The 144,179-nt window shown below is 32.4% G+C and overlaps 7 protein-coding genes, 2 long non-coding RNA genes and 1 pseudogene across 16 annotated transcripts; 7 read left to right on the top strand and 3 right to left on the bottom strand.

Moving 5' to 3' along the window:
* Nucleotides 1-415: 415 nt before the first annotated feature.
* LOC143073156 (carbohydrate sulfotransferase 15-like) lies at nucleotides 416-16,891 on the top strand. Of its 3 annotated transcripts, none has more exons than XM_076248490.1 (8): nucleotides 416-439; nucleotides 7,133-7,475; nucleotides 8,875-9,190; nucleotides 10,827-10,943; nucleotides 11,496-11,652; nucleotides 13,482-13,641; nucleotides 14,041-14,188; nucleotides 15,941-16,891. In XM_076248490.1, the coding sequence occupies exons 2-8, from the start codon at nucleotides 7,176-7,178 to the stop codon at nucleotides 16,186-16,188; spliced, it is 1,446 nt and encodes a 481-aa protein (XP_076104605.1). In that variant the 5' UTR covers nucleotides 416-439; nucleotides 7,133-7,175; the 3' UTR covers nucleotides 16,189-16,891. The 3 variants fall into 3 exon arrangements, with proteins under 3 accessions (XP_076104605.1, XP_076104604.1, XP_076104603.1); XM_076248489.1 differs by lacking the exon at nucleotides 416-439 and adding an exon at nucleotides 628-728; XM_076248488.1 differs by lacking the exon at nucleotides 416-439 and adding an exon at nucleotides 2,443-2,664.
* A 14,688-nt stretch (nucleotides 16,892-31,579) lies between these two features.
* Nucleotides 31,580-43,042, bottom strand: LOC143073152 (uncharacterized). 5 transcript variants are annotated; one of them, XR_012977411.1, is made up of 3 exons: nucleotides 43,019-43,042; nucleotides 33,171-33,258; nucleotides 31,580-32,295 (listed from the first exon to the last, which is right to left on the bottom strand). It is a non-coding gene; the product is annotated as an uncharacterized LOC143073152 (long non-coding RNA). The 5 variants fall into 5 exon arrangements; XR_012977412.1 differs by lacking the exon at nucleotides 43,019-43,042 and adding an exon at nucleotides 38,359-38,717; XR_012977409.1 differs by lacking the exon at nucleotides 43,019-43,042 and adding an exon at nucleotides 37,435-37,508.
* A 335-nt stretch (nucleotides 43,043-43,377) lies between these two features.
* LOC143073151 (uncharacterized) lies at nucleotides 43,378-47,953 on the top strand. 2 transcript variants are annotated; one of them, XR_012977407.1, is made up of 3 exons: nucleotides 43,378-43,723; nucleotides 45,986-46,184; nucleotides 47,564-47,953. It is a non-coding gene; the product is annotated as an uncharacterized LOC143073151 (long non-coding RNA). The 2 variants fall into 2 exon arrangements; XR_012977406.1 differs by lacking the exon at nucleotides 43,378-43,723 and adding an exon at nucleotides 43,737-43,981.
* A 3,310-nt stretch (nucleotides 47,954-51,263) lies between these two features.
* On the top strand, nucleotides 51,264-63,046 carry LOC143073150 (lipase maturation factor 1-like). The gene is made up of 10 exons (XM_076248482.1): nucleotides 51,264-51,524; nucleotides 52,064-52,373; nucleotides 52,864-52,874; nucleotides 53,509-53,657; nucleotides 53,994-54,059; nucleotides 54,636-54,803; nucleotides 57,588-57,768; nucleotides 58,767-58,920; nucleotides 59,505-59,798; nucleotides 60,664-63,046. The coding sequence occupies exons 1-10, from the start codon at nucleotides 51,320-51,322 to the stop codon at nucleotides 60,851-60,853; spliced, it is 1,728 nt and encodes a 575-aa protein (XP_076104597.1). The 5' UTR covers nucleotides 51,264-51,319; the 3' UTR covers nucleotides 60,854-63,046.
* A 6,662-nt stretch (nucleotides 63,047-69,708) lies between these two features.
* On the top strand, nucleotides 69,709-74,801 carry LOC143073149 (fucose mutarotase-like). The gene is made up of 6 exons (XM_076248481.1): nucleotides 69,709-69,849; nucleotides 70,134-70,202; nucleotides 71,202-71,272; nucleotides 72,145-72,246; nucleotides 73,999-74,072; nucleotides 74,462-74,801. Exons 1-6 carry the CDS (start codon nucleotides 69,768-69,770, stop codon nucleotides 74,511-74,513), a joined length of 450 nt encoding a protein of 149 aa, XP_076104596.1. The 5' UTR covers nucleotides 69,709-69,767; the 3' UTR covers nucleotides 74,514-74,801.
* A 2,950-nt stretch (nucleotides 74,802-77,751) lies between these two features.
* LOC143073148 (uncharacterized) lies at nucleotides 77,752-79,741 on the top strand. Its single transcript, XM_076248480.1, has 2 exons — nucleotides 77,752-77,884; nucleotides 78,342-79,741. The coding sequence occupies exon 2, from the start codon at nucleotides 78,424-78,426 to the stop codon at nucleotides 79,282-79,284; it is 861 nt and encodes a 286-aa protein (XP_076104595.1). The 5' UTR covers nucleotides 77,752-77,884; nucleotides 78,342-78,423; the 3' UTR covers nucleotides 79,285-79,741.
* Nucleotides 79,742-85,025: 5,284 nt separating this feature from the next.
* On the top strand, nucleotides 85,026-92,422 carry LOC143073146 (glutamine amidotransferase-like class 1 domain-containing protein 3, mitochondrial). The gene is made up of 7 exons (XM_076248478.1): nucleotides 85,026-85,181; nucleotides 86,107-86,159; nucleotides 86,989-87,099; nucleotides 87,310-87,429; nucleotides 87,689-87,781; nucleotides 90,361-90,517; nucleotides 92,173-92,422. Exons 1-7 carry the CDS (start codon nucleotides 85,074-85,076, stop codon nucleotides 92,296-92,298), a joined length of 768 nt encoding a protein of 255 aa, XP_076104593.1. The 5' UTR covers nucleotides 85,026-85,073; the 3' UTR covers nucleotides 92,299-92,422.
* A 2,030-nt stretch (nucleotides 92,423-94,452) lies between these two features.
* Nucleotides 94,453-99,423, bottom strand: LOC143073145 (sulfotransferase 1A1-like). Its single transcript, XM_076248477.1, has 6 exons — nucleotides 99,297-99,423; nucleotides 98,633-98,836; nucleotides 97,360-97,680; nucleotides 96,218-96,324; nucleotides 95,077-95,254; nucleotides 94,453-94,576 (listed from the first exon to the last, which is right to left on the bottom strand). Exons 1-6 carry the CDS (start codon nucleotides 99,328-99,330, stop codon nucleotides 94,464-94,466), a joined length of 957 nt encoding a protein of 318 aa, XP_076104592.1. The 5' UTR covers nucleotides 99,331-99,423; the 3' UTR covers nucleotides 94,453-94,463.
* A 14,223-nt stretch (nucleotides 99,424-113,646) lies between these two features.
* LOC143073147 (glutamine amidotransferase-like class 1 domain-containing protein 3, mitochondrial) lies at nucleotides 113,647-123,412 on the top strand (annotated as a pseudogene).
* Nucleotides 123,413-125,130: 1,718 nt separating this feature from the next.
* On the bottom strand, nucleotides 125,131-130,811 carry LOC143073144 (sulfotransferase 1A1-like). Its single transcript, XM_076248476.1, has 6 exons — nucleotides 130,664-130,811; nucleotides 130,007-130,210; nucleotides 128,784-129,104; nucleotides 126,872-126,978; nucleotides 125,794-125,971; nucleotides 125,131-125,347 (listed from the first exon to the last, which is right to left on the bottom strand). The coding sequence occupies exons 1-6, from the start codon at nucleotides 130,695-130,697 to the stop codon at nucleotides 125,235-125,237; spliced, it is 957 nt and encodes a 318-aa protein (XP_076104591.1). The 5' UTR covers nucleotides 130,698-130,811; the 3' UTR covers nucleotides 125,131-125,234.
* Between the last annotated feature and the right edge of the window lie 13,368 nt (nucleotides 130,812-144,179).

Below are 144,179 nucleotides of genomic sequence, written 5' to 3'. Positions count from 1 at the left end.
GTGTAATCTATAACATTAAAATATCTTAAATTATATAAAAAAAACTTTCTATACAACTAAATTCTGTAAACATGGTGGCGACAATTTATATGAAATTTTAAAATATTCGGAAAACGGGAGCGCTGCATGAGAGGGCATGGACTTTAATAAGGGATAGTCGGATGTTTTTCCTTTACGTTTTTCTAATGTTTTCAACTGCAAATTTCACTTTTAAAGGAATATGTCTCTCTACTGCCCTGTGAATAAATGAGCATAGTTAACAGTGATTTGTTCGTTATTTTAACCCTAACAGGGACATACGATGAGCTTAGTTTGATCTAGCTTGGGTTCATTCATGAGGCGAGACTTGCTAGACCAATCAAAATCTGATAAACATAGTTAATCCGATGTGTGGTATTAATCATTATATCTTTTACCTTTAAAAAATTGTAGGAATCAGGTAAGTTTGTCTTTTGGGAATATTTTCAAGGAAATCAAAAGTTCGTACTTTACTATTGACCTATTTACTTGACCACACTTGATAATTTAATTACTGTCCATACATGTATTCATCCATACACGTTTTTATTTTCTCGGGATATTTATAAACATGGTTTAGTTGTTATTTATATTCTCAGGTAACCCCTATCCACCATTTTTACCTGGCTGAATGAAATATCGAATTCCGGATAATTAACCCGGGTATTCAAACCATTTGTTAACGAGGATGACAATTTATACGATAGTAGGTAAATATCAGGATTTTATGGAACTAACAACTGAAATGTTTGTTTTTTTGTCATGTATTATAAAATCCTTTAGCTAACAAAGTAAATAAACAACATTTTGTCAAGCCCTACATGTATACTACATGTAACTATTACTTATAAATAATCAACGCCTTGGTAAAATCAATATTTTTTCCTTAATTGTTTAGTCATACCATATTCGTATAATCAAATCTAAACAATTTTATTATTGCAAAATCAAATACAGGAATTATTGCAGCGGACATTTACAAAATACAAAATACAAACGCAAAAGTAAAAACAAACATACAGAGACATATTTTTTCATTGATGAGACACAACTATTATTGCCGGTATATCAAAATGATTTTAGTATTTCAATCTTTCTTAAATTTTTGCTTTAATTGAATGTTCGTATCATACATATCGTGTATTTCAGCTACATATACAGTACAAACATAGGCGGATCCAGGGAGGGAGGGGGGGGGCTGGAAGTCAGTCAGACCCCCCCTTTAGGAAAAGTTCTGGATCCGCCACTGACAAATTTCAGTATCCGATTACTTTTTAAAAAAAGTCAAGTTACAAGTATGTTGTATGCTGTATGTGTATCGTTTTTTTTTATTTGGATTATGAAACATTTGTCATTTGAAAAGGCGGGAACTTTTGTTGCTGACTATACGGTATGGGTTTTGATCATTGTTGAAGGCCATACGTTGACATACAGTTGTTAATTTCTATGTCATTTGGTCTCTTGTGGAGGTTGTCTCATTGGCATTCATACCTTATTTTCTTATTCTTATATTAGCAACATACTATAAGTTTTCAGTTTACTTATAACATGTATGCACGTTAAACAAACACTAAGTCTTCTTAAAACATTTAACACTGATTTGCATTTTAAATCTAATCAAGAACAGATGAAAAATATAAATAAAAACAATAACAGTAATTTCTAAACGGCTACACAAATATGTAATTATTTCATTAAATCATAGATGTAATACCCATCTATGATTAAATCAATTCTTGTATTCTGCTTACAGGTCATTCAAGGTTCAAATAAGATGGTTATGTACTGTCTCACCCCTTTTGATATCCATCAGTGCATGTTAATAGTTTTACCTCGTTTGAAGTGAATCATATTTCGTAAATAAGGAGAGATATTACCATTAAGTATGGGTACTTGTAGTAACTGGACACGACCTTGATAGTTACTTAATCTATTTGCCTTTCAAGGGTGGGTAATTAGAATTTTGTAAATATGCCTTGAATGCGACCTCTGAAAGCTAATGAGACTGAAAACAAAGAATAAAACTTAAAACTTCTTATAAACATGACTTAATATTTAAAATAAAATAAAATGGATCTCATAAAATTGAAAGGACAGATTGGAGAGGAGTGTTTCAATGGATAAGTCTGATAAAATCTAAATGTGCCTCAGAAATATGCACAAAGAAAAAAATTTTTTTATTTGTGTCAAAAGAGTTAACATCTACCCTAGTTCCAAGAAACTGTCTCTCTGATCGATATAAAAACTCATAATGATTTAATCATTATTTCAAACAAAACTTAAGTGTGTTAAACTTTAATAGGCAGTATCTGAATCCAATACGACCCATTATTATTTTCATCGGTATGTTATCATATAGTCCATCGTACAAGTAAATATTTTTTTTTCATTAATTACATTTTCTTCTATTGCCATAAGCATTATCTTGGATTACGTCACTTGTCTCCAAGACTCCAAAATTGATCTGATTTTAAGCCAAAATAACCCAGTACCTCAAATGCATTAAACAGTTGGCATGCTTTTGTCAAAATGATCTCAACATCGTACGATCATCGTTCAACTCTGGCTGTAATCACTTCCGGAGGACTCACTACATCATTATTTATCTTATTTGATGGATAGCCAGTAGCCGCACACATGTTTACTGTGAGTTAATTTCCCATTATTTATTCATTTATTATTAATGATTGATTATTTTACTTTTACTGATTTGCATGTCTCATAATATTATCAACTTCTTATGCTTAGTTTTTGGTACCCAGTTTAAAACAGTGATTTAAATAGTTTTATTGCAGTAACATTTGATCTTTTTAGACCTTTAGTTAACATGTTTAAATTAAAATTTTGGCAAATTGTCATGATACATTGTCGTGTTTTCACAGTAGTGTATAAATGAGGATAAATGATTATCTAATATCTGTTGATGGGCTACTGTGTAATTTATAAGGACAGTAAGTTGATATAATCTTAATCTATAATGACATCCTCTGTAATCTTACTAAGTTTTAAAGTCTAAAAGTGTTATCTGAACAAATGATTATCATGTAACTACCATACCTCATCTTATCGCATAGATTGTACACGAATACAAAAGCAATTATCTTTAAAGGTGTTTTAAGCAGTAGGTATCGTGATATAAATTAATCTTAAGTATACTTATACTGTATGCGTAGGCCAAGGTTATGGAAATTCCTTGTTCAAGGCCACTGCATATGCATCATCAACTTCAGATCTTACCGATAGATAAAAGATGTAAACAGAGTAGATTATACGTCAATAGAGGACTTAATAGCAAATATTCTACAAAGTACTTTGAAAAATGCACTTAATGTTAATATAAATGTTTAGTATGAACAGTTGGTAGTTGAACAAATGTCATTTTTTTTAAGACCACATTAATGCAGTACTAAATAACCATCAGATGTTGCGTAGTGTGGTTGGAGAAACATCTGTACTTTGAAAATGCACGAAATGTTATGATGCATGCTAAATATGACCAGCTGATAGTTTAACAAGTATCATGTTTTTTGAAACTACAAAGGATTACTAAATTACCATTCAATGTTGCTTAGTGAGTGTCGAGAAACCTATGTATTCTGAAAATGCACAAAATGTTAAGATACATGTTTATTATGATCAGCTGATAGTTCAACAAGTGTCATAATTTCAAACTAAAAAGCAGTTCTAAATAGTTATCTTCAGATGTCGTATAGTGAGTTTCGTTCACAGTAAAATACTAAAATTTGTACCTTAAACGTGTACATTTATAATATCATGATTATGACAGATGACAATGGTTAGTATAAACTGTTGGCATTTGAACAAGTGTCAAACATATTTATAACATTTTAGACTAACAGAGTATTATGTATCTATTATACATTCGTGGGATTACATAAATATTATATATATTGTTAACCTAGTAAATTGATTTCGCTAGTTATATAATGTTAACTTAAATTTGATTTTGCTGATCATTAAAGTCGTTTGTAGATAAAGTTAAGCTCTGATTCTGTCCATAACGTTATAGTATGGTATTGACGTTACGCATGTAGTGTTCGGTTTAGACTTTAGTAATGGTAACGTTATTCGACGTAGTTTCAACCGAGTTCTGTACAAAACGTCAAAGCTTTGCACTATTTTAATACAGCTGGCAGCATTTAAATGTTTTACTACTTATCTAAAAATTTAGACTGCTTACATGACTGATTATATATTTTTGACTAATAAACTTTCCATTCTCAATTTTATTTATTTCCTCATATTCTTAACTTATTGAAAGTTTATATTTCTAATATTTGTCACTGCCCAAGCATGTCAATTGTTGCAAATTGCATATCTCGATGATGCTCAGTATTCCGTCATCACAAGTATCTAAGGTAAGCCAGTTCCACAGCTGTTTAGTGCTTTAAGAGTATAAATGTTATCAACCCGCCTTCAATTGTAGTTTTCGAACTACAATTACCGAATAATGTTAGGATCTTTCTATCCGTACTACCAAAATCCCAAATATGTGTCTTTCGAGAAGATTATAATGAAAAATAATCCTCGTTCGGGTCAATGGCAGCCACAGCTACTATATTCCCTTTTTGCTTGATCTATAACGAAATGGCCACTAGATTGCGAACTGACATGCTATTTATCGAACCCGTTTCACATCATGAATATGATCCTATTGTATCCCACCTGCACAACATCGAAATCCATTCTGTAGTTTTTGTTTTTTCTTCGTTTATATTTGGATGGTTAGTTATTGTTGTTACGTCTTACACGGCAAAAATGGCATTATAAACACGGAATCATGGCTTTATTATGTAATAATATATAACATTGAATTTATTAAAATCTCGTTTTATTAAATTTCGATTAAAATGATGAATCAACCCAAGTAATTATTTAATAATACGCAGAATTGATTTGTTTTTGTCCTATTTTTGCATCAATAAAATGGTCAAATGAAATATAGACCGAATACCGTGCGTAACGTCATTAGGTTTCTGTTTAGTTCTTTTTCCAATCATATTATTAATGCACAATATTGCTGTATGCCCTTTATGGGTTCTTGATTAGATTAATAAAAATTCTTATCTTATAGTTGAACGTATATAAAATAGAGCAAATAATCAGTTGATGTACACACAAAAAACTGATTGCGAAAATGAATGTTATACATAAAAGCAGGGATAGGGGTTTGGTGGGGGTAGGGTTGACCCACAGTTTCATGCAGTGAATAGTTTATTTCATCATTTTTCAGTAAACTTAATAACGTTGCTGCTTTTAACCATCCAATCATATATTTTATAAAACCAGAACATCGATTATTTTATTTAAATTTACTTAATTTAAAGGTCCATGAACAACTGTAAATAATTACATTAGATGTATGTTTCATTATGATACTTTATTCTGATTGGTTAACTGCACCTCACGTGTTATTCCGTGGGCAATTGCATTGCTTAATAAAACTTTTCATTCGTGATAACACGTGGTCCCACAATAAAGTGCACAGGTGAATTAAACAAAACAATAATAAAATTCGTGTTTTCATTATCATTGCTAAAAAAAATGTAATTATAAGTATTGAATGCTTCTTTTTGTAACTTCATAGGGGTGTAAAAGCGTTGACCGTGCGCACATTTTTAGTATGAAGCGCTTCCGCGCTTCATACAAAATGTACTTCGGTCAACGCTTTTACACCCCAATGAAGTTACAAAAAGAAGCATTCAATTCTTAAATGAATATTCACACTCCTTTACTTCCCCCTTAGTCATGCTTTTTAAAAAAACTATTTCCTTACTAATCATATGCTAATCAAAAGGGATGAATTTAAACAAAACTTGTAAAGTCTTCCCATAAGCTATATGTACCAGTAAGTTAATATTTATAGAGTTCATTTAATACAATTATTCTTATATGAATTACATAATCAAGAGTTCTTTCCGGTTGTCGACAGTTTTTTTGCAGTTTATTTATTGCCATAGACCGTAAGACAATAGACTTACGTAACCAATATAAGCAAAATGTCTGTAAGACCACGTCATCCATGCACAAAAACTTTTAAAATGTGTTCATATTGTTTACGGTAGTCGAAGAAACACGTGTTGGATATATTATAGAATTATAAGAATTAAACGCACCTCTTAGGGTTTACATTTGTGTTTTCGTTCGTTTCATTTTCATAGCTTAATTGAATAGAAAAGAACGGATATTGGGTATCTATGACACAAAATCTGAAATGCACAGAAAAAAAAAACACAAAACACAAAACGGAAAGGGACAGCGATTGTATCGATGTTCTTCATATCATTTTTTGCATGATTTCTAAGTCAGCATAAAAGAACATTCAAAAAGGAGTGGACGAGATGAATTTGAATTTGAATGTTGGCTATGAATTTTGAAATTTTAAAAGGAAACTGAGCATCGAAGTTGTGTCAAAACTATAACGAGTCTACGATTTCTAAATGCATAAACTTTAGGTACGTGGATTTTCTGGATTTTTCAAATAAGTCCCAAATATGCCTTTACAAGTCAGAAAATTTCAAATGATACTATAAGGAACATGAGGAAGATCTTTTCTTTTATTTTTTACTTAGCATAAAGAATCAATTGTTCCTTAATACTAGTACACGTAATGTAAGGACTCATAAACTGTCATATATAAGTGAGAAGTTTAGCTATGAATTCATACTAGTAATCAACCAACCATTTCATACGTAAGAAAATGCATGTACTAAGTCAGGAATATGACAGTTGTTCTCCTTTCGTTTGATGTGTTCGAGCTTTTTATTTTGCCATTTGATAAAGGAATTTCCGTTTTGAATTTTCCTTGGAGTTCTATATGTTGCTTTTTTACTTTTTTCACACTATCGTGACTCTTATTGCATATAGCAACTGCGGATCCAGAATTTTTGAAAGTCCAGAAAATGGAAATTATATACACATGATACACCATCGAGTTGAGAGATAAAAATTGTAGGATGAATTATATGCTTAAAAATCACATTAAAATTTCCCTAGAGTTTTGGGGGAAAATATAAATGATTGCTGAAAGTATATATATGGGTTTCATGTAAAAAAAAATCCGATATTAAATATCGCAACAAAATATTTTCAGGTTATAAATTACATAATGCCTAAATGGTGAGGATCCAAAGGAAATGGTATATGGCCGATGTTGTACTCAACAGATTGTTAAAATACTACTAAAATGGCTAGTCCGACCTCGGACAACAGCCTCGACTCTATACGTGGTTGCTGTTGTATGTGTGCTGGGAACAATGTTAATGTCACTTTCTCAAATATTCTATGTTCATACGACAACTTCACCACCTACTCACCACTGGTCAATTCACTTTCTGTCAGACACGGGAATTCATGGCACGAACTATACCAACACCACAGAAAGAAACGAAACAAAGTTCATTTGGACACATCCAGAAATAGACCTATTACACAAGGTAAACACGTTGTTTATTGTAACTTAATTGTAATGCTAACATTTATGTAACTTATATCTATATGATAACTATGAGACAATAGAAAAAAAACCAAAGAGAGATTAAAAATCCTGAAATAAACAGTTGAAAATACTGCAGTAAAAAAGTTTGATAAATTCGATTTCCACGAAATGCGAATTGAGACATTATCAATTTGCTATAGCATGAAAAAGAAATCAATGCTTCATCAATTCTTGTCAGCAATGATGAGGTAGGTGTGCTGAAATGAAACATACAACTCATATAAGTCGAGATAGGTTAACTTTGCTTTGATAAAAAAATATGGTGGCTTTATATAGAGATAAGAAGATGTGGTAGGATTGCAAATGAGACAACTCTCCACCTGAGACAAAATGACGTATAGATTGTTCGGTTGATTATTTGTTGTTTAACGACACTTTTAGCACTACTGTGGTAATTTTTTCGTGGCGGTCAGATTTTTTTGGTGGAGAAAGTCGGAGGGGTGGAGATAACCACCGACTTTCGGAAGAAAGAAAAGTCAATCAAGTTAATTTGGTGTCTAGCGCACCGGCCACGTGCGGGATTCGAATCACAACCTCGGTGTTGATAGGCTTTAGTGATACAGTAGTTCGACCACTTGGACCACTTGGCCACGGAGGCCACTCAGATGAGGTAGACGGTACTAAATACTGGTCAATGTACGGCATACATTGACGTTAACAGTGAGCAAAACCCATACCGCATAAAGGGTATAAAAAGCCCCAAAATGATTTGTAAAACAATTCAAACGAGAAAAATATAACAACCTGATAAATGTACAAAAAAATACACGAAACACAAATTTAGCAACAAACGAAAACCAATGAACTACAGAACAGACTCTTGACTTTGGTGAAAAGCATATCAGTTCGGCATTGTCACCTGCTATTGACCTTCTGCTCTAAAGTCGTTTGTTAGGTTTCGATAATTAGAACTTACAGTCTGTGTTACTTGAGCAGTAGCGTAGGAGTGTACTAAAGAGAGTACAAACTTTGAAAGTGATAAGAAATGAAATACTTTTTCTATTATTCTTATAGTGTAGGAATTAGGCAGTTTCCCCTTACCTTTTCATTTTTAATTTGTTTTAAGTTTTTAAATATATCTGTTTCATTGAAACAATATACGATATTTCATTTTGTAAACAGCATAATTATGGTATTCAGATATGTCACGTATATAGATTTATTACAAGATTGACGGGTGTCATTTGGCCCTAGTTATCAAGTTCATTGGCGACACATTTTAGTGTCCCAAAACTACAAATTTGTCATTTCATGTATTTGCGTATCATTTTAGTCCGCAGACGAAGACTGTTTGTTAATATACTCATGGTATTGATACAACGAATTTAATGTTTTAGGAACCATTCCATTTTTTAAAAAAGTACAAGAATCCATGTTGGCATGAACCTTTATACACCACGAATGTTTATCAGAACAATAAATACAGTTTACTGTCACCAAATGTTCGTAGCACCATCATTCGTTTAATGACCGAATGGAGCACACGACTTACAAGGGACCAAATACCCCAAAGACTAAGATGTTTACCGTATTTCTTTATAATCGGACAGCCGAAATGTGGAAGTACTGACTTATTTAGGAGAATTATACAGCATCCTGATGTAGTCTCTCCTCCGATTAAAGAACTTCACTGGTGGTCCAGAAACCGAATGGGTAAGGAACTTGTGACCTCGAATGAACCAAGGATATAATATATCCAAGGATTTGTATATATAGCCCTATAGCCTACTCCGTGATATATCTAATTAGAATAAGTTTTTCTATGAAAATGAAAATATTGCTTTTCATCTGTAAAAATCATAACTTTATTTAAGTGCAAATAGGTATATTCATAAATGACATAAATATAGTTGACACCAGGAGATCTATATACACATTTTGTGTAAAATAACATTCAGATTTCTTATCTATTTAAGCCTTTTTTTATAAACCGTATGAATGTATAGATGACGTACGTATTATGCATTGTATGTATATATTATCATAAACCGACAAGGCTTGTTATATAAGTGTTTCGGACTTTGAATAAGTGTACACTGTAGATATTTAAAACTTTCGTATTTGATTTGAAGTGTTTGACCTTAATCCTCTTACTGTTAAAGTACATTCTGATTATATACAATGTATATATAGTCTTACTTTCCTGTTTCCTGCCGTATGTTATCATGAACGCGTCTAGTGCGGGGGTTATCTGCATACATGTTTGAATCAAGACCTTAGATAAAAAAAACTTAAGAATTAGAATTTGTTGTATTTTCACTTATTTCACGACATCAATATTAAGCAGTAAAATCAATATGGACGGATCAGCTTTGAGTTAGAATACAATGTCGTCTGCCAGGGTCATTTCTTCATACAGATTGTTTACTTTGTGGTCTAGTACATTAAATATAGACTCTCTGTATCGGTCTAATACAAAGCACCGTCAAGGAACATTTTGTTTACCTGAATACTCGTATGTAAACAAATACTTACCATTGGACGTTAGGCATCCACCAATCAATCAGTAAACTACATGTCCTAGTAGTTCTGCAGGGGGAAAATGCCACGTCATCGATGGTATTTTTCATCAACTTTTGTACCACAATGATATTACCGAAGTCTATGGTAGTATGTAGATGTATTTGTGAAATTACTGTCCACCATATAGGCAACAGTAGTATACCGGTGTTCATAAGTTATAAATCGATTAAGGGAAAACAAATTCCGGGTTACAAACTAAAACCGAGGGAAACACATCAACTTTAAGAGGGGGAACAAGGAACAACAGGAACACTGAAGTGCAACAAAAACAAACGCCAACATACATAGAAACGAACTTTTTGATAATAACTAAGAAAAAAAAAGGTGGGTTTACCTGGTTTAATGGCTATCCAAACATCCCGCTCTATGACAATGTTAAAAAATATATCGCTAAAATGACAGAATTACGTGACAGAAACCCAGCACAAACACACGCAAAAACATTCATCACAGAGAAACGCGCAAACAAATTATATAATAGTCGACACAGCATGTAAACCGTAGAACAACAACGAACTGGCACTGTTTGTAACAAAGTCTTCGGAATAAATATTCTTTGACATGTACTGTTTATAGTTAATAGAGGTACCAGGCTTATTATTTTAAAATACACCAGACGCGTGTTTCGTTAACCGAGATCATGACTATTTTTCAAATAAAAAAAAAAAAAAACAGGAGACCGATTTTCAATTGATCTTACAGGTGAATGCCAGGCTGCAGTCGTCTCGTGCAGCGTTTACTGTATTTTTATTATATTTCTTATCAGGTAAAAGACTTAACTACACCGATATCATACCCTTGTCAGACTATATAGACATGTTTGATCAGACAGCAGTTCAGATAGAGAGAAGAGGTGACGATGCCAAACATCAGATTGTTACAGGTACCATTTATATACTAGTAATACATTGTACATGTACTTTAATTCAAAAAAGACTACTGGTGCGGGTTTTTCTCGCTATGTTGAAGATTCATTGGTACACCGTTAAGCTGAGTTATGATCTTTGGTCGGGTAATTGTGTCTTTGACACATTCTCTATTTCCATTCTCAATTTAATTATAGTTGTTTCATGAGCTCTGCAATGTTTTGACCATTTTTTATTCAATTTTACAAATATTTTACTTTATCTTTTGTTTTGTGGCATAATTTATTTGTAAAAGTATACCATTATAGGTCAAAGTACGCTAACAAACATATACCGGTATTCATTTTCACATAATCAAAACAATATACGATTTTTTTCCCCATTAACTATGTATTATAGTTTTTGATAAACACTTGTCAATTGTAGAATAACAGATGTCAAATTCCAACATATTTATTTAGTTACTATAATTTTGAACGCACAACCATTATTACTTTCATGGCTCGATCTCATTATTATAATGTCATATATATTTTTCTATAAAACATCGTCACGATTCATTGATTTAGGTGAAGCCAGTGTTTCAGTGATGTGGGAGAATGATGATTGGTGGCATCTGCCTGAAAATATAGGACAAGATGAACCCCTGTACACAAATGCAGATTATATGAAACATTTTCTTCCTGATTTGAAAGTTATAATTATTTTGAGAAACCCATCAGAAAGGTATGCGTTGAATTCAACTTAATTTTATCCATATTCTTAAAATAAAGGCTATATTGTATTCACTTTGTCCGCAAGTTCGCACAACTACAATCTAATTAAAAACCGACCTCTCATCGCTCCCGTTTTCTGATATATCGCGTGGGAGATCTAACGAAACCCGCTTTGAGGTCACATGTGAGTGACCTCGTAGGTGTATCTTTTTCGACCAATGAAATTGAGTCTTCCACGATCTTGAAAGTTTATCGTAAGGTAAAGGGATGTAACTCATTTTATATACGACGAAATCGTCAGTCTAAATAATTCATAAACTTTTTTGATTGGCTTAATAATAGGTCGTCAACTAATTTGCATATCATTATAAATTCATAACTTCTAGTTCACTCACATGTGACCTCAAAGCGGGTTTCGTTAGATCTCCCACGCGACATGTCAGAAAACGGGAGCGATGAGAGATCGGTTTTTAATTAGATTGGCTCAACTAGTATGTGAATTACACTATGCAGGTTCTATATATTAAAATACAGCTTGACAGTGATATAACATGTAAAGTGTAATCAATTTCAGATCAGTCAGATTAATACTGCCTGTTTTCGGGTGCTTTTGTTCTTACTACGGCAATACGGTACAACCTGTTGTTGGTTCTTCAGACAAGAATTAAAGAGTACTGTTCTGCTTTGTTTTTACGTTGTAGAATTACAGCAAACCGAAAAACAAATTATCTGGAATATATAACATGTAACACCCACTGAAACAACTATCCGCCAGAGACCAATTAGCAAAACCTATACCACATAGTAAGCTATAAATAGGCCCCGAAATGATGGATGTTAAACAAGTGAAACGTGAACGATAATAAACCAAGAAAAAAACCATACAAACAGCGACAAACGGTAATCTCTGAACTACAGGCTATAGACAAACACACTAAATAATGTTGCGTAGTTAACTTGTTTGCTGGGACAAAACCTGATACAGTGACGTAATAGTACAACATAAGATCACATAATAAAAATCAGCTCAAAAAGGCTGAACTCAAATTATCGAAACACAGCACAAGGAAGCCGTTACACAAATACAAAACAAACAAAGTACAGATCTGAGAGTACTCGGTTGATCGGTTACCGTTACCATCTTGCACAAATAATGGATTTCTAGAAGGGATCACTTAAGTAAGAGAACTCGAAAAGTGTTTGCATTTTTCAGCGAACTTGAAAAGTGTTAATGGGTATATAAATATGGTGAACTATACAAATCACGTCCAGTGCTGCAAAGAAAGGGACTCCTGTTTGGTTAATAATTAATCCACTGGAATTAAGGCGTTAAATGCGATGTTGCGTTTGAGGGAATCATTCTGAAACGAAAACCTTGCAATTAAACTATTAAACGTCTGTGGTGATCTCCTGCAGGTTTCCATTTCTTCCCCTATGTCTTCCAGAAGTAGTTGAAATTGCGCGAATCTTCATCCTCACTTTGTGGAACCTGCTTAGATGTTTCATTGTTTCATTGATTTAATACATAGCATTTGTTACTACATGAATTCTCAGTTTTTTGTAGGGGCTCGTGTTGCTTAGTCTTTATTTTTTCTATGTTGTGTCTTGTGTACTTTTATTTGTCTGTTTGTCTTTTTCATTTTTAGCCATGGTGTTGTCAGTGTATTTTTGATCTATGAGTTTGACTGTCCCTCTGGTATCTTTCACCCTTCTTTTAAAAAAGACGTGCATTGATCAAACGACCATCATTTAATCAATCTTATTGAACATGATATATTATTTCTCTTACATTAATGACTGATAAAAAATAACCAATTACGAATATATGATTTTTTCCAGGTTGTTTTCAGATTACCTTTACTTTAATCCCACAGCTAATAAGTCATTACAAGATTTCCACAGCAGAGTCAACTTTTCTGTGCAGCTTTATGAAAATTGTTTTAATAACCATTCCATACGCCACTGTCTTTATAACTACACAATAGGCATGGCATCACAGGTAAGTTTGATAATTATTAAGCTTATTTTGTTAGGTACATCTTTAACACAATACGTTAACAGTAGTGCCAATTGATAATTGAACATATTATTTTAGATAAATTCCGTTTTATTTTGTACAATGTCTTAAACAGATTCCATGGAATACATTGAGTTATGCAAGAATTTCAAAATCAGGCTGAAAAATCAAACTAAAACATTTTCTTTGGGAAGATATGTAAATAAAGGCACCATTAGTTCACCGCTGTTCAAATGTGTCCTTATTGAATTTGTATATTTTTACCAAAGTAGTATCTGCTTCTCCCACAAAAAGTATGGGACATTCATATCTTAGGGAAACGAATCTACTACTTTAAGAAAAAAAAGTATATATGATGAATGATTTTTTTTTCTGGAACAGGTACGACTTAGGATAGGAGTTTATAGCGTTTATTTAAAGGACTGGTTAAAATTATATCCACGAGAACAATTTCTTGTTCTTACGTTGAATGAGTACTCTGGAAAAATGCTAAAAACCATGAAGAAAGTATTCAAGTTTCTGAAACTCCGTAAGTTGCGTATATAGTATTAATATGGTTAGATACTACCCTATAGATAAATCACAATTTAGAGATTTATGTAGAACTCTGAAGTGCGATGGTACTCTAAAGTGCGATGGTCACGCTAAAGTGCGATGGTCTACCCTTAAGTACCTTGGTGTCTCACGCTAAAGTGCGATGGTTGTTTGTTCGCTAAAGTACGATGGGGTATCGCGATGGTCCAAAGGGTAGGATTCGAGGGATTAAAACATCGAGGTTAAAAAAATATTTTAGAAAAGCTATTAGGCTAAGGTATAACATATGTAATAGGCTTTACCACTTACCGGTAGGCTGAAGTGATTGTTTCTAAATTCACAAGTCCGACCAAGTAATAATTGCTAAAAAAGGTAATTTATGTTTTGCAAGATATTAAATATTTCATGTAAAATGATTTTTTAACAATTCGGAGCGTATTGTATATTTGGATAATTGGTGTAGATTGTCGTTCACACTAATGTTACAACCTCCCTTACATTTGTCATTGGAAATTAAAAATACGAAATTCGTTCATTGTTGGAATATGCAACATTTATTTGTATAGGCTTTAATCTAAATGCGAGAGAAAGGCAATATTCGCCGAGCTTTCTCCTTTTTCGTAGCGAGTACAAATACATGTTTTATTTTTCTACAATGTACAGAACAAACGAATGTTTTAGCAGACAATTTATAATTCACACATGAAAACATGTATCTCTATTTTACCGACGTTACTTTTTATTAAAATCGACGGCATTTTTTAACAGGAATCTCAAGGTAAATTGCCCCATAAACAATGATTCAAATGTATCCGTTTGCTTCAAATAGAAGCAGGATAAGTATGCGTATACTGTTTTGTATTTATATAGTAAAATGGTCGACTGTAGGATACATGTCCTTCTTCCAACACTCGAAAAAAAAAAAAAAAAAATGTGCTTCAGCCAACAAAGAACGATAAAGTTTTAATCAATTAGTTCATGGACATTTGGTGTAAAAATTTTTAATAAAATTTTCCTAGTCTATCTTCCGGCATGTTCATTTTTGGTTTGTATGAACGACTGTTCACGTCATAATCAAACTACGTTTCTTACGTCTATACTTTCGCGGACCATCGGACTTTAGCGTACAGAAGCATCACACTTTAGCATAGACCATCGCACTTTAGCCTGACCATCGTACTTTAGCGTCCCCATTGCACTTTAAAGTCCTACATATATATTATAGTAAAGAACAGATCAATGATGTAAGGAAGAATACAACACTTAAGGAAATATCTATAACATTGAAAATTCTGTCTACATAGTTGCTTTCAATTTAAAATTTAAACTTTTTCATCCTGTATAAGTTTGCTAAATTGCCATGTTTTTTGTCTTAATAATAGTAGTAAAAGGAGCAACTAGCGTTTAGCAATTAGATACTAAAGTAGTTAGGATTTTAATAAGATATATTCGTCTAAAGTGATGATTTTGACTCTATTAAATACTAAAAATATATCAATCAAATAACAAAGATAATTTGTAAAAATTATGTATGACTTAAAATGTGTTGTGACAACAACTGTTATTAAGCCAGTACTTTTGGCATAATTAAAATAACAACTTTCCAAATGATATATTATTGTTTATTATTTAATGACTACAACATTACATTAAATTCATTTTGTTTATTTTTTTTACTTAAAAAAAAGAAGAAAACCACTTGTTATATTTTTATACTAAATCACATTTTGTTATATTTTCTTTAAAGGACCTCTTTCGAAAGAACAATCTGTAGCAATGAAAAAGCTGAAACGGCAGAATAAAAGAAAATTTAAAGATAAAAAACTGGGAGCTATGATGAACAAAACCAAAGACATGCTTGAGAGATTTTATGGACAGTTTGATAGTGAATTATCAGAAATCCTTGGCTATGAGTTTTCCTGGGAAAGTAAGGAAGAGCATAATAACAGTTACATCAAAAATGCTCCTGTCATTGATGATAATGATTATTTGTGAACAAATTATGCTTCAGATTATTAATGAAAAGCAAAATAAGTATGGAAAGGCATAATAACAGCTGCGTCAAAATGGTGCTTTAGTCGATTTTGATCAAATAATGCTTCAAAATCTAACATAAAAAAACCAAGCAACTTACTTGTGTTCAAAACAATATTGAACTTATCATAATGCCAGGGATTCCATACACTCTACAATTTATATTTCTGAAATATATGGGATTAACTGCATTCATATTTTGAGGTTTTAAACATCTGATTATGAACTAAAGCTGTTTATATGTGTGTATTGCTACTGGACTATTATGTATATAGACCAATTACGGAAACATCTGTAAACGTTGGAGCAGCCTCTGTTGATATTGTTTCTTTTTCAGTAAAACTTATTTACTGCTTACCACCCAATCAACTATCAGTAATATTCTTATTTCATTGTCATTGACATTCAACACGACTATTTTCAACTCTTTTTATTGGATGCAAATTATATATAAATATATGACGAAATACTCATTTTAATTATAATTTCAATTCAATGGTTTTTATTTAATATTTTATACTGTGTATAAATGCAAACTTTAAGATATTCATATGTGTATATTTTATATTGTACATAATAAGTTAATGTTGACATTAAATGTCTATTATAATGGTTTGTAAATGCAGTGCATTTGAGCATAATAAAATTAATGAAAAATGAAAAAGGCATATTTTGTTATTTTAAAATCTTTCAATAATTACCAGGTCTCAAAATTTTTCCAAAAATGAAAGAAATAATTGCTACTGACATAACCTTGGGTATTATAACAAAAAACAATCATAAGTTAAACAAGTGTACATAACGATTCAAACAAGCTAGCTTCAGAGACATTTTCATTAATTGGAGAAGTAAAGGCAACAGTAGTATACCGTTGTCAAAAGTCATAAATCGATTGATAGAAAACAAATCCAGGTTACAAACTACAACCGAAAGAAACGCATCAACTTTAAGAGGAAAACAAAGGAACAACATTAACACTGAAGTACAACAAAACAAACCCCAACATACACAGAAACGAACTATTATATAACAACTGTCATATTCCTTCCATATGAACAAAACGACACGGGATATACCCCATATCTAGAGGTCTTCAACAATAAACAAAATGTCTGCACAAAGATGTATTGCTCTTAATAAGAAGAATTACCCAGAAACTATCAAAAGACATGTCACCTGAACAAAATTCTTCAAATAACAGAACTACTGTAAACCAACTTAGTTTCGCGGGTTCTTTATTTCGCGAATTTCTAATTCACTTCATGTTGTTAGATAGTATGAAATTCAAAACAGTGTAGCTATGGCCATTGATTGACACATTAAAATCATTCATTGACTGGGACAATTTAGGTGAAGGTTTGTATGTAACGACCAATGCTCACTATGTACTTTTAAAGACACTTAAACTATGGGGTCACCAAAGGTTCTCAACACCTAATTAAGTAATTCGAAAAATTAATCAGAAATAACACGATATTTTGATTTATATCAATTATATAAATCAAAACACAAAGGTTATTCCTGATTAATTTTTCGAATTATTTTATAATTAAAGGCGTTAAGAAACCTTTGGTGACCCCACAGTTTAAATGTCTATCGTAGGTAGGTCATGAACAGTGGTTGTTACAGACAAACGTTCACGTAAATTGTCCCAGTCAATGGATGATTTTGATGGGTCAATCAATGGCCACAGCTACACTGTTTTGAATTTCATACTAAGGAAAGATCAACGTTTTTCGCGAAGATTTATATTCGCGTTATTTTTTCTACTCGCGAATGTCGCGAAAATAAATCGCTTGCGAAAATAAGTTGGTTTACAGTATAAAGATCAAACAAAGACATCTATACTGACAGGGTTCTAGTTTGCGGAAAATAACTTAAGGATTTGATGTGTTACTAGTATTTTTTTAATCTACACTGACGCTTTAATAGCTTGAACATTAAAAAAAACCCTAAAATTTCGTAAATCAACTGTACAATTAAAACGAGCTAACACAAATTACTTTAATTATTAAATTGAAAGCAGTTTACTTATGTTTTAATCTCGTAAATCGGTTTAGTAGACCAACCCAGGTAACTAACAAAACAGATGATATCATATTAACTCCATAAGGAACGAGGCCTTGTATATTGAACAGTAAAAAGTAAAATAACAAAAATGCCGAACTCTGGGGAAAATTCTAAACGGAAAGTCCGTATTTAACAAAATCAAAAGCTTAAACACATCAAACGAATAGATAACATGGAAATCCATAGGAACAGATGTTGTTTTTTTTTTTGGCGACTGAACAATTTTTATTTATGTGATACAGTGCTACATAGTATACAGCAGTTGTAAAACATTGAACATCAAATTTACTTGTAAAGGATGTACATCTTGGATCACAAACGTCAGATATTGTACAACTTTGATCAAATACGTCAGATTTAACTGTTTTAGTTGTAAATCCTGGATCACAAACGTCAGATTTAAATTTAAAGTTGTACATCTTGGATCACAAAGTCATATTTTCATGTAAAAATTGTATATTTTTTAACACAGATGTCAGGTTTACGTGTAAATGTTGTATATGTTTGATTGCAAACGTCATATTTACATGCGATTGTTGTACATCTTTGATCACAAAAAGTAAAATAGCAAAAATACCGAACTCAAGGGAAAATTCAAAACGGAAAGTCTTTTATCAAATTCCAAAATCATTTCAAGCTCAAACACATCAAACGAGTACAATACAACTGTCATATTCTTGTCATTGTACAAGCATTTCAGTATGTAGTACACGGAGGATTAAAGCTAGCCAAACCTCTCAAGTGTATGACAGTCGCATGAACTTCCATTAAAATGACAACAATGAGTGAGCAAGGCAAACAGACATAATAGGTATATGTGTACAAAAATTGGGGCATCAGTCAACATTGTGTTATAATCTTAATCGCCATAAAAACAAATGACTATTTCAACAACAAAAAAAAAAATCGTATCAGAATTTCACGTAAAAGTGCTTTTGCCCCTCTTTTGTACATGTTTGATGACAAACATCAGATTTACACGTAAAAGATGTATTTTATCAGAATTACATGTAAAGGATGAACATTTTGATCACAAACGCCAGAAATACATGTAAAAGTTGTATACTAGTACATTTGACAAAAACTTCAGAATTTCATGTTCAAGTTCTTCATCTATGTTCACAAGTGTTACTTTTTTTATGAACGGGAGCTATACCTATCTTATTAAGATAACTTTTGATCATATAGCTCTCGACGTAAACCCAAATTTTTACATCCTTGACTTTAAAAAGTTATTGTTGTGAGCGTTCCTTATGAAGGTAAATCAAGAAATTTTCTACGGCATACCAAATGTATAAGTTGTTTCATCATTTATCACCAAATTAGTTACTTTACTAATTAGTAAATCAAATATAGTTATACACAAAATAAATCAATCAGATTTACAATTAAAAAGAGTATATCTTAGATCACAAACGTTATATTTACATTTCAATAGAGTATATATATACATGTTTGATGACAAACGTCATAATGGCATTTAAATGGGTACACCAAAGATCAAAAACATCAGATTAATATGTAAACGGGGTGTAGTAGATCCTTAACGTCATACATACACGTAGAAGGGGTTCACTGTTACATGTATTCAGAGAAAGCTTCGTCAAATAATGCAAAGCCATACGAGCCTGTCAGATATTTTTTTTTCTAATTCATTATACCGAATGTTCAGTTTTAACTGTATTTAATTACATTTTATGCCCCACCTACGATAGTACAAGGGCATTATGTTTTCTGGTCTGTGGGTCCGTCCGTTCGTTAAAGTTTTTGGTCGAGGTAGTTTTTGATGAAGTTGAAGTCCAATCAACCTGAAACTTAGTACACATGTTTCTTATAACATGATCTTTCTAATTTTAATGCCAAATTAGGGATTTTACCCCATTTTCACGGTCCACTGAAAATATAAAATGATAGTGCGAGTGGGGCATCCTTGTACTTCGGTCACATTCTTGTTTTTTGTATTTTGTCAGATTTATTTTAGTATTAATGCGACAGCTTAGCATTTAAAAAATATTTACATGCCGTGTGCTAACGTGAAAACTACTCTCGTATTAACCAATAAAACTGACATTTTTATATGTAGACACATAAAGCATTACATGAATTAGAAAAGCAGTCTCTCGACCTTGATTTAGGATAAAGGCATGATATCCAATTACAATCAATAACATGATGTAATTCTACAGTTTAATAGTTAGAAAAAAATTAAATCAATTTTTTTCTACACAAGATACACTTTTCGACAGTAAATGTCTCTTCAGTAATGATCGAGGCCAAAGTATTTGAAAATCCAAAACTCATTAAAAAATGCGTGCTTATAAACAGAAAGTACAACCAATACAAGCTGGCCATTCGGGCTTTGCGTGAGGGAGATATAGTTTTTCAATTGAAAACAATTTTCACAAGTTTGTAACAGCAAATTCTTATAACACATCATAATTCGTATTTTCATGGTAATTAGTTATCAAAAGTACCAGGACATTTGACAAAAACTTCAGAATTTCATGTTCAAGTTATTCATCTATGTTCACAAGTGTTACTTTTTTTATGAACGGGAGCTATACCTATCTTATTAAGATAACTTTTGATCATATAGCTCTCGACGTAAACCCAAATTTTTACATCCTTGACTTTAAAAAGTTATTGTTGTGAGCGTTCCTTATGAAGGTAAATCAAGAAATTTTCTACGGCATACCAAATGTATAAGTTGTTTCATCATTTATCACCAAATTAGTTACTTTACTAATTAGTAAATCAAATATAGTTATACACAAAATAAATCAATCAGATTTACAATTAAAAAGAGTATATCTTAGATCACAAACGTTATATTTACATTTCAATAGAGTATATATATACATGTTTGATGACAAACGTCATAATGGCATTTAAATGGGTACACCAAAGATCAAAAACATCAGATTAATATGTAAACGGGGTGTAGTAGATCCTTAACGTCATACATACACGTAGAAGGGGTTCACTGTTACATGTATTCAGAGAAAGCTTCGTCAAATAATGCAAAGCCATACGAGCCTGTCAGATATTTTGAAAAGTATTTGAAAATCCAAAACTCATTAAAAAATGCGTGCTTATAAACAGAAAGTACAACCAATACAAGCTGGCCATTCGGGCTTTGCGTGAGGGAGATATAGTTTTTCAATTGAAAACAATTTTCACAAGTTTGTAACAGCAAATTCTTATAACACATCATAATTCGTATTTTCATGGTAATTAGTTATCAAAAGTACCAGGATTATAATTTTATACGCCAGACGCGCGTTTCGTCTACATAAGACTCATCAGTGACGCTCAGATCAAAATAGTTAATACCGAAGTACTATATAGCCACGAGGTTGGTGATTTCTGCTTGTGACTTACAGTCCACCAGCAGAGGTATGGACCCAGTGGCAGTGATAATATCAACGGCAACAACATTTTTGCACAAAATGCGCATCTTCAGTGATTATTGCGGCAAGACTATTTGAAAATCAAAAACTTACACAAAATCAAAGTGCTGGATAGCACCTCTGGAAAGTTTGCAACTGTATATGTGTATTATTTCAAATAGGTTATAGACGTGTATTGTTTCAAATATGTATTTAATCACAGTTTTGATTTTTCAAACTAATCCATTGTCTCGCCAGCAATTTAAAAAAAATCACTTTTTACGCCTCATTTATGAGCATTATGTTTTCTGGTCTGTACGACCGTTCATCCGTCCGTTCGTCTGTCTGTCCCATTCAGGTTCAAGTTTTTGGTCGAGGTAGTTTTTGATGAAGTTGAAGTCCAATCAATTTGAAACTTAGAACACACCCGTCATATTGCGGGTCCGTGACTGAATTAAAGTATATAACTATGCGTGAGCCTTATTTTAGTATTGGGATTGTCATCTGATAAAGTCATGACGATTATAAGATGCACAGTTTTCTCTGCTTTCAAATCTTTCTGTTTGAACCCGTCGACCTGAAACTTATCAATTATTGGTAATATTAATCATTCGGAAAACAAAAGGTTTGAAATGGAGTATTTTTTAATCAACAGCATTGTCCTATATTTATTAATTTAGTTATAAATAAAGTTGAATTCTTTGATTCACTGGTTTATGTCATGCCCTCTAACAAATTGAAAACTGTACCTATACGCCTTATTTTAAGTCCAGATTTTTAGTATTCGTATTGTCATCTTAGAAAGTCTTACTGCTTAAAATACTACAATAGGGAACAATTTGACAATGATTGAATTTATTTAATAGTGTCAACCCTGTGATTATAACCCGTGTACATAGCAAAATCCGAAATACACAGTTTGGTGGTGCAGCTGTCAGATGAGAAACGTACAGATAAGGTAATAGGTAACAGGTGAATATACTATTGGTATCGGTATCACGATCCACTAACATAGAAAATGATAGTCACGGCAGATGGGGCATGCGTGTACTACGGACACATTCATGTTTTATATATCTATACTTCTAAATCTAAAGACCGTATTATGTTCACCTGATAAATGTATAACCGAAGAAAGCTACAAGTCAAACTTATATATAAGGGTATATATACTTGATATGGTATACTGAAAATTTCACCCCTTTACATCTAGAATGGTAAAAGTGACGCCAACAAAATTCAAACTTGACTTGTGTTTTGTGGTTAATATAAGCATTGCGTATAAGTTTCATAAAATTTGGTACAGGCAAACTAAAGTAAGAGAACAGAAATCAATTTTGGGATGTATGGACGTACGTACAAGTAAGGGATGCACATACTTACAGAAAAAACAAGGATGATAACTCAATATGATGGGGCATAAAAATAGTAGTATGACCTCAGGAATAAAAAGTTTATATACGCTAGATTCATACAATGTTGATCTGATGTGCTTTATAACCATCTAACACATTTCAGTTGCTGCTGTGTAATTACCATTGAGGCAATGATATTTGAGACTTTTGTTTTAAGTCATTTATTTGATATACTAGTAATCATTGCCTCTGTGTAAGGACGACACATAGTTAATTATAGGTCAATCTTAAAGAATCATACTGCCCCAGGAATAAAGTGTGAGGATAAAAAATTCAGGATCCGCCATTGCATTGTTAAGCACTAAGAAAGCCATTTTGCTAGTACATGTCAGTAACATGTACAAATGTTATTAAATCATTTTAATAATTTCTACAGCACTTGTCTTTAGCTTGATCTCAGTCTTGATATGATGACTCGGTTGCTTTTAAAATATACGGATGCTATGATACTAATTGTCATTAAGACAATATTTTTCTCTTGTCAGTTTGATCCACTTGAGCATGCTGAACGAGTAAAGGTCCTTATATCCACAATAATATTGGATTTGAAACAGCTAGTATTTAAATAACGCAATTAAAAGTTTTCAAATGATTTTTGGCATCAAAACTTTCAGATCGATGTCAGTTTGACAAAAACGATGCACTTTTCTATTAAAGCCGGTATTTACCTTTACTCGTCCTTGGCGTGAGACATAAGCCATATAATTATCGATTATTTTATATTCTATCACCTGTGTATTGTTAAAATAAATCAAACCATTATCACTTGTCAATTATCCGACGACTTGGTCAAATATCAACTTGTACTCGCATACCGGACTCTTTCGGTACACCCGGGCTTTTACTTATTCAATAATAAACAGCTGTAAATATCGTACATAGTAAAAAATAGTGCGGGAAAATTTTCATTCATGAAATATTTGTGAATGAAACGCTGTCTCGCGTAGATTTCTTTTGATTTTCTCTTCAGCCAATGGCCGATCCGCAAAGTAGTGTTTGTGATATTTATTTTCAAAATGAAGTTAAATTCATCTGAATTGTGGGTGAACATTCATTCCTTTTTTATTCAAGCTGTAATCTTTTAAAAAGAGTAGCAACTCAAAATATCCAAGAATCAGAGTTCGAACACTAGTACTACATTATCTTGGAGCAGAACATTGCAATAGTCTGTCTCACCGGAAGTTAAGGCCGACGCCTAAGGAAAGTAGCTATAGCAAGCTATAGCAAACTTTCCAAAAAATGAAGAGCTTAAATATAAATCAAAAAGGACAAAAATAAATGTTGTGCATCCGAAGACATTTCTTGTAAAGTTCGTTTGTATGATTTTTTTTTAATTACTAACAAAGTTTTATATTAATGTTCTTGTTATTGTTATAAATATATCAAATAACATAATTACAAACTTGTTCTCAATTTATATTTAATTTAAAGAAATCTACAAGACGTCATTTTTTGTGGCGTGGATACGTTCGTGGGACACACATTTCTTAATTCTTTTATGCTGTTTTTGTGTACTGTCCTAAAATAAAGTAACAATAACATAAAAATACCGTATTGTAAAAATGCTCACAGTAACTGAAAAAAGCCGATAGCACTGATGAAGATTTTGAAATTTCAGAGTCTAAATCAAATTACAATTGCGTTTTTCTATATATAAATTGAAAATAAAGTTTGTTACACCTAGAAGATACAACTGTCTCTAAGGGGGTCTAAACTGGGGGATTTAAGTTTCAGATGGATTCCATAAACCTTTATAGATTGTTTAAAGTGTAAAGTAAATATATATGCATATTTTGAGTTACAATATCATGATATGGTCAGTTGTAATTGTATTTCAAACTGCAAGTACTGACCTTGTATCAAAATTAAATCAAATATAGTCCGTACCAACAAAACCCCGGTCAAACTAACTGAAGAACTCGAACGAAGGATAAGTGAATTGATACATAAAAGCTATATTCAAAATTTTACTATCTTCAAACAATTATTTGATCAACATAAATGTTCTTTTAAATCACAAAAACAATATCAATAGCGATATTAATTTCAACCTCAAAAGTCAGGTGATTTATAAAACATACAAAATAAAACGACAATGAATTCGAAATTGGAAACGGCAAAATTCAAATAAAACTTCACCCTGTTTTCTCACAAGTACCGAATAACTGGTTGCTTGATGTGTGCTACTATCGGAAACTAAGTCTACCACTGAGCAGAGGTTTCAACCCAGTAGTAGTATAAACAAAGGCAGTACTATCACTCGAAATTCATTTCCAATGCAGATCTTTTAGAAAATGACTTCTGATATTGGTATATATTTTTTTGTTGTAAGAACTAATAAAAATTGATCTATTATCCATTTTGTCTTTAACATACTTACTACTAGTATCTAAGCTATCCATATGGAGTTCTCATGACTAGGTAATTCTTTTTAAAAAAAGTTTATCAAATGTTGTGTTATTCAGAATACATACGAATTCCTATCCAATGCATGCATGGCCTGAGTCACGTTTTTAGTTTTCGATGCTATTCATAATTGTCGTATTTATTTTTTGTCTTTTTAACTCATTTGACTCGAGTTCCAATTAATGATGTGGCACGGCTTTTGTAGATAAAATGTGCGTCTGGCGCATCTAACTATAAGTCTTTTATCTTTGATAAAATGTTTTTAATACTTTCTTTAGGAAATTTTGTGGAATCAAATGGCTTTTACATTTTCATACTTTTATTTATAATAATTTCCCCCTTACATGCGTCATCTACATTGTTATACAAGCTGTGAATATAAATTCTAATAACAATGTATCTTTTATTTCAAAGCAGAATCGATTATAAATAACATTGTTTGCGTTTATTAAATACGAGTAAAAACCCATTTCACGTTGCAGACAAGCAAATCAATTGGTCTACTATTTTTTCAAAGGTTTCATTTTATAACGCACCAAGTTCATCATACGGTTGGCAAGGAACAAAATTAAGAAATCCCTAATAAGTATTTTCGGTTGATGATCACATGAACATCACTTATACATTCACAACAAGCAAGTTTATTACATATCTCCAGAGTTTCTATATAATTGAAAAGAATTAGAAAATTAAACTGTTGTTGTTTTGTTGGGTTTTTTTTTTTTTTTGGGGGGGGGGGGGGTTTAAACGATTAAACATCTCATTTTGTTTTTTGCATTCATGTTGCTAGAATCTTGATTTTGTCGCCTGATAAAGATAAGATTTTTACAGACGAAAAGTACGAATATTAGCGTCCTATTGAAGTTGTCTTATTGGTATCCTAGCTTGTGTATCTCTTGAAGCGTTTTATGGTCTAGTATTACAGTTCCTTTCATGTTTCCTCGAAGTCTTTTTCTGGACCATCAATACAACTTCAATTAGATCACGATGAGGAGCGATATTATGGTGCTGGAGAGTTCTTCTGGACAAATCTATTCTTCCACACTTTGTTTGTCCAATAATAAAGACGTATGGTAGACATCTTAATTTTTGAGGAATTTAGTCCCTTGTCAGTCGTATGCTCTATTCTATCACCAAACGAATCATGTGAAATTGTGCTATTGAAAAGTCTGAAATACCTATATGCAAGTCCGGTTCTAGAAATGTTTCAAAGGTACTTATTGGATAAAGGAGTTCAAACCTACTGTTTCTCTGTTTTTACTCTATATTTAAAAAAATCCGATAGACTCGAAAGGTTGTAATCTACAAAGAAGTGTACAAATAACAGGAATACAAATATTTGTTTTGCTTCATTTGTGTGGAATATTAATAGTTATCAAAGGTGCAAGGATTATAATTTAATACGTCAGACGTGATTTTCGTCTACATAAGACTCATCAGTAAACGCTCAGATCAAAATAGTAATAAAGAAAAAAAAATTACAAATTTGAAAAGAATTGAGGACCAAAAATTCCAAAAAGTTGTGCCAAATACGGCGATGGTAATTTATTCCTGGTATAAAAAATCCTTAGTTTTTCGAAAAATCAAAGTTTTGCAACAGGAAATTTATAAAAATGACCATATAATTGATATTCATGTCAACACCGAAGTGCTGACTACTGGGCTGGTGATAATTATTGACGAAACAAAGAGTCACGTGTTTCTATTCTAGCTACAAATATTACTAAGATGTACGTCATATCCAAGTAAGACATGTATCGCCTGCAAACATATGGATTATTATTCGATATGTCATATATGAAACAATGACTTAGGCATGGAGAAACCATCAAAATCAATAACACTATACAAAAATGATATACTGAAAGAGTAGAAAGTATGCACTACTTCACCAACCCGTTTTCATGAAGTTGCAGATTAAAAACTGATGTATTGGCAGAAAATAGCTAAGTCATGTTTAGATATAGGAAATCCAAAAATCACTCAGATCAAATAAAGGCAACAGAAGTATACCGCTCAAATGTCAAAATCGATTGAGAAAACAAATTTGGATTACAAACTAAAACCGAGGGAAACATATCAACTATAAGAGGGAAACAGCGAAACATCAGAAACACTGAAATGCAACAAAAACAAACGACAATGCAATATACATAGAAACAAACTATTAGATAAAAACTGCCATATTTCTGACTTGGTACAGGACATTTTAAGAAAAGAAAATGGTGGATTGAACCTAGTTTTGTGGCTAACCAAACATCGGGCTTTATGACAATGTTAAATATAACGCTAAAATGACAACATAACATGACAGAGAAATACACAAATAAATGATATAACAGTACATTTCGACATGTTAACTACAGATTAACAACGAATACATAAAATTAATTTAGGACAGTACACAAAAACAGCATAAAAGAATTAAGAAATGTGTGTCCCATGAACGTATCCGCGCCACAAAAAATGACGTCTTGGTAGATTTCTTTAAATTGAATATAAATTGAGAACAAGTTTGTAATTATGTTATTTGATATATTTATAACAATAACAAGAACATTAATATAAAACTTTGTTAGTAATTAAAAAAATCATACAAACGAACTTTACTTTTACATACAAATAGAAAATAGGGAAAAAAAGAATTTGCAAGTACAAACGATAAGACACAAAACAATATCCGATCATAATTAAAAATAAAACATCATAACTAAAAACTTACGCTGGATAAATAAATATCGAGACATGTTTTATAGCAATGCGAATTCACACTCTGCAAAACCATATTCGGAAAAAGGTCACGTTCGGTACTAAAAAGACCATAAAATAAGAAAAAAGGAGCACACCTTCGTGCACAGTGAAAACTACCTATTAGGGTGAGTTCTCTCCAACTATATTCATTTATTTGTAAATTGGGACACGGACGATGACAACGATGGATTATAAAAAAATATTAATAGTTTCTAATATTTATTGTTTGTTCTTGATGAAGAATAATCAAGAAATGTCTTCGGATGCACAACATTTATTTTTGTCCTTTTTGATTTATAATTAAGCTCTTCATTTTTTGTGTGTAAGTTTTTGATTTTCAAATAGTCTTGCCGTAATAATCACTGAAGATGCGCATTTTGTGCAAAAATGTTGTTGCCGTTGATATTATCACTGCCACTGGGTCCATACATCTGCTGGTGGACTGTAAGTCACCAGCAGAAATCACCAACCTTGTGGCTATATAGTACTTCGGTATTACCATGAAAATACGAATTATGATGTGTTATTAGATTTGCTGTTACAAACTTGTGAAAATTGTTTTCAATTGAAAAACTATATCTCCCTCACGCAAAGCCCGGATGGCCAGTTTGTATTGGTTGTACTTTCTGTTTATAAGCACGCATTTTTTAATGAGTTTTGGATTTTCAAATACTTTGGCCTCGATCATTACTGAAGAGACATTTACTGTCGAAAAAGTGTATCTTGTGTAGAAAAAAAAATGATTTATATGAGAGTCGGTAATGTTCGGAGGTCATCTCGATAGTAAATTATTAGCTGCCGTCTAGACTTATATTCACACTAAATTCAAATATATATTATCGAGCACATGCTTTAGTATCTGTTTATTTCAGACTTATGTAATTTGGATATACGTTTCAGAAAAAAATGGCCATTGCTATATTATAGTTCGTTTCTGTGTAAGTTACATTTTAATGTTGTGTTTCTGTTGTGTCGAGGTTCTCCTCTTTTATTTGATGTGTTTCCCTCAGTTTTAGTTTGTAACATGGATTTGGTTGTTTTTTTTTCTCAATCGATTTATGAATTTCGGACAGCGGTATACTACTGTTGCCTTTATTTAGTATGTAATAAATCAACTATGAGAATTTTGAGTCAAATCGGTGAACATGAATTTGACAGCTATAGTGCCTCTTTCAGGTTATGGTAAGGTTTAGGATTATGGCTAGTGTAAAGATTATACAAGGGCAATGGCAAAGTTATAGGGTTTTATCTTACCTCCTATACATTTCTAGGAATATAATTGATTAAAAGTGTCCGCGTGGAGACCGTGTATATTTCATATTAGGTTAGTAGGGAGGCGGGCTCAATTCATACACGGTTAGTAGTGGTGTTGCGTCCCTTTATATTCCATATTAGGTTAGAAGGGAGGCGGTGCTTATTTCATACACGGTTAGTAGTGGTGTTACGTCCCTTTATAAAAACAAAACGGTACTGAGAAAAAAACTTAAAGGTTTCAACAGACGAAACAAATGTTGATTAAGATTGAAATAAATTCATAAAACAAATCTAAACTTACAAGTTGTTATTGTTGGTATCTGTTTTTTGTAGGGTCAATGGAAGTAGTTACTTAATGCTAACAGTATTGAAGACTTGCTCATTTTGATAGGTCACTAGTCTAAATTTCACACGTTAAGATAGTCGGTAAGATAAATTCGTTATATAGTAAATTCCATATGGTGATTCGCTCTCACCCCATATGGAATTTACGGACCCTATATATACCAGGCCACCAGCACACTATATGAAACTAATAATACTTACGTGGATTAGTACAGCTTCCGACATTGATTGAGACCAAAAGTAAAAGAAGGCAAATATTAACTTGTTATCAAATCACTCATAAATCAGTTAAGAATAATAATATTAATGCAACAGGATACAAAATTTCGTTCTTTTTATTGAGTTTAAATGTTTCAAAACATTGAAAACATATCCTATGAAATTAGATAAGGACTACATGTACAGCAAAAAACACCCGAATGTAGTTTAACCCACCTAACTGAGAGTATGATACCCTGCAACGGAATTTTAAAATAACAGATTTCAGCTAATACGAGGAAGGCGCTTCCTTAGATGTCAGATAACCAAGCCAGTAATACACTATATGTCCCTTCATATAGTTTTTGTCTAAAATTGAAAATAAAGGTTTCAAAAAGTTTTATATTGAGCGACCAGGCAAATCTACATCTGTGCACTTGTTTCTTTTGAATAAATAGAAAGTAAACTTCTGGGTGGTTTGAAATGATATATGACACAACTACCTGTGGTAAAAAAAAACCAGGTATGCCTTTTATGTCATTAATTTAAAATTGTCTTAGTGTCCAAAGTTCAATAGCCCTCTGCGTTCAGTATAGTGAGGTTGCCCCAAGGTATAAACATTTCTATTTGCATGTGAATTGTCAACATTTTGATTTTTACTTCAGAAATAGATAAATGCTGTTCTCCTAGCTTTTGGTGTACTAGTACAACAATATGCTATAGCCCTCTTTCTCATAATCATGTTATGAACACGAATTTAGAATAAGGATGATGGAAAACCCTTCTATCATACAAGTGCAGATGTTCTGACCAATCACACATATAGGAAACAGTTCTAGGTCTATTCATGGACACTTTTAATTTGCAAAACACTCATTTGCAAATCCGCCGCCGCCTCAAACAAGAGCTACAATATCATGTATATAACCAAAATGTGCGGAATTACATGGGATTCAATAATTTCATTGGTTTTATACTGTTACTTTCATATTTATTTTGCAATTTGAATTATAAAAACATGGGATTTTCAATATCCCATGGGACAGGGCAAAATCCCATGGGATTTACCATTATCCCATGGGATTTTGGTTAAATCCCATGGGATTTTTTTTGGTCCCATGGGATTATTGTAGTCCCATGGGATATTTGTTGTCCCATGGGACAAAAAAAATCCCATGGGACTATAATTATCCCATGGGATTTTTAATATCCCATGGGACAAAATAAAATCCTATGGGATTAAAATTATAAATATATATATATAAATATAAAGTTATGTGTATGTTACAATGAATGCTGTTTGGTAGTAAAATGTTTTAAATGTATACGAGTTTTTTTTATATTTTTTATATATACATATATATATTTTTTTTTAAATTTTGTCACAAACATGTTTTTTATTTGTTTATATGACAATAAAGATTATTCTTATTTTGGAATGTATCATAATAATATTTTACAGTCAAAGAATAAAGTCCTTTCACTGAAACAAAATGATGAAATTTCTAAATAAATGAAAAAATATTGTTTTGAAATCTTTGTCTTGTTTATTCTATTATGAAAAATAGAACTGAAAAAATATTTCATATTCTGACTGAATAGTTCACTCTTTTCATGAGGTAAGATTTTCTTTGTTATAGGTTCATTGCAATACTTGTATAGGCAAACGATTTGAATTATATATAACTTTGTGGTGTACATAATAGTATGCTTATATTTGCAAATTTATAATATAAACACTTTTTGTTAAAGTTTTTGCTTTCTTTATTCACAACTTGCTATGTACAATTATTCAGTCCACTATATAAGAGTGAAGTCAATAAATAATTTCATTCACTAGAATATTCCTGCAATTCTTAGACAAAACATTTTTTCAATCTGTTCTTCAAAGATCTTCCTCTGTACATCTTGATTGAATCGAGAGATTCAAATGAGAAGACAAAGCAAGTTTATTTGGACAAAAACATTCTAATATCTTGTTCATTCGTTCCATCTTTCAATTGATAATTACATTGTTGTATTTATATGATCAAGTTCTTGTGCATCAATGATCGTGATGATATGACTTCTTTTTGTTTATAGTCATCATGTTGAAATTTCCTCTTTCAAATAAATGTAGGAAAAAACATGTTCCATTTCAAATTAATAAAAAAGTCGCACTATGGAGAAAAATATCAGCTTTAAGTTTTCCGTTCAGTATTGATCTGTGAATGATGACCATGAAAATCCAGATTTCTGACCTACAAATACACAAACTCAAATATTATCAGTGAAGAGATCAATAAAATGGCTATTTTATCATGTTTATGATTAATATGATAAACTTTCATTTAAATATTCAAGTACTAAATTACAGAAATCGCTTAAATTTTATAATAGTTTAGTTAAAGTACAGCTTATTTAAAATTATAATAAAAAATATAGGCCACCGTTGAGTTAAATAAGATATTACATTTTTAATGCCAAAAAATGGCATTTTTTGCACCAAAGGGAGATAATTTGGAGCTTTTTCAATGATATATACATTTTAAAAGTCATCTGGGGCCAAACCGAATTGATTGTTTTGAATGATTTGGTGTACCATATGATAAAGATATAAATAAATTGAGTTATGAAAAAAAAATATTAAAACATTTTTCTGAAATTGTTATACCCTAGAGCCTCCTTAAATGTCATTTGATCTCTATTGGAGAAATGTCTCATTGGAAATCAGACTGCTAAGTGTTTCTTATTTTTATATCAACCCAGCCATATTATACCTGTCTAATATCAGGAGCTTGTACATAGTTCAGTGGTTGATGTTGGTTCATACCCGTCATTTTTATTTTTCATAATTTTTTGTTTTTATAAATTAGTCTGGTATATTTGACGTTTGAATTGATGCTCTGTTTCAAATTTGGTTAGTGTTGACTTTTATAGATTACTATAACATGTATAGGGTATGGGTTTTCTCATTACTTACAGGTCATCAATGGCCTCTAATAAGTAATTACAACGCTTACATCCACTAAATTGAACTCTGATGGATAGTTTTCTCTTTAATCATACCACATCTTATTTTAATAAATATTTAATTATTATTCAAGGACAAAATTTTTTATAACAGTGGACTTACCATTTAGGCTTTGTTGACCTCTGTAAATCTTATTTTGTTGATAATTTCTTCTGTTTATAGTTTCCCCTTTATCTTTCATGTTCTTGCCCTACACATAAAAGGGTAAACATCATTTAATGACAAAAATAACTACTACATGTATTACATAATTAGTAGGCAACTGAAAATTTTGTCTTATTTGTATATAACATCAACTTACTCATCATTCTTGCTGTTCAATATCATGAATATTATCATTATTCTATGAATATGAGGTCACAGTAAAATTAACCTTGGCAGGCAGACATCTTTTTTTATTTGATACCTTGTAGTCATTCCATACAACAAGTAGACCTATGCTTAAAAAATCTAAGGCCAAAATTAAAAATATGTTTGTTTCCCCTCCCCCCACACGGGTCAAAAATAAGCGCCCGGGTAAAAAAAATATTTTCCACAAAAAAATCGAAATTATTTTTTTCCTGAAAATAATTTGTTTCCATTTTTGGAAAGTGCTTGAAAGCAGAAGGATTAATAATCTAAATAAATACACTCAAATTGAGCACAAACAACTGATAAGTGGCCTGGACTGGACAAGTCAAACCATTCATGTGACCATGCTATGACAATCACATCCAGTTAAAAAAAACTAGAGGCTCTCAAGAGCCTGTGTCGCTCACCTGTTAATGTGTTTACTGATGTCGGCCATCTTCGTTGGTAGGCGGGGTCATTAGACACTTTTTTTTTTAAATAGATACCCTAGTATTATGATTGTGGCCAAGTTTGGTTAAATTTGGCCAAGTAGTTTTAGAAATGATTTTTATACAAGTTACAAAAATGACGAAAAGTTGTTCAATATTGACTATAAAGGGCAATAACTCCTTAAGGGGTCCTCTAACAATTTTGATCATGCTGACTTATTTGTAGATCTTACTTTGCTGAACATTATTGCTGTCTACAGGTTATCTCTATCTATAATAGTATTCAAGATAATAACCAAAAAATGCAAAATTACCTTAAAATCACCAATTTTAGGGCAGCAACCCAACAACAGGTTGTCCAATTCAACTGAAAATTTGTGAGGGGATATATCTTATTCTGATGGACATTTAAATCTTGAAAGATTTGCCCTAAATGTCTTAGTTTCAAAGATATAAAGCAAAACCTGCATTTTACCACTATGTTCTAATTTTAGCCATGTCGGCCATTTTGTTTGGAAGGCTGGGTCAGCAGACACATTTTTTAAACTACAAACCACAATGATAATTGTGGCCAAGTTTGGTTAAATTTGGCAAAGTAGTTTCAGAGTAGAAAATTTTTAAAAAAAGTTACAAAAAATGATGAAAAGTTGTTAAAAATTGACTATAAAGGGCAATAACTCCTTAAGGGGTTGACTGACAATTTTGGTCATGTTGACTTATTTGTAGGTCTTACTTTGCTGAACATTATTGCTTTTACAGTTTATCTCTATCTATAATAGTATTCAAGATAATAACCAAAAACTGCAAAATTTCCTTAAAATAACCATTTCACAGGCAGCAACCCATCAACAGGTTGTCCAATTCGTCTGAAAATTTCAAGGCAGATAGATCTTGACCTGATCAACAATTTTACCCCATGTCAGATTTGCTCTAAATGCTTTGGTTTTTGAGTTATAAGCCAAAAACTGCATTTTACCCCTATGTTCTATTTTTAGCCATGGTGGCCATCTTGGTTGGTTTGACAGGTCACGCAACACATTTTTTAAACTAGATACCCCAAGGATGATTGTGGCCAAGTTTGGTAGAATTTGGCCAAGTAGTTTCAGAGGAGAAGATTTTTATAAAAGTTTAAGGACGACGGACGCAGGACGACAGACGACGAACGCCAAGTGATGAGAAAAGCTCACTTGACCTTCAGGTCAGGTGAGCTAAAAAAAACCTGCCTTCCTGGTCTGTTTACAAAGGGTAGACCCGGGGGAGGGGAAACAGACATTCTTTTAAATGTGGCCTGATAAAATGACAAAACCAAGAAAACTTATCATCGACCAAAGAACAATAAAATGCGGTCATGGTTTATATATGAATCTGCCATTCAGACATGCACACCTTACAATTGTTTCATATCTACCAAATATAATCTACCTGTAACTTTAAACATATGATAAACTGACAAAACAATGCAGTGTTTCATTGACCAATGAACCATGCCTGAAAATGAGGTCAAGTTCATATAAAATATGACAGACAGCTAAGTGCATCTTACAATTATTTCATTCACTAAATAAAGGGGCCTTATTGCTTACAGTATCCGGAAAATAGACCAAACCACAAAAACTAAATATTTTCAAAGTTCCTTATACCCTGCGAATTTGTTATGGTTGTGCCTGTTCCAAGTCAGGATCCGATAATTCAGTGATTGTCGTTTGTTTATGTGTAACATATCTGTTTTTCAATTTTTTTGTACATAAATTAGGTTGTTAGTTTTCAACTTTAAACTTGGCTAACATGTGTAAAATCATACAAGTGTTGGGAAAACAGGAAGTTGTCGAGTGATGAATCTGAAAATGCATGATGCATCACACGGTATACATGTAGCTGACTTATCATACTTTGCCAAAACGTTGTATCTATTGATACATGTTGAAAAATATAATAAAAATGATAGGTCACCGCGCATTTTCTCAAGCTACAGGACGGGACAAAATGACACATTTTGTATGGATTATACAGGAAAAAACACCATTTTGTGATTAGAAACTAAACAAAATGATAGAATTGTTAAATACTTCCGGAAAAGATAGCTTTAAGACACTGCTTTGAGAATATCAAAAGAAAAGATAGAGTCACCGTACGTTTTTCCCGGCTAAAATACAAAATAGGAAAATTCCATACAGAATCCTTCAGAAAATGCACTTTTTTAGAGTTACCTCCCCTTAAAATTCCAATTTTAAAAAAAGATAAAAACAACCAAAAATAATTAACATTTGCAAAAATATCAATATTTAGACATGTTAGAAGTTATATTCTTATAAATTGGTACTTTTAAATGAAAATGTACATTAAACATCTGCATTCCTGCATCAAATTTTGCTAACTTGATGGAAAATCTGGACCTTTGATTCTCTGTTTTTTACAATCCAAGATGGAGGAAGACACCCATACCACCTTAACCCTGAAACCTAAGGAAAATGGGACGGACTGACTGACGCAAGGATGGATGGACAGACAGGGGTAAAACAGTATACCCCCCCCTTTTTTTGAAGTGGGGGCATAATTTTAAGACGGGGCTATAAAAACCCATGCAAGATGTCAAAAAAAAAAGAAGTAACCTAATTCTTACTTGTTAGGGGCTATTTATTTATTGTCGGTTATACATATAACAATACAACATATTAAAGGTCTGTAGAGCTTTTATCCGACATACATATATAACAAGCACAATACATTTGTACATGAAACATAAAGCTCATCACTGAGATAGTAGTCTCAGATAGAGGGAGGCGGGGTCAACCAAACTCCCCTATTCAATCTGAATGCAGGACAGAAAGTCACAGTCAAAAAGTCACACACTGTCACAGGACAAAAAGTCACAATTTAGTTTTGAGATTATTTTTCTTTGAACAAGAAAACACTCTTTTTGTATTTTTCTTGAAGTTTTATACATGAACATGATGTAGCAACTTTAAATTAAAATTTATTAAAAACAAATAAATCAGTGCATTAGGTTTGCGCACATTACCATTACATTTGCACACAAAAATCATTACGTTTGTGTGCAGCTTTTGATTACATTTGCACGCATTTTTTAACATGTAAATATAAAAAAAAAGATATAGTATGATTGCCTTTTACAGCTGACTATGCGGTATGGGCTTTACCTCGGGCTTTGCTCATTGTTGAAGGCTGTTTGGTGACCTATGGTTGTTAATGTCTGTGTCATTTTGGTCTCTTGTGGACAGTTGTCTCATTGGCAATCATACCACATCTTCTTTTTTATATTATGAACAATTTCCTAAAATTAAAAATGAATATATGTAATAAAAAGAAGATATTTCAAAATCTTTTTTCATTTATATTCAATCAATTGTCAACAAATTGTTTGTGACTTTTTGTCCTATCAACTTTGTTACTTTATGCCTGAGTTTGACATGTGTTTGACTTTTTGTCCTGTGACTTTTTGTCGGAATGTCCTGTGACTTTCTGTTCGTTTACCTTCCATCTAAATCAGTGAACTGAATAATTGTTTTTTTGCAGAAGTCCGGGGAGTGTTAAAAAATCACATGTGCAAGTTGAGAGTCAACACTTACACAGGGACTACACAATACTATTTCAGAATGTCAGCAAAAAAGAATCACTGGTGACAGGGGAGTGTAACCGATGAATTGATCCTGAATCAGATAAGATTTTCCCGGTACGTCTAAACACCGCTCAGGAGGACCTCCCGGGTGCACACATGCAGGACATACAAAGTGCACTCATGGCAGACCCTATATAGTCGCCGTCGTATCTGCACACATGATGGGTGTATATATTCGTTATAGATCGTCATACACTTCTCATTTTAGAGTTAAATTTGCAAGCAACCTCTTAAGATTTTAAAATAATAATGCTACTAAAAATATATTATTTCCCCCAATTTTCGCAATTTTTTCGCCATATAAAATATTTAGGCGACTGTGCTTTTAGTGAATATAAACGATTACGAGGCCTCACGAATAAATATAAATATGAAATATACTGGAACATCGATTAGCATAGATCGAGCAGCAGAGTAAACTTCCACATAAATCTCGAAGTTATTTACGCCGGATAATATAGACTGTGCTCCTGAACAGGGGCGGATGCAGGAATTTTCGAAAGGGGGGTGCTAACCCAGGGCAAAGGGGGGTGCAAAACATATGTCCCGATACAAATGCATTGATCGGCAAAAATAAAGGGGGTGCGCACCCCCGGAACCCCCCCCCCCCAGTGGCGGATCCAGGGTGGGGGTTCCGGGGGTGCGCACCCCCCTTTATTTTTGCCGATCAATGCATTTGTATCGGGACATATGTTTTGCACCCCCCCCCCTTTGCCCTGGGTGCCCTGGGTTAGCACCCCCCCTTTCGAAAATTCCTGCATCCGCCCCTGCCCCCCCCCCCCCTGGATCCGCCACTGCTGAATAAAGTTGTCAAATACATTAATTTGTGTTTTTTACTTCTACAAGAAATTTGATTCAAATGCTAATTACGCACCATTTGCTGAGCAGAGAATCATTCTAAGCCAGGAACCGTCTATACTAACTGATAACAGTAAGAATAGAAAGTCTCTGTAAAAAGGCAGTCAATCCTAACAGAACTGTATTAACTTAATGATACATGTACATCAAGTTCCAGCACCTCACCAAGCACCCTTGCCTTGCATACTGAGATGGCAAACTGGTGTGTGTCAGTATTTTAATATAAAACTGCGTAGGTTCATATCGTTTGATTCAACGTTTGTTTGGTTATTTTTTAAGGATCGTTGTAAAATTATATCTAAATCTTTGTTAAAATACGATTTTAAATTGTTCAATTCTTTCTATTTCATAATTTTGTCAAAGTCTACTTTTTAAAGTTTTAAATTTTACAGAAAAAAATGAATATTCCATTTTGATTTGAAGAAAATCTTTTTGAACTGTCATGACATGGTGTTGCAAAGCTGATTACAGGTAACTATAACATACAGTAATTTTCCATTTCGACAGTGCGTGTATTCTCGGGTGTGTATAACGTATAGTTTTCTAGAGAACATCCTGTCTACGTGTAATACAGATTGATGACATTATACAACATTTCTTTGGTTAAATGTGATAACGTATCTGTGTCCATTCCCTATTTCAACACCACTAATTTTTCGAAGAAAAAAAATCAAAATTTTTTTTTATGAAATTAAGAAGAAAAGTAGCAATTATAACCTTCAGTAATTGCGCATTGAGTAAACATAATTCCAATATTGCATGAACAAATCCGTGAGAAAACGTATATATACATGTATGAATGAAGATGTGTTTTAAAAGACCTATTGGCATTATTTCACACTAGGACCTAAGATAACTAGAACTAAGCAATGGTTGATCCAGAAATTTTCATAAGTGGGGACTCATTGACTGCCTTAGAGTGTTCACGTCCAGTCATGCTTCCGTGATTCCCTATATAATCTACCATTTGTTTCCAAAGATTTAGGAGGGGGGCTGGTACACACATATATATATAAATATACCTCTGCGGCGGAGCCAGCCATTTGAAAAGGAGGGGGGTCTCAACCCAGGACAAAAGGGGGAGGGGGTGGTTCCAACCATATGTCCCCATTCAAATGCATTGATCGTTCAAAAAAAGGGGAGGTTCCAACCCCGAAACCCTCCCCCTGGATCCGCCACTGATACCTAGTATGCATATAATTAAGAACAGCTTTAAATATATGCATATAAAATAATGGTACGTTTAAAAACCGTTCAGGATCTCCTGGTTGCACACAGGACATTAAGTAACTTAGGACATATATATATAATAGTAAGAGTTCAGGGTATACATTCGATAACTAACATATTTTATAATTTTGTTATTTTTGTTTTGATAAAATCAGAGACATATAATACATGTATTGAGACATATATAATATATGTGTCTCTGAAAAAATCAAACCATCTTTAAAGAAGTTATTTCAATTTGAATCGACTGTCTTTTGCATTAGAATTCCAAAACGTTAATGTTATTTACAAATGCCAAAACCTGCAAGAAAGAAACATTTATATTCGGTGATTTTTACAGTTAACGTTTTCGTAATTTGTTTTAAAAAATATTAAAAAGTACATGTACATCGTTTTTTCAAGATTTGTATAGTAACTGGTTTAATTAAGTCCCCTTGATGAAATTTAAATTGCGAGACGCTAATTAATAAACTATGATCTATCTATCGGCATGCGTCGTTATTTGGGATACGTCACGGATGACCGATGATCATATTCAATACGATATACCAATCATCATTTGAATTTGGTCAATTGATCTTTAATAATTAGGACTAATTGGTGATGGCAGAGAATAAGTCGCTGGTGATGGTTAAAAACACATAGAAGTAAACTTTGCAAAAAAAAAAAGGTTTCCTCGGAAAAAATTATGAAAATATATGAATATGCTAAATATTTTTTTTTTCCGAAATAATAATTAAAGACGTTTAGAAATAACAAATTTTCACAGTTGGGAAATTTTCAATTCAAGTTATTTCATTTTGAAAACGTTGAGAAATATAGATCTTATTATATGTTAAATGTGGGCCGCTTGGAGATCAACTTGTGAAACCCTGCATAATTAGGGTTTGTCTACTTTCGTCTTTTTATATTGCCAAACATTCTATAATCAAGGATTTGTACAAGGCCTTGTTATAATGAATATTATCGCCAATATCACCATAATTAAATAAAGAACAGATACAATATTCGCCTAAAGAGTTTGCCATCTAACAATTCAAAATGAAATGTTGAGTCGAAACTGAGGTACCAAATCTATAAAAAGAATCACTATTTTAGTCGAAATTAAACTGTATATATTCTTTTTTTCAAAACTCCTGAAATAATTTAACATTATCTATAGAGAGCTTACATATGCAAATCTGTTTAGAAGTATGTGAGCGTAAATAAAATTTGTTTATTACCCCCCCCCTTTTTCCTTCTATAAAATTTAATTGTAAACGATTTTCGTTCTTAATTTGTGTTTGCTCTTTAACTGGGGTTCATGCTGTCAAAAAACAAAAATGTCTCCTTGTGTAAAAGTTATTGATAAAAAAAAATTGAAGCTTCCAGAAGAATAACGGTACGTCTAAACACCGCTTGAAGGACCTCCTGATTGCACTCATGACATACGAAGTGCACTCAGGACTCTTTATAGTCACCGCACACAGGATGGATGCATATATTCTTTATACGCTTCTTATTTTAGAGTTAAATTTGGTAGAATTTGAAATCGAACTTAGATAGATATGCTACATTTGTAATTCTTAGAAAATAATAAGGGCACGTGTCACTGATTACACAACTACTGAGCCATGAATTATCCAATCAACAAAATTAATTGGATTATCTTTATTGTTGTTTTATACATTGTGTTGTTAGTACAGTGTGACCATGCGGGAAGTAATATTGTGACGTCTAGAATGAATATCACGATGTTTTAAGATTTTCGTCTTTTATTAAGATTTCGTTCCATAAATTTTTAAGTTTTATTCTTAATTTTATTATCATGTCCTGGACCAGTAATTAATTCTTTGCACGAGTTTGAAAAGGGAAATAAATGTTCATACTTTAAAAGAATTTATATTAATTAAAGTTTTGTATATGGAATCCGTTCTAAACGGTAAAAGCCGTACTTTTCAAACAACCAAACTCATATACATGTAGTTAGATGTTATTTCTCATTTTTATCGAACTTGTCCAGGAATTTTATTTTTGAGTTATACGAATATTTTAAGAAATCCGTTTTTATTAAGTTTTTTTTCTCTAATTAAAGTCGTTTTGTCCAGTTTCACAAGCCTGAAACGAATTTCAATGCGAAAATAAATTCTGAAAATGAACTTGTCTCCGTTTTCGTCTCCGTTTTTTAAAAATTATGATATTTTGGGTATAATTATTTCTAAAAAAATATGTAAGTTAGATTGTAGTAGCGAGAAATTATGAAAAAGAAGATGTGGTATGATTGCTAATGAGACAACTATCCACAAAAGACCAAAATGACACAAACATTAACAAAGAAAGACTATTTCGAAGACAGTTTATTGACACGAAATCCGTTCAAACCACGACTAAGTCTTCGTGCACAGATTTCCGTTAAGGTTAAACTGAATATTGTACATAATTGTCTTCTCTTGTATAATGGTTTGTTGAGAATAAAGATATACAAATGTAATAAAATTTGATATTCAGTCAACATTGTGTTTGTTTAAAAACTTGATTTAGATAGAGAGAGAGAAAAGAATCACACTGAAAAACAAAACTCGAACTTGTTACAGAAAAAAAACGCAACTATAAAATAATTTTCTTTATTCGTGAACTGCAAAACACAACAAATTAATTTACCCGTCATCATGAAAAATAAACTGAAAAAGCACATCGAATGAGATATATATTTTATTTTTTCTATATGCAAATTCATGTTAAAAACTGAACTAAACAATACAATTCCTAAATAACAATAAAGATAATCCAATCAATTTTGTTGATTGGATAATTCATGGCTCAGTAGTTGTGTAATCAGTGACACGTGCCCTCATTATTTTATAAGAATTAACATATCTATCTAAGTTCGATTCAGGCGCGGATCCAGAGGGGGGAGGGGGTTCCGGGGGGGGGGGGGGGTTGGAACCCCCCTTTTTTGGCCGATCAATGCATTTGAATGGGGACATGTAGTTGAACCCCCCCTTTTTTGCCCTGGGTTAGGACCCCCCTTTTTAAAATGGCTGGATCCGCCCCTGCGATTTCAACTTCTACCAAAATTTAACTCTAAAATAAGAAGCGTATAACGAATATAAACATCCATCATGTGTGCAGATATGATTACGGTAATGGGTCCTGAGTGCACTTTGTATGTCCTGAGTGCACTCAGGAGGTCCTGAGCGGTTGTTTAGACGTACCCGAAGAATAAATCATTTCCTGAACCTAAAATACATTTATCTGTAATAAAAGAAAATTCGCCTAAAACATTCTCTCATATATTTAAACAATTAATTGTAAAATAATTAATTCAACGTCGGACTTTCTGTCTGTTTACTAATACTTTTCTTGTTCAGTTTAGTTTATACCCATAATAGATGAACGGAAATAAGTACTTTTTTTAGGAAAATTTACAACTCAAATTTTCAAAAATAAAATTCTACACTTTTTACCTGGATGTTTTTCTCTGTCTCGAAGCCGCAACCTTTGACCCCGTATCAAACGTAGCGACCAACACCTCACATGACGTATTCTCGATGTTGAGGTATTGACAATCAGGCGCGGATCCAGAGGGGGGTTCCGGGGGTTGGAACCCCCCCTTTTTTTGGACGATCAATGCATTTGAATGCCAATGGGGACATGTAATTGGAACCCCCCCTTTGTCCTGGGTTAGGAACCCCCCCTTTTTAAAATGGCTGGATCCGCCCCTGACAATATACAATCACATTTATCAATATACAGCAAGTAAGTAATTTGGTGTTGAATGCCAGTAGATCAGAATTTGTTAATTGATCTTTACCTGTTTAAGGGGCACTAGCTGCCAAATTCATGTTCTTCATCGATTTTAATAAAATTCACATTAAACGTGTATATAGTGTTGAATTGTTTATTAAAATGTTGCGCACAATCTTGGCTGATATGCATAAAACCATTATATTTCATGACACTGCATGAAAAAGAAATTGACTTATCGTATAATACCAGAACCAGAGACATATATATTGTATCTAATATCTCTGCCAGAACTAAAAAATAAACTACAGTAAGTCCACATACACATAAGAGGGTATGGATGTGAATTAACAGAATAGAGAACAAAGGACAAAGAAAAAAAAGGAATAAAGAATAGTGAAAGAAAGAGAATAATGGAAAAAAGTGTAAGTTATTAAAAATATAACTAAAAAAAGAAGACAGAAAAAAAGACACCCCTCCGAGACGAGCCTTACATGCACTGTTATTACCCAAGGTTAATTTTACGGCGGCTCATTTTATTTTGGCTTAGAAATAAACATAATTGACAAGTTTCCTTCCCCTGCATTCTCGATCCCACATGTAAATAGCACGGTGATTTCAAAAAGACATTGATACATCATTACAATACTTGCCGTCAGTATTTGAATATATTGATTAAGAAGGTATAGAAGATTAATGCACGCACACTATTATCCACCACTGGCCTAAATAGTTAGTCCGCAAACAACGAGGGTAATAAAAACCCAGCACTTTGAACACAGCCACCGGCATGGTGTGAATCTGAAAGCTTCCCACTATCCATTTCTACCCATAGAAAACTTTTGCCTTTCATTTATCAAAAATGAAATATGTTGATATTAATGGTATATAAGAATTATTGGGGAATTCAAACCATTCCTATTGTAAGTGATAAAACTAAATTTATATCATGGCGATTGAAATGTGGAAAAAAAGGGGGGATCAGGAGTTCAGGGCCCCCTGTTTGGGAAAAGAATTGGTTGATTATATATGGAATCACTGAGTCATGGCAGGAGCAGGCCCCTCTTAGGCAGTCAGTGGGCCCCACTTATGAAAAATTCTGGATCCACCACTGTGGTCAGGGTGGTCTTCAGTTTTATTATCTTTTTAAAAAAAAATTACACCTGTATATTGTATATTCTTTAGTGTAAATCAAGGGAAAATACTGTGAACTATCTGTGCATTGGGGCTTATTGAAAGGTATTTGGGGGGGGGGGGGGGGAGAAAGAAGGGAGGGTGAGTCCATGGGAGGTAATCCCCACCCCTTTCAATTTGAGAATATGCTATTATCTTGTAAACGTTCCAGATCCCCATCCCTAAACCATATATATTCTTGAATGGGACGATAAAACAAATCAAATGAAATTAAAAGGAGGTCTTTGGGGGTTTCACCACTCTGTTCAATTTGAGAATGTGCTATTATCTTGTGAACGATCCAGATCCCCACCCCTAAACCATATATATTCTTGTCGGGGACAATAAAATTAATAATGAAATAAAATAAAAGTGAAGTCCCACCCCCTCTAGTTTGAAAACTTGTAAACGGTCAAGATCCCCACCCCTAAACCATATTTATATATTCTTGTATAGAACAATAAAACAAATAAAAGGAAATATAGGGAGAGTCCATGGGGTTCACCCCCACCCCCACATGTTTGAGAAACTTTTAAATGGTTGAGATCCCCTGTCATCCAGTGGTTAGGTGAAAAAATTTCAGGATCCCTGATCCCCACCGTCAAACCATATATATTCTTGTATGAGACAATAAAACAAATCAAATGAATATAGGATCATCCCCTTTGTCTTGGGTTGGGAACCCCCCTTTTTAAAATGGCTGGATCCGCCCCGGCATACCATCTAGCTAGCTATAAAGGCTTTAAAAATATGAAATCAAACAAGGAAATTAACAGTGTAGGCAACTGTTTTGAATTTAAAAAAAAGTCTTTTACATATATATAACAATGTTAAATTTTTTGTGCATTTATTTTTGCTTATCGTATTTTCAATAATGGACAAAATTGCATGATTGAATATTGTAATTTAAGAAAAATCAGCATACATGATATAAAATGGGAAGTGGAAACTGGGAATTTGACAAAGAGACAACAACCCAATCAAAGAGCAGACAACGGCCGAAGGTCACCTATGGGTCTTCAATGCAGTAAGAAAAATTCGGCACTGGTCTTCAGCTCATAAATATGTATCAGAAATGAAAACGAGATACAGCTTTCAGTTGTATTAATAAAAACCTCACAATAAGTTCTGAATATCAGAATATACAGTATTGAAAGATTCTCTCAAAATGTACACATAGAGCTGAAAAACTGTCAGTGACTGTAAAATTAATCATGCTTACATTAAAGTCCATGGAGTCCATCTTAATATCGCATACTCTCGTACAAAGGAATATAAGTATGCAATAGACATCAAGTTTTCAAAAATAAGAGTATCTATGCCATTAATTTACGACAAGATCTTAATCAAGTAATAATTTCGGTTTGTTTAAATATTTCGGAGGTTAGTATGACCTCCTCTTTGGTGATGATGTTTTCGTTTTAAAGTTGGGAAAATTGTTTGTACATGTACCAACAAAAATAAAAACACAAAGTCAATCTAGAATTATGTTTTTATCATTTTTTTATGTTTAGGTTGTCAGCAAGATGAAAAGGACAAGTATGCAGTTCAAAATTCAAAATGTGGATAAGTTGAGGTTCTAGGTCTTACCTTTGCAGATTTTCATATTTTGCATGAATGAAATCAAAGGTTATATGATGGACAGCAGAGAAAGAAAAAAACAACTTTTCAATTATCCTGCTCCTGGATAAATGTAAAACATCTTGTTTTTCGGTAAGTTTTATTCTCTTTTTTGATAGTGTTAGTGCATTCATCTTTCCAGTCTTTCCTCTAAATTGTAAGTTTTTGGTGAGTGTTCACCATGAATTTCAGTAAGTAACTTGTGGATTTACATGTATATACTCAAAATTTAGTTCTTATATTAATGGGATTTTAGCATGACATCCTGCCAAATGCTTGTTAATCATGTTTATGTTCCAGAACAAACAAGTATTTGGACTGTACGCATACAGTTTGCCCAATTTTAAGAAGTTGGTCAAGTTTATTACAAACAAATGTACAGTACAGATCAACATAACTGAAATCTTTAATAGATTAATACAAAAAGTTTAATTGCAGTTAAAATAAAAACACAGGTTTGGTCGAGCTGGTACCAGACAGTACAAATATACTTAAATGGTCTGACTGTACACATATGGTGGGACTGTAAGTTCTGGACCGTAAAAGTAACATCCGAAAACTGATATGGTCTGGAACATTTATACATGTCTTAAAATTAATATCAAACACATTGGTGTTTGATAGAACTATAATGTTTTGGGATATCAAAATCAAAAATATCCCATTTTTACTTTTAATAAAGAAGAAGATTATTGATGTATGTTTAAATGTATATTAAAATGAGACAGCAAGCCAACAACACAAAAAATAAGGATAAAACATACATATTTTTTTTGTATCAATGTTATAATTTCCAATATGTTCAAGGTATTTTTTCATTGAAATAAAACACAAATTGAAATCTGTCTGAACTTCAAAAGCTTAAAGAAATATTGTTTCTGTTGTCTGCATTTTGTATAATATATTGCAAATTCTTGTGAATAATGGAATGTTATTATAGTTGTCTAAAGTTTTAACATTGATCTTTATACTGTAAATTCATAAATTATTGCGTGCATTTATTATTGCGATTCTGTCATTTTAGACTTAAATGCTATTTTAAATTTTACGATTTTGAGAAAAATCCTGTTTAATCCATATAAAATATTTCATAATGCGAGTTTAAATTATTGCGTTTACAACTCCGTTGCATTTTTCGCAATAAAAAAAAACTCGCATTAATTCCAAATTTACAGTATATATATATATTATGTATATAACTTGGGAAAATACCCAAATGTTATAAAGAAGAATAAATTAATTGATTGTTATATGGTATTAGAATAGGAAGATGTGGTATATTGCTGATTTGACAACCCTCCATCAGAGACCAAAGGATGTAGGCCGTTAGCAACTGATGACACTGGACAACCTTTAACAATCAGTAAAATCCATATCGCATAGCTATTTTTATTGAAAATCATATTATTGCTACATGTATGAAAACAATTTTGTATAATCCATTACTTTAGATTTTATTGGTTCTTTTTCAGAAGGATTGAAATTCACCACCTAGAATAAATGGAGAAAACATAGAAACAAGACCAGAATAAATTCAAAGACAAAAGTTGGATCAGTTATTATTTTCATCACTCAGTCAATGATTTGAAGTTCTTTTAAATTCAAAAAAATATTGAAACCACAATAATGTCAAAGTTCTGTGCTGAATGTCCAAAAAGTGGACTATACCATCAAACAATGCTGGATGATAAGAAACTATTAATGTTTTGTGTTGAGGGATATTGTGAAAAAAATAGATTTACTTAAATAGCTACTAGTATGTTAAGCCTAACAATAGAGTTTTTATTGATTTCAAATGGCAAATAATTGTGTTTCAAGAAAGTATTCTATAATTCATGAATAAACATATATTGATACTTACATTATCTGCTTTGTTGTTTAAAAGTTCAGTTTTGAACAGTTAAAGAACAATATGCTAAATTAACATTTCCCAAGAAAAAAAGATATTCAATTAAAAAGATTCATCTTATAATAATTTACTACCAAATAGAAAACATTGTAACATACACATTACTGTTTATTTATATCTATATATTTACAATTAGAATCCCATAGGATTTTAATTTGTCCCATGGGATATTAAAAATCCCATGGGATAATAAAAATCCCATGGGATTTTTTTTGTCCCATGGGACAACAAATATCCCATGGGACTACAATAATCCCATGGGACCAAAAAAAATCCCATGGGATTTAACCAAAATCCCATGGGATAATGGTAAATCCCATGGGATTTTGCCCTGTCCCATGGGATATTGAAAATCCCATGTTTTTATAATTCAAATTGCAAAATAAATATGAAAGTAACTGTAGAAAACTAATGAAATTATTGAATCCCATGTAATTCTGCACATTTTGGTTATATACATGATATTGTAGCTCTTGTTTGAGGCGGCGGCGGATTTGCAAATGAGTGTTTTGCAAATTAAAAGTGTCCAGTGTTTATCACCTGTACCATTATGCATATAAGAAGAAATCATACAAGGAATAAGTGTAAAAAAATATGTGTTGTAAATTCAAATACTGGCGTGTTTTCCCTAATCGGCCAAGGTAAAGTAATTGTAGCTAACCCATTCAATTGGATTTTTCAGGTCTGTTTGAATTCATATTATAGGTTAAAATAATATGTTTATAACCGTTTTTACCTGTATAAGAGTGAGGTTTTGTAGATCGAATCAGTCAATCAAATGGTTTACCCTTGTTCAACTTTCACTGTTGACATTCTTTTCCTTTTACTAGTTGAATCCCATTACTATGCGTATCCCATTTTTAGCTAAGAAGTTCAATTGAAGTTCACATAAATACGGATTTAATGAGGTCGAATTATTCACTTGAAAGTGAATAATTCATAAGCGATGTTTCCTTGCTTATTTGACAATTGAATCAATGTGCCTGCTAAAAGCGAATTTTTATTTCACTATTTTACTTTCTTTAATGATTGGAAAAAAAAATCACATTTCATTTTTTTTCAATATCTCGTAGCTAAAGCCCCTGTAATGCTATCAAACTTTATATTAATCCAAAAAAGGGATTATAATAAAAGTAAACAAAACTTGAACTGTTCAATCCCAAAATGCTATAAGCTAAATATATTTGAATTTCTTATGCGATATTCACCTAAGAGAAAGAAACCGAACACCAAACACAATGTACATCTCCCCTTATTATAGCTCTACGGTTCCAATCATATTATAAATAATCAAACATGGGTCTAGAACACAGGCACTTGTCTAAGAAAAAAAAATCCTATATATACTTTAATATAACACATATAAAGGTATATACTAGTAGGGGAAATAAATTCTGAGACGAGTGCCTGTGGTCTAGAAAGAAATTAGAATTACTATAAGTTGTAAAACTTGTGTCTGATCCTTTTGTCATTTTGAACAATAAAATATGTTTAAATTAGTGTTGTCAACGGTTAACCGGTTAACCGGTCGAACGACTGAATACCGAATACCAAAAACGCTAACCCGTTAACCGGACTTTTTTTTCAATTTTGATAGATATGATATAAATTAACTATTTGTATTGTAATCATTAAAAAGTTATGTTTTATTTAAAAATTGTCGTCGTGGTAATTAATTTGACAGATCAATTGTTCAGTATATTGATTGCTATTATTAATCCAAAAAACATAAAATTAATTAGAACTTGTCTTTCAGCTCGGGGCAGGATCTTAAAGAAATAAAAACTATATGAAGGGACATATAGTGTATTACTGGCTTGGTTAACTGACATATAAGGAAGCGCCTTCCTCGTATTAGCTGAAATCTGTTATTTTAAAATTCCGTTGCAGGGTATCATACTCTCAGTTAGGTGGGTTAAACTACATTCGGGTGTTTTGTGCTGTACATGTAGTCCTTATCTAATTTCATAGGATATGTTTTCCATGTTTTGAAACATTTAAACTCAATAAAAAGAACAAAATTTTGTATCTTGTTGCATTAATATTATTATTCTTAACTGATTTATGAGTGATTTGATAACAAGCTAATATTTGCCTTCTTTTACTTTTGGTCTCAATCAATGTCGGAAGCTGTACTAATCCAAGTAAGTATTATTAGTTTCATATAGTGTGCTGGTGGCCTGGTATATATGGGGTCCGTAAATTCCATATGGGGTGAGAGCGAATCACCATATGGAATTTACTGACCCCATATATACCGTTTTACGTCACTAGCACACTATGTAACGAATTTATCTTACCGACTATCTTAACGTGTGAAATTTAGACTAGTGTGACATGTGCTCGATAATATATATTTGAATTTAGTGTGAATATAAGTCTATACGGCAGCTAATAATTACTATCGAGATGACCTCCGAATATTACCGACTCTCATATAACCAGATATATAAACATAATCATGAATATAAATATAATGCAATTGGATTTTTAAATATCTGTTTGATTTCATTTTGTAGATTAAAAAAATTTAAGTTAATTAACGTTTTAACCTGTATAAGAACGATTTTTGTTTGTCAAACAAATTGCAGGTTCACCTTTGTTTCACTTTTAATGTCGACATTCTTTAATTTATTTTCTTTTAATGGCTGAAACCAATCATGCATGAGTAACACATCTTTAGCTATTGAGTTGAATTCAATTCCACATGAATACGGATTTTATGAGGTAGAATTATTCACTTGCAAGTGAATAATTAATCAGCGATATTTCTTTGCTTATTTTGACAAAATTGATTCAAATTGGTTGCAAAAAAAACGAATTATAAGTTTATGAACCAAACGAAATCATATTCTAATACTTTCCAATTAAACCAATCATAAAACTATATAAACCTTACCATTATCCATGTATAACCCTTATACTAGCTCTAAACCTAAACCTCACCATAACATTTAATAAATACTCATCTAGTTCTTACCAAAAAATAATCAATGCACTAAAATACGGGTCCCCTAAAGTAAAGAAAACGACCAGAGACATCTAATTGTATTATATGTCATCAATAATGTATTTTAGACCGTTGGTGTCCTCTTGTACTACTAATACAATTTTGGTTTTACGTCATTTCTTAAAATGCTCACATCATCACAAATAAATTATATATAATTCTTTTGAAATGACTTTTTGACACTTTACAATGCAGAACATGCTATGTTTTCAAAAACGCTATTATTTTAAAGGTTAATCATTTCTGTTAACTGTTATTTGTGGATGGATCTTTCTTCTGTTTTCATTGATGTAAGGGTTGTCTTTTGAGATGGAGAAGCTGCAAAAACCGTCAGAAAATATTCGACAAAGATTTACTAAGCAACGCATGACAACCTCTGAAAATGAAGTTAAAGAAACTAAAAAGAACACCAATGATTTTGACAACCGAAAGATAATGACAAAGGATAGTTTTGGTTATGGTTCATACTGGTTAACTCGAATTGTCATGTTGCGTTATATTGGATTTATTTATTGTAAGTTGAAACATACATGTATATGAAAGAAAACTTGCCTTAATTTTAATGTTTATGGCATTACTATGGAGAATCAAAGCATGCACAATTTTAGATTTGTTTCTTTATAAGGTATCTAAGTCCCCAAGAGCAGAAATAAAATCAGTATACAAATCATATTATAAAAAATCAATATCCATTGTACTAAATTATGAACTGAAAATCATGAACTTTATTTTTGCTAAACCTTGTTCCTGTTCTGTTGTCAGCTACTGCTTTGATGTATATGGTGTAAGTCATAGGAGTGCCCTTGCAAATTTTCGTATATATCTGATTAAAAAGAATAATGACAACGAATGACATCAATACTTTGAAAAATGTACAAAAATGGCTTTTAGATTTTAACTACACCTCAAAAACTGCTCTGAGTACAGACTACATGTGCAGATGGAAAAAATTTAAGACCTCAGTCCTGCCATTTCCTTGATATATGTAAAATATTCTATTCTATATAAAAGTTAAATAATTATGCATTTTGATGGACACTTTGTTTCTTACAGTTGTTGCTTTCCTTGTTGCTCTACACCAGAACAAGGAATTAATTGGAAACAAAGGTTTACTTCCAGCAAATAATTTCCTCAACAAAGTAAAGAATTCAACAGGTGGTATAAATTTGGACACATATACTTGGATTCCAAGTCTGGTTTGGATGATTGACTTTGATACAGATTTGGACTGGTTCCTAGACATCGTTGCTTATGTTGGCCTGGTCTTGTCATCAATTGTCATATTAAATGGTGGAGCAAATTGGTTAATAATGGTGACACTATGGATATTATATCATTCCATTGTCAACATTGGTAGCACATGGTAAGTAAAAAAAAAATTATTATGGTATTGTACAATGAACATGTACATGTACATGTATAAAGGTACATTTCGAGACCTTTTACAGCTGACTATGCGATATGGACTTTGCTCATTGATGAATGCCATATACAGTGACCTACATGTACAGTTAATTTCTGTGTCATTTGGTCTCTTATAAAGAGTTAACTCATTGGCAATCATACCACATCTTCTTTTTAATATGTTTATACTTAAAGTCCTGAATGTTTTTTAGGTTATTTCCCTTTTCATATTCTGTATTATTGTTATTTATTATATAAAGGGAATAAAAGAAATCTTAGAACAGTTATTTTTTCTTAAATGGACATTACATTTGTATTTATTTTGTTTGCCTACATTTATTATCATGATTATTTCCTATTCCTTTAAATTTTATAACCAACAAAAAAACCCCTATTTTTCTTTTTTTTTTTTTATGAAAATTTGTTTATTGTTTTTTTGTTTTTTTTAGGTATGGATTTGGTAAGTACTGCTATCCTCTTCACAAAAGTTCAGTTAGTTTTCTTTCTATTTTGTCAAAATAAATAAGCTTTATCATGGTTGTTTTTCTGGTCAGTTTAAGAAAAAATCTTAGAATCGGTAAACTTGCACTATCTTATCCAACAAAAAATATATTTTAGTCTGCATTTTTTAGGAAAGTATCAAATGTGATACAAAGAACAATTCAACTAAATAAAATTGAGAAAGGAAATTGGGAATGTGTCAAAGCGACAACAACCCGACCATAGAGCAGAAAACAGAACTTAAACACTGGTTATATGTCATTAACTGGAGACAGGAGAGAGAAGTACATATTTGGAAGAATGAATGGATTTTGACACTATGATATCATGTACAAATGTATCTACATCATATACATGTGTATTTTGTTTTTGGAATGTCTAATATGAATTGAGGTTATAAACAACTACATTACAAATCTTTCCAAATATAAAATATTTTAACTAGGGCAAAGATTTCAGAAGAACAGATAATTTTGAAAACATACATGTACATTGCTGTACCAGGATAAATAAAGAATAAACTGAGTTAATATAAGTCCTGAACTATATATATGTTAAATAAAAAATCAACATCTTGTTCTTTCTTTCACCAGGATGGGAATCTCAGCTATTAGAGACAGGATTCTTGGCCATTTTCCTCTGTCCTATTTGGAATGTGGCATCAGTCCCTAAACACACTCCAACATCCTGGATTGTACTGATGGCATACAGATGGCTTATTTTCAGGATAATGATTGGAGCAGTAAAGTATATATTAGTACACTCTAAACAGTAAAGTATACATATCAGATTCTGATATTTTAAACACAAATCTGTATGATAAATGTACACCAAGAATACAAAATATACAAACAGTTACTTTATATAGCTAAGATAAGAACATTCATCATGACTTTTTTGTACTGAAAAATGTGTTAATTTGTTGATATTGTCAGGGCTGACTGCTGATTAATTGTTAAAGAGAGATAATAGTAGTTATTTTCATTCTTTATGACTTTTATTTGACTTTCCCACTTATCAACCATATCAATTTTACCTGCAAAAAAATAGATGTTAATAAATAAATGAATACTTTCAGGGTATGATAAAGATCAGGGGAGATCAATGTTGGAGGGATTTAACCTGTATGAATTATCATTATGAGGTTAGTATTGTTGGATGTTTTGGTATGAACACAAACTGGTACACAGTTTGAAATCATTTTCAATAGATATACAATGTAGGATGTGTTATGAGTGCCAATGAGAAAACTCTCCATCCAAGTCAAAATTTGTAAACCATAATAGGTCAAAGTACGGCCTTTAACACAGTGCCTTGCCTGACACCGACCAGCAAGCTATAAAGGAACTCAAAAATGGCTTGTGCAAAACCATTCAAACAGGAAAACCAACTGTCTAATCTATATAGGAAATAAGAAACACTTATGAACCAAATCAACAAACAACAACCACTGAACAACAGGTTCCTGACTTAAGACAGGTTCAAACAAATGCAGTGGGTTTAAACATTTTGACAGGCGCCAACCTTCACCCTAACCTGAAATACCTTTATTTAAACTTTTGACATCATTAAAAAGATGACAAAGATTCTTAAAGATTAAGAGTTATAATGTATACTTTTCAGGTTGGAACTGAAAATTTTTTGATCATTTTAAGTTGTTAAAAGATGACATTTGCAAGGTTGTTATATGTATATCAGGGATGTAATTTTTACTTTCCAGACCCAGCCAGTGCCAAACCCAATAAGTTACTTTATGCACCAGTCACCAGAAGTGTTCCACAAGTTTGAGACATTAACAAATCATTTTGTGGAGTTGGTTGTTCCTTTTCTCCTATTTTTACCACGTCGTTTATGTATGGTTGGAGGAGCTATACAGATATTGTTTCAGGTTTGTGATTAATTTTAATGCTCAGAAGTGATCTCTAGTCGGTCTATCCTCAGTGTAATTATTCTATTGTATATTTGTTTATAAATATATATATGTAAAGATCTATTCTTCAGTAAAAAAATGTTGATCCCATTTCAGAATAACTGAAAGTAGTATGTGCTTCTTGATTTAAATTTTATTGCGAATCCAATTATACCTTACCACAGATTCACCTGATAGTTACCTGTCCATTTAAACTTTTGGCAGTTCTTTTGTCCAATTGAACAAATACAACAGATATTGTTCTCTGTATAGTTTATTCACTGGGACCTTTAAATTTCTTCTAAGAGAAATCTATCACTCATTGATTATAAATTTACCTGAATAAAAGTTTATCTGCTAAATAGATAGAAATAACATGTTTAACATTTAAAAAACTGCATGTGATTTTGTATAAATTAAAGAAAATTCTCATTACACCAGTGCATCAAATTTCTGAAATTTTATTCAAAAAACAAAATTTCATCTCAATAAAATCTAACCATCAGTAAAAAATGTTACTTAGTTTACAGTACGATTTTCGCGAAAGCCATCCCAAACTCCAAACACCAAGTTTTTTACTGGTGTGACACCAGGAAACTCCGAAATCACTCCCTAAATTCTCGGAGAAATTTGGGAGTATTCTCTCCGACTTCCGCGTAAATTCGCTACCTTTTGTTTATTGTATTAGCGACATCTCTCCCAGTCTGGTGTGACGTGGTGTCACACCAGGTAATTAATTGCCCTAATCCTTCTGATCTATGCCGGCAAGCGACAGTCGAGGTATGCGAGATTTCTAATGTAATTAAACAATTGTATTTCCTGTCTATTGATTATCAGGTAAAATCTGATTGCTTGAAATAAATGAAAGATTAAAATAAAAAGCAAAGCGTTGTTGTTAATTCTTTCAGTTACACTGAACATTTAAATCAAGTTTTAAAAAACAACTATAATTTATTTTGACTTCCGTTTTTTTATCAGTAAATAAATATTTAATTTACTAAAAGAGGTATACTTGTGTAACAACAAACGGAGACTAACGCTAAATAAATGAGGGCAGTTTAAGAAAAATTACTTTAGGATCAATAATACATTTCGGCTACAACAGGAATACTTCTATAGCTGCATCAACTCGTCGTTGCATAATATTTATTTACGCACAATGAATGTAAACTTGCGTGTTGTATTTAGAACAGTGATCTTTGAATATTTTTTAAAGCAATTAATTGCCGTGGGAAGACGATATGCATCTCAGTGATCAACAGTGCGTGGTTGAACTTGAACTTGACTTCACTCACAATATTGAATGCTAAAAATAGTGACATCAATTTTGTCCACGAGATTTTTATTTGGCGGGAAATAGTATCACGTAACAGTAAACTCATGTGACCTTTCTGGATAACCGTGGGAAAATTCATTCAAGGTTTAAACTTGCTTTGTAATGATTGACATTTGTGTGCGTTAAGATTGAGGCTCTAGAAGGTCCTTTTACAATTGATTAACCGGAATCTCAAATATAATCCTTTTCTGAATAAACGGACACCAGCCATTTATTTTTACGTTTCTCAGTCAACAAAGGACATAAACCTGAACATTATTTATACGTCCATAGTCAACAGTATACATTAATGGTAGATGAAAAAAGGATGCATATCGTTCAGTTACTGATGGGCGTTGGTAGAGATCCTCTGTGAAAATGTGTCGATCGTAAAAATCCGATCCACATTTTATTTTTACATATTTCTTTCTTGTAGAACACGATATAATTTCATTTTAATATTCTACAGTATTAATTGTTGAAATACTTTTAACGAGCAGTAAAATACGGATTGCGCCAATCCAATTTTATTTTAAATAATAAAAGATCAATAACAGGTCATACCAGATACACAACACATGATTTTTTTCTTCATATAATTAAATAAGGTTGTGATTGTGTTGTGTCTGGGCGGGGAATGTCTCTTAGTATTTATGAATATAGGGCTGCCACATTGCATACAAAACGATTTGTCACTTTACAGTTTCTTTTTTAAATTCAAATATTTCAAGTCGGTAATCTACCGAGGTAGTGAAACATAATATTTTACATTTCAAAATAAATTGAAAGTAACAGAGTTCACTTGTTGATCCGATAAATTTACTCTTGGGTTTAGATTGAACAAATTATCGTAAAAAACGGCATTTTGTTTTAAGCCAGTTGATATTAATTATATAATATTGAACAATTAATGAACCGAAAATTGCTCACTGAGTTAGGTCATAAAAGGTTCTAATTGTGGTAAAATCGTCTTTGTTGAAAAAAACAAAAATTTATGACCTGATCGGACTATAATGAAAATACAAAATAAGTGTTTTATTCGTATTTTTATACGTTTGTACGTTTTATTTCATATGACAATGACATGTGCATATACATACAAGAATAATTATCTTATTTTAAATGAAAATGTCACACTTTTATCTGACAAAGAAAGGACATTTAAATAACGTATTTTAAAGCACACAGGTGCAATCAAGATTGATTAAATGTACAAAGGTAATAAATCTGGCTTATCCGATTATGTTGTCACGCGTCATTAATTTTCAGTACATCCGATGGGCAATAAACCAATTAACAGCCACACGGTGTTGGGAGAGAATCTTTGGAGGAAATTGGGAGTATAATCCGTGATTCACGGTGTCACACCGCTACACTCGGAAATCGGTGATTAGAGTTCGCGATTACAAACTCTCTGGGCGTACTGTATATGTAATGCTTGCTTTCAGGTTGTCTTGATTATAAGTGGTAATTTAAGCTTCCTGAACTGGCTGACAATAGTTCCTAGCTTGGCTTGTTTTGATGATGCTAGTTGTTCATGGTTGTTCAGCAACAGTAGGAATGGTGTAAAATGGAAAGTTAGAGAAGTAGAGAATGAAATAAAACATTCCAAACAACCACCAAGACTTGGTAAGTTTGTATCAAACACAGCAACAGAACTAGAGGGTTGGCATATGTAAACATATTGAACATGACATGTTCTTTATTGCCTATCCAAAGTCAAGAGCCTAGGTTTTGCATGTCTGTTGTTTCTGATTTTTTGTTAGCCTGCAAGTTCTGTCGCCAAAAACTTGACATAGTCATAGGAATAGTGATCTGGCAGCAGCCTTCTATAGGTTACTGGGATTTGAATAGTTTAGAAAACTGTATGATGACCCATAATTGTTAAAATTCACAATGTTTGGAATTTGTTGGCTAGTTGTCTCATTGGTAATCATACTACATATATTTTACCCTATTCTATATAAGATCAACTGAATATTACATTTTATGACCTAGTCTGAGATAAGAAGAATAAATGTATAATTGCATATGGATTTCTTTAACAATATAAGCATTATTTGCGAAATTGTTTTGTTTCGTAATTGTTTTCAGTATTAGTCAAAACACATTATAATGAGCCGATAATGAATTTAGTTTTATCAAGATCTAGCTCTATTCAAGCATAATATGTGCATTGTCTGTAGTGAAACAAAATCATTTGTACCATTGCCTTTTTGGGGTAATCCTTTTCAGATTGTTACACATACTAAGCATTCTTGTATTATCAGTAATATTATAGAAATTTTGGCACCCAGCAGTCAACCAATCAGTTTATTAGAAGTGAAAACTTTGATTAGTAAAAATTTGAGGATACTATAAAGACACCCCCCCCCCCCCTAATACAGTGGCAGATCCAGTCATGCTCCAGTGAATCCCTATATAAATTTTTTCCAACAAAAGGGGGGCGGGGCCCCTGAAAAACACTCTAAATCTGCCTCTGCTATAAACAATCAGATAAAATATGTATGAAAAATGATAAAATAAAGCAGCATATAAATGACTAAAAATGATTATGTTATCATACACATGCATTTACATTTCCATTTTTGTGAATATTCATTTATCACTGTTGTTATTTGTTTCAGGTTGTTACATGAGGCGAGTATTTAATTTGACTTTAGCTGGTTTAATAGCCTATCTGAGCATACCAGTAGTACAGAATCTTCTATCACAGAGGCAGGCTATGAATACTTCATTTGATCCTCTTAGATTAGTCAATACATACGGAGCCTTTGGCAGGTACATTTATTTGTTCTGATTTATTTTTTAAAGGAAACTTATTGAGCCTTTGGGAGGTAATTCATTTGTTTTGATTTACTTTTAATGTATTCATATGGTCTTGGGAGGTAAATTTATTTTGATTTATATTTTTGGAGTATTCATATGGTCTTGGGAGGTAAATTTATTTTGATTTATTTTTGTGGAGTATATGTATGGAACCTTTGGGAGTTAAATTTGTTTCGATTTATTTTTGTGGAGTATATATATCGAGCCTTTGGGAGGTAAATTTATTTACTTTGATTTATATTTGGAGTATATGTTTATCCCTTTGGGACTTAAATTAGTTTATTTTGATTTATGGAGTATACATATGAAGCCTTTTTGAATAAATTTATTTATTAGGATTATTTTTGAAGGAGGTTGAAATGAGAAATGTTAATATATTGTTTGGGAAAATTGTTTTAATATCTACATTTTTTTAACTTTGGGATATCATATATAAACAAAGTAATATAACAAATTCAAATCAATTTTGAATTTGTCAATGCAAAAGTATTGGTTAAACAAGTATATATAGACCAGTTGTTATTTTATGTTGACAGTGTAACAAAAGAAAGAACAGAAGTTATATTTGAAGGAACTTATGGGGATCCTCATGGTTCTACAGCTAAATGGGAGGAGTATGAATTTAAATGTAAACCTGGAAATGTAACAAGGGCACCATGTTTAATATCACCTTACCATTATCGTCTGGACTGGCTCATGTGGTTTGCAGCATTTCAGAATTATCAGAGAAATCCATGGTTAATTCATCTAGGTGTCAAACTTCTAGCAAATGATGAAGATGCTACATCATTGATACAAAATAATCCTTTTGAAGGAAAGTCACCTCCTAGGTAAGATTTACAGCAGGGTAATGTCTTATAAAAACTAATTGTAATAATCTTTGTTATCTGTCTGTCGATATGAAACACATCAATACTCAAAGACTGTTTGACAGAGAGCTAAATTGTATACTTGGTAGGGTTATTTGTCATGGTATTCTCTAGACAATTTTACAAAAGTTTAGTATGATAACATTACACTTTGTAAATGCAACTAACTTTCTATGAAACTATTTGACAGAAAACTTTAATACTCAGAGGCATACACATTATCGCTATTTAGTCCAATCCGGGAAAAACAGTCATTTACACAACTTCCTGTTTGGGTCATGCTGCTGAAAATAGAGGTCATCTGTAGTGAGCTGAGGAAGGAAAAACTTCAGAAAGCGACCATTTAGAAACTTTGATAGAGTATGATCCACTTTTTCGAAATTAAAATTGAAGTAAAAGAATATTTTGTTTGAAGTATTTACGGCAGTTTAAACAGGTCTCATTAAAAGTATCATGCATGGTGCATTGTTTAAACAGGGTCCCAGATACATGTAGCTTCAACTGGATGAATAAGTTGTGTAATTTTAGAATGGATATCCAGAATGGAATAAATAGCGATTAAGTGTATTGTTAGTCATGATGTGTTGTTCACCATATCTTACCATCATTTCCAATTAACCATGGATGAAGAAGGAAAAATCAGGTTAGAATAATGGAAAAGGTTGGGTACTTGCAATAGCTAATTATGTGACTGCAAACATTTTTGTTTTATTATATTTATTTATAATTCAGTATTCTACATTTTTGTTTTGCAAGAATCCTTTATTTACTACAAGATAAAGGTTTTAAAATTCATCAACTTCTAATATTATTTACTCTTTTTCAGATTTATCAGAGCAGAACATTACAGATATAGATATACCAAAATTTACAGCAAAGAGGCAAAAGCTGGAAAATGGTGGAAAAGGACAAAAGTTGGAAGTTATCTACCTCCTATATCATTAGATTCTGTCAAAGATTTTATGAAACAAATGGATTACACCATGCCAAGAATAAGAAAGATGAGAAAGCATTGATAACTGAGAAAATATGAAAAAAACAAACTTAATAGGGGTTCATTTCTTTTTTCATTGGAGTTATTGAAGCCTGAATGAATAAACATGTTTATTTTATGTTAGGTGTTTAATTTAGATAAACATGTAATACATTTAAAGATTTTTTTGTCAAATATTATTTTTTATTTTATAAATTAGTGTTTTTATTTTTTGGCGTCACATGAAATTATTGCTTTAGGTATTTTTTTTGACAAATAATAGAACCATTTTCACAGTGTGAACAACAGCAATACTTATTCTTAACTTGTTTGTCATTAGCTATTGATAACAGTGTATTTAGACACACTCAGTCTGTCAGAGGTCTTCCAAGGGGGATTTGAATAGAAGAAAAGAGTTAAGTAGATGCAGATGCACAAGATGAAAAAATGAAAGTTTCAATATTCAAAATTTTAATCAACACACAAGGTTAAGTCCTTCACTAGTTATATATATTATTTGATATATACGTTTAGAACCTTTGGCGACTCCACAGTGTAATGTCTATAACATGTATGATATGACAAGTGGCCGTTACAGACAAACATTCACCTAATCTTACACAGTCAATAGATATCCTGAGCATTCCAAGAAGGGGTCTTGTCCACACTGTTATGAAAATGATTCTATTTGTTTGTATTAGTTTAAAGCTGTCTGTTAGATATGTACAGTAAACCAGGTGATGAATGTTTTAATTGATCTCAGTTCTTTGTTTACAACATATGGAATATATCAGAAGTATATATATATATATCAGGATAAATAGGGCAGCTCCTTTAACTTTTGGTTGACACAAAAGTTGGGAAAGTCAATTGTTTTTTGCAAAAATTCAAAAGATATTTTTTTTTAAATGTGTCAGATAGTTTCAATATATTTTATTGTTACAACAGTTTTTTCAGACTGAATCTCATTGATAAGAATAAGTATAATTATAATGCATTTTATATTAGTATGAATACCAGGGAGAAGGGTTTGAAATTATGTAGTGGTTAATTTTATAATGTGTTAAAAGTTATTTAAAAGGGGGATGTTTTTCATTTTAAATATACCAACATTTTCTATGCATTACTGATTTAATGATAAAATGTTTAGACTATTTTGACAATTAAGTTTGAAATTGGAAACCAGAATTGTTTAAATTTAGGGACTTTTCTAAGTTTTGATAAATGGGAACCCCAAATAACCTACAGTGACTATATTTACATTTATGCACACATACTTTAATACGTGTTGAAGCAGCAGTTGTTGTCAACTATTGATATGCAATTAAAACAGTGACTATTTATTTGTAAAATTTGTGTGAACAGTTCTTCATACGTATTTCTATTTTAATATTAAATCATCTATTTTATATTTTTCAATCTTTAGATAAAACACCCTATTGACTATTGCATGATGTAGACCTATTGTATTGTGGAATTTATGTTTTAAAATGTCTTGTTGCATTCCAACATGTATTAGAATTAAAATGATAAATTCCATATGTTTAACTGATTACGCCAGCTTTCAAGAAATGCTTTTCAATCAAGTGAGATATACAGCTGTATGTCAGTAAAGAAAACTTAGGAAAACTTTATCCAACATCTATTGAGAAAATTCTTTTAAAAATATGTTTTTATTGGCATTTTAGTCTTTTGTTAATATTCTTCTCTCATCATCAGACTGCGCTTGGGATTGTTTAACATTATTGGGGGTTAATACTAGTTATCTTGTCTTTGCGCAATGAAAGAACTTACTTCAAAAATAAATACTGCTGTTGAGCAATTTCTTTTACAAGTCTTCTGTTTAAAGTAAATATTTTCATATTCAACTTAATTAGTTTCTACAGATTCTTTGTTCTCTAATCCATAAAAAAATTTAACAAAAATACAAAACTTCAATGTAAATTCTAAAAGGGCCTGACAAAATCAAGTGATTGACCATATCAACAAATGAAAAGAATGGAAAACAACTGTTGAATTCTTGTTTTGTTAGTCAACTTTCCAAAGTAGATATAAATGATCTAGCGAATGTTTCGTAACCTTGACTGCTCTTGGATCAATTAGGGGTCCAACAAAAGTTTATTGGTCAAATGTTTTGTTTAAATTAGTAATCAGTATGGTGTATGTGATAGAGAACTTTAGAACAGTAACAAAAATGGAATACAGTTGATGTCTGTAACATGTACATGCACATCTATAATACTAAAATAACGAGGTCCAATTTGTCAGCCGTCATCACGTAAAAACGACGAATCAAAGAATTCAACTTTATATATAACTAATATAGTACAAAGGTGTAGATTAAAAATTAATCCACTCCAGGCCCTTTTGTTTTCCACGTAATTAATATTGCCAATAATTAAGAAGTTCCGGGCCGAGTCCGATACCGATACCAATAGTATATTCACCTGTTACCTATTACCTTATCTGTACGTTCCGCATTTGACAGGCGCACCACCAAACGGTGTATTCAGGATTAATATGCTATATACACGGGTCATAATCACAGGGTTGACACTACTAAATTGTCAAATTGTTACCTATTGTACCTATTGTAGTTTTTAATCAGTAAGACTTTCTAAGATAACAATATGAATACTAAAAATCTGTGACTAAAAATAAGGCGTATAGGTACAGTTTTCAATTTGTTAGCGAGCATGACGTAAAACAGCGAATCAAAGAATTCAACTTTATTTATAACTCATATAGGACAATGCTGTTGATTAAAAAATACTCCATTCCAGGAGCATTTTTTTCTAAATAATTAATATTACCAATAATTGATAAGTTCCAGTTCCACCGGTTCAAACAGAAAGATTTGATAGCAGAGAAAACTGTGTATCTTATAATCGGCATGACTTTATCAGATAACAATACTAATACTAAAATAAGGCTTGCGCATAGTTATATACTTTAATTCAGTTACGGACCCGCGATACCACGGGTGTGTTCTAGTATAACAAAAAGCTTTATGGATCTCTCTAGTAACAAAATTGAAATAACAAGATGTGTATTGTTTAATGACCATAACAACTAAGACAATCAAAGGTATTCACAAATAGTGGGCGTTCTATAGGAAGAATGATTCCATATATTAATGATGTTGGATGCTTAATTATTCATTGTAATAATGTAATACATGCAAGGACAACCAGATTGAATTTGGAAGCTAGTAGATAGTTGAAACTGGAGTGACGGGAGTCAGCTGGAATGTTAATATGAATCATTCATAATAACATTCCAACTGACTCCAGTTTCAACTACCTACAAGTCTATCTTCTGAATTATAGATGAATGTTGTCTTCAAGTAATTGCCCAACGGTTCCACTACTATTCTACCTACTAATACACTTGGTACAATAAAAAAAAATCTGGTTATAAATTGTTCAGATAAGGCCTTTGAAATGGTGTAATTAATTACTATTGGGGTGTCGAAAAAAAAATGTTGATAAATTGCATGCTTGTATTGGTGATTTCGAATCTGTTCAAAGTTTTGATTTTACTACCCTATATACCACTTTGCCTCACCATCACATATAGAGGGGCTGAGAAACTCACCATCCGCGACCGGTAGAATACAACAGAAACACAGAGCCCCAAACAGAAAGAAGTAGATGTCATAATAGGAATTACTATAATAGATCTCAGTTCCATTTAATTTCATAAATTATGACCATACTAATGATAATTTAACACAGAAGACAACGAAGGAGGGAACAATACGTAGACAAGGCTCAATTTATAAATAAGTAATGGACTATGCAAGTAATGAAAAATACAATAGGCTCATTCGACGAAATAGAGGTAATAGAAATAAGAATGCGATATGCATAATGGAAAATTGAGGACACCAGTACTCTGTCATTGACCAAACAAACAACTTCTCAAAATAATTTGAGGACCTTGCTGTCTATAACAACCATGCATTTGACTCAGAATTTTTAGAACTCAGCAATGTCGGAAAACTTGTGAACAGAAAAAAATAATATACTAGTACCTAAATGTAGTATTCAAAATATATGTGATACCATTCCTACTAGCCGACAGATACATTAACTCTTGCTGCTAAACATTTTAAAAAATCTCTAGTAAAAGTCGTACAATTTCTCACCGACTGCTTTATGCAACTTGATTATGCATATCCTGATACATTTAATAAATATAAGAAGATGAGGTATGAGTGCCAATGAGACAACTCTCCATCCAAGTCACAATTTATAAAAGTAAAACATTATTGGTCAAATTACGACCTGCAACATGGAGCCTTGGCTTACACCGAGTTTCTCACATCAAGTCTTGATGCAATATTATAACTGTACTTAAACAAGAGGCTCTTGAGAGCCTGTGTCGCTCACCTGGGTATATGTGCTGCAGTGCATATTTAACAAACTTAGGACACACTACAATATCAAAGACAATAATAGAATTCATGACAAAATTATTCTCTATTTTTGTGTTTTTATGGGCTCAATTGACAATTTTGGTCATGCTTACTTATTTGAAGATCTTACTTTACTAAACACTCTTTCTGTTTACAGTTATCTCTAGCTATAGTAATTTGGCCCAGTAGTTTCAGAGGAAACTATTTTTGTAAAAGATTACAAAAATTTACGAAAAATTGTAAAAACCTGACTTTAAAGGGCAATAACTCCTGAAGGGGTCAATTAACAATTTTGGTCATGCTTGTCTATTTGCAGATCTTACTTTGCTGAACAATTTAGCTGTTTGCTGTTTATCTCTATCTATTATAATATTAAAGATAATAACCAAAAAACTACAAAACTTCCTTAAAATTTCCAATTCAGAGGCAGCAACCCAACACAGGGTTGTCTGATGCGTCTGAAAATTCCAGGGTAGATAGATCTTGACCTAATGAACATTTTAAGTCAGTGTCAGATTTGCTCTAAATGCGTTAGTTTCAGAGATATATATCCTAAAAACTGCATTTTATCCCCATGTTCAATTTTAGCCATGGCGGCCATCTTGGTTGATTGGCGGGGTTATCAGATACATTTTTTCAAACTTGATACACTAAGAATGTTTTAGGCCAAGTTTGGTTTAATTTGGTCCAGAATTTTCAAAGGAGAAGATCTTTTTAAAAGTTAATGGACGACGTCGGACGATGACGACGACGGACGCCAAGTGATGAGAAAAGCTTACTTGCCTTGTGGGCCAGGTAAGCTAAAAAGTAAATCAATGATAATGGACAACTATCAGGGAGTTGTCGTTAAAACAGCAGTTTCAAAACTATTTGAATGTAGGATACTACCATCGCTGACTGAGAATTTCAAACAGTCGACACTTCAATTTGGTTTCACAAAAATCTAGTTTCATTATCAATGCTGCTGGTGCCGAAATAGAACAATCCACAATTGAACCGTTGTCCCAAATTTCTGAGGATAGCCATTTGATTTGGTAGATCACATAAAAATTTTGGACGCAATACATATTCTCACACTAAATAAAACACATCATAGATACCAGGATTGAAATTCAATATTTGCACCAGACCGCTTTCGTCTACAAAAGACTAGAGCAGGCTAGTCCGAAAGATAACCATTCTTATCTGTCTGAAGGACTAGACAACTCCGAAAGAAGAGTAGTATAAATAACCTAATAATGACTTTACGGTTCAGCCAACAAGCAAGATTCTACCTTTACCTACAAACTCAATGCATTCTGCTGTAATGCATCGCCAGAACGAGCCAGTGCTCCTTGATGGATACTGGTTTTCACGATTGAAATGACCTCTATTCACAAACATCACACACAATTTACCAGAGCTACGTCATTCCATGTCTGTATATTATATGGTATGGAGATTCTTCCATTTAATCAGAAACAACTAGACATCTGGACTCTTCCATTGGACTGCAGTTTTTTCTTAAAGAAATTACCGTTACAGTTGTATAAAATCTTATCATTTAAAACTTAAGAAATAATTCATGGAAGCCATAGATTGTTGGAAATTTACACATGGCCTTGGCCGTGATATTCGAATTTTATCCTGAGCGTTAGCTTACGAGAAAAACATGTAAGAAACAGTATTAGAGAGACTTTTGTATTAAAAATGTTCAAAATTACAGGAAAAAGTATATCCACATTGTGCGATAAAAATAAAATAGATCTTATACTTAATAATACACCTTATACGGCACTAAAATTATCTTCCTCTTTCGTAACAAATTGTTTAAATGCAAGAAGTAATCTATTGTAATAGATTTTCATTATACCTTTATTAATCGTTTATTCACATATATATATATATATATAATTGTTTGTATTTTACTACCATGTATAGCAAATTGTTTATGCATTCGGTCATTACCATTTATTGTAAATGCGTTTGTGCCAATAAAATATTGTCTATTGTCTATTGTAAATTAAAATGGCAATTGTTGGTTTTGAGAATTAAAAGAATGAAACAAATTTGTTTCTAGCGGTTGTTCACGAAATAATCCATGCAAACTACAGATTTATTAGAATGTTTGAGCTTTATCTAACAGGGAGTAAAAAAGAACAGCCACACACACAGCATACCCACCCTCGCTTCAGTTTTTTTAATGATCGTATTTGTCCTATTAGTCGAATCGAAATAATTCATGGAAGCCATAGATGAATTATTTCTTAATTTTATTACTATGTTCTATTATAAAATTTAATAATTATGTTCTATTTTCATGTTTTATAGACATTTTATCACTATGTTCTATTATATACATTTGTTATCAATATGTTCTATTTTATACACATTTTATCACTATGTTCTATTCTATACACATCATTTTATCACTATATATGATCTATTCTAGTCAGGTTTGTCATGCTGGTTGGCAGGCGGAGTCATCGAAGACCATCGAAGAACATGCTTTTTACTAGATACCCATATAATCATGATGATTGTGATAAATTTGGTTAAATTTGGTCTAGTAGTTTCAGAGGAGATGATCTATGATGGGAACAGACGAAGGTCGATAAGCGATACCAAAAGCCAAGCAACTGCCCTTTCTGATCTCTCGTCTTATCCATACGATTTTTGAATGACAGAAGTCTGGATAAGGAATTTCCCTTCTGCATTCTTTAGTTTAATAGTGGCCCGGTGCCCTTTTTTAAAAATACAATTGGTTTGATTATATAGGGAATCACTGAAGCATGACTGGAGCAGGCACCCTCTTAGGCAGTCAAATGCCCCTTATGAACATTTCTGGATCCACCACTGCTATTCTTTATGAGTTTCCCTCTCTTTATATTTTAGCAGCCTATTATTTTCTATTCTTAGATTTTGACCTATTTTACTCAATTCTTTTCTCTATTCTAATCCATACTCCAGACCCTCACGTATCGGCTGTCACAGAAAAAAAAGAAAAAGTGATAGCGGGGTTGGGAGTTGTTAAAAGTGTAAAATTCGCTTAAACCCAGTAGTCATTACGGTACATGCATAGAATCTGCAATGCAGTGGCGGATCCAGCCATTTAAAAAAAGGGGGGGGGTCCAACAACAGGTCCCCATTCAAATGCACTGATCGTCCAAAAAAAGGGGGTGCAACCCCCCGGAACCCCCCCTTTGATCCGCCACTGCAATCGACAAATGCAAGATTCTCGTATACTAGAACAGAAGTTCGACTGGCGGTAGGGTGCATTACACATCCGCGCAAGTGCTCTTAATACTTAAATACATGTTAATTAATGTATAGTACAATCTCTTACAAATTACGATAAAATTTAAGATGGTTAACTTTGTTTTACCACGATCAATTTTAACATCAATTATACTTCTAAAAAAGTTTTTTTAACGCACGGTTAAGTTATGATGAGTTTCAACGGTCTAATTTCTTTTGAAGTCAAAATATCCACAGAAATGTGCGAGTTTGTTCTTTTTGCTTTTTTCAGCAAACGCTGCCTTGATGAACTTAGACGGTACCTACATTTCAGTCTTCCTCTAAATAATGACCAAACAAAATACTGCTGTTTTTATACTGAATATGGGTGACCTTTCCATGTATTGTGACCATAAAAAAAGAGATGAAGAAAAAAGTAATAATGATTGCAGTCTGCTTCGCCAGCAATTAAAATATTCAACATATATTCAATGTATATTTTATGCGACTGGCATACAAGTGAGAGGTTTAACTAGCTATACAACCAGGTTTATTCCACCATTTTCTACTAAAGAAAATCATTTAAAGTCTATACAAAGTCAGGAATATGACAGCTGTTATCTATTCGTTTGGTGAATTTGAGCCTTTGATTTTGCCATTTACTTAGATATATGCTTTTCGTTTTGAATTTTCCTCGGAGTACAATATTTTTGTTATTTTCAATGACTTTTTTTCTCAAAACTTATAAATAAAATATTTTATATTGGTTATATTTTATTTTGAAACCAGCCATATCAATATTTCATAAAACAAACAAACTAGTTGGTATAACAGTCGGGAACCGTTTGAAAAAAATAGTATTGAACATATAATGTGAGGTTCTGGGATAATCTTCAGAACATATTTTGGACATAATACATTTTATTTCAATAAAGTCTCCGCATGGGGTATGTTAGTACAACATTTTAACATACAATAAAAGTGTGAACATGTTTACATTAGAACGTGATTAAACAAAGGTACAATAATAGAATATATAATGAATCAGTGGCGGATCCAGAACTTTTCCTAAGGGGGGCCCGCTGACTGACCTAAGGGGGGGCACTCCAGTCATGCTTCAATGATTCCCTATATAATCAACCAAATTTTCCCCATGAAAGGGGCCCCCCCCCCTGGATCCGCCTATGTGAATACTGATATCTAATTTGAAAAAAAATACACAACGTGGAAGTATATAATAAAATTATCTCCCTTGGATTTGATCAGAGTTAACCGCCCATTTGTTGTTTACAAACGAAAACAGCTGATCGAAACATTAAAAATGCCTCTGAAAACGATTCCAAATGTTTTATCTCCACATTTGTTACAGGTCCTAGCACTGATGGGACACGGAGACGAAATAGGTATTGTTAAAAACTGTTATTGCTAGTAACTTATATAATAATTATAATGTAATCACACTACATGTATTATATATACGCTTCAGCCACTGTCCAGGACAGGTGTGACAATTTAGTATCTCCTCGGCTAAGTGGTTACCGAGTCTTTCCTTTTAGAATAAATCTATTGAATTAAAGCTTTAAATGAAAATGAACAGGATATATGATCTTCACAGTATAATTAACTTATCAGTCTTTTAAATAGATCTTTTATTTTATTTTGTAGAATTTTATTTTGATATTTTCAGTTTTGGCAGATGCTCATTTTCCATCCTCCTCTATCTGTCGAAGTGGACCAATTGAAGTCAGAGCTGATGGTTCGTTTTTCCCTTAGAATACTGTACATAACATCATACAAAGTAATTCCAGCATTGACGTAAATTATAATAATAGTATCCTTTTTAATATTTTAAACGGTTTCCGACGGCAATATATTGGCAGATTGTATGTGTCTTGTATATGTGATAACTTCACGTTTTTTCTTATTTTCATAACTTTGAGATGACTATAGAATAATAGACTGAGGACAATTTTGAACTCGACATAACCATCTTATTTAGGGACGACATCAAAAGATCTAAATGAATGTAGGATAAAAAAAACTTATATCATATAGTTTGGGGTGGGTTCGGAAAAAAATGGGGGCTTTTCAAATTACTGCATTTTTGGTTTATCCAAAATCGATTTTATATATTGTCAATAAATATTTCTCAAATTAAGTTATGAGGGGAGAGAGGGAAGGTGGGTGTCAGAGAAAAAACTATGCGAATTGAGGTGTTTTTTTTATCCTACATTGAACTTTTGATATCGTCCCTTATGTGTAAATAAAATTTAAATCTGTGAATTTTACTGAAGGATTTGATTTGAAAAGTGTACAATTTATTGAAGCATGACTGGAGCGGCCCCCCTTAGGAAAAGTTCTGGATCCGCCACTGGTAGTTTATACTTAGTGTAAGGCATACTAACATTATCATGATGAAATAAAACAATTAACCGCTTTTTAAATCTTTTATCAATTTGTAAACAACTGCCCATCTCAAACCCCATGCCTAGGTAAAAATAGATGGCAGCTTAAATCACTATCTAGCGTCAGTGTTATACATCCAGCCCACGACCCTACGCAAACACTCAAATGAAATTAGGGCCGAGCTATTGGTATAATAATTGTACTTCTGATATATATTTCCATTCTCAAAATATAAATACCCACAATAAAACGTGTTTATTTACAATTTGGGTTTACCTAGTGGGTGATTCTTCAAACCCCGAATCCACATGTGAAAATAGAAATCTTAACACATTCGTTTGTATTGTAGGATTGGACATTCCTACATTGTTAGATGCGGTACTACAGTTACTTCCCTTAGACCAATATGAAAACTTTCCAGTACGTATGGATTAAAGTTTTATACATGAATTCGGTTTTCGGCTCATCTTATTTTACTGTAACATATTAGTTTCTAAAAACATGCATGTTACACCTTATCAAGTCGATAGAATACGGTTGATCGTAGGTGCAGTCATCACAACTAAAACACGCACCATCGTTTTCAGATCATAGTAAAATGTCGATTACATGTCCTCTCGTGAATATTAAAAATCTGAAGGATATTTTGCAACGACAGCGAGAGAAATATGAATGCATACCGTGACAAATCAAACCTATTATTACAGAAGAGTGTCCACCAAGCACTTGCACGGCACTATAGAATGATGGTACAAGTGGATGAAAAATTACCGGCGGAGCCAGTTATTAAGATGATCTGCTAGTGCTTAGAAAAATAACGGTCAACCTAACGATGTTAGAGTAAATCTGATTCATTCGTAACTTCCTCCCCGAGTGGAGCTGTACTTTATATTTCTCGCTTCTACGACAACACCACCTAGCATTGCGCAGACACCTAGCTGTTATAATATATAACAACACACCAGATTAAACTGATAATTTTCAAACTAGTGATTGTCTCATGATTATATCACTACAATATAATGATTATTACTGTAAGGTTAGATTCCCTGTCATGTATTCATCATCCACACAGATCCTTGTCCCAGAAAAAAAAGTATATGTAACTTTGTAATTTAACCTTACTTTAAGGTATAGAAATGCGTTGTTATTTTCTGAGACAAGTACCTAGCTTTGACTATCCACCAGAACTTCCAGTCATCTGATGTTCAGTAACTCCAGTACCTAAACTTTTAAAGCAAGAAATAATTGAAAGGATATTATTCAACTGATAATGTGGTTGTACATTGTAGGTTTCTTTGATGGATTTAGTACAAAGTGATAAAGATCGCAACCTACAGACCCCAGTCTGGTTAAAGTATAGACAAATAATTGATAAACACGAGAGTTCAAAGGTAAACTCACGGTTATTTTTATGTAATTCATCAATACATCATAACAACCTATATGTCGAAAATATGTTCAGCCTGCACTTATTCACTCAATACATTCAAAGGTTTGTTACAAAACACATCACTCAAAAGGGAGAGATCCGTTTGCGCCACAACTTTTTTTCTCCAATGCTAAGTTTGCGCTACCTGTTTTAAATTACATGGTATCATTTGCGCCAAAAATAAAAGATACGATTGCGCCAATTAGAAGATTTTTTTTCTTCTTACTGCTATTGCATGGTCAGGATATTTCCCAATTTAATGTATTTAGTAGCTTGTAACTTCACAAAATTGTCAAGTTCATAATAATTCCTGTGGAATGCTTCTGCTCCATTACTGGTTCGTCTTGCGGTAGATAGTTTCAGCCTATACGGATGGTGGGAACAAAGCACTGTGTCATCAACAAATGTGGCTAAAACATAATCACCGAAGCTTCTGTTTTCTTCTCTTTTGGCATATCTTGTAATAAATATTCAGCAAGGCAATAAGTTTTCTTCTCTCTCTGTACATGGACTGTCTAATGCATTTCAAGTCATTTCTCTCCAGATGCTCATTTTCATGGTGAAATATCTCCAACATATGATACTTTTTAAGCCAAAAATAAGAACAGGTAAATTGGCGCAAATGAGTTCCGAGTATTGGCGCAATTGATACATTTGGAAAACAAAATTTGATGCAAATGATACCCCTAAAAAACAGTAATTGGCACAAAAGGACTGCTGCCACTCAAAAGATGTTTAAATTCATGAAAAAAACAAGAATGTGTCCATAGTACATGGATGCCTCACTCACACCGTCATTTTGTATGTTCAGTGGACAGTGAAATTGGGGTCAATAATATAATAAGGCATTAAAATTATGAAGATCATACCAAAGGAAACATGTGTACTAAGTTTCAAGTTGATTGAACTTCTACTTCATCAATAACTACCTTGACCAAAATCTTTAACCAAAAACTTTAACCTGAAGCGGGTCACACGGACGGACGAACGTACGCACATACCGGAAAAGATAATGCCCATACATGGAACAAAAAAACAGTGAATACAGTGTAAATGGGAAAATAAATGTATTTCAAGAACGGTGGATTTGGTTGGGATTACAAAGGGCTGGATTTCATTCCCAGTTAAAACATTGGTGTTTGAGAAGCAAACACAATTCGTCCTACACGAAAGAGTAATATCAGCAGAAGATGTATATTTGTATATTTGTATATTGGTAATATTTTTTAGAACAGAAATAATTCAGTGTATTAAGCTCATTTCTTATAACTAAATAAATCATGAGGTATAGAAAAGTGGGCAAAACATTTCCCTCTCATTTTTTAGAAGTAGGAGGATTCGCATGCATCCTACTGCTGTTTTATGCTAACCTTTCCCCAATACTTCATATATATACAAAATGCTATATTATACATGTTATAAGGAGAAGGCATGTTATAATTTACAATTGATATATATCTGATCAAATTTTAAATGAACAAATAAATATTATAATAGAAACGGCAATAATGAACGAACAAGTTTAAAAATTAATCCATAACAGTTTTGCAAATCCTGTTTAATATAAACAAAATGAAGATGTGGTATGATTGCCAATTAAACAACTCTCCACAAGAGACAAAAAAACACAGAAATAAACAACTACATGTAACAATTTAAACGAGAAATCTAACGGCCTTATTTATATAAGCTTGTTTTTAATGTGTTATTACAGATACAGATAGAAAAGGTAGAAAGGTTTGCATTTTATGAGAAAGCAAAGAAGGCATTTGCAGTTGTTCATACAGGGTAGGTTTTTGTTTAAGCAACTGTTTTGCAAAGTCTCTTATTTACAAATTATATACACAGAATATGTTCATAACTGTTTTAAAACAGAAATAAGAGTAATAGCAATCATCTTAACAAAGATGAAAATTGGAACAGATTTTGAATGATATTTTATATTTTTTTTTACATTGAAAGAGATCTAGATTATTTTTCTTGAATATTTTTTTTTAACTTTCCTGTAAATAAATATAACATTATAAATATAAGACCAAATGGATATTAATTATTTTTTATTTTACTATGCCAATTTTGTTTTATCTTTCGCTAAATAGGTGTTCAGAAGAAAGGAATGCATAGATATACTATTGGAATAAATAATATAAATAAAATATATTTATGTATTTCTACAGGGAGACTGCACAATATGGAAATATAATTTTGAAAAAGGGAGTTGCTGTTTGAATAGTTTGATGTCAACATAAGATTAACTGTCCTGTGAAAACCATTTTTCCTATAAAGATGTGCTGCTTGCTGAATTTAGAAAGTGGATTTCCGAAATATAATTAATTCGGTGCAATATAACTAAAAGCTTTTTAAAATATTTATATTTTTATACATGATTTTTTTGGGATAAATTTTACAATGACAGTAAAATAGAGGCGAAAGTAATGATGTATTAAAGGTGGTTTTTGTTAATATTATTGCTCAATAAACATGAATGATTAATAAAATATGTATTTTGGCTAAGAAGACTTTCCAATGTTTTCATTACATAAAATTGTTACTTGAAGATGCATAAAATGGTATGAATATAAGTTTCCCATTTAAGTGAGTCAAGGTATACAGCAACGCAGTATTTGAAAAATGGAAACTGCAAGCTTTCCCTACGAAACTGAAATGAAACATGGATTTGTCTGTATATTGGCTAGATATAAATTATATGAGATTCATGAAAAGTAAATGTTAGAAAGCTGTTTAGACGTCAAAGTTACACTAGACTGTTCATTGATACAACTGTAACGGAACCTTCGGTAAAGGCCTTACATTACTTTTGGATGATGGTGGAGTGATGTTTAACTTCCAGTGGCAAATATTACATTCTTATAAGAACGATAATATGTTAATGTCGTTCGAAGCCTGCTTTGTACTAGACAGTTATGCTGTGTCCGATTTTAAACCTACTTGTTCTCAAAAGAAAGTGTAACGAAAATAAATGGATGCACATTATTCTACCTTTGTCGTAACCAGTGAGTCTGTTCTTTTTACTATATAATTCAGGCTTAGTGGAGAAGCAGCAACATTATTTCTGTTTATCATATATTTAGTACAAAATACAGCTATTTTGTATATCTAATAAAGGTTGTTTTTCCAGTCTGTATCACCTACCCTGTATCGCATACCCCGTATCGCATAGCTAAACCCGTATCGCATGGTAAAACCCGTATCGCATACCTTTTTTTTTTTTTTTTTTTTACATAAAGTTTTTTGTTTTTTTTTTGCTTAAGAAAAAATTTCCTCAAAATAGGTCATTTTTTTTAATGACGTCATTGTTTGGTATGTAACGTCACGAACGTCAAGTTTTCATATTGTATGTGACGTCACGAACATCAAGTTTGCATATTTTTTGGCACACTAAATGCAACTATAAAAAATACAAAACACTCAAATAAATACAATAATAAACAAAATATTTTTAAAACAGCAGCAGGCAAATGGTAAGGTAACCCATGTGCTTTGTATAAGCAGTTATTTTAAGGCTTTGAACCAAGACAAAAGCAGAACTGAAGGTAACCCAGTGCTAATCTATCGGGATCAGAAAACAGTTCATATAATATAATACTCTTCTGTTGAAATATATGATAAAGCGTATAATACATGGCAAAATCCGTATCACATGCCGTATCACCCTCGACCAATATCATCCCTCGGGCCTAAAGGCCCTTGGGCTGATATTGATGTCTCGGGATGATACGACATATGATACGGATTTTGCCATGTATTATTCTCTATATATTATTTCAAATATTCAATGTATGGTCAATTTTAAGAATACTGAATAGAATGTACTCAAAACGCAAATACGTTGACTTCTTTGAAAAGCAGTGTTATTCAAAATACTATTTTAACAATGTTGTTGATATTCTGGGAAAGTGGTGGATAGACGGTAATTGCATAACATATATTTTAATTGTTTGTCAATGTTGTATGAATATTTAGTTTCATTAATTATACAAAAAAGTATTTTCAAAATTGTGTTGGTCAGGATATTTATTTTCACGTTGTATTTGAAAACATAATTCAGTTTACTGATTTTCAGGTAATTTGTTATCGAAATCCTGCTGACCCCTCCCCCCGAATATCACATCAGTGGCGGAACCAGAAATTTTCATAAGTAGGGGCCCACTGACTGCCTAAGAGGGGGCTCAATCAAGTCACGCTTCAGTGATTCCCTATATAAGCAGCCAATTTTTTTCGGACCATATTTACCTTTTAACAAAGCGAATGATTTGTAAGATTTAATCCATCAAAGTCCTAACTATTGGATATATATTTATATTATCTAATGGATGACATCAAAAGATCGATGTAGGATAAAAAACTTAAATCGAATAGTTTGGGGGTAGGGGGGTCAACATTGCCTCAAGTTTTGTTAGTCTAAAATCGATTTTACATATATCCATATAGGTAAATCAATTTTTCCCAAATTAAGTTAAGAAGGGGGTAGGGGGGTCAGCGAAAAAACTATGTGAATTAAGTTTTTTTTATCCTACATTGAACTTTTGATGTCGTCCCTAATGGATGGTTTAGTATTTTTCATTAGATTTTGCAAAAAGGAGAAAGTAGCAATAATAAATTGAATTAGAGGTGTCTGTTTGAATGTATAAATACTCGGACACATTGCTGTTCGACTCCCACATGTCCCAGGCCACCCCTTTTGGTAAATTGGCTCAAATATAGTTATAATAACCGAAATAGCGTTTCAGTTTCTGTCTTTTTTTGTCACAGTCAACCTACGTTATGTACAAAATACATCTCCTGATTTGGGAGAGGCACATACAGAAAATGGCGAGGTTAAACTAGCTTTAAGGCGCCGACCCTCCCAATCTTGGAACAGTGATGTAACAGTACAACAAACCAAGAATCAGTTGAAAAGGTCTAAACTCCTCAGATGGATACAATATAGTGGGTACCATAATTTGGTTAATCAAATACATGTATTCTATTTACAGAACTATGTATTCAATGATTCCTTAGTACCCACACTGGAGCGTTTTTTTTTTATTTGGTGTATTATCAATAATTCTTTAAGAAAAGAAATTTTCTGCTAATAGAGCTCCCAAATACATTAAATGACTTAAAAAGTAAAATCACAAAAATACTGAACTCAGAGGAAAATCAATTCGGAAAGTCCATAATCACATGGCAAAATCAAATAACAAAACGCATAAAAACGAATGGACAAGAACTGTCATATTCCTGACTTAGTACAGGCACTTTCAAATGTAGAAAATGGTGGATTGAACCTGGTTTTATAGCTAGCTAAACCTCTCACTTGTATGACAGTCCCATCAAATTACATAACATGGTCACCGATTAAATTTAACTTTAAATAACCCGCCAACCATATCTATAAATAACAATTAACTAGGAAATCCTGAGGGAAATCCACACTACATATGTAACCAATCAGGACATGTCTATAAATAGAGGTTTGTTTTGTTTCAGCATGTTTGTTCACTCGATCATATGACAATTAGATGTTGTGTTATATTTATTCGGGATGCTTATAAAATGTGATGACAAAATAAATGTCTGAACATTTATTAGTAATGGTAAGTTTAATTTCTTCCTCGTTCATATTCAAAGTACTTTCAATACTGTTATAATTATGTTTCATTGATCTTACAAGACGTACACACTTGTAAAAATAATAGTTGCACAGGTCAGGGTAACGATCAATAAATGATATTTAATAACAACATGATCAATAATAACAACCCCTGATTAAGCAAAAACAGAAAATCTGTGTTTCAAAAGTAATATGATACGCATATAATATTAACAACAAATTCAACGATAAGAAATTTTAACACATTAAGCAGATATATATATATGTCGAATATTTTTAATCATGGCTGCTATATATAACTAATCTTTATCTGGACTTGTACATAAATTAAACTACAGAGGAACAATAAGGAAATAATCTTCTGACACAAGGAAGAAAACTTGAAAATTTTCACAAATTCTTTAGACATTTTGACTTTACTTTTCCGTGATTTATTTCAGATTTTCATAATGAAGTGATGCATATGACATAAAGTAACATAAGAGTGAAGTATTGTAGATCTACATAAGCAAAACCGTTACTATGGCTTCAAAACCTAAAGGAAAAGACACACCAAAAGATATAGACAAGGCGAGAAGTCCAAGGAAATCAGACAAGGGTGACACTTATGGTACCCGTGGATCTCCAAGTAGTTCGTCACTAAAATTTATTATAATGAATACGGGTGGAAAGAACACCGGAGAGAAACCGACAGAGAGAAGGAAACAAGCAATTTTTGACGTTATCTCCAAATCAGAATCTAGTTTGGTTTTATTACAAGAGTTTGGATGGACCAGTATCCGTAGTAGAGCATGGAATGAATTTAAGTGGCCAGATAATTTACATTATAAAGGACACAAGGACGCAAGCATTATTTTTGACATAAATGAAGTTGTAGTAGTGCAATATTCGCAAAAGTTGTTAGAAAGCACACTTGAGGAACTTGTTCGGATAGGGAAAATCCAACAAGGCTTCACACCTATCCCAAGAATGTGTCTTCTTAATGTAAAAACAAAAGGAGTTCCGATCGTAGAGTTCATTTGTGTTTCGTGGCATGGAAGACATAATAAAGCCAAATTAGAGGACTTGAAAGCAGAATTTAAATATCTATTGGAATATATCATGAAATTGTCAGAGAAAGAATCGCTTCCTTTTGTCATAGCCGGGGATTTCAATGTGAAGATAAAAGACATTGAAAAACTTATACCGTCTTCTTTAGCTCTGCACAGATACACTCCGACTAAAAGAAGAGACGAAGAAAGCGTTATTGACTTTTATATTTCTTCAAAATCTTTATCTATGTCAGACGTCAAAACATTAGACGTAAAGACTGAGACGAAAGTTGAGGGCGTACTTTCTCTTTTTGACCATGATCCAGTCATGGCTTCGTTGTCCACCGCTTAAAATTCACCAAAAGCGTCCAAGACAACTAACCTTCATGAAAACACAAATCATCCTTACTTAATTTAATTTTTTTTATGATGTTGAAGATTTTAGATATGTTTATTTTTACCTCAGTATTATCCTACCTTAGCTTATTATGTATGATCTCCACAGAGATAATCAGGGATATTTTTATATATTTTGAATTATTTGTTATATGCAATGTAAATTATTAATCAGTTATTACATATATCACATTTATGGTATTAACGACAATCGAGAATCTTGTTGATCCTATATTGTATTATGATTTAATTGTTATATTAAGTATAAAATATTAATAAATTATATATTACATATAATCATATTTATAAAAAAAAACTATATATATTTGACAGAATGTGATAGTTGAATATTTTGTTAAAATTGTTGAATTTATATAAAATTGTTATTTTGCATTAAAGCTGATTGTTTCTGATATATATGAAATATATGAATATCAAATAACTGAATGAAATAGAAAAAAAATCAAATACAATAATTCAAACTTTGTAAATATTTGATAGCTGTGATCATAGCTATACGGCCATTTAAGATGACTTGGCGTCATTTAAAATGTTATATTTTTAAATTAAAAAGATTTTTGATTTTAGAGAGGGGAAAGATACCACAGGGGTACTTGCACTCTAACACATTAATATAATCGAAAACAAACTGACAACACAATGACAAAACCAGAAAAACGAACAATAGACAAATAGCGGTATACAATTCTCCTAACTGAAACAAAAAATACGAATCCCACCTAAAATCTGCGGTGATCACAAGTGCTTCGGAAAGGTAAGCAGATCCTGCTACACATGTGGCATCCGTCGTGTTGCTCAACTTATACGATATGTTACATTCAAGGAAAAGAGAATAGGATTATGGTTGCGACAATTGAGACGTATCTGTTGTCATCGTGAAACAGATATTCAACAATGGTCAACCAAGTCGTTATGGCGTCCGTAAATTGTTGAAGGTGATTATTTCAACATCACCGGTTGGAACTCTTTGTTTAGTTTCTTGCTAGCAGGAATAATCTTTCCAGAACATATTATGATAAGAAATACAAGCTCAGGAATATCGTATCAAGTTGGAGATATACACTCCATAAACAAGCGCTACAGGAATGTTACTACATACATTTAGAAATGGAAAGTTCAAAATAGGGAATCTTTCTTTTTCAATCGACCCTCACAAACGATTTCTAAATTTAAGCCAAGTTATAGATCAGACTTTGTTGTAAAAGTTCTATCCTTTATTTCACCTAAGATATGATACATAACAGATGCGTTCAACTTGATAGGTTTTGATTGATGAGGATTGTTAGTTGCTTAACGTCATGTGGTAAATATACAATCTAATTAAAAACCGATCTCTCATCGCTCCCGTTTTCTGATATGTCGCGTGGGAGATCTTACGAAACAGGCTTTGAGGTCACATGTGAGTGAACTAAAAGTTATGAATTTATAATGATATGCAAATGAGTTGACGACCTATTAATAAGCCAATCAAAAAAGTTGATGAATTATTTTGACTGACGATTTCGTCGTAAATAAAATGAGTTGCATCCCTTTACCTTACGTTAAACTTTCAAGATCGTGGAAGACTCAATTTAATTGGTCGAAAAAGACACACCTACGAGGTCACTCACATGTGACCTCAAAGCTGGTTTCCTTAGATCTCCCACGCGACATATCAGAAACAGGAGCGATGAGAGATCGGTTTTTAATTAGATTGGCAAATATATTGCATGTTCAGGACCATTTAGTGTTGGCTCTCGAAGTAATCGCGACCCGTCAAATCATCCACCATTCAAGAATGTTCACAATTGTGATGAATATCATGAGCTTTTTATAAAATAAAAAGCGTGAAAAAAATGTATACTTGTTTGTTTGCTACGTGTTTTTCTCACTTTTCAATATTTTTTTTAATTGAATTTGTACTCTAAATGAACCACAATGATCGAATTGGGTGTATATAATACAAAAAAAAATGTCTGTGTACTTTATCCCGTTCGGCCTTACGCCAAAGTTTGAGGAAGAGGCTGTGTTGGATGTATAAATACGCATCCACGTTCAGTCGGAATGAGTAGGGAGATATGTCGAAATGTTGAAAACCATGCAACAACTCGATCTACTTCATGGGTATGCAAGTGGTTAGTTGAAACTTAATAATTTGGATTTTGTCCAACATTCCAATGCAGTGACTGTCTAAATTCCAGTCCTTCATCTTTCATAATTTACATTCCAGATATAGCCTGTTTTATATGACCTTGCCATCTAGCATACTAGATAAACTAAATGCTAAAAAGGCTACGGGATGACAATATTTCAACTAATATGCTAAACATTGACCAAAACCTATATTTATCAGTTCTATAAAAACAATGATCAATAAGAGTTTTAAAACGTCAGTATTTCCCGAAAAAATAAAGATAGCCAAGGTTATACAAAATGTACCATGCACTATAACAGAAAAAAACCAAAATGCTCGACCAAATTATCGCCGATTTTTTTCCAAATGTTACGAACGTCATAATTATATTTGATCTTTTTTTTTATAAAGATCTTTATAATTCCGATTATTAGCATTTCAGATTCGGCCCTCCTGAAAGTTATCGAGGATCATAGGACCAGTATTCAAATTGGGTCAGCCAAGGGGATGATTTATCGTCTACTTTGTTTGCTCTATTTGTCAACGATTTAGCTACTGAAATTAGAGATCTAGAAACTGGAATACCTTGTGATAATGAGAAAATCAGTCTTCTATTATACGCCGACGACATTGTTATTCTAACAGAGACCCAACATGAATATTTTATCTTATATTTTATGAATATATATATATATAGTTATCAAAGGTACCAGGATTATAATTTTATACGCCAGACGCGCGTTTCGTCTACATAAAACTCATCAGTGACGCTCAGATCTAAATAGTCATAAAGCCAAACAAGTACAAAGTTGAAGAGCATTGAAGACCCAAAATTCCAAAAAAATGGTACCAAATACGGCTAAGGTAATCTATTCCTGGGATTAGAAAAAGCAACGTTGCTTAGATGTTGTGTACAGTTGGTGCCAACAATGGAGACAATGGTGTTGCAACGAATCATTAGGGAAAGCTGGAGGAAGGGCACTAGGAGGAATGCTATCAAAGATTCACGGTTTTAAGGATGTTGCATTTAAAACATTTGAAGCTCTTTTCGAGTCGTGTGTTGTAACAGTCATTGATTATTGGGCAGGTATTTGGGGATATATTTTTTCAATTCAATTCAAATCTTTATTGTCATAAAACAACATATATATAGAATGTGACACAACATAACAAAATGAAAATAAAAAATAACAACAAGATCATTAGTATACACAATAAAAGTAAATATTTCAAGAGTCCCCTGTCATCAGTTTAACTGATATAAAGCATACCACTACATTAAAGATGTGAAAATCCGTGCAGTATACCCTGTTTGGGATTACACAGATTTGCATCAGTTGTTTCTTTAAACAGTGTAATAGGATGGTTACAGACAGCCAACTTTAAGACGGTGGATTTCTATGGTTAGAAGATGGAATAGACTTGTTAAAATATACATGATAGACTTAGATCTCCGATGAAGGACCCCCATCCCCAAAGTGGCATGGGCAGTTGCTATGAATATTTATACTGCACTCGTTCTATTTGAGCAGTCAAAATGCGTTGACTGTATATTTCTATGTCATATACAGTCACTGACCCGATATCACTTTTCCTCATGAATATTTAAATTGAAAATGCCGAAATAATATTTAATTATTCATACGACCTCTTCAACCTGTTCTTGTTTCCAATGCATACAACGACGCGTGGATCGACTAAACCTTGTTTCTTTTGCAATTATTGGGAAAACATATTTCATTTGTTAATATTTTTTTTTTGCAACCTATAAATTATTATGTTTCATGCTTATGGTTGCTATTTAAGTCCAGACTCAAACGATTTCGTTCACCGTCGAGTGTGAGTTTCAACAGGTAAATATGTACATTTCATTGTGTTGTATATTTCTCCGCGAGCATGATATGAGGCCTTTTTAAAGGGGATTTTCCCCAATATTTAAATCCAATAAATAACCTTAACGCATTAAACAACCATTGAAAAGGGTTTTTTAGATTGCAGTATAAAGACAATAATAGTGCATTGACTTGACATATCAACGATATAAGGATTCGGCCCGAAACGGGGAAATAGCTCGGCACAGCCTCGCATTTCCCCGTTTCTAAGCCTCATCCTTATATCGTTGATATGTCAAGTCAATGCACTATTATTGTCTATGTAAATGTATGCAACATTGAACTTTTCGTTACAAAGATTATGGAATACTGTGAAAATGATTGGACTAGTAAAATCTCTACTCTCCCCAAATTAAAGACTAACATAACGATTAAACAGAAATACTAGACTACGTCAAAATGAACATCAAGAAACAAGAACGATCAGTTATGAAATATCGCTGTGGTATACTACCTTTGCGCATTGAAACTTTGTGATAAAAGGAGGCTCCTGATGAACGATTTTGGACTTTATGCGGTGACGGATCTGTCGATGATTGTACCGTTAAGAAGCTTACGTTGTTATTTGAATCAGTGAACCTTGATAGTAAATTTATTGGTAATAGATCATTTGCTAATTTGATGACACTTCATCAAAAATAAACAGCCATATTTTTAAAATTATTTTTCTGTAAAAGAAAGGAACTTCTTTACAAGTCACAATCTCGCAATGATCCGCAATGCTTATTGAAAATATGTACATTAACTAAAGTTTAAAGTGACTTATCTATAGATCGAACGGGCCGGGTGTAATACAGAATTAACTATTTTTATCATGCAATATTATTTTACTACACATGTCACTATAATAAATGATTTACTTCCTTACAGTACTTACTTACAACGATAAACATCATATAGTGTACATGTAAATATAAATAAATTTGGTGTATTCACTGTCTTCTGATTGGTTAAAAGAATTAGCTTTATTTTCAATGTTATCAATTTTTATGGAGACACGCCCACTCTAACGTTGTGTATTCATACGCAAACATCTGTGTACGTTGTTATTCGTTCTAACATATATTTTTTGAGCCTTATTTTTGATAAAAATTTATTTATAATGAATGGCAATAATTTATTTTGAATTTATTGAACCATAAAATTAATTTTTGACTCTTCACATTTAACATAATCCGCTTCGCGGATTATTCAATGTGCAGAGTCAAAAATTAATTATGGCTTCGCGGATTATTCAATGTGAAGAGTCAAAAATTAATTTTATGGTTCAATAAATTCAAAATAAATAACAGCCATTCATTAAGTACTAGATTTTAGTTCCACCAATTTAATTCTGAATTCAAAGTGAATGAGGAGTTCCCAAATAACATGTGCATGCGTAAAAATCGAATTACTGACACTTTGTTTTATTTCTTCAAATATTTTTGAACAATTTGACAATAGTCTGAGCTGTCTATATATGTGCTTTTTTTTAATTATTAATCATGATTGTGTACTAGACATTTTTGCATATAACGTGACTACCTTATTTATGACAATTAAAATAAACGATTATAGTACTAATCTTGACTTTATAAATGATTTACTTTAATAATGTTATGTATGCTTTTTCTTTTAATAAAAAAAAAACATCATACTTTTGGCACCCGTTTCCTTTCCTTTCTATTTTGATTGTGTTCATGTTGAATCACTTCCGCAGTCATCGAATGAACTGACACCATGTTGGCAACAACCAGAATATTCCGACTTTGTACACAATATTCTTTGCAATGTGTCCCAAGAAATGCCTTTCATTGTTCATCAGTTCAAAGTGCAAAAGTTGCCGTGGTAAGTACTTTCAATTGAATAGATTTCTGTTTTATTGTTGGTGGTTTAACTCAGACATGAAGGGCCATATGTCATGCTGACTATGAGCAGATAGATTTCTTTAAAAGAAATATTATCGGGACGAGAATGAATAGAATCCGGAAATCATGAGATATTTTTTCACTTCGTGTGTGTTATAGTTTATGTTACAAAATTATTTTACTCTTGGTATCTATGAAAATTGTTTTTACTTTATTTATTAACAGGATATATTTTTTTTCAAGAACTTTTTGATATGTACAGTGGCAAATATTTCATACATATATAAAAAGAGAAAACAATCAACTTGTTTACAAAAAAACTATTACGCAGGTTCTGAAAAATGTTTTTATTCGGGATACATGCGTGCACTTTCCGCTTGAACATTTGATAAGAGGATTATTAGAAAAAAATCAGAGATGTCAAGGTTCGAGGAAGTTAGTTAAAAGTTAAACACCCTATTTTAAGAGTAAATAACACTATGGCTTATATTCCTCTTGGTCCTCAAATTTTTACAACTCTAAATGATTAATATTATACATTCCTGCAATCTAAGATGCATACATTTTGAAAACTAGAATATTTTAATTAAATATTTTGTTTATACATTCAAAATATCAATAGTTTTCATATTTATTTTAATAATGAGTGTAAAAAAATCTATAAAATGATTCCTGTCTAAGTTTTTAATAGGGCTTTGGAACAAATAAGTCTATTTTTGACGATCACAAAAATATTTTGTAGACTTAGCGGATGCATTATAAGAGCTAGATGGTTTTGAAGTCAGCTTGTCGCGTTCCTTTACAGATATTTTTTCAGAGACTTGTAAGTGCCTGTGATATATTTGGGATGTAAAGTACTGATTTAATGACAATCCTATATAGTGGTATTTGTTCTATCTTTTCAGGTATTATCAGGTTGTGGAGTATACGATGGAACAGAAGTACACGAGGCCTCAGCGTAAGATAATGTGGAGTTAGAATAGTGGATGTTATTGAGGGTTCCCAAATTCCACCCATTTTGACTGTTTTCACTTTTGTTTATATTTTTTATCTCGTCTAGTAGCCTATAATGGTATATTTTTACATCATGTTGTGACTTGGATGGAGAGTTTCCTCATTGACACTCATACCACATCGATCTTCTTATATCTATATAAGACACACATTGCTATTCTTTGTTTATTTTGTAAATGTATCATTTTTAAATTTAATTTGAATTCATATTAAATCATATTAAATGGTTAAACCTCTCCAAAAGATCTACGATTCTGTAGCAATCCATGAAATGATAATTCAGTCGACAATACATGTAGCTGTTAGTGCTATAACATATTATAAAAAGTTGTTTGTTTCTAAAAGCAAAATTATAAAAACATCAAAAGCATGTGTAATCTTATGAATGGGTGTTCATGTTTTATTTGTGTAATATGTTAGATATATTGTGGTTTATCAACGGAACGACTTTTCAGCAGATGGGCCCAAATAATAATAATAAGTCCATGATATAACTTAAGCCAACTTACTCTACGATCTATCAAATGAGATGGACAAGTTTCTTATAAAGCTACAGATATAGTTTAATCATTTGACAAATGGCCCTCGTATGATAGATAAAACACCTTTAAACAATTCATTTTGTTTCAAACTGTTCAACTGTTTTTCAACTTTATTTTTATGTTCTGGCTTTAGTTCTTGAAGACATATACATGATAACGTTATATTGTAAATATGTTTTTTACAAATATATTATGTTAATCTAGCATCTTAGTGTGTGATTTTACTTTCAGGATATTAGTCCATCTTAGTAGAAATAAAGCAGACGTATCCATGTTTGCACCAGACATTGAACAAATGCATGCAATCGACCACACGAAAGGGGAACCAATGCCAACTAATAGGTCAGAATTTAAAACTGTTTTAATCTCAAAGAATAGAAGATTTTGTTTTACATTGAGAATGCAACTCGTATGTACAAACTAATCTTTTTTTAAGAAATTGAAATTAAACGGCTATTCAGATTCTTCATTCCGTCCCGAATAACACAAACACACCTCGCCTTAATATATATGTCTTCATACTAATATATCCTTTCTATGTATAACCTACAGGAATGTCTTAGTAGAATCAGCACGTATTGCCAGGGGTAAAGTACAGGCACTGTCAAATCTTACAGCCAATGATTACGATGCAGTCATATTTCCAGGCGGGTTCGGAGCAGCTAAAAATTTGTAAGTTTGGCATAAAATATTTTAATTATGCAATTTATTAACCACCATATAAATGATTTTGAAGTTTATTTGTGTTGGTTGTTGTAAGTTATCGAAATAAAAGCACGTGACCATCACACATTGCATTGAAAGTATTGAAATAATAATAAATGTTTACATGAAAATAATGTAAAAATAATGTTATTTCTTAGGGGCGGTCTTTGTTTCGTTGTTTTATATTGGGTATATCCTGTATCTATATATTTATTAACAATGATAGGTCAAATTTTGCCGTTGATGGTGCTAACATGAAAGTAAACAGTGACGTAGAACGCGTTATACAAGAATTTCACAAAGGCAACAAACCTATCGGGTAAGTTTATTGAGTTTATGCACCAACACTTTTGATTTTTTTTTAAGATGACGCCTATTGTTATTTCAATAAAATTAGACTAACAAATCCTACATATGATTCAACAAATAAAAAAACATTGAAACACACAGTGTGTCTATATTAATAAGTTATTACATGATATCTTTCAAAAAACATACACAAACTGTCGAGAATGAGAAGAAATTCTTAAGAATGATTGCACACACACAGTCATGCAAAAGTCGTAAAATTCGATACCAGTGATATTGTTGGCTTTTTTCTAAACTACCTCTACCTTTTTTTATTGGGAAAATATGCGTCATTATTTATAATATACCATGAATTTGACTGGAACTTTAATTTGCAGACCCCCTTTCAAGAGGTAAACCCTCATTTGAAATATGACCCCTTATTGTCAGTGGTGATACATAAATAGACACTCAAATCTGCACATATAGTCATTTTAGGCATGAAAAATGTTTACATGAGTGTTTTTCAGTTTGTATTCATGCACAATTACCACTGAGACTGCACTGTTTGGGGAAAAAGTCGTCTTTTTGGGAATAATTTTAAGCCTTTTTTTTTTTATCAAATTTCTAAATCATAAAATAATTGTAATATGGAATACTTTGCTTGTGACAACGTCTTACGACAAGGAGTACACTTTTCACCGTTCTATTTTCTTTATTTTTAAACGGTTTAGAAGATTTCTTAGTCAGAAAAATTAAATAATAAAGGACGCCTTGTATGGTTTTCGGGGAAGAAAGTCGTCATCTGATCGAAATTGCTTTGAAGAAGGAACAGTATTTTTTCGGGCAAATTTGATATCTATTAATAAAGCAAAGTTTTCCTTCATATTATACCAACTTTCTAATCATATGGACGCTCACCATAATAAGCAGATAATGTACTCATAATGGCATAAACATTGAGATATATAGTAGTTCAAAAATTTGAGTATTTTTTTTATCTAATTTAAAACAGGAAATTTAAATATGACTAACAAATATTTTTCCAACAATGCCTATCTATAAAGCCATGTACGAAGTCCTGAAATTGGGAAGGATGTATCAGATTTCTGTAATATGTTAGCTTCTTCTTTTTTTTAAGATTGTAGTTTCTCAAATAGGAAACACAAAACTTGACAATATCTTCAGGATTGGAATTCCCTCATTAAAATCTGCTTAAAGGTATAAAGTTATCTTCATGATTGGAATTCCCTCATTCAAAATCTTCTAAAAGGTATAAAGTTATCTTCATGATTGGAATTCCCTCATTCAAAATCTTCTAAAAGGTTAAAGTTATCTTCATGATTGGAATTCCCTCATTAAAAATCTGCTAAAAGGTATAAATTTATCGTCATGATTGGAATTCCCTCATTCAAAATCTTATAAAAGGTTAAAGTTATCTTCATGATTGGAATTCCCTCATTCAAAATCTTCTAAAAGGTTAAAATTATCTTCATGATTGGAATTCCCTCATTTAAAATCTTCTAAAAGGTTAAAGTTATCTTCATGATTGGAATTCCCTCATTAAAAATCTGCTAAAAGGTATAAATTTATCGTCATGATTGGAATTCCCTCATTCAAAATCTTATAAAAGGTTAAAGTTATCTTCATGATTGGAATTCCCTCATTCAAAATCTTCTAAAAGGTTAAAATTATCTTCATGATTGGAATTCCCTCATTCAAAATCTACTAAAACGTATAAAGTTAACTACAAAACTTTAAGAAAAACTTAATTCCAGGAATAAATTCAGATTTTGGACATCAATGACGCCATTGTTCTATGTCGATTTCGAACGACCAACACTTATCTAGACTGCCGATTGAATCAGCAAGATGGCAAAACGTGACAAGAGAAACCCGCTTTTGCAGTCTATGTTATTTGTAACAATCGAGAAATAGGTGATGAATATCATTATATATTTGAATGCATTTTTTATTTATTTTTTCCCATCAAAACGAAAAGAGAATTTGACTGAATACTACAAAATATCAAAATACAGTTCAATTATCTGAACTTACGTCAAATACAAGAAAACCAGGTCTTAAGAAACTTTCTTCTTTTATAAAAATAATATAATTACCTGTGTTTGTACTCCAGTGGCTTGTAACTTTTGTAACCTCGCTCGCTTGTTTTGTACATATTGTAAATATTTATTCTTGTATTTGATATTTCTGTACCGATGTAATGCATTGGCTTTATGAGAGTAAAAGATATATATACTTGTTAGTGACATTGTTCTGAATTTAAAGTTTGGTGAACTTAAAACAGCCTTCAAAAAAAATAAATTTGATTTAGGTTTTTATATAACTGAAATTTACTTTTATCATCATTTTTTGGCAACTTATTATGAATGCAAGTAGTTTTAAATCCTTGGTTTTTACATAACCTGTAATGAATGTTCATGTTTTAGGTCTAAAGTGGTATCTCGTTGGATTTATGTTTTAGCAAAATTGAATTCACATCGAAAATGTTTTACATTTGTAAACCAGGAGTATAATAACCGCTATACTCCTTATGTGTCTAAATTTTACCAAGCAGAATGCTAAGTTATTCATTTAACTTTCTTTAAGGCTGTGTTGCATTGCTCCTGTTTTGGCTGCAAAAGTGATTCCTGGATGTGAAGTAACAGTAGGTTCAGACCAAGAAGAAGGAGGCAAGTGGCCGTATGCTGGAACAGCCGCCGCTATTACAACAATGGGGGCATCACATCAGAAGAAAGATGTCACTGTATCCTCTTAACCTTATTATAGTTTGAATATGTATTAAAGACTATGTGTTTTCATTAGTACATGTATCTGCTTGTATGTATATGTGTACTCTGGAGTAAAGGATAGCATCCAGACTAGAGTATTATTATACCAATTTTAACTAAATTTTCATTTATGATTATATCACAGTTATCATTGTACCAGGATCATATTCATCCTCAAGTGAAACCATCCAGCCAAAAATTCTATACTTTTCATGAATTTGAGTCAATCAGTTTATTAAAAAAAATTAGTGTTGTCAAATCGTACACTTTTGCCTAACCGGTTACTCGGATAACCGTTCGACCGATTAACCGGTTAACCAGTAGTTTAAGTTGATAGTAACCTACACATAGATATAAGATGTGGTATGCGTGTCACTGTGACACTGTGACAACCGTCCATCCAAGTCATATATTTATCGGTATTCGGTCGTTCAAACGGTTAACCGGTTAACCGTTGACAATACTAAGAAAATAGAATCTTATATTCTTGTGTGTTGAATAAAATTGAGAATGGAAATGGGGAATGTGTCAAAGAGACAACAACCCGACCAAATAAAAAACAACAGCAGAGGGTCACCAACAGGTCTTCAATGTAGCGAGAAATTCCCGCACCCGGAGGCGTCCTTCAGCTGGCCCCTAAACAAATATATACTAGTCCAGTGATAATGAACGCCATACTAATTTCCAAATTGTACACAAGAAACTAAAATAAAATAATACAAGACTAACAAAGGCCAGAGGCTCCTGACTTGGGACAGGCGCAAAAATGCGGCGGGGTTAAACATGTTTGTGAGATCTCAACCCTCCCCCTATACCTCTAACCAATGTAGTAAAGTAAACGCATAACAATACGCACATTAAAATTCAGTTCAAGAGAAATCCGAGTCTGATGTCAGAAGATGTAACCAAAGAAAATAAACAAAATGACAAAAATACATAAATATGTATGCATCAACATAGAGAAAGTCATTATAGTTAAATAAACGCTTCACTAACTTTGATTGTCGTATGTCCAAGTTTATGTGGCTCAGTCCTTTCCAATGATATCACCAGGCACATATGAGTAGTTTAACGAAAACAGAGTTCTAGATTTTGATTAGATTGGTCTCAGTCCTTTCCTGTGTTGTCACAAAGTTAAATTGTGCATCGATTCATCCCGGAAGAGAGTGCAAATTCAAGTAAGATGTATGCTACTTTTGATACAGTCCTTTTAGAATTTGAATTTAGATTGAAGAATTTGAGTTTTTGATATAAATATATTTGACATGTATGGACTCTGGTGATGACGGCAGGTCTTTCTTGCCTTGGCACAAGTTTTCTTAAAATCCCAGTAATCGAGGCCTCGACAAAATTATAGACACTATTGTACTGTTCATATGAAATTAAGCAGATGTAATATGATTGCCTATGAGACAACTCTCCAGATGAGACCCAATGGCAATGACTGGGAAATTAAAACAATTGTAGGTGACCGTTAGACTCTCGTTTGATTATGTTTATTCACATGTATGTCTCGTCCAACAATACTATACATGTAATAAGGCAAAGCCATAAAAGGGTGAATAATCACCAAATACAGCAATACTCTAATGATTTTACAAAGTTTAGAACTCCTTAACTTATAAATCAGGATGTACACGTAGATCAGAAAAACAGAATTATAACTACACCTGCCTACATGTGTGAAACTGCACTGCACGAAATATTTGATGGTATTGGCAAAATGGTAACTGGTGTGTTAAAACTTACAAAGTGATAGTGTTATAAGTATTAGACTATAAAAAACAATACTGATGTTGAAAAAGAATGTGTCTTTTTGACACTTGTTATTGAGATGCATTGAAGAACGTGTGCTATTAAATAAAATATTTCTAAACTTTTTTGTTGATTTGTATCTTAACCTGATGAAACGTTACAGATTGTGACAAGGTCAAGTAAACGTTGTACACGTTTTGAATTTTAATTCAATCTGGACTTTTTCAGAAACATCCCCAAGACCTCCTGATTACATGCCAACTAAAAGTCAAATAATTTTGTCAATAATCATACTAGGATTGTTCTGTTTTAATATGGCACGATGTAGTATATGCCACCATATGGACGGTATACTATTAAATATTTTTTTTGTCTGCTTTTATCTTGCTAATACTTTATGACCAATAACATCAAATGATGTTGACACAGCTAGATAGCAAAATGGCCTTTTATCCTTTATAACATGCACAGGTGTTCTATACATCATGGCCACACCCTAGAGCAGGAATCGGTAACTAAAAACCCTTGCCTCACCATGGCATGTGAATTGGAACAAAAAGACTCCTGAAATCGTGACATTCAAATCGATATTTTAAAATATCTAAGTCTGAAAGTGAAGAGCACCAATATAATACACTAGACACATTTCGTGATGTGACCTTTGATAAATTACATAGTACAACCTATAAAAATGAGTTTACATTCTATGTATTTGCTGACCTGTCAATTTACCCGCCTTAAATAGAGTTTTGAAATGATTACCATACTTTGAACAGGTACTTAAACTTAACATGGTACATCTGTGGTCTATTAAGATATTTTCTTATCTTTTAATACTCAGCACATGAAAAATTGCACTTACATACATAATTCTTGTGATGTGCGTTTTTTTTGTATAAAAGAAATAAACAATATATAACTTTTGTATGACTAGATATACCCTGTTTAATACTAAATGAATCGGGTGATCAGCTGCAAAGAAACGCAGGGCTTTCCATTGAAATTGAAGTAGAAGGCTCAATTAAAATAATAGCCGGCTGTAACATGCGTTCGGCGAAGCCGGACGCCCACCAAGCTGTCAGCTTGGTGCCTTACGGCAGGGGGTCTGGGGGCCGCTCAAGGCCCCCAGAAGCTCTGGCATAAATAGAGCAAAATCCTGCATTCTCGCAATCTCCTGGCACCTTATTTCATCTTTCAAATGACCATTTTTTATGTATGAAATTAAAGAAGAAAAAAAAAATCTCAAAGAAATTGCTTTTTTTTTTGTTATAGTTTTTTATTTTATTACCGTATGCTTAAAATTCATTTACTTTTATAGGAGTTTTATTTATATAATAATTCGGTTTGTTAGAAATCTTGATCGATTTATTTTGCATAACTACGTGCATTTGTAAACAAATGACCCCCCTTTTCTCTATAAAGACTGTTACGCGTATTTAAATCATACAATTGTTTCTCAAGCATTGACAGAAAATTGATATATCCTTTGATTTTCGCTTTTTTTGTATACTGTTCAATAAGTCGGATACATAAATCATTTGGAAATGTTATTTATTTGAGGTCGAGTCGACAATATTCTACTTTCGTTTTTGACCTTGATTCTCTGAACACCGCGTGGGTTTTGAAAAATTAACTTCAAAACTTTTTTAAAGATACTGTTTTCCAGATTCTGAACAATATGATCTACTATACTTTCTTTAATTTGACTATTATTCCATAACATAAGATTGTCATCCTATCTGATTGTCTTCACGTTTTAAAAGCCAAAAAAAAAAGCCAACGAGTTAATGACCATCGGAACGTCTCTATTGTTATCGTTCAATGACCACCGGAACGTCTCTCTTGTTATCTTTGAAAAGAAACGATGCATTCTGACTTTAAATAGACAACCAATCAGTGACCTGAATTCATGTGAACTATATTTAGCCCAAGGTAAACACTGATTTTCATCCTTGTTTATCGTGACCGCGACTTTGCGACAAGACGTCTCTCGGCTGCATGTAAACATTTGAAAAAGATATTTTTGTCTTTTTGAATTTATATTTTTGTCATTGAAGTAGCCGGCACTGGTATCTACCACAAACGTCGGATTTCCGCCGGCTACCGGCTTCAATGGAAAGCCCTGGAAACGTCAGGAATAACACAAGAAACCGACTGTAATATAGTTCAAATTTCATATTTAAAATTTAAATGGTCTCCGTTCATGTTTTCCTTGAGATGAGCATCAAATTGTTCATTTTCAGCAACAGTAAACTGGTTTTTCCAATCCCCAACAACACCTAAAATATAGAATTTGTTAAATTCAAAATATTTCCAAAATATTTTAGGTTTTAATTTTTTCGATTAAAGTCTATAGATTCTTTTTGCATTTGGAAGACACGCAAAAGCGAGTGAACACTAGCACAACAAACTGATACTTCGTCAACTGCATGTTTATCGAGAGAAATGATTTTATATCACGGATTTAAAATACTATTTAGCGTGGAGGGACATACTATTATTGCTAGTTAATATCACCATAGACCGGAATTTAAAAGGTGACACTTAAATATTTAGCATAGGACTTTTATTATGTCAACAATTTGTTTAATGCAACTTTAATACTAACCCTGTATGTTTCTATTGTAAAATTGTAAAAACAAAACTGTACATTATTGAAGAAAATTATCTACACCTAGTGTTTTGTTTACAGTGGTAGGTCATATGTTTCCCTGAACTCTCTAATTGTGACATGGACACCGAAAATATTTTTATAGAACATACAAGGTTTTTAACATACCTTTTCTATATAAAAGTGATACTTGTTCTGAATTGACAACCACTGTTCCACTGTCTCTTTCCTTTTCTGCGTCTCTCATTTTATTCACAGTGCATTTTTCACTTATTTCTTGTAACATCTTTTCATCTCTTGGATATCCTATGAAATCCGCTAGTTTTGAAAGACATGATACTGTATCCTAAAAAAAAACCAGTAAAAATAAGAATAAACGTTGAATTGCATCATATATTCTTATTATAAACATTTCTTAGCATTTTAAAACTCTATCCGGTAAGATTTTTGCTCGTTGTTGACGACTTAATGGTGGCCTAGTGCTGCTTTCATATACAACCTCGTCCTTTGGTCTCAGTGGATATAATCTTAACATATAAGTTCAATGCACATCTTTACAAAGACTACAATTTTTGCAAAATACTTAAATCCTTTAAATGTACTAACTGTCAGTTAACTGCGAATACTCTCAGAAATGTACCTAGTGTCTTTTTGTTGTTGGGATGTACAAGTACCCGGCCACGTCCACTTGTATTTATGTCCATCTGATGAGTTAAGCCTTTTTCAACTGATTTTTATGGTTCGTTCTTATGTTGTACTGTTATACCACTGTCCCAGGTTAGGGGAGGGTTGGGATCCCGCTAACATGTTTAACCCCGCCACAATATGTATGTATGTGTCTGTTCCAAGTATGAGCTTGTAATTCAGTGGTTGTCGTTTGTTTATGTGTTACATATTTGTTTTTCGTTATTTTTTTGTACTTAAATAAGGCGGTTAGTTTTTAGAATTGTTTTACATTGTAATTTCAGAGCCTTTAAAGCTGACTATGCAGTGTGGGGTTTGCTCATTGTTGAAGGCCGTACGGTGACCTGTAATTGTTAATGTCTGTGTCATTTTGGTCTCTTGTGGAAAGTTGTTTCATTGGCAATGATACCACATCTTCTTTCTTTATATTTATATTCAGTAAAAATGGTTTTAAGTAAAAGGAAAAGTGTGGTTCGTGGGCCTTTTCAGGTTCTCTGGACGGATGCAATTATACTTTGATGAAAACCGAATCAAAGAAATGAGCTAGGTGATAGATTTCATATTTTTTTAGTTTCTGGTAAATTCGTCATATCGTAAACTATATTAAAAGGACTTTCCAACTTACTATTTTAAGGTCTTCGTAATTCATTACTAATACATTAAGGTCGTTAGATGCTGTAAACTCTGCCCATTTCTTGTTATAAAAGAACCAATTCGAACTCACCTCCCGATCTGAAAAAGTATGTATTTTAAGTTTGTTTCTATAGTAAGAAAAACAACTTCTTTGCCATCAAATGAACTATAACAAAAGTTTAAACATTTCACCCAAAAGCATATATAAAGCGAAAGTCACAACAAAAAGATCCAAAATGATGACACAAGTCTTGTTCCTAGGATTTCATCATTTAACTATAAAGAACACCACAATTCACAATGGAAATGATTTTATGTAAAATAACTAAATATGAGTGTTTAAAACTATTACACACTTGTTCGAGTGATTAGCTGTTTCAACATATCAAGAAATAAAATAATATTTCCAAATAATTTACATTCCGTCGTATGCTGGAATTATGAGCCAGTCGACTGGTCTGGTGAATGCTAATTCTATATTGTGTATCGAATCAACTGACAAATTTCCTACCAAAAAGCATCTGTGCACTATTTTAAAGAGACTTCACATGTTAGTTAACGAGTTTACTTTTTTCAGGAAGACGAATCATTCCTCATGGAAATATTATTCTGACTCCGGCTTGGCTCAACTTTTACGAATTTTGGATCCTCAATGCTCTTCAACCTTGTACTTGTTTGGCGTTTTAAATATTTTGATATGAGCGTCACTGATGAGTCTTATGTAGACGAAACGTGCGTCTGGCGTACTAAATTATAATCCTGGTACTTTTGATAACTATTTGGCCATGTTTTTCTTCATCTCTAATACATAAATGTCGCATGCGTAGCTGAGAAGCAAATATATGAATTTGAGTCTAGTTTCGCTTGGCCGAAGATCTATTCGCCTGTTTTAAAATACTCTAAAAGGCTTTGTTGCGAAATGAACTATGCTTCTTCAGAGAAAAAAATAATTTCTATCACATTTACTCTATTTTGACATAAAGATACTTTTTTAGTTGATCAAAATGAACGTTCGAAAATCAGACAGTTACCCCCTTCTCCATCGCTATTTTTCATAATAGACAAACTTGTCAGTTTCTAAAACAAAAAACTAAATTGTATAAAACAAATGCTCCTGTCATATCTTAGACATACCATTATGGAGGATATATTGCAGAAACTGATTCCATGTTGTTTCACCATCCATATTGATCTTTGTCTTAAGCATATGATGATACAGGGATGTAACAATGTCCTTTGGATTTCTATGAAGTAAAATGAACTTGGATTTCTTTTCAACTGCTTGTTTTGGAAGACACACTGGTGTAAAGTGGGTGTTGAATATTCTTGGACGTGGCTTATCTTTGTACTCCTCAGGCAGATGAAATTCAATCATACACGATTCTTTAGCTTTTGAGTGATATTCGGCTTTATCTTTTATGATCATCTGACACATCTCCCATACCCAATGTGTACCTGAGCATGAATATCGATATATTACAGATTATTGAACAGTCAAAGAATTTTATAATTTGCTGATCTGAAAGAAAAGGAACATTCTTATTAGTTCAAGAAAATGTTTTACTCGGTAAATTTTAATACAAGATGCTATTTTTTGAGAGGGGTGATCAATTCAGTCCTAGTAAAGCATATGACTCGGGGCCATTATTTACTATTTTTATTTTCTATTTCTGAATTTTTTACTATCAATGTGCCTTAAAAAAAATTGAAATAAAAAAATATCAGTATAAAAACGTTAAAAATTGACTAAAAATGCGAAGTGATATGTTATATGACTAGTGATCAATTTAATCCAACATTGCAAAACTATAATGATATCAATGTGTTGAACATTTCATGACCTATTCATATTTATGCACAGCAACTTGATAATCTGTTATGATACTATTTCAGTTTTTTTCTCGAATCCCGTATGTGGCAGGTGAACTCGACTCCAATCTTAAATGCCTAGGGTTGTCAGTTCAGTGGTTGTCAGTGGGCACTCTGGCTTTCGCCGCCAATTAAAACTGACCGCCATAAAGTAGCACAATAGTTTTTAAAGTGGGTTAACACTCATCAATCAATCAATAATGATTTTTCTTTTCCTGACCTTTAGACATTCAATGACATTTACGCTTGGTTGTTGTAAGTTATGTTTGTATAGTGTTGCTGATAACTTCCTATTGGTGACCTTCTGCTGTTGTCTGCTCTATGGTCGTGTTGTTGTCTCTTTGGCACATTCCCCATTTCCATTCTCAATTTTATTCCACTTCTTTCCCCTTACAGACTATGACGTCGATGATAAATACTGCTAACGTCTGAAAGTCGTGATACGAGAATGAAACATCGACTGAGCAGTAGAGGATCAAGAAAATATAGAACATGTATGTCTATAATGAAAACATACATAGGGAATACAGTAACATACCACATTTTGGATAAGCACAAATAAATATATCGTCATCATAACACTCCATTTCTTGAAACGCCGGAATAAGAATTCTAGGATCAGGAATCACCCCTTTCTTTTGGAAGGAGAGTCTTATCTCTTGCTCTTCAACAATAAGGACTTCAGTATCAGCATTCCCAGGTTGTTTGATACTGACAACAACGTCCTTTTCTGTAATCGGTCCTGATAAAGAAAATGTATGTATATTTTTTTTTAATTTCTAAGTAATCTTATATTTTTGACTTTTTAAAACTGTTCTTTAACTATACATGTATTAAAGTTCAAGTTTTAAATTTTGATCTGTATCGTTTTACCTATAAATGCCATTGTTTAATTTCCATTAATGATTACTATATATAAACTCATATTTATACTCAACGCATTTTGACACCTTAAAAGTTGAAAACACCTTTCATTCAATCAAAGGAAAAAAGGGAAAAAAGCTTGGACTTAAATAAAAATACAGCGATACGGAAGTTTAAAAGAAATTCCATTAAATAATTGAGAATCGTCTTAAGTCAGTGACCTAATCATGCATGGTTAGCGATTAGCTATTTCCAAAAGAAACTATTTCATATCCCGTTTACAAAATTATATTGAATATATTTGTACTTTAAAAAATAAATTTTGCAATCCTACCTACCAAATTCATATTTTCCTTTTTGTGGCTTCTCCATTTTCTGTGCAAGACAGTTTCAACATGTGCACCTTTAAAAATAGATTAACAACCACATGACTTGTGTATACGTGTTAAGATAAATATAATATGTATGTATACAAGTCATACTCACATGATCTAATATTGATAAAGATCAGTCAAAGGTGTTTAACCCGCGTAAATTCAAAAACATATATTCAATAAATTAATGTTAAGGAAAAAGATGTGTCAATGTTAGTATGTATACTCAATTCAATTGAAAAGTTTTCTCAGATATTAAAGACCTGGGTTGCGTTCAATATCGTAGCGGCTACGTAGTGCTATATAGATTTTTGTCTTTTGAACGTGTAGCTAGCCTATAGTTTCTACATAGATATTGGTAGAAACTACGTAGCCGTTAAGTAGCTGCTACGATATTGAACACGACACTGGGTTGCCTTCTATATCGTAGCGGCTACGTTACCTATGTTAAAATAAAAAGGAAGAAGGGATTATCTAAGCAGAAATTTATTAAAAATAATAATTTTGAACTGCACAACAATAGTTTAATATGTGTACCTTTGTGTATTGCAATCATATAGTCATTTGATTATTTACATATTTATAATGCATATACATACGTTGTGATACCTCGAATATCATTTTTATTTAATAATTGCTTAATTTTTTGTTTGCTAAACTTCCAACAGCAAGTTTTTCATGCATATTGCATATTTAGACTGAGCAAATTTTAAAAATAAATCTTAAAGGTATCGTCTGAAAAGTGGACCAAAGAGCATTAAAAACAGGACATAAGGAAGGCCACTACTAACTGTAAACGCTTCTGTTTAATCTATATTGCAACCGGTTTGGTCAAATGTCCACAAAAAAGTCAAATAACAAAAACACCAAATTCCGAGGAAAATTCTAAACGGAAAGTCCCTAATTAGCAAATGGAAAAACCAAAAGCTCAAACGCATCAAACCAGGAACATATATTAATACTGTTCCCAGATCAAACGAATGGATAACAACTGTCATATTCCTGACTTGGTACAGACATTTTCTTATGTGATTATGGAAATTAATAATGTTGTTATGTCTGGATAACTTTTATTTATATTCACAATGCACCTAAGTGAAATACAAGTTCAAAATTTATACTAGGAAAAACATGAAATGCTGTACACACAGAAATAATCATGACACAGATTTACATGAACCTCAAAGGGTTTATATTTAAGCATGTTAATACATGCAGTATATATGCAGACACGTAAATGCGTTCATTTGATTACAATATTCTACTAGAACTAATGGATATGCCTTCTGCCTAGTCTGATTAAAGATAAACTCGACCGTTTTTTAAATTATTTGAGTCTGAACAAACTCCCGAGGGTATTCTGTAAATTTATTATTGATATATAAATTATTCATTAATTAGAACCACTTTGAATTGTATACCCCTTTTTTGGTCACACACTGTTGTCAATACAATGGAATTTTCCTCAGAGTTCGGTACTCAGACAAGGTGGATAAATAAGTAGATTATTGCAAAAAATAACAGTATTTACGCGTCTGCATATACATTGCATGTATTGACTTTGCCATTTGAATAGGGACTTTCCATTTTGAAGTTTCTTCGTTGGCATGTGCACATTTAATGGATTAACCTTGTTTTTCGTCTCTGTTATTTTCTCAGTTCGATAAGAAATGAATAAGACATAGGACACTGTTAGTATTTTTCGAATGTGTGGTTTACAAAATACGCTTAACCAATTTTTTGTCGCGGCTACTTCATTTTGAATTTAACACTTTCTAAGCAACTTCGCAGCAATTTGTTTTCGATATTTTCTAATTTTCTTCATTTATAAATATTAGAGAAAAGATAAATTATACATTTTCTCATTCTATACATACTCATGAAGGTCGTGAAAATAAAATTGTTCACAAAAATAAGTTGGGTTAAAGTTACTTAACGAAAAGAAATTTCGTCTTTTAGATTTAAAAAACAATTCTTAATACATTTCATAAAGGCGCAGAGGAATATGTTACCATTAAAGACCTCCGTTGTTTGAGTTTGTGGTATCACCAGTCTTGGTTCAGATAGTGTACCATTTTTATGAAGTTTATTCTTGATTCATATTCGTCTATAATTAAATTTTTCACTTTTATATCTTCTGATAAAGTAACTGTTACTACTTCATCTTTATCAGCAATTGGTCCTGGAAAACAACGTTGAATATTATAAAACCTGCTCAATGTTTTTCATTTCTTTATAGGTATAGAACCACTAAAGATATAAGTACATATTTTAAGCAAAACTTATAGCTGTATCTTTGTCACTAGGTGAACTAATTAGGTAGTTTTGGTATCAAATGAAGTCTTGGGACAATGGGGACTAGTATCACTGTAGAACGCTTGCTGAAAGTTTCTTTTGAATAAAAATAAAAAAAAAAACAAACCCAACATATAGCATTGAAATAGGAGGGCACATTTACCCTGTTGTTCAGACCAGAAATGCATGTATCTGTACTATCAATCTTCCGGGAACCATGGCCAGTACGCTCTAATAAGCAATTACAGGTATGTTGATTTTCTTAGCACAAGTGAGGATGAGATATAGATTTGACATGAAATGACAGCTACTTTATTTGAACTATTACGCTTGAACTTCCATAATTTAACATAGAAATCAATGGGGCTATGTAACTTAAACATGATGCAAATCATCTGGTTTGCTTTGAATGGTTTAAACATAATTTGTTTTCAAAAGTAGAAAAGGGATTTGACACAAGTTATACATTGTAACACCTCTCCCTGTAAATTATTGATTGTCTTTAAATTGTAACACTTGAACTATAATAGAAATAATATGAATCATAATTGAAACTGAATTATTTTTTTTTCATATTGTTTGAGTTAGTTTGATCAAAACGTATAACATTTGAAATGGTTAATTCAGAATTTCGTTGGTAAAGAAAGGTATATTTCTACTAAATTAAATGGTGTTTTCTATCATAATCGTGATCATCAAAAAGGTTATTATTGACATATTGTTGATTGGAACTCCTTGAAATCATATTGCCCTATTATCGTCTCTACACGGTTGAAAATTAGAATTGAAAGTTGTCTTATTTCTTCTTACCTATTATCATCATTTAACAGTTTCATGTTTTCAAAGAAATTCTTGTCTACATATATATATAGTCAGGGCGAATTAAGAAGCTATAGTAAAATACCTTTTACGAAATATTGGTTATCTGCCGTAAAACTGAGAACACAATTTTAAATTGTCGGTTTATAATGCACAAAAATCAATCAATTTACAAACACATAAAGTATAAAGACGCATAGCGTACGGTATGTTAAACATATATTCATGTACACGTTCATCAGGTCAATATATTCATATGTAATTGTGAAATAGGCAGTGACGGATCCAGGGGGAGTCCGGTGGGTTGGAACCTCCTTTTTTGGACGATCAATGCATTTGAATGGGGACATGTGGTTGGAACACCCCCTTTGTCCTGGGTTGGGACCCCCCTTTTTAAAATGACTGGATCCGCCCCTGAAATAGGTCATATACAAACAAATGTATTAAAATCAATAATATCACACTTAAAATTAAGGTTATGACTGGTAATGAATGACATTTGCCAAAGTCTAGCAATTTAACAATCAGCAGTGGCGGATCCAGAACATTTCAAATAGAAAGGGGGGGGGGGCCGCTCCGGTCATGCTTCAGTGACTCCCTATATAATTAACCTAGTTTTTCTCACGAAAAGGAGGGCGGGACCCCAGGGCCCCTTGGATCCTCCTAAGCAATGAACTGATTCAAGCAATTGTTAAGGACAGACGCCAAATTAAGACTTAATATTAAGAATTGGTAATAAATAAGGCCCAAAAGATCACCCGCAAATGACGATTCAAATTAATAACCAAAGTACTACAAATATACTATTGGCGTGTGGTAGTATGGATCAAATGTAAGATAATTATAATACTGGAAGTGAGTTATCGACCGACATTTGACCGGGAGTGATGTTTTATTACTGCATTAAGACAATAGACCTTCATTCTTTCTATCTAGTAACTTTTGGTTAAAATACAAGCAAAATGAGTGGAGAATATGGAACGCCACAGCTGTCTTATGTGGTTCTCTGATATTACTTTATGTTGTTTTATCATTACTTAATAATAGTTTGTCTTTATTTGATATGGTTTTGACATTACGTAATGATGTTTTAATATAACTCAATATGGAATAGTCATTACTTAATGATATTTCGATATTACACGATATGGTTTCGTATTGACTTGATATAGTTTTGTCATTACTCAATATGGTTTTGTCATTACTCGATGTGGTTTCACCATTATTTAATATGGTTGTGTCATTAGTCAATGTGGTTTTAACATTACTTGATGTGTATTTGACTTGACGTAATGTAATTGTTTCATTACATGATGTGATTTTGTTATTTCGTAAAGATGATTTGTCTATTCTTTATATGGTTTTAACATTACGTAATGATGTTTCAAAATTTGACCATTTTACACTACTTGATGTGCTTGTTTCATTATTTGATGTGGTATTGTCATTCTTCGATGTGGTCCTGTCATTCTTTTATGTGGTTATCCCATTACTTGATGAGGTAAAACCACGTGACCAATTCGGAAAAACCTGTTCTATTTTTAGATATATTTCTATGTTGTATGACTGTGCCTTTAATGCATTAGACCATCCATCTAATTAGACTATTCAAACTAAAGTTCGGGTTACTGTTTGAGTTAAACTTTTAGTTAGTTTTCGAATTCAAGTCAATACATACTTATAATTAAAGTTCTAGTTAGCATTGAGTTTCGAGTTGGACTTCGAGTTCGAGTCACATTTAAAGGCAGAGTTCTAGTTACAACTTTGAATTTGAGTTACTTCTTGAGGTAAAGTTTGAGTACAATTCGAATTTAAGTCTAATTTTTATTAATTAAGATTTCGAGCTGAAATTCGAGCTATTTTATATGTCTGTGTGAGTTCGTAATTAAATTTTCTATCGCCGGGAACAAGGGCTTTTGCTCGGGCTTCCGAAAAGAGGGCTCCGGGATATGCGTACTAAATAAACAATGTTGCAGTATACAAAACGCAACATAGGAATTGAAATAAAGTTAAATGTGGTGTGCTTGCCAATGAGACAACTATCCACCAGAGTTTTACTTAAATGCAGTGGATGTAAGAAATCATATATCCGCAACCGTACAGCCTTCAACACTCCGTATAGTCAGCTACAAAAGGTCACCATGCACAGTGTGAAAAAAATCTATTTTTTAACAGATTTTAATATGTCGTTTGTTTAATGTGCTTTGGATGGGTATCGCCAAAGTTAAAAATCAAATTAAAGTTCGAGTGGTTGTTCAGAGTTATTTGGTTATATTTATATTTGTATACATGATTTTTTGGGATAAATTTTACAATGAAAGTAAAATAGAGGCGAAAGTAATGATGTATTAAAGGTGGTTTTTGTTAATATTATTGCTCAATAAACATGAATGATTAATAAAATATGTATTTTGGCTAAGAAGACTTTCCAATGTTTTCATTACATAAAATTGTTACTTGAAGATGCATAAAATGGTATGACTATAAGTTGCCCATTAAGTGAGTCACGGTATACAGCAACGCAGTATTTGAAAAATGGAAACTGCAAGCTTTCCCTACGAAACTGAAATGAAACATGGATTTGTCTGTATATTGGCTAGATATAAATTATATTAGATTCAGGAAAAGTAAATGTTAGAAAGCTGTTTAAACGTTAAAGTTACACTAGACTGTTCATTGATACAACTGTAACGGAACCTTCGGTAAAGGCTTTATATTACTTTTGGATGATGGTGGAGTGATGTTTAACTTCCAGTGGTAAATATTACATGCTTATAAGAACGATAATATGTCAAGGTCGTTCGAATATGAAGCCTGCTTTGTACTAAACAGTTCTGCTGTGTCAGATTTTAAACCTACTTGTTCACAAAAGAAAGTGTAACGAAAATAAATGGATGCACATTATTCTACCAGTGAGTCTTTGTTCTTTTTACTATATAATTCAGGCTTAGTGGAGAAGCAGCAACATTATTTCTGTATATTATTTCAAATATTCAATGTATGGTCAATTTTAAGAATACTGAAAAGAATGTACTCAAAACGCAAATACGTTGACTTCTTTGAAAAGCAGTGTTATTCAAAATACTATTTTAACAATTTTGTTGATATTCTGGGAAAGTGGTGGATAGACGGTAATTGCAAAACAGATATTTTAATTGTTTGTCAATGTTGTATGAATATTTAGTTTCATTAATTATACAAAAAAGTATTTTCAAAATTGTGTTGGTCAGGATATTTATTTTCACGTTGTATTTGAAAACATAATTCAGTTTACTGATTTTCAGGTAATTTGTTATCGAAATCCTGCTGACCCCTCCCCAGAATATCACATCAGTGGCGGAACCAGAAATTTTCATAAGTAGGGGCCCACTGACTGCCTAAGAGGGGGCTCGATCAAGTCACGCTTCAGTGATTCCCTATATAAGCAGCCAATTTTTTTCCAAAAAGGAGGGCCCGTCCCCCCCCCTAAATCCGCATATGCACATGTTGTCCCCTAACAGCTAATCAAAAAGTAAACTGTAAAATTTCGCTACCCTTAAATATTTATTTTGCATTCGGACCATATTTACCTTTTAACAAAGCGAATGATTGTAAGAATTAATCAATCAAAGTCCTAACTATTGGATATATATTTATATTATCTATAAATGGATGGTTTGGTATTTTTCATTAGATTTTGCAAAAAGGAGAAAGTAGCAATAATAAATTGAATTAGAGGTGTCTGTTTTAATGTATAAATACTCGGACACATTGCTGTTCGACTCCCAGGCCACCCCTTTTGGTAAATTGGCTCAAATATAGTTATTATAACCGAAATAGCGTTTCAGTTTCTGTCTTTTTTTGTCACAGTCAACCTACTTTATGTACAAAATACATCTCCTGATTTGGGAGAGGCACATACAGAAAATGGCGAGGTTAAACTAGCTTTAAGGCGCCGACCCTCCCAATCTTGGAACAGTGGTGTAACAGTACAACAAACCAAGAATCAGTTGAAAAGGTCTAAACTCCTCAGATGGATACAATATAGTGGGTACCATAATTTGGTTAATCAAATACATGTATTCTATTTACAGAACTATGTATTCAACGATTCCTTAGTACCCACACTGGAGCGTTTTTTTTTTATTTGGTGTATTATCAATAATTCTTGAAGAAATGAAATTTTCTGCTAATAGAGCTCCCAAATACATTAAATGACTTAAAAAGTAAAATCACAAAAATACTGAACTCAGAGGAAAATCAATTCGGAAAGTCCATAATCACATGGCAAAATCAAATAACAAAACGCATAAAAAACGAATGGACAAGAACTGTCATATTCCTGACTTGGTACAGGCACTTTTAAATGTAGAAAATGGTGGATTGAACCTGGTTTTATAGCTAGCTAAACCTCTCACTTGTATGACAGTCCCATCAAATTACATTATATTGTCACCGATTAAATTTAACTTTAAATAAGCCGCCAACCATATCTATAAATAACAATTAACTAGGAAATCCTGAGGGAAATCCACACTACATATGTAACCAATCAGGACATGTCTATAAATATAGGTTTGTTTTGTTTCAGCATGTTTGTTCACTCGATCATATGACAATTAGATGTTGTGTTATATTTATTCGGGATGCTTATAAAATGTGATGACAAAATAAATGTCTGAACATTTATTAGTAATGATAAGTTTAATTTCTTCCTCGTTCATATTCAAAGTACTTTCAATACTGTTATAATTATGTTTCATTGATCTTACAAGACGTACAAACTTGTAAAAATAATATTTGCACAGGTCAGGGTAACGATCAATAAATGATATTTAATATCAATAATAACAACCCCTGATTAAGCCAAAACAGAAAATCGTTTCAAAAGTAATATGATACGCATATAATATTAACAACAAATTCAACGATAAGAAATTTTAACACATTAAGCAGATATATATATATATATGTCGAATATTTTTAATCATGGCTGCTATATATAACTAATCTTTATCTGAAATTGTACATAAATTAAACTACAGAGGAACAATAAAGAAATCATCTTCTGACACAAGGAAGAAAACTTGAAAATTTTCACAAACTCTTTAGACATTTTGACTTTACTTTTCCGTGATTTATTTCAGATTTTCATAATGAAGTGATCATGTGCACAGGACATAAAGTAACATAAGAGTGAAGTATTGTAGATCTACATAAGCAAAACCGTTACTATGGCTTCAAAACCTAAAGGAAAAGACACACCAAAAGATAAAGACAAGACGAGAAGGCCAAGGAAATTAGACAAGGGTGACACTTATGGTACCCGTGGATCTCCAAGTAGTTCGTCACTAAAATTTATTATAATGAATACGGGTGGAAAGAACACTGGAGAGAAACCGACATAGAGAAGGAAACAAGCAATTTTTGACGTTATCTCCAAATCAGAAGCTAGTTTAGTTTTATTACAAGAGTTTGGATGGACCAGTATCCGTGGTAGAGCATGGAATAAATTTGAGTGGCCAGATAATTTACAATATAAAGGACACAAGGACGCAAGCATTATTTTTGACATAAATGAAGTTGTAGTAGTGCAATATTCGCAAGTGTTGTTAGAAAGCACTCTTGAGGAACTTGTTCGGATAGGGAAAATCCAACAAGGCTTCACACCTATCCCAAGAATGTGTCTTCTTAATGTAAAAACAAAAGGAGTTCCGATCGTAGAGTTGATTTGTGTTTCGTGGCATGGAAGACATAATAAAGCCAAATTAGAGGACTTGAAAGCAGAATTTAAAAATCTATTGGAATATATCATTAAATTGTCAGAGAAAGAATCGCTTCCTTTTGTCATAGCCGGAGATTTCAATGTGAAGATAAAAGACATTGAAAAACTTATACCGTCTTCTTTAGCTCTGCACAGATACACTCCGACTAAAAGAAGAGACGAAGAAAGCGTTATTGACTTTTATATTTCTTCAAAATCTTTATCTATGTCAGACGTCAAAACATTAGACTTAAAGACTGAGACGAAAGTAGATGGTGTACTTTCTATTTTAGACCATGATCCAGTCGTGGCTTCGTTGACCACCGCATGAATTTCTCTTTTTGACCACGATCCAGTCGTGGCTTCGTTGTCCACCGCTTTAAATTCACCAAAAGCGTCCATGCCAACTTACCTTCACGAAAACGCACATCATCCTTACTATATTACTTTTATTGTTTATTATGATGTTCAAGATTTTAAATAAGTTTATTTTTACCTCAGTAGCTCCCCACAGCGATAATCAGGGATATTGTTTATCTGATATTATGAATTATTTGTTATATTAAATGTAAAGTATAATGATAAGTATATAATCATATTTATGAAAAAAACTATATTTGACAGAATGTGATAGTTGAATATTTTGTTAAAATTGTTAAATTTATATTTAATTGTTATTTTGCATTAAAAGCAGAGTGTGTCTTATATATTTGAAATATATGAATATCAAATAAATGAATGAATAAGAAAAAATAAAACAGAATAATTCAAACTTTGTAAATATTTGGTAGCTGTGATCATTACTACGGTCATTTTGAGTTGACTGAATGTCTGGCGTCATTTGAAATGTTATGTTTTAGAATAAAAAAAAAGATTTTTAAATTTAGAAAGGGGAAAGCTGCCATAGGGATACTCGTATTCAAACTCATAAATATAATCGAAAACAAACCATCAAAACAATGATAAAACCAGATAAACGAACAATACTAGTAATAGAAAACAAAGACTGAGTAATACGAACCCACCTAAAACCTGCGGTGCTCACAAGTGCTTCGGAAAGGTAAGCAGATTCTGCTGCACACGTGGCGTCCGTCCGTTGCTCAACTTGCACGATAGGTTACATTCAAGGAAAAGAGAACATGATTATGGTTGTGACAATTGAGACGTATCTTTCGTCATCGTGAAACAGATATTCAACAATGGTTAACCAAGTCGTTATGGCGTACGTAAATTGTTCGAAGTGATGATTTCAACATCACCAGTTGGAACTCTAGCTTCTTGCTAGCAGGAATAATCTTTCCAGAACATATTATGATAAGAAATACAAGCTCTGGAATATCGAATCAAGTTGAAGATATACACTCCATAAACAAGCGCTACAGTAACGTTGCTACATACATTTAGAAATGGAAAGTTCAAAATGTGGAATCTAAAATAATCTTTCGTTTTTAATCGACCCTCATTGTCAATTTCTAGATGTAAGCCAAGTTATAAAGCAGACTTTGTTGTAAAAGTTCTATCCTTTATTTCACCTAAGATATGATACATCATAGATGCGTTCAACATGATAGATTATGATTGATTAGGATTGTTAGTTGCTTAACGTTCAGTAGCAAACATAGTGCATTTAGAGTTGGCTCTCGAAGTAATCGAGATCCGTAGAAACACTCACCCTTCAAGAATGTTTACAATTGTTCAAAAAGCGCGAAAAAAATATATATCTTTTGTATGCTACGTGTTTTTCTCTCTTTTCAATTATTTTTGTACGGAATTTGTACTCTAAATGAACCACAATGATCGAATTGGGTGTATACAACAAATGTCTTTGTACTTTTTCCCGTTCGGCCTTAACACCAAAGTTTGAAGGGGAGTCTGTATTGGATGTATAAATACGTATCCACGTTCGGTCGGAATGACTAGGGAGATATGTCGAAACCATTTAACAACTCATTCTACTTCATGGGTATGCACGTGGATACTAGGTAGTTGAAACACACAATTTGGATTTTGTCCATTATTCCAAGTGACTGTCCAAACTCAAGTCAGCCCTGCATCCTTCATATTTACAGACCAGATCTGGCCTGTTTATACGACATTGTCATCTAGCAAAAAAGGCTACAGGGAATGACAATATTTCAACTAAAATGCTAAACATTGGTAAAAACCTATATTTATCAGTTCTATAAAAACAATGATCAATAAGAGTTTTAAAACTTCAGTGTTTCCCGAAAAAATAAAGATGGCCAAGGTTATACAAAATGTACCATGCTCTATAACAAACAAAAAATCCCAAAATGCTCGACAAAATAATGGCCGAGTTGTTCCAAATGTTACGAACGTCATGATTATACTTGATCTACTATAACTGACTTTTTTTTATAAAGATCTTTATAATTCCGATTATTAGCATTTCAGATTCGGCCATCCTGAAAGTTATCGAGGATCATCGAAGATTGGAGATGGTACTGGACGGTAAAATATATGTCATGGACTAAAGCTTTCGAGCCATAACGGGCACACAAATCAGTTACAATTGATTGAAATAATTGGTAATTACTTGCATAATGCTATTTCTATAAGCTTATCTATTGACACAGAATCATATGTCTGTGTAAATGATCATCGTACAAATTAGGGCCAGTATTCAAATGTGGTCAGCCAAGGGGATGATTTATCGTCTACTTTGTTTGCTCTATATGTCAACGATTTAGCTACTGAATTAGAGATCTAGAAACTGGAATACCTTGTGATAATGAGAAAATCAGTCTTCTATTATACGCCGTCGACATTGTTATTCTTACAGAGACCGAACATGATATGCAATAGTTATCAAACTGTACCAGAATTATAATTTTATACGCCAGACGCGCGTGTCGTCTACATAAGACTCATCAGTGACGCTCAGATCTAAATAGTCACAAAGCCAAACAAGTACAAAGTTGAAGAGCATTGAAGACCCAAAATTCCAAAAAATGGTGCCAAATACGGCTAAAGTAATCTATTCCTGGGATTAGAAAATGCAACGTTGCTTGTAGATGTTGTGTACAGTTGGTGCCAACAATGGAGACAATGGTGTTGCAACGAAACCTTAGGTAAAGCTGGAGGAAGGGCACTAGGAGGAATGCTATCAAAGATTAACAATTTTAAGGATGTTGCATTTAAAACATTTGAAACCTTTTTCGAGTCGTGTGTTGTAACAGTCATTGATTATTGGGCAGGTATTTGGGGATAATTTTTTTTCAATTGAATTCTAATCTTTATTGCCATAAAACAACATATTTATAGTATGTGACACAACATAACAAAATGAAAATAAAAAATAACAACAAGATCATTAGTATACACAATAAAAGTAAATATTTCAAGAGTCCCCTGTCATCAGTTTAACTGATATTCAATTCAATTCAATTCAAAGCTTTATTTATAGTCGGCATGTTACATAACAAATAAACATAAGCTCTCTGAGCTTTTATAACCGACAAATGCATACATTTACATAACAAACATACACAATACAAATATTAAAACATAAAAGACATAGAACATACATTTCATGCACATTTAGGCTGCACTATTTAAATACTATATTCTATACATGCATAAGAATAAGCACTAAAAGCAAACATAAAAACTAAAGCACAGCATTCACAAATTATAAAAAGCTAAGCAAACATAACGATATAAAGCATACCACTACATTAAAGATTTGAAAATCCGTGCTGTTACTAGTAGATCCTGTTTGGGATTACACAGATTTGCACCTGGCAGTTGTTTCTTTGAACAGTGAAATAGGATGGATAAGACGGTGGATTTCTATGGTTAGAAGATGGAATAGACTTGTTAAAATAGACATGATAGACTTAGATCTCCGATGAAGGACCCCCTATCCCCAAAGTGGCATGGGCAGTTCCTATGAATATGTAAATGTATGCAACATTGAACTTTTCATTACAAAGATTATGGAATACTGTGAAAACGATTGGACTGGTAAAATCTCTACTCTCCCCAAATTAAGGACTAACATAACGATTAAACAGAAGTACGATACTTTACGTCAAAATGAACATCAAGAAACAAAAACGATCAGTTATGAAACAATAATTATATCGCTGTGGTATACTACCTTTGCGCATTGAAACTTGGTGATTAAGAAAGGAGGCTCCTGATGAACGATTTTGGACTATCTGCAGTGACGGATCTGTCGAAGATGACTGTACTGTAAAGAAGCTTACGTTGTTAATTGAATCAGTGAACATTACTAGTAAATTTATTGGTAATAGATTATTTGCTAATTTGATGACACTTCATCAAAGACAAACAGCCAAATATTTAAATTTATTTTTCTGTAAAAGAAAGGAACTTCTTTACAAGTCACAATCTCGCAATGCTTATTGAAAATATGAACATTAAGTTTAAAGTGACTTATAGATCGAACGGGCCGGGTGTAATACAGAATTAACTATTGTATTTTTATCATGCAATATTATTTTACTACACATGTCACTATAATAAATGATTCACTTTCTTACAGTACTTACTTACAACGATAAACATCATAGTGTACATGTAAATGTACTAGATTTTAGTTCCACCAATTTAATTCTGAATTCAAAGTGAATGATGAGTTCCCAAATTACATGCATGCGTAAAAATCGAATAACTGACACTTTGTTTTGTTTCTTCAAATATTTTAAACAATTTGACAATTTAGTCTGAGCTGCCTACCCTATATATTTGTGTTTTAAAATAAATTGCGAGTGTGCTTTTTAAAAAAAATTAATTATGATTGTGTACAAGACATTTTTGCATATAACGTGACTACCTTATTAATGACATTTAAAATAACCGATTATAGTACTAATGTTTGCTTTATAAATAATTTTCTTTAATTATGTTATGTATGCTTTTTCTTATAGGGAAAACGGTAGTATTACATTTTCCCAGCATTAGGTTGGCCTTGAAGGAAGTCAAATTAGGAGCGCTGTGATTGGATATAAGGGTACAATATATTTTTTTAATTATCTATGAATAACTGCAGTGTGTAAATTTACAATATAAATTTTAAAACCTATTGAAATATTTTCTAGAGAATTATTCGAAAAGGCTTCCAAAATTTCAAAAATTTGTTGTAAAATGACGGTGGGCATGGATAACATAAACAAGCTCCGTTGGAAATTGGTCATGATACTATTTGGCTTTAATTTTTAAAATAGATTAATAAAGTACTAACACCACACATAACTGTTTTATCCAGGTTTTTATTATAAAAAGTGGTAAATTTAGGAATTGTTAGTATTGTCGCCTATGGCAGAATAAATAGTACCGTTTTCCCTATAATAAAAAACATCATACTTTTGGAACCCGTTCCCTTTCCTTTCTTTTTTGATTGTGTTCATGTTGAATCACTTCCGCAGTCATCGAATGATCTGACAACATGTTGGCAACAACCAGAATATTACGACTTTGTACACAATATTCCTTGCAATGTGTCACAAGAAATGCATTTCATTGTTCATCAGTTCAAAGTGCGAAGATGGCGTGGTAAGTACTTTCAATTTAAAAGATTTCTGTTTTTATTGTTGATGTTTAAACTCGGCATGAAGGGCGATTTTTCATGTCGAATATGATCAGATAGCATTCGTCAAAAGAAAATTTTATCGGGACAAGACTGAATAGAATCCGGAAAGCAGGAGAAATTTTTCTCTTCTTTTGTGTTACATAGTTTAAGTTACAAAAATAATTTCCTGTCGGTATCTTTATGCAAAGTGTTTTTATTTTGCATTCAGGATATATATGTATGTTAGTTTGTTTTCAAGAACGAACATGGAAAGTATTAATTATAGTTATGTTCAGTGGCAAATATTTCATGCATATTTAAGATAAGAAAACCAACTTATATACAATATACTTATATACAATAAATCTATTACGCAGGTTCTACAAAGAATAAGAATTATTAGAAAAAATCAGAAATGTTAAGGTTGGAGTAAAGTTAGTAAATACCTTATAAGAAGCCCGGTTAAATGTCAAAGTAAATAACAATATAGCTCATATTCCCCTAGAACCTTAGTAAATGATTAATATAATACAATGCATACACTTTGTAAAATACAATATTTTAATGAACAGTTTGTTTATACATTAAATTTGCTGTATATATTTTCAATATATCAATTGTTTCCATATATATTTTTTAAGTAATAAAAAGTGTAAAAAAATTCAGGAAATAATGCTTATGTAATAGATTTACCCCCGTCAAAATTTGAATAGAGCCACATAACAAATAAGTCTATTAATAGACGATCACAAAAATATTTTGCAGAGTAAGCGCATGCAATATATAGTTGAAGTCAGCTTCATTGTCACCTTCCTTTACAGAAAGTCAAGGAACCTAAGCTGCATGATCTTTGATGTTCGGATTACATGTTTATAATAATCATTTGGTGTTGATAGTTTCGTTAAGATTGTTTGTGCAGGTACTCGTCTCTGGAAAAAAATCCGAAATGCCTTAATAAAACAGGCCGTACGGTGACCTATAGTTGTTAATGTCGGTGTCATTTTGGTCTCTTGTGGACAGTTGTCTCATAGGCAATCATACCACATCTTCTTTTTTATATATAGGATTTTCCCCCCTGAAAAACAAGTGCCTGTGATATATCCGGATGTGAAGTACTTATATTCGTGTAATTTGTTTCATCTTTTTCAGGTATTGTCCGGATGTGGAGTATACGATGGAACAGAGGTACACGAGGCCTCAGCGTAAGATAATATTTAGTTAGAATAGTAGACTGTTATTGAAACCTGAAGGTACCCACGTTGTACCCATTTTGACTGTTTTCACCTTTTTTATTTTTTATCCAGACACAAAATTCCATTCTTTGTTAATTTTCTAAATGTATCATTCTTAACTATATAGGTTCACAAAATCTATTTTGAATTCATATTGAATTATAGAGAATGGGTTGATCTGACCTCGAAACGATCTACGATTCTGTAGCAGTCCATGCTGAAGTCAAAATTGACATAAGTTGATCCTATATTCTCTTTTCCGAAAACCATTGAAAATGCTGATTTAAGTCCATGATTGCAGATGTTGGGAGAAATACAATGTAATAAGCACATTGATATGTGTTTACAATACAGGCTTCAGTTATATTCTCTTTATTTTATTGCAAATATATTATGTATATGTAGCATGTTAGTGTGTGATTTTACTTTCAGGATATTAGTCCATCTTAGTAGAAATAAGGCAGACGTATCCATGTTTGCACCGGACATTGAACAAATGCATGCTATTGACCACACGAAAGGGGAACCAATGCCAACAAATAGGTCAGAATTTACAACTGTTAAAATAAGTTTCTCAAAGAATAGATTTTTTTAAAACAGAGAAAGCAATCCATATAAAACTGATCTTTATATAATAAGAAATTGCATTTAGGGATTAATTACATTCTTTATTCCGTCCCCGATAATAAAAAACACATCTCACCTACCTTTTGGAGAAGAAGTTACTAAGTTGAAAAACTTGTGTCTAATCCATTTGTCATTTTTGATCAATAAAATATGTTTAAAATAACCTGACTGTATCTGTCTTCATCCTAATATAACCTCCCTATGTATAACTTACAGGAATGTTTTAGTAGAATCAGCACGTATTGCCAGGGGTAAAGTACAGGCACTATCAAATCTTACAGCCAATGATTACGATGCAGCAGCTAAAAATTTGTAAGTTTGGCATACTAATAAGGCATTTTGCATTTGAAGTATTAAAAAAAAACACGTTTACACGAATAAGATGCAAAAATAATGTTTAAGTAAGTGAAACTGAATAACGTTTTTGTTGCTTTCTGAAATATCTGTCGGAATGTCGTAGTGAGCAGTATTTGCGTTTTATAAGAGTGTGATTCAAGACACTGTCTTTTCGTCCGAGAAATAGATAACATGCCACAAGTATAAGAGAAACAACCAGTTATATAAATGGCGTATTTGTAAATCGCACTCAGAAATAGGGACGTGTGTCGTAAATTTTGTCTTGTGATTTGTTACATATGGATTCCTAAAATATTTACTGCAATCATCAGCAAAACTTTTCATTGTGAAGTGACATTTTAACATATTGATCCTACAGTGCTGATCTTACTTCTGGATGGAATATGTCTAGGTGAACATTCAGTCAAAGGGTCATACACTTACAACTTAAAACGGTCTTTTTTCTTTAAGAGATAGAGTGTTTGAAATTTTATGTTTGTTTTACAAAACTTGTCATTTTATTTGTGTTAATTTTTGTTTTTATTTGTACGATCTTTTGTTCTATTGATTGACAAAATAAGGAAATGGTTAGGTATCCATGAAACGTCAAGTTTATGTTTTACCTCAATTCATAAATTTTTGTGAATGGAGTCTGTTATGTCCTACGATGAAAAACGTATCGTGCTAGATATGAATTCGGATTTTCTTTTGTTGTTTTATATAGTGGGTATCTCCTATCTTTACCATGTGTTACCTTGTTTTTACCCTAGACCGCCTTTAATTGTTGGACAAATGTATCGCAGACTGATAATATTCTGGTTTCAAGTCAGAATTTAAATCATAGCGGATGGTCGGTTCTTTCCTAATCGGCAATTATCAGCATACTTTAATTTGCCCCCACGTTAGATTTATTTTATATAATGATTCAAAATCTTACTGACAGACTTCATCATTTGTACAAACGAGGGAGAGTTGTTTGAATATGAATCAACATGACAGATACCTTTACCATAGCCATACATTAGTTCTTTCTGTATTGTTTTTTGTTATGTAGGTATATATATATTTATTAACAATTAAAATAGGTCGAATTTTGCCGTTGATGGTGCTAACATGAAGGTAAACAGTGATGTAGAACGAATTATACAAGAATTTCACAAGGGCAACAAACCTATTGGGTAAGAGTGTTGACTTTATCCTTTGAGTTTTTTTTTTAAGATGAAGCCTTAGTTTTATTATTCTCATAAAATAAGACGTATGATTCAACAGATGGAAAAAAAACATTGAAGCAAAATAGAACGATTGCACACAGTCATGCAAAAATCGTAAAATTCGATACATATTTGCAACTTCACAAACACTGAGAAAGAAAGCTTATAAAAATATCTGGAAAACAAATTTAGAAACTTTTAGAAAAGATCTGTCAGATAAATTCAAAATTTGTGTGGCAAAAATACGAAAGAATATTGCAATTTTTAATCAAAATAAAAGAAACAAAAAAATCCCAAATAGATAACAAAATATCAAAACTTTGAACGCTGCACGGGAAGATGATCACATGTTCATCTTCCGCAATTTGAACTGCTGAACGAACATATAAATTCGCCTTTTTCAAAAGTTGAAATTCTCCAGTCCATTTAAAAACTGAAGAATGACAAAACTTTTGAAGAAGACGTAATTATAATCGAGTACATAAAGTCCACATTAAATCAGTTTATATAATACTAGAACACACCCGTGATATCGCGGGTCCGTGACTGAATTAAAGTATATAACTATGCGCAAACCTTATTTTGATATTAGTATTGTCATGCCGATTATAAGATATGCAGTTTTCTCTGCTTTCAAATCTTTCTGTTTGAATCCGTCGAACTGGAACTTATCAATTATTGGTAGTATTAATTAGTTGGAAAACAAAAGGTCCTGGAATGGAATATTTTGTAATCAACAGCATTGTCCTATACTAGTTATAAAGTTGAATTCTTTGATTCGCTGTTTTACGTCATGCCCGCTAACAAATTGAAAACTGTACCTATACGCCTTATTTTAGTCCAGATTTTTAGTATTCGTATTGTTATCTTAGAAAGTTTTACTGATTAAAATGATACAATAGGTAACAATTTGACAATCTAGTAGTGTGAACCCTGTGAATATGACCCGTGTATATAGCATATTAATCCTGAATACACCGTTTGGTAGTGCGCCTTTCAGATGCGGAACGTACAAATAAGGTAATAGGTAACAGGTGAATATACTATTGGTATCGGTATCGGACTCAACCCGGAACTTCTTAATTACGTGGAAAACAAAAGGGCCTGGAGTGGTGTAATTTTTAATCTACACCTTTGTACTATATTAGTTATATATAAAGTTGAATTCTTTGATTCGTCGTTTTTACGTGATGACGGCTGACAAATTGGACCTCGTAATTTTAGTATTATAGATATGCATTTATGAGAATCTTTTTAATATTATGTTTGATAAAGGTCTTATTCCACACTGCTGGTTAATAGGTACAATTAAACAAAGGCAACTTCATAAATTCAAACAATTGTAGGCCAATTACTATGATCGTTAGTTGCCTGGGAAATTGTTCAAATACTGCAATTTTGAATAAAAGACTGAATGATTTACAGAAAAATTAATCATAATACAAGAAAATAAAGTTGGTTTACATAAAATTGAGAAAGCAAATGGGGAATGTGTCAAAGCGACAACAACCCGACCATAGAGCAGACAACAGCCGAAGGCCATCAATGGGTCTTCAATGTAGCGAGAAACTCCCGCACCCGTAGGCGTCCTTCAGCTGGCCTCTTAAAAAATATGTATACTAGTACAGTGATAATGGACGTCATACTAAACTCCGAATTATACACAAGAAACTAAAATTAAAAATCATACAAGACTAACAAAGGCCAGAGACTCCTGACTTGGGACAGGCGCAAAATTGCGGCGGGGTTTACCATACCATAAGTCCGAGATTACTCTGACGCCCAACGGCTCTTTTGCAAGACAAGCTTGGGTCGTGGGGCGTCAGAGCTCGTCCCGTATCAAAAAGTGGATATTTGCCCTTCCAAAAATTATAAATGCGCTGCTTCGTCGCTTCTGGTGCCAACTAACGGCCTTGGAATTATATAAATCGGGTATCAATTTGTTGATTTTTCATTTATCTCTTCATTTATGTAAGCTGCACCTACCTACAGTTTTCACAGTGACTCATCGATTCAGACATTTTTACTTTTAGTTTCAAAAGGACGTCAAGATTATCACGAGAAAAAAGTGAAGATTTATGCAAACGACCATAATCGAACACCTCGTTCATTTACGATGCAAGTAATCTAAATGTTCGAGAGGTTCCGATTGTTATCGTGGTTGGCACTAAATGCTTAATACCGATCTCCTGTAAAGGAGGTGAAAAATTGTGGTTGGCTACTAAATGTTAAACATCGATCTCCTATAAAGGAGGTGAAAAAAGTATAAATATTTACATATTTGAGTCTCGAGGTCGCGAAATCTCTCGTTACTTGACGTCCTTTTGAAAATAAAAGTAAAAATGTCTAAATCGATGGGTCACTTTGAAAACTGTTTAAATATAGAAAAATAAAGGGTGGCAGGTAGGTGAAGCTTACATAAATGAAAAATGAACAAATTGATACCCGATTTATATAATTCCAAGGCCGTTAGTTTGCACCAGAAGCGCAGAAGCAGCGCATCTATTTTGGAATGGCAAATATCCACTTTTTGATATGGGACGAGCTCTGATGTCCCACGGTCCCAGCTTGTCTGGCAAATCAGCCGTTGGACGTCAGAGTAATCTCGGACTAGTTTACCATATATTTTTTTATAAATATTTAAAATATCACAAAAAGAAATTACCTTATGCCTTTATTGATTTTTAGAAGACTTTTGACACTGTATGGGAAGATGGTTTGTTTTTATAAAATATGTTATTAAATAATGTAAATGGTAAAATTAATAGTATGTACTGTGATGCTAAATCACAAAATAACTGTAATTTGGAATACTTTGCTGGTGACAATGGCGTACGACAAGGAGAACACTTGTCACCTCTATTTATTTTTATTTATTTTAAACGATTTAGAAGATTTCTTAGTCAGAAAAAATAAATTATTAAAGGACGCCAAATTTTATGGTTTTCAGGGAAGTAGGTCGTCATCCGATGGAAAATGATATTGACAGTACTATTCCCGGCAAATTTGATATCCGTTAAACAAGCAAAGTTTTCCTTCATATTATATCAACTTTCTAATCATATGAACGCTCACCATAATAAGCAGATAATGTACTTATAATGGCATAAACATTGAGATGTATATAACAGTTTAACTATTTGAGTATTGCTTTTTTTTCTAATTTAAAACAGGAAATTTAAATATGTCTAAAACTTGAAATATTAATCCGACAATGCCTATAAAGCCTTGTACGAAGTTCTGAAAAGGGAAAGGATCTATCAGATTTCTGTAAAATTTGTATCTTGATCTTTTTTTCAAGATTGTAGTTTCTCATATGGGGAACACAAAACTTGGCTATATCTTCAGGATTGAAATTTCCTCATTCAAAATTTGCTTAAAGGTATTTACTACAAAATTTTAAGAAAAACTTTGAATTCGAGGATTTTGGACATCAATGACCTATTTTTCTAACGATCAATATTTTTCCCGATTGAATCAGGAAGATGGCAAAACGTGACAAGAGAAACCCGCTTTTGCAGTCTATAGTAACAATCGACAAATAGGGGATGAATATCATTATATATTTGAATGCATGTTTCTATCAAAACGAAAAGAGTATTTGACTGCATACTTTACAAAACGTGAAAACACACGTATGTCAAGTACAAGAAAACCAGTTCTGAAGAAGCTTGGTTCTTTTATAAAAATAATATCAATACTTGTGTTTGTACTCCTGTGGCTTGTAACTTTTGTAACCTCACTCGCTTGTTTTGTACATATTGCAAATATTTATTGCTGTATTAGTTATTTCTATACCGATGCACAGGCATTTGTGTCAGAAAAAAATTCTTATATACCTTATATAAGATTTTTTTCCCCAGTAAGACAAGTGCCTGTGACCGATATAATGCATTGGTTTTATGAGAATAAAATATTTATATATACTTGTTAGTGACATTGTTTTGTATTTAAAGTTTGGTGAATTTAAATAGTCTTTAAAAAAAATAGTTTAGGTTTTTATATAAGTGAAATTTACTTTTATCATCATTTTTTTTTTGCATCTTATTATGAATGCAAGTAGTTTTTGACCTTGGGTTTTACATTACCTGTAATGATTTTTTAAGGTCTGAAGTAGTATCTTGTTGGATTTATGTTTTAGCAAAAGTTGAGTTCACATCGAATATGTTTACATTCGTAAACCAGGAGTATAATAACCGCTATACTCCTTCTATATCTAAAATTTTACTAAGCAGAATGCTAAGTTATTCATTTAACATTTCTTCAAGGCTGTGTTGCATTGCTCCTGTTTTGGCTGCAAAAGTGATTCCTGGATGTGAAGTAACAGTAGGTTCAGACCAAGAAGAAGGAGGCAAGTGGCCGTATGCTGGAACAGCCGCCGCTATTACAACAATGGGGGCATCACATCAGAAGAAAGATGTCACTGTATCCTTTTAAACCTTACTATGATTTGAATATGTATGAAATGATATGTGTTTTCATTTTACATGTATCTGCGTGTATGTACATTGTATATATGTGTACTCTGGAGTGTTGGATAGCATCGAGACTAACCATGAGTTATATCAGATCATATTAGTTTTAACTAAGTTTTCATTTATGATTATATCGAAGTTATTATTGTACTAGGATCATATTCATCCTTAAGTGAAGTCATCCAGCCAAAAATTCTTTACTATTCATGAATTTGAGTCAATCAGTTCATTTACAAAATAGAATGTTGTATTCTTGTGTGTGGAAGCATGCATCATTATAGAAAAAGTCATTATAGTTAAATAAACGCTTCATTAACTTTTAGGAATTTTGGTCCTCAATGCTCTTCAACTTCGTACTTTATTTGGCCTTTTTAACTTTTTTTGGATTCGAGCGTCACTGATGAGTCTTTTGTAGACGAAACGCGCGTCTGGCGTATATAGAATGAAATTCAAAACAGTGTGGCTGTGGCCATTGATTGACACATTAAATTCATCCATTGACTGGGACAATTTAGGTGAACGTTTGTATGTAACGACCACTGCTCACCATGTACTTTTTAAAGACACTTAAACTATGGGGTCACGAAAGGTTCTCAACACCTTAATAAAGTAATTCGAAAAATTAATCAGAAATAACACGATGTTTTGATTTATATCAATTATATAAATCAAAACATAAAGGTTATTCCTGATTAATTTTTCGAATTATTTTATAATTAAAGGCGTTAAGAAACCTTTGGTGACCCCACAGTTTAACTGTCTATCGTAGGTACGTCGTGAACAGTGGTCGTTACAGACAAACGTTCACGTAAATTGTCCCAGTCAATGGATGAATTTAATGTGTCAATCAATGGCCACAGCCACACTGTTTTGAATTTCATTCTACTAAATTTAGTCCTGGCATCTATGATGTGTTTATTTGATTGTCGTATGTCCAAGTTTATGTCTCTGTCCTTTCCAAGGATATCATCAGGCACATATGAGTAGTATAACGAAAACATAGTTCTAGATGTTGATTAGATTAGTTTCAGTCCTTTCCAGTGTTGTCACAAAGTTAAATTGTGTTTCGATTCTTCCCGGAATAGAGTCCAACTTAAAGTAAGATGTATGCTACTTTTGATACAGTCCTTTTAGAATTTGAATTTAGATTGAAGAATTTGAGTTTTTGATATAAATATATTTGACATGTATGGACTCTGGTGATGACGACAGGTCTTTCTTGCCTTGGCACTATATTTCGTTAAATTCCGGTAATCAAGGGCTCAACAAATTTCGGCACTTTTTTACTGCTAATATATAATTAAGTGTGATATGATTGCCTATGAGACAACTCTCCAGATGAGACCAAATGACTGGGAAATTGTAGGTGACCGTAAGACTCTCGTTTGATTATGTTTATTCACATGTATTTCTCGTCCAATCATACTACTAGTATAATAAGGCAAAGCCATAAGAGGGTGAATAATCACCAAATACAGCAATACTCTTATGATTTTACAAAGTTTAGAACTCCTTAACTTATAAATCAGGATGTACACGTAGATGAGAAAAAACAGAATTATAACTACACCTGCCTACATGTGTGAAACTGCTCTACACGAAATATTTGATGGTATTGGCAAAATGGTAACTGGTGTGTTAAAACTTACAAAGTGATAGTGTTATAAGTATTAGACTATAAAAAAACCAATACTGATGTTGAAAAAGAATGTGTCTTTTTGACACTTTTTATTGATATGCATTGAAGATCGTCGTGTGCTATTAAATAAAATATTTCTAAACTTTTTTGTTGATTTGTATCTTAACCTGATGAAACGTTACAGATTGTGACAAGGTCAAGTAAACGTTGTACACCTTTTGAATTTTAATTCAATCTTGACTTTTTCAGAAATATCCCAAAAACCTCCTGGTTCAGGCGCGGATCCAGCCATTTTATAAAGGGGGGGGGGGGGTTCCCAACCCAGAGTAAAGGGGGGTTCCAACTATATGCTCCCATTCAAATGCATTGATCGGCCAAAAAAAGGGGGGGGGGTTCCAACCCCCGGAACCCCCCCCCCCCCCCTGGATCCGCCACTGTGGTTACATACCAACCAAAAGTCAAATAATTTTGTCAATAATCATACTAGGATTGTTCTGTTTTAATATGGCACGATGTAGTATATGCCACTATATGGACGGTATACTGTTAAATATTTTTTGGTCTGCTTTTATCTTGCTAATACTGTATGACCAATAACATCAAATGATGTTGACACAGCTAGATAGCAAAATGGCCTTTTATCCTTTATAACATACACAGGGGTTCTATACATCATAGCCACACCCAAGAGCAAGAAACGATAACTAAAAACCTTTGCCTCACCATGACATGTGAACTGGAACTAAAAGATTCCTGATATCTTGACATTCAAATCAATATTTAATATCTAAGTCTGAAAGTGACGAGCACCAAAAGGCCTTATATAATACACTAGACACATTACGTGATGGGACCTTTGAGAAATTACATAGTACAACCGTTAACTAGAGGCTCTAAAGAGCCTGTGTCGCTCACCTTGGTCTATGTGCATATTAAACAAAGGACACAAATGGATTCATGACAAAATTGTATTTTGGTGATGGTGATGTGTTTGAAGTTCTTACTTTACTGAACGTTCTTGCTTCTTACAATTATATCTATAATGAACTTTGTCCATTAGTAACAGAGAAAAATATTTGGTAAAAATTTACATAAATTTACCAAATTAATGAAAATTGTTAAAAATTGACTATAAAGGGCAATAACTCCTTAAGGGGTCAATTGACCATTTAGGTCATGTAGACTTATTTGTAGATCTTACTTTGATGAACATTATCGCTGTTTACAGTTTATCGCTATCTATAATAGTATTCAAGATAATAACCAAAAACAGCAAAATTTCTTTAAAAATTACCAATTGGAGGGCAGCAACCCAACAACCGGTTGTCCAATTCATTTGAATATTTCAGGGCAGATATATATTGACTTGATTAACAATTTAACTCCATGTCAGATTTCCTCTAAATGCTTTGGTTTTTGAGTTATAAGCCAAAAACTGCATTTTACCCCTATGTTCTATTTTTAGCCGTGGCGGCCATCTTGGTTGGTTGACCGGGTCACGCCACACATGTTTTAAACTAGATACCCCAATAATGATTGTGGCCAAGTTTGGTTCAATTTGGCCTAGTAGTTTCAGAGGAGAAGATTTTTGTAAAAGTTAACGACGACGGACGCCGGCCAGGTGAGCTAAAAATGAGTTTACATTCTATGTATTTGCTGACCTGTCAATTTACCCGCCTTAAATAGAGTTTTGAAATGATTACCATACTTTGAACAGGTACTTCAAACTTAACATGGTACATCTGTGGTCTATTAAGATATTTTCTTAACTCGATTTTTAATACTCAGCACATGAAAAATTGCACTTTAATATTTAATGCTTGTGATTTGCGCTTTTTTTTGTATAAAACAAATAAACAATATATAACTTTAGTATGACTAGATATACTATGTTTAATTCTAAATGAATCGGGGGATCAGCTGCATAGAAACGCCAGGAATAACACAAGAAACCGGCTGTAATATAGTTCAAATTTCATATTTAAAATTTAATTGGTCTCCGTTCATGTTTTCCTTGAGATGAGCATCAAATTGTTCATTTTCAGCAACAGTAAACTGGTTTTTCCAATCCCCAACAACACCTAAAATATAGAATTTGTTTAATTCAAAATATATCCAAAATATTTTAGGTTTTTTATTTTTTAAATTAAAGTCTATAAATTCTTTTTGCATTTGAGGACACGCAAAAGCGAGTGAAAACTAGCACAACAAACGGATGCTTCGTCAACTGCATGTGTGCATGTTTATCGAGAGAAATGATTTTATATCATGGATTTAAAATACTATTTAGCGTGGAGGGACATACTATTATTGCTAGTTAATATCACCATAGACCGGAATTTAAAAGGTGACACTTGAATGTTTAGCACAGGACTTTTATTGTAAAAACAAAACTACATTATTGAAGAAAATTATCTACATCTAGTGTTTTGTTTACAGTGGTAGGTCATATGTTTCCTTGAACTCTAATTGTGACATGGACACCAAAATAATTTTTTTTATAGAGCATACAAGGTTTTTAACATACCTTTTCTATATAAAAATGATATTTGTTCTGAATTGACAACCACTGTTCCACTGTCTCTTTCCTTTTCTGCGTCTCTCATTTTATTCACAGTGCATTTTTCACTAATTTCTTGTAACATCTTTTCATCTCTTGGATATCCTATGAAATCTGCTAGTTTTGAAAGACATGATACTGTATCCTACAAAAAAAAAACAACCGAGTATGAATAAGAACAAACGTTGAATTGTATCATATATTCTTATTAAAAACAAGTTTAAGCATTTTAAAACACTATACGGTAAGAGGTTTGATCGTTGTTGACGGCTGTTTTAAGAAAAAATAGTGGATTAAACCTGGTTTACAACCTCGGCCTTTGGTCTCAGTGGATAGGATCTTAATATTTAAAATCAAAGCGCATCTTCATAAAGTCTGCAATTTTTGCAAAATACTAAAATCCTTTGAATGAAGTTTATTTCCAGTAAAAATGAGTTTAAGTAACACACACTGAACTGAGCTGACAAATATCTTTGTAGAACTTTTATGATGTAGATTCATAAACTGTTTTTATTTAAATTGTAATAGATTTAGTATGTGACAACTTTACTTTTAAAATTCATTAAACATTAAATCTGTTGCATTATTAATGAGCTAGGAAATATGAGCAACATTCAGAAAAGAATAAAATACTTTCAGGTAGGAAAAGTGTGGTTCGTGGTCCTTTTCATGCTCTTTAATAGTTTGCAGTGGCGGATGCGGAATTTTTCATAAGGCACTGACTGACCTAAAAAAAAAAAGGGGGGGGGGCGCTCCAGTCATGCTTCATTGATTCCCTTAATAATCAACTAAATTTTTCCCAAACAAAAGGGTGGGGGCTAGACCCTATCGATCTGCCTATGATTCGTTCATTTTCTGCTTTCTACACCATATTATAAATCGCTGAGATGACGATAATCTATATATATCAGGCGGATGCAATTAAACTTTGATGAAAACCGAATCAAAGAAATGAGCTAGGTGAAAGATTTCATAATTTTTTAGTTTCTGGTAAATTCGTCATATAGTAAACTAAGTTTAATATTGAAAGGACTTTCCAACTTACTATTTTAAGGTCTTCGTAATTCATTACTAATACATCAAGGTCGTTAGATGCTGTAAACTCTGCCCATTTCTTGTTATAAAAGAACCAATTCGAACTCACCTCCCGATCTGAAAAAAGTATGTATTTTAAGTTTGTTTCTATAGTTAGGAAAAACAACTCCTTTGCCATCAAATGAACTATAACAAAAGTTTAAACATTTCTCCCAAAAGCATATATAAAGCGATAGTCACAACAAAAAAAATCAAAAATGATGACACAAGTCTTGTTCCTATGAATTCATCATTCAACTATATGGAACACCACAATTCACAATGTCAAAGATTTATGTAAATTAACTTAATATGAGTGTTTAAAACTACTACACACTTGTTCGAGTGATAAGCTCTTTCAACATATCAAGAAATAAAATAAAATTTCAAAACAATTCACATTCAAAGTCGTTTAATGCTGGAATTATGAGCCAGTCGACTGGTCTGGTGTACGCTAATTCTATATTCTGTATTGAATTAACTGACAAATTCCCGACCAAAAAGCATCTGTGCACTATTTTAAAAGAACAAGCAGTGCTCAGTCTTCACATGCTAATTAACGAGTTAACTTTTTTCAGGAAGATGAATCATTCCTCCTGGAAATATTGTTCCGACTCCGACTTGACCATGTTTTTCTTTATCTCTAATACATAAATGTCGCATGAGTAGCTGAGAAGTAAATATACGAGTTTTGGTCTAGTTTCACCCGGCCGAAGATCAAAATCACGACCCAGACTTTAAGGCGTGAACGATACTATGACAGAGGTTTCAGAATTAATAAATTTGACTGTGGAAATATCTATTTCTAATGGCAGAAGTCAATCTGCCATGTTTTAGAAAAATATGGAAAACTTCAATGCCTTAATAATGAGGGGGGGGCAAGGGGGGTTCCAATAACAGCAAAACAGTAAATTGATTTGGCTTAAAACAGATAACAAGGAATTGAAAAGGGACAATAACAGATAACAGTAAATGAAATTTTAAAATCAGTCCGGTCCAGGACCAATACAGTACAGTCAGTACATCTTATTATATAACTGGTTGTATTGGTTGCTAGGCCTTAACAGAAACAAATATATTCACTTATTTTAAGTATATTTTGTCGAGAAATTAAATATTTGAAGCTGTTAAAGACACATCTTTATTTGCAGCAACAGTTTCTGAGCTTCACTTTTCATTATGTGAACCAGTTAAAAAGCGATCGAAAAATTGATAGTCAGGGTTCTCTTTCATGTAAATACAAAGAGGAGGAGTAGCACTTCTAGTGTGAATGCTGAAGAAAAAGATGTCGTGTAATTCCCAAAGGCAACATTTCACTCACATGCTCAAACAAATGATACATATATACTATTTTTGTATTTTGTAAATAAGTATAAAAGGAGATGTGGTATGATTGCCAATAACACTATCCAAAAGAGACAAAAAGACACAGAAATTAACAACTATAGCTCATCATACCACCTTCGACTATGAGCAACAAACCAATACTGCATAGTCAGATATAAAAGGCATTGAAAAGACAAACGAAAAACAATCAAAACGAGAAATTTAACAGCTTGATTTATCTAAAAAATAATAAACGAAAACAACCACTGAATTGCAGACCCTCAATAATGAGACAACATTTGTTCTGAGGTAATCTAAGAAAATACTTTTGTTGCAAAATCAATCATTTAAAATTTTTTCATTTTTTTAATACATCTATCACATTTGACACCATTTTTGGCATAAAGGAACTATTTTATTTGATCAAAATGAACGTTCGAGAATCAGACAGTCACCCCCTTCTCCATCGTAGTTTTTCATAATATACAAACTTGTAACTTTCTAAAAAAAAAATCAAATTGTATAAAACAAATGCTCCTGTCATATCTTAAACATACCATTCTGGAGGATATATTGCAGAAACTGATTCCATGTTGTTTCACTGTCCACATTGAACTTTGTCTTAATCATATGATGATAAAGAGATGTAACAATGTCCTTTGGATTTCTATGAAGTAAAATGAACTTGGATTTCTTTTCAACTGCTTGTTTTGGAAGACACACTGGTGTAAAGTGGGTGTTGAATATTCTGGGACGTGGCTCATCTTTGTACTCCTCAGGCAGATGAAATTCAATCATACATGATTCTTTAGCTTTTGAGTGATATTCAGCTTTACCTTTTATTATCATCTGACACATCTCCCATACCCAATGTGTTCCTGAGCATAAATATCTATATATTACAGATTATTGAAAGATCAAAGAAATTTTATAATTGGCTGATTTGAAAGAAAAGTAACATTCTTATTAGTCCAAGAAAATGTTTTACTCGGTAAATTTTAATACAAGATGCTATTTTTTTGAGAGGGGTGGTCAATTTAGTCCTAGTATAGCATATGACCTCAGGGGCATTATTTACTATTTCTATTTTCTATTTCTGAATTTTTACTATCAATGTGCCTTAAAAAATATAGAAATAAAAAAATATCAGTATTAAAACGTTAAAAATTGACTAAAAATGCGAAGTCATATGTTAAAAAATGTATATGACTAGTGATCAATTTAAGCCAACATTGCAAAACTATAGATAAGAAAAACCCCAAATATTTTATGATATCAATGTGTTGAACATTTCATGACCTATTCATATTTATGCACAGCAACTTGATAATCTGTTATGATACTATTTCAGTTTTTTTCTCAAATCCCGTATGTGGCAGGTGAACTCGACTCCAATCTTAAATGCCTAGGATTGTCAGTTCAGTGGTTGTCAGTGGGCACTCTGGCTTCCGCCGCCAATTAAAACTGACCGCCATAAAATAGCACAATAGTTTTTAAAGTGGCGCTTAACACTTATCAATCAATCAATCATAATTTTTCTTTTCCTGACCTTTAGACATTCAATGACATTTACGCTTGGTTCTTGTAAGTTCTGTTCGTATAGTGTTGCTGATAACTTCCACTTCATTCCCCTTACAGACTATGACGTCGATGATAAATACTGCTAACGTCTGAAAGTCGTGATACGAGAATGAAACACCGACTGAGCAGTAGAAAATCAAGAAAATATAGAACATGTATGTCTATAATGAAAACCTACATAGGGAATACAGTAACATACCACATTTTGGATAAGCACAAATAAATATATCGTCATCATAACACTCCATTTCTTGAAACGCCGGAATAAGAATTCTAGGATCAGGAACCACTCCTTTCTTTTGGAAGGAGAGTCTTATCTCTTGCTCTTCAACAATAAGGACTTCAGTATCAGCATTCCCAGGTTGTTTGATACTTACAACAACGTCCTTTTCTGTAATCGGTCCTGATAGAGAAAATTTATGTATTTTTTTTTTATTTCTAATCTTATATTTTTGACTTCTTAAAACTGTTCTTTAACTACACATGTATTAAAGTTCAAGTTTTAAATTTTGATCTGTATCGTTCTACCTTATGACATTGTTTAATTTCCATTTATGATTACTATATATATAAGCTCATATTTATACTTTACGCATTTTGACACCCTAAAAGTTGAAAACACCTTTCATTCAATCAAAGGAAAAAAGGGAAAAAAGCTTGGACTTAAATAAAAATACAGCGATACGGAAGTTTAAAAGAAATTCCCTTAAATAATTGAGAATCGTCTTAAGTCAGTGACCCAATCATGCATGGTTAGCGATTAGCTATTTCCAAAAGAAACTATTTCATATCCCGTTTACAAAATTATATTGAATATATTTGTACTTTAAAAAATAAATTTTGCAATCCTACCTACCAAATTCATAGTTTCCTTTTTGTGGCTTCTCCATTTTCTGTGCAAGACAGTTTCAACATGTGCACCTTTAAAAATAGATAAACAACCACATGACTTGTGTATACGTGTTAAGATAAATATAATATGTATGTATACAAGTCATACTCACATGATCTAATATTGATAAAGATCAGTCAAAGGTGTTTAACCCGCGTAAATTCAAAAACATATATTCAATAAATAAATGTTAAGGAAAAAGATGTGTCAATGTTAGTATGTATACTCAATTCAATTGAAAAGTTTTCTCAGATATTAAAGACCTGGGTTGCGTTCAATATCGTAGCGGCTACGTAGTGCTATATAGATTTTTGTCTTTTGAACGTGTAGCTAGCCTATAGTTTCCTCGATAGTTTCTACATAGATATTGGTAGAAACTACGTAGCCGTTAAGTAGCTGCTACGATATTGAACCAGTGGCGGATCCAGAAATTTTCATAAGTGGGGGCCCACTGACTGACCTAAGAGGGGGCCCGCTCCAGTCACGCTTCAGTGATTCCCTATATAAGCAACCAAATTTTTTCCCAAAAAGGGGGGGGCCGGGCCCCCTGGGCCCCCCTCTAAATCCGCCTCTGATTGAACACGACACTGGGTTGCCTTAATAGTTATCCCATAAGGACGCGGTGTGTCAGTGTAAGATCATCCCGATGGCCGGAGGCCAGAGGGTGATCTTACACTGACACACCAAGTCCGAATGGGATAACTATTTTACATCCCAGCTGTTTTAGATTAGACCGAAAACCATTTACAATTCATAAAATCTAGTTTAGAACGCCACACAACGATTACAATATACTTTATATATTACTATATGATGTATACCCTTTATGAACCCCTAACACAATTAGTAGATATAAAACAATGTCAACTCGACCCACTGGCCAATCGGCCCCCACTATATCGCCACTTAATGGAAAAATCGCCCCACTCTTGTAACCGACTCGCCCAACTTTAAAAAAAGTGTAAAATCAAATTAAACAATCAGTCTGACAACTCATTTATTTAACGAAAAGGGTTTAAACCCCACTGAGTAAAGGTCTGCCAACTCGCCCCAGTTATAAAAATATCTTGCTTCCTTTAAGTATGTTAAATTTCTGATAGTTCGTATCCAGTCGTCCTGGTGAAGTGGTATGTGCCGTGGCTTGATATGCTAAAGGTCTTGAGTTCGAATCCCAGCATATACACTAGATTTTTTCTACGTGAATTTTGATAGTCTTCTCCGTATAATTAATTATAAGTTTTATACTGGATTTGACATTCCCGCCAAAATGTTACAGAACAAAGGAAAGCATGCATAACAAAGAAACTTAAACTGGGGTGATCTGGTTAGGGTGATCCGGCTCAGATCACCCCTGTTAGAACAAAGGAGCTGGGATGTAATTCTATATCGTAGCGGCTACGTTACCTATGTTAAAATAAAAAGGAAGAAGGGATTATCTAAGCAGAAATTTATTAAAAATAATAATTTTGAACTGCACAACAGTAGTTTAATATGTGTACCTTTGTGTATTGCAATCATATAGTCATTTGATTATTTACATATTTATAATGCATATACATACGTTGTGATACCTCGAATATCATTTTTATTTAACAATTGCTTAATTTTTTGTTTGCTAAACTTCCAACAGCAAGTTTTTCATGCATATTGCCTATTTAGACTGAGCAAATTTTAAAAATAAATCTTAAAGGTATCGTCTGAAAAGTGGACCAACGAGCATTAAAAACAGGACATAAGGAAGGCCACTACTAACTGTAAACGCTTCTGTTTAATCTATATTGCGACCGGTTTGGTCAAATGTCCACAAAAGAGTCAAATAACAAAAACACCAAATTCCGAGGAAAATTCTAAACGGAAAGTCCCTAATTAGCAAATGGAAAAACCAAAAGCTCAAACGCATCAAACCAGGAACATATATTAATTCTGTTCCCAGATCAAACGAATGGATAACAACTGTCATATTCCTGACTTGATACAGACATTTTCTTATGTGATTATGGAAATTAATAATGTTGTTATGTCTGGATAACTTTTATTTATATTCACAATGCACCTAAGTGAAATACAAGTTCAAAATTTGTACTAGGAAAAACATGAAATGCTGTACACAGAAATAATTATGACACAGATTTACATGAACCTCAAAGGGTTTATATTTAAGCATGTTAATACATGCAGTATATATCAGATATATGCAGACGCGTAAATGCGTTCATTTGATTACAATATTCTACTAGAACTAATGGATATGCCTTCTGCCTAGTCTGATTAAAGATAAACTCGACCGTTTTTTAAATTATTTGAGTCTGAACAAACTCGCGAGGGTATTCTGTAAATTTATTATTGATATATAAATTATTCATTAATTAGAACCACTTTGAATTGTATACCCCTTTTTTGGTCACACACTGTTGTCAATACAATGGAATTTTCCTCAGAGTTCGGTACTCAGACAAGGTGGATAAATAAGTAGATTATTGCAAAAAATAACAGTATTTAATCGTCTGCATATACATTGTATGTATTGCCATTTGAATAGGGACTTTCCATTTTGAAGTTTCTTCGTTGTCATGTGCACATTTAATGGATTAACCTTGTTTTTCGTCTCTGTTATTTTCTCAGTTCGATAAGAAATGAATAAGACATAGGACACTGTTAGTATTTTTCGAATGTGTGGTTTACAAAATACGTTTAACCAATTTTTTGTCGCGGCTACTTCATTTTGAATTTAACACTTTCTAAGGGACCGGTCAAAATTTATCGTCACATAGGACCGGTGCAAAAAAAATAAAAACATTTAATAAAAGTTACAACCCTATGGCTTTCTGACTGAAAAAAAAAATGATGTCCTATGCCAACTTAGTAATAAAAAAGTTGGTGTCCTATCCTACTTTTCCAATGTATTGTAAATAAAAGTATACTTTTAAAATAGAGGCATTTAACATATGTTGTCTTTATAATATGATCAAAAGCAACAGTTTCATATAAAAAAAGAAGATGTGGTATGATTGCCAATGAGACAACTATCCACAAAAGACCAAAATGACACAAACATTAACAACTATAGGTCACCGTACGGCCTTCAACAATGAGCAAAGCCCATACCGCATAGTCATGTTTTATTTTGTTGATTCACATACAATTACAGGCATGGCATTATCATAAATTATACTATGAATAAAGCATTGACAAAAACAAAGACATTGCATAATGCAATCAAACCACAAACATTTTCCCATTTACAGAAAATGTACCTGATGTGACCCCGAATGATTTTTGCTACTTTGTTGGTTGATGTAATGTACATGATGTATGTTTGTTGCACTTCACCATATAAGTGAAATTAAATTTTACAGCAAAACAACAAAAAACTAAATGACATTGGATTCAGTAAGCTTGATATATATCTAAGATAGCTGCATAGTTTGATGAAAATCTAAGATAGCTGCATAGTTTGATGAAAATCTAAGTTGATTTGAAAAAGTAATTAAAAAAATTAAAGTGTACTTTCTCTATTTTGTCCGAATTGCAAATCCTACCTTTTTTTACCAAGATTACTTTAATTCTTAAATTTTACAGCAATACAACAAAAAACTAAATGAAATGAGATTCAGTAAGCTTGATATATATCTGAGCTAGCTGCATAGTTGGATGAAAATCAATGTTGATTTGAAAAAGTTATTAAAAAAATTAAAGTGTACTATCTCTATTTTGTCCGAATTGCAAATCCTACCTTTTTTTACCAAGATTACTTTAATTCTTAAATTGTATAGCAATACAACAAAAAACTAAATGAAATGAGATTCAGTAAGCTTGATATATATCTAAGATAGCTGCAAAGTTTGATGAAAATCCAAGTTGATTTGAAAAAGTTATTAAAAAAATTAAAGTGTACTATCTCTAATTTATCCGAATTGCAAATCCTAGCTTTTTTTACCAAGATTATTTTAATTCTTAAATTTTACAGCAATACAACAAAAAACTAAATGAAATGAGATTCAGTAAGCTTGATATATATCTAAGATAGCTGCAAAGTTTGATGAAAATCCAAGTTGATTTGAAAAAGTTATTAAAAAAATTAAAGTGTACTCATCTCTAATTTGTCCGAATTGCAAATCCTACTTTTTTTTACCAAGATTACTTTAATTCTTAAATTTTACAGCAATACAACAAAAAACTAAATGAAATGAGATTCAGTAAGCTTGATATATATCTAAGATAGCTGCAAAGTTTGATGAAAATCCAAGTTGATTTGAAAAAGTTATTAAAAAAATTAAAGTGTACTATCTCTAATTTGTCCGAATTGCAAATCCTAGCTTTTTTTTTACCAAGATTATTTTAATTCTTAAATTTTACAGCAATACAACAAAAAACTAAATGAAACGAGATTCAGCAAGCTTGATATATATCTAAGATAGCTGCATAGTTTGATGAAAATCCAAGTTGATTTGAAAAAGTTATAAAAAAAATTAAAGATGCCTATCTGAATTTTTATATAATAATTTTTATTTTTACATATTGTATATTATACCCGGTTATTTCAAGATTTGTTAAAAATGTTAATAAAAATTATTTTAAAGTAATCGTTTGAAAAAAAACTTGTGTCCTATGGATATTATCTGTGAAAAAAGTGATGTCCCAACAAAAGTTATTCCGGAAAAAAGTATCCGTCTACTGCACTTTGCACCGGTCCTATGTGTAGATAAATTTTGACCGGTCCCTAAGCAACTTCGCAGCAATTTGTTTTCGCGATTTTCTAATTTTCTTCATTTATAAATATTAGAGAAAAGATAAATTATACATTTTCTCATTCTATACATACTCATGAAGGTCGTGAAAATAAAATTGTTAACAAAAATAAGTTGGGTTAAAGTTACTTAACGAAAAGAAATTTCGTCTTTTAGATTTAAAAAAACAATTCTTAATACATTTCATAAAGGCGCAGAGGAATATGTTACCATTAAAGACCTCCGTTGTTTGAGATTGTGGTATCACCAGTCTTGGTTCAGATAGTGTACCATTTTTATGAAGTTTATTCTTGATTCATATTCGTCTATAATTAAATTTTTCACTTTTATATCTTCTGATAAAGTAACTGTTACTACTTCATCTTTATCAGCAATTGGTCCTGGAAAACAACGTTGAATATTATAAAACCTGCTCAATGTTTTTCATTTCTTTATAGGTATAGAACCACTGAAGAAATAAGTACATATTTTAAGCAAAACTTATAGCTGTATCTTTGTCACTAGGTGAACTATTTAGGTAGTTTTGGTATCAAATGAAGTCTTGAGACAATGGGGACTAGTATAACTGTAGAACGCTTGCTGAAAGTTTCTTTTGAATAACAATAAAAAAAAACCAAAAAAAAAAAAAAAAAACCAACATATAACATTGAAATAGGAGGGCATATTTACCCTGTTGTTCAGACCAGAAATGCATGTATCTGTACTATCAATCTTCCGGAAACCATGACCAGTACGCTCTAATAAGCAATTACAGGTATGTAGATTTTCTTAGCACAAGTGAGGATGAGATATAGATTTGACATGAAATGAAAGCTACTTTATTTTAACTATTACGCTTGAATTTCCATAATTTAACATAGAAATCAATGGGGCTATGTAACTTAAACATGATGCAAATCATCTGGTTTGCTTTGAATGGCTTAAACATAATTTGTTTTCAAAAGTAGAAAAGGGAGTTGACACAAGTTATACATTGTAACACCTCTCCCTGTAAATTATTATTTGTCTTTAAATTGTTACACTTGAACTATAATAGTAATAATATGAATCATAATTGAAGCTGAATTATTTTTTTTTTTCATATTGTTTGAGTTAGTTTGATCAAAACGTATAACATTTGAAATGGTTAGTTCAGAATTTCGTTGGTAAAGGAAGGTATATTTCTACTAAATTAAATGGTGTTTTCTATCATAATCGTGATCATCAAAAAGGTTATTATTGACATATTGTTGATTGGAACTCCTTGAAATCATATTGCCCTATTATCGTCTCTACACGGTTGAAAATTAGAATTGAAAGTTGTCTTATTTCTTCTTACTTATTATCATCATTTAACAGTTTCATGTTTTTAAAGAAATTCTTGTCTACATATATATAGTCAGGGCGAATTAAGAAGCTATAGTAAAATACCTTTTACGAAATATTGGTTATCTGCTGTAAAACTGAGAACACAATTTTAAATTGTCGGTTTATAATGCACAAAAATCAATCAATTTACAAACACATAAAGTATAAAGACGCATAGCGTACGGTATGTTAAATATATATTCATATACACGTTCATCAGGTCAATATATTCATATGTAATTGTGAAATAGGCAGTGACGGATCCAGGGGGGCGTCCGGTGGGTTGGAACCTCCTTTTTTGGACGATCAATGCATTTGAATGGGGACATGTGGTTGGAACACCCCCTTTGTCTTGGGTTGGGACCCCCCTTTTTAAAATGACTGGATCCGTCCCTGAAATAGGTCATATACAAACAAATGTGTTAAAATCAATAATATCACACTTAAAATTAAGGTTATGACTGGTAATGAATGACATTTGCCAAAGTCTAGCAATTTAACAATCAGCAGTGGCGGATCCAGAACATTTCATAAAGAGGGGGGGGGGGGGGGTCGCGCTCCGGTCATGCTTCAGTGACTCCCTATATAATTAACCTAATTTTTCTCACGAAAAGGGAGGGCGGGACCCCAGGGCCCCTTGGATCCTCCTATGCAATGAACTGATTTAAGCAATTGTTAAGGACAGACGCCAAATTAAGACTTAATATTAAGAATTGGTAATAAATAAGGCCCAAAAGATCACCCGCAAATGACGATTCAAATTAATAACCAAAGTACAACTGTAACAAATATACTATTGGCGTGTGGTAGTATGGATCAAATGTAAGATAATTATAATACTGGAAGTGAGTTATCGACCGACATTTGACCGGGAGTGATGTTTTATTACTGCATTAAGACAATAGACCTTCATTCTCTCTATCTAGTAACATTTTGTTAAAATACAAGCAAAATGAGCGGAGAAGGAAACACATATTTAATGTATTTTACCTGGATAGACGTCATTTTGAAAATCAAAGATGGTCGGCAAGATGGGATGGATTTTTTTCGTGGCTACCCCTTAATATGATTAAATACACCTAAAGACATGTTCATATATAGTTGTATGTTTTTATCACCATTTGCATGATTTGTGTGGTAAGCTGCTCAGCTAACTTCTGAAGATACGAAGAAGGAAACTGAGGAAAACTCACAAAAATAATACTTTCCTTTTGCTATTATTTTCTTCAACTGAAAAATTAATCAATCTACTGTCAGTCACATTCTGTCGTGATAACAAGTGTTGTATGCCGAGTCATTTTACTGCTTAAATTAACATTACATTATATTAAAGACTTGGCCATTAACAGTTGACTTGATAGTAAAAAAACTTAAATCGATCCGACATTTTTTCCTTTTACTTGAATCTCATACTTGAATGTAAAGTAAATTCACAAAAATACTGAACTCCGAAGAAAATTCAAAATTAAAAGTCACCAATCAAATGGCAAAATAAAAAGCACAAACACATCAAATGTCCGGCTAACGACTGTCCTATTCATGACTTAATATATGCATTTTCTTAAGTAGAAAATGGTAGACTAAACCTGGTTTTATAGCTAGCTAAACCTCTTACTTCTGTTCAGACACTAATAATAATTGATAAGGTCATATTTACAAATTCACTGTTTACAAAACTTTTGAATGTTTGAAATACTAAGGGTTTTCTACCTCAGGAATAGATTACTTTAGCTGTATTTGGCAAAACTTTTAGGAATTAGGGTCCTCAATGCCCTATAACTTCGTACATTATTTTGCCTTTTTAACTTGTTTGGATTCGAGCGTCACTGATAAGTCTTATGTAAACGAATCGCGCGTCTGGCGTAAATACAAAATTTAATCCTGGTATCTATGATGAGTTTATTTTCATGACAGTCGCATAAAATTTAATAATATTAACAACAATTTGTTAACAAAATAAACAGACATAATAGGTAAAAATGTCGAAAATAGGGGAACAGTAGTCAACATTGTGTTATAATCTTAATCACTATAAAACAAACAAATATGTAACAAAGAAGCACATAAAAGCACAAGAACAAAGCACATTAGCAAAAATTAACTCAAGAATACGAAAAATTACCATAGCACAGTAACGAGATTTAAAAAGTACAAAGCCACGTCATGTAACATAGAACACAAACGGTATATAGACAAAGCACATTAGCAAAAATGAAAGACACGAATACAAAGTTTTAACCATAGAACAATATCACAATGACGGGATGTACAATTCTACGAACTTGAAATGCCAACTGGTACTTTGATGTATGGAAGATGTCTATCAGGTTTTCAGCTGTTGTTAGTTAAGAAAACGAAAAAAAAATGTTCGTTGATTAAAGAGGGAAGAAAGATAACAGAAGGACAGTCAAACTCATAGATCGAAAATAAACTGACAACTCCATGGTTAAAAATAAAAAGACAAACAGACACAAAAATAGTACAGAAGACACAACATAGAAACTAAAGACTAAGCAACCCGAAACCTCAACAAAAACATGGGGCAATTTCAGGTGCTCTGGACGGGTAAGTAGATCCGGCTACACATGTGGCACCCTTCGTTTTGCTTATGTTATTACAAATCCAGTAAATAGTCTAATTCGGTAGGTCACATTCATGAAAAGGGAATTGTAGTAACGACATAAGGAACATAAGATGATATATGCAGATTAGTTCCAGCTTTCCAACTTTCTGATTAAACATTTAGCGAATAGAGTGTCTCTACATAGTATCTCGTCGCTAAAGGGTGTCATAATTCGTACTGTGATGTTGGGTGCTGAAGATTTTCTGATTGTAGTGCCGAAAGTATAGCTATTCAGACCACTTTGAAATGTCATAGCGATCTTTACAAATTTCTGAAAATCTTCAATCATAGCAATTATTTAAGACGGTAAGACAATGAACTTTTTCAGTTCATATCCAACTAAACTGTGAATCTTTCACCTTTACGACTACATTTCAAACTATGTTGTGAATGGAATAGAGGCAAAGAGGTGTATTTTTTTATTAAAGGTTGATCAAAGTTTTCAGGTCTTGTTTGTCAAATTATTAAAGGAAAGGACTATCACAGTATCCGTGAAAGTTAAGTTGAAAACACTTTAAGCCCAGCTGCAGATTTGCCAATTTAGAATTATTAGAACCTAGTAAGATTGAAGTATTCATCTTTTGGTTGTATATGAACAAATAATTATCGACTGTTTACATGTAACGTTCGCTTTATATTAGTCTAGTATGAAACTCATATTGCTTCGGATATTTGCCTTAAGATGTTGATGTTGTTCATCGTTAAGAGCTATGGATAAGCGCATTAATTTGTGCAGACGAGATACAATTATATAGAGGGGTGCTACTCACAAGAAAGCTATTAAACAAAGAGTGCCTAGTGGTTAAGTTGAAATCATTCCTTTGTAAATTTTACGGACGCCATCACGAGTTGGTTCACCGTTACGGAATATCCGTTTCATATTCGTGTTGCTCAATCTTTATTTTTCTATGTTGTGTTTTGTGTACTATTTTTTGTCTGTTGGTCTTTTTTTCTTTTTTAGCCATTGGGTTGTCAGTTTATGTTCGATTTATGAGTTTGAATGTCCTTTTGATATTTTTCGTCTCTCTTTTATTGACAGTGAACGAATCATGTTAGCAAAATATTCGGAACACTTAGATTGTTATAGCATTATAGACGAAATATCCACTAAGAGATGTATCAACCGAGTGGCAGACATAATTACTGGAGCTTCAAGGGTCGCCATAGTAGCAGTGACTTTTAGACTGTTCACAGAAAAGAGATATCCATACACAAGATGATTATGATGGCATATGTTGTATTTTTTTTTTAAATATGTACATTGGGTATATGATTTGCATTATTCCAGTAAGTAATTTATGCTATGGACAGGATGAACGTGACTGAACAAACCGTCGCATTTTCATTGTCTACAATTAAATCTTTTTGGTGACGGTGTGCCTTAAATAATCATCTTTTTACCGGGATATAAGGAATAGTTATGTTCATCCTTATTTACATAAGGCTGACTTCATGCATGAGCTCCTTAGGAAGAATGAAAAGATGCTAGCTGTTCCTTCAATTCACTTTTGGCTACGTGGATGATAATAATAATTCAATATTTTTTTAACATAAATAAGGCCCTTAGTTCTCGTTTAAATTGTGTTACATTTGTTATTCGGGGCCTTTTACAGCTGAACTATTGAAAGATAATCTGTATCTATATATAACTACTTTTGCATAGGTACTATGTCTGTACCAAAAATATATAGTACTGGAAATCTGCTTCTAATATTCAGTACTATTTTGTTACTCTAAAATTATTGTAATATTTAGGTACCTGCATTTTACAGTACTTGATTTGTACTTTAAAATTTAAGTACTACATATTTTTGGTTACAACGTTACATTTTCAGCATTTTGATAGTAAGTCTATTTCAAATCTCTTAAAATTATGATTTTTAAACATGGAATATTGTGATTGCCTTTGGTATTATTTTTGTACCAAAATTAAAAGTAAATTTTCAGTACTACAGATTTTAAGTACAAAAATAGTACGTATTCAAAGTTGGCGGCTATCTAAGAGAGGCACACGTAACATTGAACTGCACACAAGTCTTAATTCTGGATGAGGAGTCGTCAGATCTTGCTGGAGCACACAAGTCGTAATTCTGGATGAGGAGTCGTCAGATCTTGCTGGAGTACACAAGTCGTAATTCTGGATGAGGAGTCGTCAGATCTTGCTGGAGTAATTTCTGGTGTCCCACAATGAACAGTCATGGGCCTTGTTCTTTTTCTATTATACATATACGAATCAGACTACAATCTCAAAAATAGTCTGATAGTCTCCAAGAAAATCTGATGCTTCAACAACATAGGAAAAAAGAATGTCTGATGGCTTCCCAGTCAGATATATAGATACAGTATTAGTAATAACCACAACAAACAGACAAGAAAATTTCAATCAAACACAATTGATCTACATAATGCGGGGTTCACACATTGCCGATTATTGCTCCCGTTTGTATGGAAGCGCATATGGTACACCCCTTGGAAAGTTATTTTGTTGCTTATAAGTCGGAATTATTAGTTAAGTTGTGTGTAATAAGCTGGAATGAAATTATCATGAGGAATCAACTTGTCAGAATGATAAAGAAAAAGTTGCATTACAATGTCGACTTGCTGATATAAATATATTGACATAGTAATAAGAAGTCGACATGTTAAATTCAACTTGTTATTTGATTAAGCCGACAACTTATTTGATAATGAAATAAAACCACGTGACCATTTTGGTAAAAAAAACATGATCAATCTTTAAACCGATTTTCATATGTCGTCTGTTTAATGTGCTTCGGAAGAGTGTCGCTATCCATTGAGTTAAATTTCAAATTTAAGTTCGAGTTGATGTTCTGAGTTATTGGTATGATAAGGGGTAACGGCAGTCAAAGTACTAAAAAACACTATTTCGGACATAAGGGGGATTTCACCACACTAGCTAAAACGGCTGTTTTTCCATCCCTATTTCTCAAATGGAATCAGTATTATAATAAATTCGCGACGGATTGCATGAAACCTTCCGTCTCGCCTGAGATTGCTGCTGTTAGTGCAAAATTTGTAATATTGACTGTAAAATGTTAATTTTTCTGTAACATACAAAATTTAGAAAATAGTGTTTTATTTTTTTTCTGTAGATGATTTATCTTAATCTTAAAGATTAACTTCAATGCAAGTTTAATAACAATTCATGGAGCAAATTTATCACGACAAAACAGTTTTATTAACTGCAATAAAAAAACCTAACCTTGTATAAAGATAAGAAGATGTTGTATGATAGCCAATTAGACATCTCTCGACCATATATCAAATCATGGAGAAGTAAAAAAAATTATGTCACTGTATGGTCTTCAACCATGAGCAAAATCCTTACCGCATAGTAATCTAAAAACATCCTGAAATGACACGACGACGGAATAAAGATTTGCTGTGTCTCACTTCCGCGACACAAATCTAATGACTCGTACTTTGTTGTCAACAGATAATAATAATAATAATAATAATAATAATAATAATAATAATAATAATAATAATAATAATATCTTTATTTAGAGAGAGTAACTCATTTGGATTACACCAATTTTCAATAAGGCTCTCTTAATATTAATTAGGAATTGAATTAGGAAGAGCATTCCACACTTTTGGTCCAGTATACGAGAAACACATGAAACACTTTTAATCATTTCATTAATTAACTGTTTACAAATCTTTTGAACTTTTGAAATACATTTCTACCTCAGGAATAGATTCTCTTTGATTCGAATGTCACTGACGAGTCTTTTGTAGACAAAACGCGCGTCTGGCGTAAATACAAAATTTTAATCCTGGTATCTTCACACCAAAGTTACAGGGAAACAACAGATAATTCATGTTCAATTGTCGTAACCACAGTCCTGTCCTCTTTTCCTCGAAGATGACCTACTGCATTGGACCAAATCACCGGGTTTGTAATTTCCCAATGACACGACAGGTGACTCACGCTGAGCAGGGTCTGCTAACTTTTCCCGGAGCATCGAGATCTACACCGGATTAGATGAATTTACACAATAATACTGATATATTGAGTTAGACAGCTGCAATTGATTTTTATAGTTTTTGTTGTTTATTTACACACGGACGATCAAACCAACTCGATGATCCTAATTGTCCAAATTTCCACGACCGAACGTGACAAAATTCTTGATCGGGCCTGTTTACGACTTCTACCCGACTGCTTAAGTAAACCATTAACGACTCCTTGATGATTCCATCACGACTCCAACCCGACCACTTATTGAATACACATTCCATAAATCCGACCAATTCACGATCTCAACACGATTTTTACTCGACTAGCTAGACCTAATCAACTATGCTCGATCTCAGCCTGATCTCTGCCAGAACAAATCTACCTGATCGTATAGGGGTAGTAGGGAAAATCGGGCATTGCTCGGATATGTACAATTTCAGTATAAAAACATCTGATTCTATTTTTACATCACTCGCTGTAGCGGCAGAGGCAATAAGTGATACCTTTGTCCTTCCGTTAGTACGTATACGTACGTCCCAACAATTAGTTTCCGTTCCCTTTTTTTTTTTTGCCTAAACCATTTTGAAACGTAATACAATAAAACGCAGATTAAGTGCGAATTTGGGTGGTGTCACTTTTACCGTTCTTGGTAATGACTCTCCATAACGTTATATGCAAGCGGGGCATTATTTGTGTGCAATGAACACGTTCCCCATTTATTTGGTTAGATTCAGTAGTTCACAGACAGTCTGAGTAATATACATTTAAAGTATCTAT

Source organism: Mytilus galloprovincialis, chromosome 4 (genome assembly GCF_965363235.1).
Source record: "Mytilus galloprovincialis chromosome 4, xbMytGall1.hap1.1, whole genome shotgun sequence".
NCBI classification, from domain to species: domain Eukaryota; kingdom Metazoa; phylum Mollusca; class Bivalvia; order Mytilida; family Mytilidae; genus Mytilus; species Mytilus galloprovincialis.
Note: the sequence above shows the minus strand (reverse complement) of the source record. Positions and strands in the feature narration are given on the sequence as shown.

Excerpts from the sequence above, each read along its gene's own strand:
- LOC143073156 (XM_076248490.1), top strand. The coding sequence starts at position 7,176 with ATGGTATATGGCCGATGTTGTACTCAACAGATTGTTAAAATACTACTA. Across the intron at positions 10,944-11,495 it reads CAAACATCAGATTGTTACAG|GTGAAGCCAGTGTTTCAGTG; the intron begins GTACCATTTATA and ends TCATTGATTTAG. Across the intron at positions 14,189-15,940 it reads ATTCAAGTTTCTGAAACTCC|GACCTCTTTCGAAAGAACAA; the intron begins GTAAGTTGCGTA and ends TTTTCTTTAAAG.
- LOC143073150 (XM_076248482.1), top strand. The coding sequence starts at position 51,320 with ATGGAGAAGCTGCAAAAACCGTCAGAAAATATTCGACAAAGATTTACT. Across the intron at positions 54,060-54,635 it reads GTATGAATTATCATTATGAG|ACCCAGCCAGTGCCAAACCC; the intron begins GTTAGTATTGTT and ends TTTACTTTCCAG. Across the intron at positions 58,921-59,504 it reads ACATACGGAGCCTTTGGCAG|TGTAACAAAAGAAAGAACAG; the intron begins GTACATTTATTT and ends TTATGTTGACAG.
- LOC143073149 (XM_076248481.1), top strand. The coding sequence starts at position 69,768 with ATGCCTCTGAAAACGATTCCAAATGTTTTATCTCCACATTTGTTACAG. Across the intron at positions 71,273-72,144 it reads ACCAATATGAAAACTTTCCA|GTTTCTTTGATGGATTTAGT; the intron begins GTACGTATGGAT and ends TGTACATTGTAG. Across the intron at positions 72,247-73,998 it reads ATAAACACGAGAGTTCAAAG|ATACAGATAGAAAAGGTAGA; the intron begins GTAAACTCACGG and ends GTGTTATTACAG.
- LOC143073148 (XM_076248480.1), top strand. The coding sequence starts at position 78,424 with ATGGCTTCAAAACCTAAAGGAAAAGACACACCAAAAGATATAGACAAG.
- LOC143073146 (XM_076248478.1), top strand. The coding sequence starts at position 85,074 with ATGTTGGCAACAACCAGAATATTCCGACTTTGTACACAATATTCTTTG. Across the intron at positions 85,182-86,106 it reads AAAGTGCAAAAGTTGCCGTG|GTATTATCAGGTTGTGGAGT; the intron begins GTAAGTACTTTC and ends CTATCTTTTCAG. Across the intron at positions 87,100-87,309 it reads GAACCAATGCCAACTAATAG|GAATGTCTTAGTAGAATCAG; the intron begins GTCAGAATTTAA and ends TATAACCTACAG.
- LOC143073145 (XM_076248477.1), bottom strand. The coding sequence starts at position 99,330 with ATGGAGAAGCCACAAAAAGGAAAATATGAATTTG. Across the intron at positions 98,837-99,296 it reads AAAAGGAAAATATGAATTTG|GACCGATTACAGAAAAGGAC; the intron begins GTAGGTAGGATT and ends TTTCTTTATCAG. Across the intron at positions 94,577-95,076 it reads ATCACTTTTATATAGAAAAG|GTGTTGTTGGGGATTGGAAA; the intron begins GTATGTTAAAAA and ends TCTATATTTTAG.
- LOC143073144 (XM_076248476.1), bottom strand. The coding sequence starts at position 130,697 with ATGGAGAAGCCACAAAAAGGAAACTATGAATTTG. Across the intron at positions 129,105-130,006 it reads TTGTGCTTATCCAAAATGTG|GAACACATTGGGTATGGGAG; the intron begins GTATGTTACTGT and ends ATTTATGCTCAG. Across the intron at positions 125,972-126,871 it reads ATTACGAAGACCTTAAAATA|GATACAGTATCATGTCTTTC; the intron begins GTAAGTTGGAAA and ends TTTTTTTTGTAG.